Source organism: Paralichthys olivaceus, chromosome 12, assembly GCF_024713975.1.
Source record: "Paralichthys olivaceus isolate ysfri-2021 chromosome 12, ASM2471397v2, whole genome shotgun sequence".
Taxonomy (NCBI): domain Eukaryota; kingdom Metazoa; phylum Chordata; class Actinopteri; order Pleuronectiformes; family Paralichthyidae; genus Paralichthys; species Paralichthys olivaceus.
In genome coordinates, this window is record NC_091104.1 from 1,629,448 (window position 1) to 1,773,626 (window position 144,179).

The 144,179-nt window shown below is 41.3% G+C and overlaps 6 protein-coding genes and 1 long non-coding RNA gene across 23 annotated transcripts; 1 reads left to right on the forward strand and 6 right to left on the reverse strand.

Annotated features, from left to right (window-relative positions):
* The first annotated feature begins 5,027 nt into the window (after positions 1-5,027).
* LOC138412477 (septation ring formation regulator EzrA-like) lies at positions 5,028-76,280 on the forward strand. 3 transcript variants are annotated; one of them, XR_011244837.1, is made up of 3 exons: positions 5,684-5,992; positions 6,077-6,210; positions 12,312-12,452. XR_011244837.1 is itself a non-coding variant. In XM_069536445.1 (2 exons), exons 1-2 carry the CDS (start codon positions 5,981-5,983, stop codon positions 74,973-74,975), a joined length of 318 nt encoding a protein of 105 aa, XP_069392546.1. In that variant the 5' UTR covers positions 5,028-5,980; the 3' UTR covers positions 74,976-76,280. The 3 variants fall into 3 exon arrangements, 2 of the variants coding, with proteins under 2 accessions (XP_069392546.1, XP_069392545.1); XM_069536445.1 differs by lacking the exons at positions 6,077-6,210; positions 12,312-12,452 and adding an exon at positions 74,670-76,280 and having other exon boundaries at positions 5,028-5,992; XM_069536444.1 differs by lacking the exons at positions 6,077-6,210; positions 12,312-12,452 and adding an exon at positions 74,670-76,280 and having other exon boundaries at positions 5,055-5,992.
* On the reverse strand, positions 12,165-15,009 carry LOC138412476 (uncharacterized). Of its 3 annotated transcripts, none has more exons than XM_069536443.1 (4): positions 14,879-15,009; positions 13,578-13,828; positions 12,705-13,073; positions 12,165-12,461 (listed from the first exon to the last, which is right to left on the reverse strand). In XM_069536443.1, exons 2-4 carry the CDS (start codon positions 13,824-13,826, stop codon positions 12,246-12,248), a joined length of 834 nt encoding a protein of 277 aa, XP_069392544.1. In that variant the 5' UTR covers positions 13,827-13,828; positions 14,879-15,009; the 3' UTR covers positions 12,165-12,245. The 3 variants fall into 3 exon arrangements, with proteins under 3 accessions (XP_069392544.1, XP_069392542.1, XP_069392543.1); XM_069536441.1 differs by lacking the exon at positions 14,879-15,009 and adding an exon at positions 13,991-14,169 and having other exon boundaries at positions 13,578-13,836; XM_069536442.1 differs by lacking the exon at positions 14,879-15,009 and adding an exon at positions 13,991-14,167.
* LOC138412475 (major histocompatibility complex class I-related gene protein-like) lies at positions 26,995-41,016 on the reverse strand. 4 transcript variants are annotated; one of them, XM_069536438.1, is made up of 8 exons: positions 40,951-41,016; positions 33,817-34,077; positions 31,570-31,848; positions 30,141-30,443; positions 29,739-29,840; positions 29,411-29,428; positions 28,870-28,954; positions 26,995-28,543 (listed from the first exon to the last, which is right to left on the reverse strand). In XM_069536438.1, exons 1-7 carry the CDS (start codon positions 41,003-41,005, stop codon positions 28,875-28,877), a joined length of 1,098 nt encoding a protein of 365 aa, XP_069392539.1. In that variant the 5' UTR covers positions 41,006-41,016; the 3' UTR covers positions 26,995-28,543; positions 28,870-28,874. The 4 variants fall into 4 exon arrangements, with proteins under 4 accessions (XP_069392539.1, XP_069392540.1, XP_069392541.1 ...); XM_069536439.1 differs by having other exon boundaries at positions 28,837-28,954; XM_069536440.1 differs by lacking the exon at positions 29,411-29,428.
* LOC138412260 (uncharacterized) lies at positions 44,958-46,596 on the reverse strand. Of its 2 annotated transcripts, XR_011244733.1 has the most exons (3): positions 46,516-46,586; positions 45,524-46,214; positions 44,958-45,424 (listed from the first exon to the last, which is right to left on the reverse strand). It is a non-coding gene; the product is annotated as an uncharacterized lncRNA (long non-coding RNA). The 2 variants fall into 2 exon arrangements; XR_011244732.1 differs by having other exon boundaries at positions 45,524-46,596.
* On the reverse strand, positions 49,465-54,394 carry LOC138412445 (uncharacterized). Of its 7 annotated transcripts, none has more exons than XM_069536304.1 (9): positions 53,262-54,394; positions 52,620-52,882; positions 52,112-52,179; positions 51,948-52,016; positions 51,693-51,828; positions 51,023-51,092; positions 50,483-50,593; positions 50,031-50,098; positions 49,465-49,785 (listed from the first exon to the last, which is right to left on the reverse strand). In XM_069536304.1, the coding sequence occupies exons 2-9, from the start codon at positions 52,878-52,880 to the stop codon at positions 49,483-49,485; spliced, it is 1,086 nt and encodes a 361-aa protein (XP_069392405.1). In that variant the 5' UTR covers positions 52,881-52,882; positions 53,262-54,394; the 3' UTR covers positions 49,465-49,482. The 7 variants fall into 7 exon arrangements, with proteins under 7 accessions (XP_069392405.1, XP_069392404.1, XP_069392403.1 ...); XM_069536303.1 differs by having other exon boundaries at positions 49,465-49,931; positions 52,620-52,904; positions 53,262-54,389; XM_069536302.1 differs by having other exon boundaries at positions 49,465-49,931; positions 52,620-52,890; positions 53,262-54,388.
* Positions 56,702-59,707, reverse strand: LOC138412395 (uncharacterized). The gene is made up of 2 exons (XM_069536172.1): positions 58,780-59,707; positions 56,702-58,681 (listed from the first exon to the last, which is right to left on the reverse strand). Exons 1-2 carry the CDS (start codon positions 59,573-59,575, stop codon positions 57,861-57,863), a joined length of 1,617 nt encoding a protein of 538 aa, XP_069392273.1. The 5' UTR covers positions 59,576-59,707; the 3' UTR covers positions 56,702-57,860.
* LOC138412396 (uncharacterized) lies at positions 59,704-64,941 on the reverse strand. 3 transcript variants are annotated; one of them, XM_069536174.1, is made up of 8 exons: positions 64,783-64,941; positions 63,087-63,771; positions 62,899-62,970; positions 62,502-62,856; positions 62,138-62,206; positions 61,956-62,045; positions 61,782-61,850; positions 61,523-61,619 (listed from the first exon to the last, which is right to left on the reverse strand). In XM_069536174.1, exons 2-4 carry the CDS (start codon positions 63,763-63,765, stop codon positions 62,759-62,761), a joined length of 849 nt encoding a protein of 282 aa, XP_069392275.1. In that variant the 5' UTR covers positions 63,766-63,771; positions 64,783-64,941; the 3' UTR covers positions 61,523-61,619; positions 61,782-61,850; positions 61,956-62,045; positions 62,138-62,206; positions 62,502-62,758. The 3 variants fall into 3 exon arrangements, with proteins under 3 accessions (XP_069392274.1, XP_069392275.1, XP_069392276.1); XM_069536175.1 differs by having other exon boundaries at positions 61,524-61,619; positions 62,502-62,615; XM_069536173.1 differs by lacking the exons at positions 62,899-62,970; positions 63,087-63,771; positions 64,783-64,941 and adding an exon at positions 59,704-59,989 and having other exon boundaries at positions 60,512-61,619; positions 62,502-62,755.
* Positions 76,281-144,179: the final 67,899 nt, after the last annotated feature.

Genomic DNA, 144,179 nt, shown 5'->3' on the forward strand with positions numbered 1-144,179 from the left:
GGAAACTATTTTCCTTATTCTCGTCTCTTCTCTTCTCACCCCTCCTACTCCTCCCCCTCCTTCCTTCCTCACTGCTGATGACTTTCCAACTTACTTTACCAAGAAAGTATAAGACAACAGCTCCTCATTTACTCCTATGCCCATCCAGAAAGCACCTCCCCCAAACCTCACCTCTGATGGCCTTACCTGCTTCAGCCCTCTCTCCTCTGAAGATGTTCTCACGCTAGTGACGTCTAACCGTGCCACCACCTGTTCCCTTGACCCGATTCCCTCCTCCCTTCTCCAAGACATCTCTCACGACACAGCTGACATCCGTAACTACAGACCTGTATCTCTTCTTTCATTCCTCTCTAAAACACTGGAACGTGCAGTCTACAACCAACTGTCCTCCTATCTTACAGAAAATGACCTCCTTGACCCTAATCAGTCAGGCTTTAGGACTGGTCACTCCACTGAGACGGCCCTCCTCACGGCGACTGAGTCGTTCTGTGCCGCCAGAGCCTCGTCCATCTCGTCAGTCCTCATTCTCCTCGGCTTATCCTCTGCGTTTGACAAAGTCAACCACCAAATCCTCCTCTCCACTCTGGCTGAACTTGGCATTGCTGACTCTGCTCTGACCTGGTTCACATCATACCTGACAAATCGCACCTTTCAGGTCACATGAAACGGTACCTTGTCCAATCCCTGCCTTCTGGAAACTGGTGTCCCTCAAAGCTCAGTATTAGGACCACTTCTGTTTTCACTATACACTAGATCACTAGGCTCTGCAATCACATCGCATGGATTCTCTTACCACTGTTATGCCGACGACACCCAACTGTTCCTCTCTTTTCCCACATACTCCTCCAGCACTCACGTTGTGACGTGCATCTCGGAATGTCTGGCAGACATCTCCGCTTGGACAGCTGTGCATCACCTCAAACTCAACCTTAGAAAACCGAACTGCTCTTCATCCCGGGGAAAGACTGCCCTCATATGGACCTGTCAGTCACTGTCGAGGATGTCACGGTATCACTTTCGTCGACGGCAAGGAACCTGGGCGTAATCCTCGACAATGGACTGTCCTGCACCCCCAACATCACTGATGTGGCCCGATCCTGCAGGTTTGCCCTCTACAATATCTGCAGGATCCGGTCTTTCCCTCACAAAAGACACAACACAACTCCTGGTCCAAGTGCTGGTCATCTCCCACCTGGACTATTGCAACTCCCTCTTGGCTGTACTCCCAGCCTCTCCCAAATTCTCCCATGTGACCCCCTCCTCCGTGACCTCCACTGGCTTCCTGTTGGGGCCTGCATCCGATTCAAGATGATGGTGCTGGCCTTCAAGGCCGTCAATGGAACTGCACCCATCTACCTCCAAACACTGGTCAGACCACATGCCCCAGCGAGAGCACTTCGTTCATCAGCTGGCCGACTGGTACCCCCATCGCTGAGAGCAAACAAAGCCCGCTCAGCGAAGTTGCGACTCTTCTCTGTTTTGGCACCTCAGTGGATGAACAAACTCCCGAACAATGTCAGGACAGCGGGATCGCTTACCTTTGTTGGTGAAAACAGACACACAAAGTTGTTGTTGAGATCAATACTCCTGATACTTCTTCTTCAGTCAGTCCTTGAAGTTAAAAGAGAAATCGAGGAAGAGAACTGGAGATGAAGCTAAAAACAGCGCCAACGTGTTCAGTGGCCAGGAGGAGCATTACGTCCATAGTAGTTTAGCACTACCATAGACAATGAATGGGAAAGTGTTCAGGGCCGTATAGCTAAACAATCAACAGCTGCCGCGCGGGAGACCAGGGTTCGATTCCCTGATGGCGGGGAACCTATTTCTTTACATAAAATGTTGAGAATTTCCTGTGAAAGTGAAAAAAATAAAAAACCTGAATCCACACATGCATCCAAATTAACTGGGTTCCTCCCCTTCATCAAGTTTGGTAGAAAAAGGTTAATTCTTTTTTTTAGTAATCTGGCAAACAAATAAACCAATAAACAAACAGAGGTAATAAATGGATCTTTCTTTTTTTACCATTGTAATTGTAATTTCAAGAACATTTAAATATCCTAAATAAATAAAACAAACAAAAAACAATAAAATAGACTCTGTTGTAAAGTTCTGGAATTGCCGTTTATGACATAAATATTTTCACGCAGGCAATTCGTACTGTCTGTCAAACGTTTGCAGCATTTCTCTAAATAGTTTGAAGCCGAAATATTCCCACACCAGGGCTGTGGCATTTGGCTTTGCAATCATCTTTTTGCCTTGTGTTGCTCCGCACGAGGCTGACTAGCTGCACTCTGTGTGTGTAGCCAATGCTAGCAGTCCAGCTTCCCCCACAGAGACAAAGAGACTGGATGACTGACAAGAGGGTTCACTCCGTTCATTCCGCTATGGAACAAACGCGCTTAGGTGCTGAGACTGAGCACGGAGTGAACCCTCTTGTCATCCAGCCAGCTTGGAGGCAAGAGACGAGGAAAACAAACATGCATGCACATGGCAATATATCGAGGCCGGAAAAATTATTGAGTTCATTTTAATTTATCGTGCGATTAATTGATTTATTGATTATCAGCCTAGGCCTATATACTATTTACTTCCTCAATTTACTTTGTATTCCATTTACATGCTGAAAAACACATTTGGGCCACAGTGTAGAAATTGTGAAATAAAACCTTCGACAGTGCTCCCACTTTGCTGGGGACAGTGGAGGGGGCTGAGGCCTTAATACAACAATTAACTTTATTTGTACACATTCACATGGATAGATTTAATCTTTTTTTTTGTTGAGTTTATTAGTCTAAGCCAAGAAATATACACAGGAATACACACAGGCTTACAGCATACCAGGAAGGGACATAGCAGACACAATAGCACACATGAAAGGAGGGATAATCTTAAATTTAGATATAAACAAAGCATTTGATAGAGAAGATCACAGTTACTTATATAGTGTATTAGAAAAAGTAGGGTTTGGGCCTAGTATGGTAGGGTTAGGGGTTAGGGTTTAGGGTTAGGGTTAGGTAATGTCTCTACATTTAAGGCTAGACTTAAAACCTTCCTTTTTGATAAAGCTTTTAGCTCTACCCTGAACCATAGTCATTCATAGCTATGCTGCTATAGGTCTACACTGCTGGGGGATCATCCATCAGGCACCAGCACCTTTCTATCTTCCTCTCTCTTCTTCACTCTCTGCCTGGTTTATTTTGTTATATCTTATTACATATCTGTAATTCCTTGGGTCTTCTCCTCCCCTCCCTGGTCCATGCTGTGCGGCTCTCCGGAGCCCGTCCTGGTTCGGGTCCTGATGAGGGATGGACCTAGTGGAGGTAGCCAGTCTGTCGCAGGGGCCAATGTGTTTAATGTGCAAGTGCTGTCAAATATATCCAGTATATATCCTTGCTGGCCCATCCACTGCAGACAGAGGGGGAAAGCTGACGTGGAGCTCCGGGATCCCCTCCCTCTCCTGTTTATAATGCATGAAAATCTAACTTGACCAGTTGATGCAGTTGTAGATGTCTTTTTTTGCCGCCGACTTGTTGATGCCTTTTGAGTACCTGTAGAGGGCTCAGATATGGATGATACCTCATCCTGTTGCCCCTCCATAGATGTTTCTTTAGGTGTCTGGAGATATTAATGACAGATATCAGACTGATAAAATCAAGTAAAAATAAATGTTCCAATACAGTCAATATCTTTCATGTGTGTATGTGGCAGTGTAGATGTATTTCACTACATCAACTGAGAATTATGTAAAACCCCCGACCGTGGGGCAGGAACAGGAACTGGGGGGCCGCTCGCTGTAACCCCCAGCCGAGGGGCAGGAACTGGCGAGACGACTGCTTGAACCCCCGACCGCGGGGCAGGAACAGGAACTGGAGATCCACTCGCCGTAACCCTCAGCCGAGGGGCAGGAACTGGCGAGACGACTGCTTGAACCCCCGACCGTGGGGCAGGGACTGGAACCGGAGCGGAGCCAGACGGGACCCTCAACCGAGGGGCAGGAACAGGAAGTGGAGAGCCACTCGCCGTAACCCCCAGACGAGGGGCAGGAGCTGGCGAGACGACTGCTTGAACCCCCGACCGTGGGGCAGGAACTGGAGTGGCGACCTCCGAGACTGAAACGTGAGTAGCATCTGCCGGGACCCCCGGCGCTGGAACGTGGGGGGCTTCTGCTAGAATCCATGATATCCTGACTTGAGGTTGCCGCTTGTGAGCTGGTGGAGATGGATGGAAACAGAGTGGGGGGCTCCCCTCCGGTGTCCGCCCCGCACCGTAGCGATTCTACACAGAATCCAAAAGCCAGGCGGGTGCCGAGGTAGTGATCAGCAGGGGGAGTTGGGGATGAGAGGATGTCCTTGAGTCTCTTCTCTATGGTCACCAGGTGCGGGACAAAGTGGCTGACCCAGGGTCTGTCCTCAAGCCAATCCCGCATCGGTGCCATCCTCTCCAGGAGCTTTGCACGCTGCTTGGTGCCTGCGGTGCTCAGCTCGTCAACTAAGGAGTCTAAATAAAAAACCTTGCTACAAAAAAGATAAAGCTCTGCTTGGTCCATATCTGGTTCGTACTGTCAAGGCTGGAGGGTGTGGGGAGGGAACGAACGTGGTAGGAAAAAGGGAAGGGAAGGACCAAAATGCAGAAACTAAATATTGTTTAACATAAAGTGTCTTTTATTTAAAAAAGGTAAAAGTAACGAAAGAAATCTTCATAATTCATACATAAACTAATCCTTTTAGCCCAGTATTAAGTGGAATATATTAAATGAAATGAAATGGAAACAGTCAAACACATCTGTAGAAGCATTGACAATTGTAGAGACCGTATTTGACCAACACTCACAAAGCACTGCTCAATAGCCATGAATCTGTGAGTGAAATTAAAATATGAAACCTTTATTTGCAGTGTAAAATCACATTGAACAACACACAACAATACAATGCTTAATCACAGAATGTCGGTGCCTGTGTTATCAACTCAGTGCATCGATAGCTCTCACAGACTAAAATCACATAGATCAACATGTAAATACACATCCTCTCAATTATTTCACATCACTTTTAGAAACCATCCAGCATCAAGGTCCTCACACTCACACACACACACAGACATTTTTTTACAAACATGAATCCAAACTTGCTGCACAAACACACAATTCCCCATGCTCTCAGTGACACACAATGCAACAATTAGTTTGCAAAAATGTACCCACTTCCTGCTGATGGTAAAGTAGTTGACTACAGTTGCTTTACAGTGTTTTCCATTTTCATGATTTTATTTTCATCCAGCTACATTTATTTTATAATGCTTGTGCTGTTAAGATTTCACACTATGTACTTACTGACACATGTACTTTTACTAATTTAAAGGATCTACATACTTAATTCAACACTTCATAGCATATTTCATTAATTCCCTCAAGCATATCACACATTATCTAATGGATCTGAAATCCTTGATTGATTTTCTTCATTTGGTCAAGAGACTAACCTCAGTCTCCGACAGGGATCACTGTAGCTATCAGTGCAACATTTGTATAGTAGCTGCCTAGCTCAGGATTTGTGTATGCTCCGCAATGATGTGCATCATATAGAAGTCAACCTGATAAACCCAGAGGGGCCGCCTTGTTGTGCAGTTATAAAAATTGCCATGGAAACGGTTGCTTCTTAAAAATCTTCTTTGATGATTGATGTGGGGGCAACCATCAAAGGGATTGCTGGCCTCCAAATCCTTATCAAATCCAATCAAAGAACCAAAAACTCTAGACATTAAAGGATATTTCTTTGGTCCTCTGAATTACCAAACGTATAAATAACAAGTTCCCTTGCTTCAAGTTATTAGCTTGTGAAAATAACAGACTGTCAACTGAGAAGACCACAGTCCTCGTTAGTGAAGACAACAATCCTGCCTACTGAGACAACCGGTGATTTGTTCAGTAAAAAAATTATCAAGAAGACACTGCTCTCATAACTACAAATCCCCCTTTACCGAAATGAACATTCTGGTAAGAAATTTTTTTTTTAGAAATGTATGTTCAGGTTGTGTTGAGTGGACTTTTAATAATGAATTCCATGTTTCTATTTTTCAGACATGTGGAACAATGCAGTTTGAGATTAAGGCTCTGAAAGAGAAGCTCAAACAGAACGATGAGCTCCTTTTAAGCGAGCAGGAGAAAATGACAGCTCGCTCTAAAGCCCACATTGGCGAAAAAAAGTAATCGTGGTAAGATGTTCATTTTGATTATGTCTATTCGATTATGCAAGTCCAGAGGTAATAAGGTCCACCTATTCAAATCTGCCTTTATTTCTTTGTTAAGTGGTAAGTAGTTTATAGCGTATATATTGGATAAATCTTTTGGGATGCTGATCCCGAGATATTTTACAACATCATTGTCCAAATTAAAGATAAACGGATTAAGTAGTTGTGCTGCGGGTGTATAATTGTATGGCAATATTTGTGTTTTGTTTATGTTCAATTTGTAACCTGAGTAGTGACCAAACGTTTTCAAACAGGAAAATAATTTAGGCAAGCTCAATTCGGGCTGGGAAAGAGTAACCAATACATCATCCGCGTAAAGGCAGGTCTTATATTCAGTCCCTTTAATCCAAATTCCTCTTATTTCATGATCTTCTCTAATTGCTTGCGCTAGTGGCTCTATGAATAAAGCAAACAAGGCCGGGCTTAAGGGGCATCCTTGTCTACATCCTCTTTCAAGCTGAACAGGGTTTGATAGACTACCATTTATTTTTATTCTGGCTGTAGGGGAGTGGTATAGGTTTTTTAAAGATAGAATAACTGAGCTATTAAAACCAAATCTCTGCAGGGTTAAGTATAAGTATTCCCAGCTGACCGAGTCAAACGCCTTTTCTGCATCTAGGCTGAGAACAATGGATTTATCTTCATTTTTACTCATATGCTCCATTAGATGTAAGGCCCTTCTTATGTTGTCTTGTGTCTGTCTGTTTTTTAGGAAACCTGTTTGATCGTCATCTATTATATCTGGAATTATATTTTCTAATCTTTTTGCAATTATTGAGGCATATAGTTTGTAGTCTATGTTTAGAATTGAGATGGGTCTATACGAGCTACATTCAGACTTGTCCTTACCCGTCTTTGGGATGACAGAAATAATTGCCTGTCTCCATGATATTGGTATTTCTCCCCCCTTCAGCGTAAAATTAAAGCATTTCAATAGTACCGGTGCTAAAATCTCTCTAAATGTTTTGTACCATTCCGCTGGATATCCGTCCGCACCAGACATTTTATTTGTTTTAAGTCTCGAAATGGCACTGTCTAGTACTTGTTTTGTTATCTCACATGTCATTATACTATTCTGTTCCGTTCCAATGGACGGCAGGTCCAATGAGTTCAAAAAATTAACAATGCTTGGGGATTCTGCACTATCCAGTTGTGTGTACAGACCCTTATAGTAATTTTCAAAGCATTGTTGTATTTCTTTCAACTTATGACACACTTTGCCAGATTGTGTATCTTTAATTTTATGGATGGACCTTTCATCCTGTTGTTTTTTTATCCTCCAGGCTAATAATCTTTTGGCTCTTGGCCCATTGTCATAGTATCTTTGTTTAGTGAATTTAAGTTTAATCTCTTCTTGACTGTCATATATCCTATTTAAATTTTGTTTAGTCACTTTTATCTGATCTAATACTTGGGGGTCATTAAGTTCCATATGTTTGATTTCTAAGTGTTTTAGTTGTATAAGTAAGTCATTCAGTTGTTTCTGCCTTTCTTTTTTTTTAGTAGAAGACAACATTATGAGTTTCCCCGATTACAGCTTTGGAAGCATCCCATATGTTACTTGGAGATACTTCATCATTGTCATTGTGTTCTAAATACTCTTTAAATTCTTTTTCAATATATTTTTTGCACGATGGGTCATTTAATAGGCTAGTGTTAAGCCTCCAAGTTGTGTTTTTAACTTCGGTATCCAGATGTAGAGATAGATATACCCCTGCGTGGTCCGATACGTCTTTAACACCTATATCACATTGTGTGATTCTATGCCTGTCAAAGTTGAACATGAAAAAATAGTCAATTCGTGAATGTACGCTGTGAGGGTGGGAAAAAGAAGTAAATTGTCTTTCTGTCGGGTGAGTTTGCCTCCAGATATCCATCAAACCTGCTTCATGAAGAAGTGTTTTGACTGTAACTGTCTCAGGGTTCGTTCTTTTCGTTAAGTTAGAGGAGTTCAAGGGAGGGTTGTAGCTGTACATTCCAGTCCCCACCACAAATGAGCACACCTGAGGTCTCCTCAGCAATTATGTCAAATATTTTTTTAATAAATATCTTATCGTTGCCTGGGGGTCTATAAACGTTTAGCAGTGTCACAGGTTTCTGGTCTATATGTCCCTTTACTAAGATGTAACGCCCCTCTGTATCCGTTAATTGCTTTGAAAATTGGAATGTTACCTTATTTGAAATCAGTATTGCTACCCCTCTTGTTTGCTTACGTCCAAAAGATGAGTAATAAGTATTTTTAAAGCCAAAGCGTTTTAATTTTTCGTGTTCCTCATCACAGAGGTGAGTCTCTTGCCAGAAAACCATTTGCTGTTTCTCTCTCTTCATTTTAGTTAGTAGCTTGTTCCTTTTGATGGCGTTAAGCAAACCATTAACATTCAAAGTGATAACTTTGTACTCCTGGTTTATCATCCTATCCCATTAGACCAATAAACACATAATGCTCCTCCAATGACCTGAACATGTAAACAAAAAAAAGTATGTGCTACACAGTAAAACATAAAAGTAGTGACCTCCAAAAGTGAAGTACAAATGTAACTTCTGAACAGGGAGGGGAGGCCTCCAGGAGGAGGGCCCCTCCAGGTGCGCATTGATGTCATCAGTGTCATCAGAGCACACATCCAGCGGCTTGAGTGCAGATAAATCCCCCCCAGATTACTGGTCCAGAGAGTGACTAATGTTTTGGCTAAGTATACTCAATACCATAGCAATTTATATAAACAGGTAAAGTAACAGGACTGATATTCAAACTTTAATCAGCCACGAACACTGTTAAAACATCTTATAGGCTACATATATATATATATATATATATCTGTGTGCGTAAACTCTGACGTAGGCTATTATCTCTAGTTACTCACGAGTGCATCTCAGATACAGTTCTCCTAAAGCCTTTGAGAGTGTTGAAATCTCCGTAGCTTCTCTCGGGCTCGATCGATGCCTGCGGTGTGGTTTCGGCGTTTGGTGGGCTCGCGGAGCTCCCAGCCTGCGTCTGTCAGTCTCCTCCGGGGCGCCGTGTCTGCGCCGCTCCGTTGGTTGCCGACAGCCACAGGTGCAGCGGTCTCTTCACCAGGCGACAGAATCCCCCTCTTCAGCATGTCCTCCGCTGCCTCTTTTGCATTAGTGTACGTCGTCGGTCCCTCCTCATAAAAGACTCGGAGCCTTGCAGGTGCGGGTGTCTGGAACCTCAGCCCTTTTGCCTTTAATACTTTCCTCAGCGGGGCATATTCCTTTCTTTTCTTCATGGTTTCCACCGGGTAATCGTGGTCGAAAAAAACTCTCTTTCCATTAAGATGAACCTCCTTCTTTCTCCAAGCAGTGCTCAGCACCAGTTCTTTGGTGCTGTAGGCGAGAAAATAGGCGATCATGGATCTCGGGGCGGCGTGGGGAGGTGGCTTCGGGCCGAGAGATCGGTGGCAGCGTTGTATTTTAAGGTCAACGTCGGGGAGCGACAACTCTGATTTGATAAACTCCTCTAAGAACGCACAGGGATTGTCGTGCTCCTCTCCCTCGGGGATTCCAAAAATGCGGAGATTATTTCTGCGGGAGCGTGCTTCTAGGTCCACTAATTTGGATAGAATGTGCTCTTGTTGCTGCAAAGTTTCAAGCAGCACGCTCTTTGCGTTAGCGTCCCATTCTTCCACCTCGGCCACTCGTGTCTCTACTTCGTCCAGTCTGACCTGTGCATTATTCAGCTCCACACCGATCTCACTCAGCTTCTGGTTCACTTCTTCTTTAAAGTTCCCCAGCTCTTCCTTCATGTCTCGCTTAATTGTCTCGCGGAAACCATTCAGTTCCCTCTTCAAGTCGGCATGTCCTGCCTTTATGTCAGCGTGGGTTGCCTTGATGCTAGCTTGCAGAGTGTTCATGTCCACGCGCTCGTTAGCTTCGACCGTGTCGACCTCTACATCACCTTCTCCACTCGCCATTTCCTCGTGTTCCGATCTGTTTTGAATAGTAATGTTCTTAGCCTTCCTTAGTTTACATTTCCCCATTAAATTTGTAATAAAATAAGCCGGAATAATTCTCTAAAAATGGGGAAATTCGTGGACCAGTCTGGGAGCTCACAAACTACTCTGCTGCCCGCCTCGCCGCCATCACCGGAAGTTGTATTGTGTTCTTTTTGAAGGAAGTTGATCTATGGGTTTGAAGCCCATAGGCCCTGAGGATCCGGAGGCCCATAAGTTTAGGCTCTCAGAGGAAAACTGAATGTATACGTTAAGGCTCTAACGGTCACTCTAAATTTTAGCTGACGCCTTTCCCTTCCTGTTACCAGGCGGATGAGGAGGGCTGGAGGAAAGCCAGATGTGTTTTCTTTAGGTTTACGACGACAACTCTCATATATAAACAGGGAGTTGAATCTGTTAGGCAGAAGAGATTCACATTTGCCCCGAATCTCTCTCCAGGCAGAAGAGATTCACATTGGCCCTGGATCTCTCTCCAAGCAGACTGCAGTGCTTGTATTGATGCTGAACTTTTTGTAATAAACCTTTTATACAATCAAGACGGTGTCAGCGGAGATTCCTTCATCCTCTTCACATCATCGCTACCCCAATATACAACAAGACTTGCGTAATATATGGACATAGCCAGACCATATATTATATAGATTATTTTGAACAAAATTTCTTACTTGTAAGTCACGGAAAAAGTGAGCATGAAGTAGGGAAAAGTTGTCTTTTAGCTCTATATCGGATGCAAAATGATTATTTATGTACAAGTCTGTGTTACCGGCGCCAGACCTAGGGTAAATCTGGACCGGCAGCAAGGGTTACACAGGCTAGGGAGCACTACGTAACCGGTAAATACACACTTTCTGTAGGTTTGAAGAAGGGAGAAGACCAGATGTTAGCATCTTGCTCAGACTGAAATCATTTATTATCATTTGGACAAATACACATCAGTCATTTTCCTATTGAGTTTCATTCTCATATTAAAGTGCTTGCTGTTCAAATTATATTCAAAATATTACAACAATGACATGACAAATACAGAAATACTATCAAATAAAACTGAAACACACAGTCCCTTAACATACATTCCTACACTGACTCACACACTACACTTACAATTAATTACATTAATTTGACACACACATAGCACATCACACAAACCAGCCCCCTTACTCTTAACACTTCCTCACATTACACAAACATTTGACACTCTTGTACACACACTGAAACACATCAGCAGCATTTAATAATCATCACGTGACCAGGCTGTGACTAGGATGGTAAAGATAAATATGAATTAACATGTGAGTATTCGCCAAATGCTGGCTATTAATAATTTTAACCACTTTAAAAACAGTTTGGTTAGGTCACAGACCCATAATATCACTCACACGGACCCATTACACCGGTGGCTGAAACCACAGCGTGAACTGCGCATGCACTCGCCATGACGAAGTGCGTCAGGATGGCGAGTCACTAAAATATACTTTTTCATACTTTTCAAAATCATCGACACTCACAAAACATCCAACGTAACTTTACTAAATTCGGAACAAAGATGAAATTGTAGAACTGAGTTCTACATTACCTGTAGATTTGAAGAAGGGAGAAGACCAGATGTTAGCATTCTGCTCAGACTGAACTCATTTATTATGAGCTGCGCATGCGCCAAGCCTGTGATCAGGTCTCCCGTGTGAATCCACAGTATAGTACCAACAGCACCACCTACTGATGTGGAGTAAGACTTTACTATTAAAACTGTTGGAATAGCTCAGTTGCTTTCAAAAAATTAGGGCGGTGTCTGTTTTCAATTAAAACTCAATGCATAGCTTTTCTATCCTATTACATCTGCAATAGTAGTCAGTCCCCTGTCCTTCCAGTAAATAAAGGCCTGATCATATGGAGACAGAATCAAATTATGGTTAAAGCAAATAGGAGAATGTAACAAACTTCAGGAGCTTGAAGTAACATTTTAATCTTTTTTTTTTATTTTAACTGAATTTTGGAGAAGAAAATTGTCCTCAGCTAGATGCATTGGATAATCTATTATAGAAAACAGGAGCTGTTTCTTGCAGCAATCAATTCCATTGACAGCCTCTTGTGTCTGCACAGCAGCGACAGTGTCAGCTGCCATCTCTTCCAGAGCCTCCTGTGTCTGGACAGCAGCGACAGTGTCAGCTGCCATCTCTTCCAGAGCCTCCTGTGTCTGGACAGGGAGAAGGAACTCTGTCTCCTGGAGCCCCGTAAATCACCTTTCCTTTGCTACATAAACACAATCAGACACATAAGAAGACAGATACAAACGGAGGCTCAGAGGTGTGTGTGTGTGTGTGTGTGTGCATTAATGTGTGTGATTCTACCAAAGTAAACGTCTCTATATTCAGTCAGGTTCACTACTCTGAGTACTCATGAATTACCCCCTCCTCCATTAATAAGTATCTTTCGTGATACAGGTATTGATAAAGTTCCTCTGAATCGCTCTCTAACCTATAGTTAGTACCTTACCTGTGTCTGGTTGTGAGGCCCTGCGTGGCTGAACATGAGGCCTGACTGCAGGACACTTTGCTGCTGGTGGTATATGGCAGCAGCCAGTTCACCATGGGGTTCAGTAAAATGCTGCACCAAGCTGAGAGGTGATGCTGTAGGGGGGGTGTCCTCATCAGAACCAGTCCAGTCAAACATTTCATGCCATTCCTGAGCAGGGACATCTTGAGATAGTGGATGGATGTTTGTGTCCTCTGACAGTTTGTTGACCACTGCCCGGACTATGTCCAACAACTCTTTGTCATCCTGCTCCTCCTCAGTAAGGTCAAATTCTGCCCTCAGGTTTGAAATATGCTGAGGTGTGTAGCCGTCTATTCCACTGTTGTTCTCCTGTGACATTGATAAGAAACTGGGTTTGAGCCACTGTAACAAGCTTACATGATGATAAATACAAATCAATGATCCAATATTATCATGTATTATGAAATAAAACTATACAAGAATCTAATACTTTTATTTAGAAGCTGTTTTGTTGTGATATTTTTTCACTGTGGTTTTGCTTCTGTATTAACCATCAGCCAATGAGCTAAATGGAGATATGGACACTTACTATGCTTTACATCCCCTGTCAACATGATTTCTTTGTAAGTATGTTCTTTCAAATACAAATAAAAAAATCTATTCTATGGTTTTTTGACAGGATCACATCAGTGCCTCGTCTATTCGCAACTCATATACTTTACTGGGCCATTATAATAAGTCTCTATACTCATTCAGGTTCACTACTCTGAGTACTCATGAATTACAACCTCCTCCATTAATAAGTATCTTTCTTGATACAGGTGTTGATAAAGTTCCTCTGAATCTCTCTCTAACCTATAGTTAGTACCTTACCTGTGTCTGGTTGTGAGGCCCTGTCTGGCTGAACTCTGGGCCTGACTGTAGGACATTTTGCTGCTGGTTATTCAGTTCAGCATGGGGTTCAGTAGGATACTGCTCCTGGGATGGATTGTTGGTCATGCGGTCAAGAAGGTCCTGAAATGCAGCCTTCTCCAGCACCAGTCTTTTCTCCGCCCAACATGCTGACCACTGGCTCATCATCCTTGCATTTGTGCCTCTTTCAATGTTGTTCTCCTGTGACATTGCTGAGAAACTGGGTTTGAGACACTTTTAAAGGGTAAAGCTTCATAGATAAAAACACCAAGTGTAAACTATATCTACTAATTCACTACAATCCAGAGGGAGATCCTCTACATTTCAATGCTCTACATTTACACGACAAGATAAATGATAATCACTATTTTTACCTCAGCATGCTTGTTCTGACTCCTGTCAGTGTCTTAACAATGTTTAGTGGCCCCCTAGTGGCATGTCAGGGTATTGCGCCTGGAAAAGTCTGACTTGAGAAGTGCACTCACACACATAACACAAGCAGGCTGTGCTCCACCACGGAGTGGTTGTTGTCTAGGCCTTGGAGTAGATCCATCAGTAAGTATGGCTGCTGTTAGCTCATTTAAGTTGTTGAAAGTGCATTAGAGTTAAAAACCCTTTGTTTAGTTGGTAAAATAGTGCTTACAATGCTAATGCTAACAGGTGTGTAGCTATTAGCATAGGTGGATTCAATTCAGGCCTCATTTATGTTGTATGTTATGTTTATGTGTGAACTATTATCACCATTTACTGTGTTTACGCTGTTACTTACCTGTATGAGCATACTGTAAAAAGATGTGTGTAAGACTCATGTAATATTGTGTTGTACTTACCTGGTTTATAACCTGAAAAGAAAGAAGAAAGTGTGACCAGTGTTGTTACATATATTTAATTTCAATTGTAACATTATGTTTATTTTTATTGTGTTGCAGTTTTACAAAAAAGTCTCAGAAGATTTCAGTAAATCGTTCACAAACTGGAATCACGCCTACTGGGTCTTTCTTGTTAGCTATCTGTCTACAAATACAGCTCACGTATTATCCAGGACAGAATAATGCTACTTACATAGCTTACATACTGATAAATACATATAACATTCTGATAAATACATATAACATGCTGATAGATGCATATTATTGATCAAATATTATCATTTCTATTATATATTATTATATATATTTGTTTTATTAACAATCAGTCCACAGAAGCTTGTGTTTACAGATAACCTCATCTTAGTTTTAAAAAAATGTCGATGTGAGTATTACCTGTTGGGTTCACTGGTTAATCAGTTGGCTGATGAATAATAATATCAATAACTGACGTTAAAGAAAGTCAGTATTTTAGACTGAAAATGTAGATTTTCTCTCCAGGCGTCTCTCTCTGTGGTCCACAGGTGAAATGATCAAAGTCACAAATTGCTCTGATCCTATATCCTTACATTAAAGTTTAAAACTCCTTTAATCCTTTGTTGTTGTCATTGCAACAAAGGAGAGTTAAAACTCCTCTTTTAAATAATTCTTGAAGCCCCTTAATAGAATATGTTATATTCTGCAATTAAATTTGTTGAACATAAACCACTGAGTATGTTTAAGCTTCCTTGCAGCATTCAATATATTAAACATATTCTCCTTTAAATCCTCTCTCTGAGCTTTGAATTTGACTTCAGGAGACTCTAAAATCTAATATTTGTTTTTTTTTTTCTGGTTAAGTCCTTTACGATAATTTTAAATACTATGTATTATATATTATTATAGTGTAAATGTTTGATTGCTCCACATAATTGTTATAATCTGCACTGAGTTTGGTTGGATAATTGTTTTGTTATTTTATCCATATGGTTTTATCATAGAGACTAATTGCAATAACTGCAATCACCTGACCATAGGTAGCACATAGACACCCTCTTTGCTGGAGAGATTATCAACCCAAACAAATGATGATGGGAACATTTTGTGTTCGCTCAAGCACTGCTGCTGCATCACGTATAAAACACATAAAAACTTCAATTTGTGTCTTTCTTCACTTTTTTAAACTGTAATGTTTATTAGGTTTTTTCCATTTTCACAAGAGACATGTACAACAACAACAAAAATAAATAAATAAAGCAATAGACATAAACAAACAGTGTCAACAGTCATGGCTGTAGGTATCCATATTCTACAAAATCAGATTTACACAGTTTACATGTCTTTTGTTATATCATACAGCACCCACTTTTTCCACTTTGTAATAGAAACATCTTCCTTCAGTTGAAGTTGGTAAGTCATTTTCTCCATACAGTATATTTCTCCTACAATCCCTAACCATTGTTCTATGGTAAGAGATTCAGTCTTGTAACAGTTCCTTGTTATTGTCTTAGTTGCATTCAACAATATCTTGACTATATATCTATCACTCCCAGTTACACTTTCAGTCACATTTCCAAGGTACATAGTTTTGTTTTCATTTGGTATTTCATATCCCAGTATGTCTTTAATTATGGCAACGGCATCATCCCTAAAGGAGCGCAGCTTGGGGCACATCCAGAAAATATGTGCATGGTTAGCTTCTTTGCTCCCACATGCCCACCAGCATGGTTGTTCTGTAGCACTTTGTCTACTTTTTATTTTAGGTGTGATGAAGAAACGGGTCAGATTTTTCCACCCAAATTCCCTCCACATTCGTGAGTTTGTGGTAGTGTGTGGTGTTTCACACATATCAAGCCACTCCTCAGGGGTGATGCCAATGCCCAGCTCCCTCTCCCATCTAGCCCTAATGTAATCAGTTGAAGCACCCGTAAAGTCTCTGAGGTTTTGATATAACACAGATACCACCTTGATTTTTGACCCATTATATACTCTCATTAGTACATCTATCACTCCGATTAATATTTTTGCGCTCCCTATTTCCCTTATTAGATAGCTGTAGGTATCTAAAAAGAATCCAAATTTTTTAATCCATACATTTCTCTAAGGTCCTGAAAAGACATTATGTTTCCATTCTTTAGTATTGTACACATGGCAGTGATTCCCTTCCTCTCCCAGTTCCTGTATGTCAGGTCACTCAAGTTTGGCTTGAATCTTTCATCATATGCAATCCAGCTCAACAATCTCACTTTCTTTTCCAATCTATGCCTTTTATTGAAATCAGCCCAGATAGTCAGTGTGTGGGAGGTTATTGGATCTATTGAACCTTTGAATAGTTTTTATCAATGTAATGTTGCCCAAAAGGGATTGCACTGGTTTGTTAGCCACCCTCATCTCAATCTCTTTCCATTTGGAGTTATAATGCTTGTCACACCACTTGACCAAGTTGTGCTGCCTCATAATAATCCTTTAAATTTGGGAGTGCCATACCCCCCCGATTCTTAGCCAGTTGTAGCGTGCTATATTTTATTCTTGGTTTTTTACCACTCCAAATGAACCTCGATATCATTTTGTCCCAGGTTTGAAATCTTTCTAATGGTATCTTGACAGGAAGGGATTGGAAGAAATACAACAGCCTCCGGAAAATGTTCATTTTAATAATGTCAATCTTTGAACTGAAGTCCACTGGTCCGACCATATCCTCTTAATTTGTAGATGAATCTGATTCCATGAAAACATGGCTGGATTTATCTTCTGAAGACGGCTTATCTGTTTTGTTAGGGTTACCCCAAGATATTTTATGCTTTCTGAGTTCCATTTCCATTTATAAGCATTTGTAATTTCTTGGGAAGGGGAATAATTAAAAGCCAGAATCTGTGTTTTATTCACATTTGTTTTATATCCTGAGTGGTCTCCGTATATACTTATAAGTTTCATCAAATGTGTTAGGCTTGTATCAGGTCTTTCTAAATATATTATTACATCGTCTGCAAACAGACTTATTATTATGTTGTGTTTTTCGTCCTGTAATAAATCCAGTTTGGTCCTCGTCAATTAATTCTGTCATGAAATTCTGATATCTCCTTGCTATAATGGATGTGTATATCTTGTAATCTACATTGAGCATAGAAATGGGTCTGTGAATATTCTGCGTCATTACCGTCTTTGGGGATTACAGATATGATTGCTTCATTCCATGAGGGTGGCAATCTACCTTCCTTAAGGGTACAGTTACAGGATGAAACAAGGAGAGGGGTTAGTTCTTCTCTAAAAGTTCGGTACCACTCTAATGGAAATCCGTCACTTCCTGGTGATTTATTTGTCTTAAGCCTGGATATTGCCTTAGTTATTTCTTCAGGAGTTAGAGGTGCTGTAAGAGCATTGTTTTGCTTTTCTCCAATAGATGGCAGATCAAGAGAACTAAGGAACTGTCTCTTTGCATCTTCGTCCAATGAGTGTGGCTGAGAGTATAGTTTTTCGTAGTATTCTCTGAATGTGTTCTCTATTTCTACTTCATCATGTCTTAGATGGTCTGTGGAAGAGTCTCTGGTCTTATATATCGTGTTTATCACTTGTTGTTTCCTAATTCTCCTTGCCAGAAGCCTTGTGGCTTTAGGGCCTGCTTCATAATAATCTTGTTTCAGAAATCTAAGTTTTTTGTCTATTTCGCTCCGTAGTATATTATCTATTTCCCCTTTAATATCCTTTATTCCTTGTTGGAGTTGGGCTGTGCAAGTGGTTTGGTGTTGTACCTCAAGATTTTTTAGTCTTTCAACTAAATTAAGAAACTTTGCCTGCTTAATTTTTTTTTGTTTTTTGACATAATGACTTAATTTCCCCCTTATCACCGCCTTCAGTGTGTCCCATAAGATTGTTGGGCTGATTTCATCTGTGTCATTTTCCACAATACTTTTCTTTATTTCATTATTAATTTGTTCTATTGTTGTCTTGCTGTTTAGTATGCTTACATTCAGTCTCCAAGTAGTATTTTCTGCCTTTTATTCAAAAGTACATTTAAGTGGACTGCACTGTGGTCTGAGATGTCAGCCACACCAATTCTACAGTCTTGTACTTTGTGTTAATCCTAATTGTTCATAAAAATATAGTCAATTCTAGAGTGTGTGTTATATAAAGTAGAGTAATGTGTATAGTCTTTTTCCTTCGGATGCAGTTCACGCCATACATCAACCAGTCCATGTTCCTTCAACGACATGTTTACAAATTTAGATATATGTGTCTTATTTTTTTTTTATAATTGTTGTGTCTACCCTATGATCCATTATCATATTAAAATCACCAGCACATACCACTATACCTTCAGATTCCAAGGCCATGACTGGGAATAATGATTTAAAGAATTGTTTAGTACTCTCTGGAGGGGCATATACATTAATTAACGTAACCATCTCTTCCTGTAGTTTCCCCTTCACTATAATATATTGTCCTTCTGGATCCTTGATTTCTTGTATTGCCACACCTCTTTTGTTGCTTTGTTTACAAGTACTGTAATTTTCATGCTCTTCCTGGGAAAGGTGTGTTTCCTGCATGATGATAACTTGGGCCTTAAGTTTTCTCATTTTCAAAATTATCTTAGTCCTTTTCATTGGATTATTCAACCCATTAACATTTAACACTAACAATATGCTGTTCATTTATAGCTTTGGAAAATGGTGTTATACTCTTGCTTCGGACCCTTATTGCAGCCATGAGAACAAACAACAGCCCAAAGAACATTGAGCAACTCAGCAATAAAAAAAATATCAAACTAAGAATACAACAGTAGGCACTTGCCCCCAACGTTTCCCCAGTGGGTTGAGGGGGTATTCCCATGAAATATGGGTGCCCCTCCTTAGTGAGGTCCATTCTTGTTACCAGATTCTCTTGAACATCTGTCTCATTATAGCTCACACATACAGCGTCCGATCAGTCCTACAGTGAAGACTATTAAGTCCAATCACCCAGGTCCACCTATATACAAACTCTTAGACTATTTGTCTTCAGTGTCTTACATGTGTTATCTTTCACTTACTTATTCATTTAGATGCACTCACATACTTTATTTGTCCATTCCTCTGTATTTCTGAAGTTTATGTTTTGCTTGTGTTGCGGTGTCCTCTTTGTTTCCTACCCGTTGCCATGGGCCGCTGTCCCAGTGTTTCGTAATTCTGGCCATGAGTGTCTGGAAACGGATTCCTCTCTCTTTTAAAACTTTCTTAATTCCCGCGTACTCCTTTCTTTTCTGAATTATTTCCGTGGCACAGTCACATTATTGGAAATAGAGTATTAGTTAGTTGATAAGTTGCAACATCAGGTCCCAATTGGAGATCAGCCATGCTGCACTGCTGCTGTGCCTGTGGAACAAAGAAGAAATGAACAATTAAGCCACAGTATCACTAATTCCAGCTCTGTCCAACAATCCATATAGGATAGCTCCAAAGACTCCTGGAAGAGCCATTGTCCTACCCTGAAGAGCAGTCGTCCACAGGAGGAAAACACAAAAGGTGGCCACCTCACAGCCCCAGTGGTGAAACTACTCTCTTGGAGATTCTCCAATCACAGTGTCCTCTCCATGCAGTCTCTCTGAATCTTCATCTGATGTGGCCGGCTGGAGGGGTGCGTGGACCAGTTCACGTGAAAGCCTTTTCAAGGACTGGAGAATATGCTCTGCCTTTTGGGTGAGGATAAATCCATATTTAGGCGAAAAAAATGGATGTGACTAAAGAGGAGATGGAGAGCCCGTCATCGGCAGCGATCACTTAAATAACGTTGACATTATGGCTTCATTGAATGAAAATTAATTTAACCTACCTCGATGTGCTTCTTCAGGTTGGACGGGAAGTTTTTGAATGCCAATATTTCAGTCACTCTCGGAAGGCAGAACAGGCACTTAATCCGGTAGGAAGAATCTTTCACTCCAACAACGTATGAAAATATTTCTTGCAAATACGGCCACGGTGTGTGTAACGTTATCTTCATCACCACCACGGAGTTCACCAAGTTCGCCACTTTAGTCGAGATGCTCGTCATCTGCTACTGGAGCATTAACGTTAGCAGCAGAGCCGGCAGCAAGTGATTCCATGATGGCATCAATAATGTGACATGCGGGACTTGTTCTTCTTCGTGCTTGGCGGTTGACATGACAACAAATGTTTACAGCATTACGTCACCAACTCAAATTTCTTCTGATTTTAATTTGTAGTAATGAGTAACGAAGATGGTTAGGAGAAATGTATCTGTTGTATGTATCGGTTTGGAGGTGAGAGGAGGGAACGAACGTGGTAGGTAAAAGGGAAAGGAAGGACCAAAACGCAGAAACTAAATATTGTTTAACATAAAGTGTCTTTTATTTAAAAAGGTAAAAGTAACAAAAGAAATCTTCACTTAACAAAAGTCGCACTCAAAAACAGGAGTGGAACAAGGAAGGACAGGAAACAACTTACAGGGAACCGTGGCGAGAGGTGACGGGACACATGAACACGACTAAGGTATCCGATGACGAACAGGACATGACAAGAATTGACGACGTACCAACAATCACATGGGGGGAACACAAAGGCTTAAATACACACTTGAACTAATGAGTAACTGGGGACAGGTGGCACAAGACAAACAGGTGAACATGATGAGGGCAGGAAGTCGAAGGGGGAAAACACACCGGGAGCAGGGACTACAAAATAAAACAGGAAACAGAGGAACACTGAACAAACTTAAAACATGAGTACAAAACGTAACAAAAACACTGTTGAGACATGAACTGAAAACTCTCTTCATAAACGAGAACAAAATACAATAACAAGACAGGGATGAACACAGGAGAAGCACAGGGTGAAACATACAGGAACACAGAAGGGAACATGAGAGAACACAGGATGAACACAGCGAGGGACAAGAAGAGGAACACAGGAGAGGGACACAGAGAACAACACAGGATGGAGCACAGAGGAGAGCAGAAGGGAACATGAGCGAGGGACACAGAGGGGACATAGAACTACATGAATTCCAAACGTAACAATAATGCAATTTAAACTAGAATCGAAAACACTCTTTCTAAAAGAGGACAAAATACGATAACCCGTGACAGAAAACAATACCAGTGACAGAAAACACCATACCCTGACAGAAAACAATACCAGTGACAGAAAACACCAAAACGTGACAGAATACAATACCAGTGACAAAAACTCCGTAACCATGACAAAATAATACCATAACCGTGGTAGTATCGGAGTAAAAGTACACATTTTATTTAGGAAATGTAGTGGAGTAAAAGTGAAAGTTGTCCGAAATAAAAAATAACAAAGTAAAGTGAAATTTCCACTTAAGTAGAAATGTAAAGAAGTATTTGTACTTGGTTACATTACAACACTGGGTAAGGTCAGCTCAGGTGCTGTTGGATGGGCGCTGCTGACTACTTCCAACGCTGTGGCTTTCTCAACCCCAGAGCGTGGCGGATTCTCTTCCAGAGTGAAGTCTTCTTTGGTTTCTCAGGGAGAACACTGGAGAGAAACTTCTTCTCAGTGACATCATCCTTACTCTCTCCATTGAGCTCCCTACTGGAAACATCAGCTTCATGACAGTGGCAGACCACATTGTAAGAAGCTTTGAGCTTCATCAGCTCTTCTTGGAGAACCTTCTTCTCCTGTAGCTCAGTGTTGAACTTCTCCTGGTTGGTAGTCTGATTTTGATAGACCTCATGATAAGAAGCTCTGAGCTTCATCAGCTCTTCCTGGAGCGTTAATCTCATCAGAAGCTCATCGTTCTGTTTGAGCTTCTCTTTCAGAGCCTTAATCTCAGACTGCATTGTTCCACATGTCTGAAAAATAGAAACATGGAATTCATTATTAAAAGTCCACTCAACACAACCTGAACATACATTTCTAAAAAAAAATAATTCTTACCAGAATGTTCATTTTGGTAAAGGGGGATTTGTAGTTAAGAGAGCAGTGTCTTCTTGATTAATTTTTACTGAACAAATCAGCGGTTGTCTCCGTAGGCAGGATTGTTGTCTTCACTAATGAGGACTGTGGTCTTCTCAGTTGACAGTCTGTTATTTTCACAAGCTAATAACTTGAAGCAAGGGAACTTGTTATTTATACGTTTGGTAATTCAGAGGACCAAAGAAATATCCTTTAATGTCTAGAGTTTTTGGTTCTTTGATTGGATTTGATAAGGATTTGCAGGCCAGCAATCCCTTTGATGGTTGCCCCCACATCAATCATCAAAGAAGATTTTAAGAAGCAACCGTTTCCATCGCGATTTTTATAACTGCACAACCTGGGGGTTTATCAGGTTGACTTCTATATGATGCACATCACTGCGGAGCATACACAAATCCTGAGCTAGGCAGCTACTATACACATGTTGCACTGATAGCTACAGTGATATGTGATATGCTTGAGGGAATTAATGAAATATGCTATGAAGTGTTGAATTAAGTATGTAGAGCCTTTAAATTAGTAAAAGTACATAAGCATCAACAAAATATAAGTCTATGTGTAAGTACATAGTGTGAAATCTTAACAGCACAAGCATTATAAAATAAATGTAGTTGGATGACAATAAAATCATGAAAATGGAAAACACTGTAGAGCAGCTGTAGTCAACTACTTTACCATCAGCAGGAAGTGGGTACATTTTTGCAAACTAATTGTTGCATTGTGTGTCACTGAGAGCATGGGGAATTGTGTGTTTCTGCAGCATGTTTGGATTCGTGTTTGTAAAAAATGTCTGTGTGTGTGTGTGTGTGTGTGTGTGTGTGTGTGTGTGTGTGTGTGTGTGAGGACCTTGATGCTGGCTGGATTCTAAAAGTGATGTGAAATAATTGAGGGGATGTGTATTTACATGTTGATCTATGTGATTTTAGTCTGTGAGAGCTATCGATGCACTGAGTTGATAACACAGGCACCGACATGTGCGACAGTGTTGGTCAAAGACGGTCTCTACAATTGTCAGTGCATCTACAGATGTGTTTGACTGTTTCCATTTCATTTCATTTACTATGTTCCACTTAATACTGGGCTAAAAGGATTGGTTTATGTAATATTTATGTCTTTGTTATGCACATTATTGTCACGGTTATGGTTTTATTTGGTCATGGTTATGGTGTTTTCTGTCACTGGTATTGTATTCTGTCACGTTATGGTGTATTTTGTCATGGTTATGTATTTTACGTCCCTCTCTGTGTCCCTCTCCTGTGTTCCCCTCAATGTCCCTCGCCACGTTTCCTCTCATGTTCCCTTCTGCCTTCCTCTGTGCTCCACCCTGTGATTCTCCTGTGTTGTTCTCTGTGTCCCTCTCCTGTGTTCCCCTCCTTGTAAATGGTAAATGGTTGTATTTATATAGCGCTTTTCTAGTCTTGAAGACCACTCAAAGCACTTTACACTACAGTTTTCCATTCACCCATTCACACACACATTCATACAGTGCTTCTATAGCTAGCACTTTTTTTGATGTTCTATTGGGCAGTTTTGGGGTTCAGTATCTTGCCCAAGGACACTTTGTGTGTGTGTGTGTGTGTTTCACCCTGTGCCTATCCCGTGTTCATCCCTGTCTTGGTTATTGTATTTTGTTCGCGTTGTTAAGTTTGTTCAGTGTATCCTGTTTTATTTTGTAGTCCTTGCTCCCTGTGTGTTTTTACCTTTTGACTTCCTTCCCTCATCAGGTTCACCTGTTTGTCTTGTGCCACCTGTCCCCCGTTACTCATTAGTTCAAGTGTGTATTTAAGTCTTTGTGTTCCCCCCATGTGATTGTTGGTACGTCGTCTTTTCTTGTCATGTTCATGTGTCCCGTCAGCACTCGTCACGTTCCCCGTAAGTAGTTTCCTGTCCTTACTTGTTCCACTCCTGTTTTTTTGAGTGCGACTTTTGTTTGTTGAAGATTTCTTTCGTTACTTTTACCTTTTTTAAATAAAAGACACTTTATGTTAAACAATATTTAGTTTCTGCGTTTTGGTCCTTCCCTTCCCTTTTTCCTACCACGTTCGTTCCCTCCCCACACCCTCCAGCCTTGACAGTACCAACCAGATATGGACCAAGCACAGCTTTATCTTTTTTGTAGCAAGGTTTTTTATTTAGACTCCTTAGTTGACGAGCTGAGCACCGCAGGCACTAAGCAGCGTTCAAAGCTCCTGGAGAGGATGGCACCTGTGCGGGATTGGCTTGAGGACAGACCCTGGGTCAGCCACTTTGTCCCGCACCTGGTGACCTTAGAGAAGAGACTCAAGGACATCCTCTCATCCCCAACTCCCCCTGCTGATCACTACCTTGGCACCCGCCTGGCTTTTGGATTCTGTGTAGAATCGCTACGGTGCGGGGCGGACACCGGAGGGGAGCCCCCTCACTCTGTTTCCATCCATCTCCACCAGCTCACAAGCGGCAACCTCAAGTCAGGATATCATGGATTCTCGCGGAAGCACCCCACGTTCCAGTGCCGGGGGTCCCGGCTGATGTCACTCACGTTCCGGCGTCGGGGGTCTCAGCAGACGCTACTCAAGTTCCAGTATCGGAGGTCCCGGCTGACGTCACTCACGTTCCGGCGTCAGGGATCCCGGCAGATGCTGCTCACGTTCCAGCGTCGGGTGTCCAGGCTGACGTCACTCATGTTCCGTCGTCAGGGATCCCGGCAGATGCTGCTCACGTTCCAGCGTCGGGGGTCCCAGCTGACGTCACTCATGTTCCGGCGTCGGAGATCCCGGCAGATGCTACTCACGTTTCGGTCTCGGAGGTCGCCGCTCCAGTTCCTGCCCCACGGTCAAGGGTTCAAGCAGTCGTCTCACCAGCTCCTGCCCCTCGTCTGGGGGTTACGGCGAGTGGCTCTCCAGTTCCTGTTCCTGCCCCTCGGTTGGGGGTCCCGTCTGGCTCCGCTCCGGTTCCAGTCCCTGCCCCACTGTCGGGGGTTCAAGCAGTCGTCTCACAAGTTCCTGCCCCTCGGCTGGGGGTTTCGGCAGACGTCTCTCCAGTTCCTGTTCCTGCCCCACGGTCGGGGGTTCAAGCAGTTGTCTCGCCAGTTCCTGCCTGAAAGTGACAGTGTGGTGGTCAGACACAGTGAGTGCGGTAACAGAGAGTGCCGAGGTACTACAGGACCTTGTGAAGACAAGATCGTCAGGGGAGCATCTCAGGAGGGCATCCATCTCATCAAAGAAGTCACAGAGAGGACAAGGAGGGCGATAGATCACCACAATGTTCAGTTTGAAAGTGGGAAGTGTGACAGAGACAGCGTGGCAGAGACAGCAGATCTGGGAAGGTGGTCCAGGGGAAGGACCTGGTAGGACCACATGGGGGAGAAAAGGAAACCAGTTCCTCCTCCTCGATCGGTTTGTCTCAGGGGGTGTGAAAAGGAGTAGGCAGATGAGAAGGCAGCTGGAGTGGCAGTGTTTTCTGGAGTGATCCAGGTCTCAGTAAGGGCCAGGAAGTGGAGAGTCTGCAGGGAGGCATAGTAACATAATTGACAGATATGTATGTCTTAGGGAAAGTCTTTGCATTTTACATAGAATAACATCGATATCTGTGTTTTTCTGTTCCTGCTGCATATACAGTATAAAGTAGCGTGAGTTTAACACCACGAAAAAACTTTACGGAAAGGTTATACAGTTAATGTTATTTCCATGGGATGTGAATGAAAGAACGAATGTAATAAACAAATGAATGAAATAATTAATAACAACTTAATAACAACACGGGGACACTTAATATGGTGATCTACAATGAGTTGTGCAAAGACAGTCCGTAGTAGCAGCAGAAGATTGTTTCTGTGTGATATAAGTGAGCAAATGGCATAGTAGTGCAAAGACAGTCAGTATGTGGATCGTATGCTTCAGAGTCCAGAGTGTGTGTGTTTGTGGGGGGGTTAGTTTCCTGACAGCCTGGTGGATAAAGCTGTTGGTGAGTCTGGTGGTGCGGGAACGGAGGCTCATATACCTTCTCCCAGAGGGCAGGAGGCTGAACAGGTTGTGTGTGGGGTGGCTTGCATCGCTCACAATTGTGTTCGCTTTGCGGGTCAGGCGGGTGGTGTATATGTCTTGTAGGGAGGAGAGTGGGGCACCAATGATCCTTCCAGCTGTGTTTACTATGAGCTGCAGGGCTTTTTTTGTTGTAGTCAGTGCAGCTCCTGCCCCACACCGTGAAGCAACTGGAAAGGATGCTCTCAATGGTGCCCCGGTAGAATGTGCACATGATGGGTTGTGGTGCACTTGCTTGCTTCAGTTTGCGCAGGAAGTAGAGGCACCACTGGGCTTTCTTCGCCAGTGATGCGGTGTTGGTGGTCCAGGAGAGGTCCTCACTGATGTGCACCCCCAGGAATTTGGTGCTGCTCACTCTCTCCACAGCAGCACCATCGATGGTCAGTGGCAGGTGTTTGGTGTGGCCTCTCTGGAAGTTGACAACAATCTCCTTGGTCTTTCTGACATTTGCAACAGATAGCGTGGACCAGAGTGTGCCACAATTATAAAATGAACATGACTTGATCAGGAGCAGTTTGTAGGTATTACTGGTCACACAGGCAGCCTGCATGAATGTAAAATAAAGATGAGGCAAACATGATGTTTCAGTTATTTTTTGAACATTTATTTAAATAAAATACATGTTCATATTTCACCTTAGATAAAAATAAATGCAAATCATTCTCTTCCACACATCAAAACCAATCAGATATACTCAAAAGTTCACTGTCATAAAATTGAAATAAACACTATTTTAGCATAAATCATCATATATATAATGATGTATGCTATATATATATATATATATATCATATGATGATTGAACATCATCATTCAAATTATTCAACAAAACAATATGTAACAAAACAACAATATTTAGTTAACAATGAAAAATATGCATTTACAACACATTAACAGTGATATACTCTGTCACTGTTATCTGTGACTGTTGTGTTCAGCTGTTAAGTGTCGTTATTGCTGAAGCTCTGTGTTTTCTCACATCATTGAACATGTCACAGGTGGGCACCTGGCCGTTTGGACCAATGGTAGGGGTGGGATGGCATGGCTGGGTCCCCATTGGCCGGTTGTCAGCAGGTTGGGGCATGAATGACATATAGATTATATATGTATCTCGCGTGTGCAATAGTAAGCGAGTTAAAAAAAACACATTAGAGGCAGAAAAAAATGGGTAATTTGGCTGCAGATACTACTGAATGGTGCGCATCAGGGGGGATTTAGAAGTGGGTATTCGCAATGCTTATTGAAAAATAAGCGCGTATACCCCATATACCCTGGACTACACCAGTGGTGACAGGATATATTTTTCTTCCACTTGGTGTCACTCCGGAATCACGTTTCAATCAAGTGACTAGCTAATTCGCTTTGGCTAACTTGACAACAAATGCCACCGGAAGCTGTCAGGGCAAGCATGGCCCGCGCAACGACAAAAAGGTGCGTTTCAGAAAAACGCATGGGCCGCACTAGCACTAAACTTTGATGTCAAGTAGGGGGCCACAAAATATCAATTGACCCGCTGGCCGCAAGTTTGCAGCATGTTTTTCAATTGTATGAACACCAGATTCAACACTGTACTTCCTTGGGCCCTTAACAACGCACGTTGAGTGTGAAGCAGATCAAATGAACGTTTCTCCAGATGCGTGAGTCACATACAAACAGATTTCTGGAATCATTAGACAGGTTGTATTTCCAGACCCTAAGATGTGGCTGTGTGGGTGTCTGTATATGTATATTTAGATTTGTATTATTTAGAAGATTTTACAAGGATGCCCCAACACCAGGAATATAAAACTGTAACTATTTTGGATTTTGTTGAAGATGATCTTTAAATGAACTGTATGTGAACAGTGTTGTGATACTTTCATTGTTTTTTAAAACGTGCTTTACTTCACTCCAGGTCAAGAAAAAGTAACAATCCTCATTTGATTTACCAATATTTTAACAAATATTTCATCAGAGGAAGGATCACATTTCTTATTTTTAACTAAAAGATCATATTTAACCAATGCCACCATTTATATTTCATATTTGTCAGTAGTTTTGATTTGAGTGATGAATAATCAGGGAACTCCCAGTGTAAGGGGGAGAATGTGGTGACACTGCTTCTTGTTCCAGTGCAAACGTCCATAAACCTAAAGTGAAAAAAAGAAAATGAAAGATTAAATGTTCAGTTCCACAAAGCCACGTATTTTATGTATTTACAGTATTGAGACCTAATATTTCCACGATTCCCTCATTTAACAGTGAAACCAAATTTTACTCAGAAAAAATATTGTTTTATCAACATTTGAATTGTTGTGTCACTGCGTATATTTGAGTTTTAATTTCAACATTGAATCTGTTAACGTGAAATCTCAAATGATTGTTTTCTTTCTAATTAAAACAGAGGTTTTACACATGATCACACGTGTTACTTTGCACTTACTTTAAGTTTTGTTGAACATATGGAGCAACTCACTGTGTTCAGGAGGACGTCTCACTTGGAGGATTAGAAACTTGTCCTTCTGGGTTCAGAGGGTTTAAGACGTTTGGATCATTTCCAGCTGTGAGGTCAGAAACACATCATGAGACTATCCTCCCCTGAACAGACACTTTTATTACAAACAACCAACACTGCAGGGAACATTCCTGAAAACTCTCTTCAGCAAAAAATGAAGCCTATTTAATCTAAGGAGCTTTTTCTAGAGTCCTGCACTGGGTCAGTTTCCTACGGGGAGCCTCAAATCCATTGAAATAAATAATGGCAGTAGTGTGGACAAGGCCTAAGTGAACATTTGTGGCAAATTTGAAGAAATTCCCTCAAAGCATTCTTGAGATATCGTGTTCACAAGATGGGGACGAACAGATGAATGGCCTGAAAAAATAACGCCTCCCTGACTGGCACCGGTGTGGACCAATAAAAAGTGGAGCAAAAAGGAGTTGGTGGTGTTTTATTAAACTGGACATGTTCGTACTTTCAGCTGCTCTGAAAACAGAGTAGAAATAGAAGTTTTACTTACGAGATGGGGGACTTTTGGCTGAAATAAAAAGAAAATACAAATAATTTCAGTTATTACAGTTAAAAAAACAGCGCGTCCGGCAGGTAAAGCTTTTTCCCCTGCTTAGCCTCTTGGCGACTATACTGTTGTGAATTAGATAGTCGCTCTACAACAGTCTATGGTGCAGAATGAAGTTAGAAAACTTTGTGTGAACCCTTTGTGTGCAGCTCTTGAAACAGATGTTGGTGTGTGAGGAACTGAAGTTTGATCGGACGAAGCATTCGTTAAAAAAGTCTGAAATAAAAACACCAGAAAAATATTGGACAAAGCTTCTGTGTTGGTCTCTCACCATACTTCTTCCTGTACACGATGTATCCAATGACAGCGAGGACGACAGCGAGAGCGACCACTGCAGCGATGATGATGATGGTGGTCACGTCAGTGGGCTTCTCTGTTGAGTGGAATAAAAGAACAAAGCATCACAACCTGAACAGATGAAGCAGGTTAGATGACAATAATCTCCCTGAACCAGAATCCTGTACAATAGACACACAGACAATCAACCTGTTTCTTTGTCCGGCTGTTGTTTTTAACACTGATCTAAATTTATTGATAAAGACTGATGAAAGAAAATGACCGAAAACCAACAGAGAGTAAACTTCTCCTGCTACACGTCAGCATACATGACCTGCAGGACTGTTAGTGGAAATGAAATGTGTGTTTCCCACACCATCACTGATTCAAGTCTCACCTCTGTTGGACTCCACTGAGTCTTTGTCCAGTCTTTTGACGATGTCCTCCTTCACACCAGAGATCTGGAACACACAGTCGTACCTTCTCCAGTCTTCAGGTGGGATTGATGAAACCTGCAGGTCAGTGCTCATCTGGAAGGTCCCGTCATGGTTGGGGAGGACCTCTCCGACGTACACGTCCTCATGAAGCTCCTCTCCGTCTTTCCTCCAGAACAACATGGCTGCGTCGGGGTAGAAACCTGTAGCGTGGCAGCTGACTGGAGAGGAGGGAGACTTCTGGAGGAGAGACATCGAGGGAAGCTCTGGGGAGAAAGAAGAAAGACAGTTTATGGGTTATTCTAATGTATTGTATACTAATAATACCATTCCTGTTTGATTCCATCGATTTAGCATTAGTCATGTCTGTTAATATACGAGACAAGTGAAGAACTGTGAGATGTGAGCGAGACAGAGGCTGAAGTGATGCAAAGACACTGGGGGGGACTATATGACGTCAGAGTAATATCACAGTATTTTTTGAAAGGTGACAGTTTTATATCAGGATATTTATTTTCTTTATACAAACAAAGTAAATCTCATGAACTGAACAGGTCTGATAACTTCTGGTTCATGTTGGTATTTTTTGTTAAAGTGCAAAGTGAGCGCAGGTCAGTCGGGGGGTGAGGAGGGAGGACACTCCGGCTGTGTCTCAATTCAGGGGCGATCTAACACATTCACAGTAACATGAGGTCACTGTGACCTTGACCTTTGACCTCCAGGCTCCAAAATCTAATCAATAACGAATCGATCTCTGAGTCCAAGTGAAAGTTTGTACCAAATCTGAAGTTGATCTGATGACATCATGTTCAAGAAAAACATAAACATACTTTGTGAGGCCACAGTGACCTTGACCTTTGACCTTTGACCACAAAAATGTAATCAGTTCATCTGTGACTCAAAGTGAATGTTTTTACTAAATCTGAAGAAGTTCCCTCAAGTTGATGTTAAGATATCATGTTCAAGAAAAACATATTTGTTTAGTCCACTGTGACCTTGACCTTTGACCTTTGGCTACAAAAATCAAGTGAGTTAATCCTTGAGTCAAAGTGAATGTTTGCACAAAATGTGAGGAAATTCTCTGAAGACATTCTGGAGATATCATGTTCACAGTGATGGGACAGACAGACGACCCCAGAACATAATGCCAGAGGCCACTAGGTGTCGCCAGAGCAGAGGCATAAAAAGAGCAGAGAGAGACAGAGAAAGGAGAGGGAGAGAGAGAGAGTGAGAGAGAGAGAAAGAGAAGGAGAGGGAGCGAGAGCGATGATGATAGAAAGTGAACAAACTGAGTCACAGCAGGTGTCTGTGTATCTGCTCTCGTTCACTGTGATGCCACAGAGTAAGAAATGAAAGAGGAACATCATGTACATGGAGGTTATGTGATTTCACCTGTTCTCTGCAGAGAGCTTTTCCCATGCTCTATGAACTCTTTCAGCCAGTAAGGACACTCCTGGGTGTAGTAGTTCTTAAGATATGCAAGATCAGCTTTATCATTATCCCACTTCAGTTTGGTGATAACAGCCTGTGGTGTTGGAGCGATCCACGTCTCTGTCTCCAGGTCCAATGATATGAAGTCTTCTCCATCATAACCAAACTGACGATAACCTTTAACTTTTCCAGTCTCATCGTCCCATTCACAACCATACATCCGCTGGACAATGTGGACACCTGAGAGAGAGACAGAGATCTGAACCGTTATTATCACATCTTCATCACTCACAAACACAAACACAAACACACACACACACACACACTCTCTCACACACACACTCACTCATACACACTCACAGACACACACACTGTGGTCAGCACAGTGACATGAATCTGTTGCTCTACTGTTGATTTGATATATTTAAGGTTCAAACTAATCATTCTGCTTGTTGTTGATTCTGTATTTTGTTATGGCCCTGCTAGCATAGACAAGACCTTGCTCCCAGGTAAATTGAAACTGTGGTGCCTGCAGTTTGGATTACTCCCCCCGCCTGATGTCTACGAGATCCCCATGACCAAAGTTGAGAAGCTGGAGAGAACAGTCAGCTCTTACATCAAGAGGTGGCTTGTTCTTCCTCGTTGCCTCAGCAATATCAGCCTGTCTGGCCATGGGGCCCTGGAACTGCCTGTCTCTAGCCTGAGTATAAATGCACCAAAGTGAGGCTGAACATGACCCTGACCGAGTCTCAGGACGAGGTGATCCGAGCAGCTGCTCCCAGACTGGCAACTGGGAGGAAATGGACCCCATCTGAGGCCATACAGCAAACAAAATCTCCTCTCAGACATGGAGACATTGTAGGACAGGTGTAGCATAGAAGATGTGGGTTTGGACTTGGAACAAGTCGACCCACATGGCACAAGGCAACATCAACCCAGAGGAGAAAACTAGTGGTTGCAGAGGTTCGACTGCAGGAAGAGGCAAAAAATGCACAAAGGCAGTCTCACAGTCCAAACAGGGCCAATGGACTAGCTGGGAAAACATGGAGCATCGTAAACTCACATGGACGGATCTTTGGGAGATGGAAGGAAGCCGACTCAGCTTCATCATCAGAGCCACCTATGATGTTCTTCCATCACCCAAGAACCTAAACCAGTGGCTAAGAGAGGATCCATAATGTCCTCTCTGCCAAACCCCTGCAACATTCAGGCACATCCTCACCAACTGTAAAACCAGTTTGTCCCAAGGCCGCTACACCTGGAGACACAACCAGGTCCTACAACAATTGGCGAGCACCCTGGAAGGAAGGAGGACTACCAACAATGCCCTTCCTCCCCTGACTTCCAGACATCCAAACACCACCCCTTTCATAAGAGCAGGTCAACTCCCAGCAACAACATCTGCTAGAGTAAAATGCAGGTGGATCTAGACCAGAAGCTTGTTTTTCCACCGGAGATCATTACAACTAATCTCAGACTGGACCTGGTCTTGTGGTCAACCATGCAGAAATCGCTCTTCATTGTGGAACTGACAATACCATGGGAGGCTGCATTCAGTGAAGCCTACGAACGCAAACACCTGAAGTACTCCGACATAGCAGCAGAGGCAGAACAACGTGGCTGGCGTGCCCAGGTGCTTCCTGTCGAATTCTGGGACGCCAGGTGTTGCCGTTGATCCCTGTGGAGGTGTGTTGGGCCTTTCAACGAAACCCCAGTGAAGCAGGGTGCCCACCTGAAGACCCCAGTGAAGCAATTACCATTATCCCTAACCCACCCATCACCAGTTGCTGATTAAACAAGGGATTGTACTATCAAGTCCTATGAGCTCAACTGTATTTTGTTAATGAATCAATCACTTGTTTAAACTGAAGCAAATAAAGAAAGTAGTTAAAATGTCTGTCACTGTATTTAATTCATCAAAAAGTAAGAGAAGCAACAAACTCTAATATTGAAGAAACTTCACAAAACATTTGAGATTTTTACTTGTTAAAAAAATTAAAAAATTAAAATATATTGATCACATGTTTGATTAATTAGTAAATATTTGAGATCAAATCAAATAAATGAAAATGTGAGTTTGTGTCTGTGTGTGTGAGAGTGTATGTATGTGTTTCTGTTAGTGTGATTGTGTATGTTTGTAGATATGTTTTGTGTGTGTGTGTGTGTGTGTGTGTGTTGTTATTATTAGAGAGTGAAACATAAACAAACCTTCAGTCTGGTTGAAGCGTTCCTTTGCGATTTCAATGTTGACCTTGAAGATCTGCTGTTCACTCAAAAAGTATTTAGTGTTCCTCTCCCAGTACTGTGAATCTGTTGTCTTCAACATCCAGTCCTGTTTGGGTTCTACTTTCATTGTGTTGCTGTCATAGTGATCGATCTGAACTTCATCAACATAACCAACAGACACAAACTCTGGAAAGTTTGGGACTTGAGAGGACCCAGTGTGGAAATACTTCAGAGAATGAGTCCCTGCAAGAAAAAGTTAAAGTGACTTTAGTTTCAGAATGTTTAATAAATCACTGCACTCAGAGTCAAGAAGACATGAAGTACATTCAACACAACTTCAGCATCTCTGTTGTGTGGTAAACAAACACAAAAATACATTGAGAGATAAAACGTCTGCTCCAGAGTCCAGACACTCTTTACTTTGAATTCTACGTCTTAAACATTTATTCAATCTAACGACTCAAATATTTAATATTAGAAAATAATATTTTCTACTGCAGAGTATTTAATGTAAAGTGAAAACAACTTCAATTTCCAGTTACTACATGAGACATTGATTCTGAAAGTCCTCATTATCATATTAACAATTCAAATTGTGAAATCATGAACATTTTGAACACAACATATGAGCTGTTAGTGCTTTCTCTCAGTCTATATATAAATATATATATATATATTCCTCCGTATATACACATATACATTTATACTGAACCCAGCTAACAAAACAAAGTGTGACGTTAATATGTATGTTTGGCACTGATTCCAAAGTTAAACCATAAGATTAATTATAAATAACTAGAACTGTAATAATAATACAAAGAAAACACAAATATGACCAAACAGAACTTGAATGAAGAAAATAAACATGTATGTTTTTTATCCATGTTTTAAATTGTAAAGATAAATGCACATCTTCTTTGTTTATTGTGCACAAATAAAATTGGTGCATATGGACAAACACAAACACTGATAACTTTATATCTGTGACAGACTCATATCAAGCAGTCAGGCTTTAGTGCAGATGTTATCACATTAGAAAGTATTAACAGACATCTGTCATTTCTTCATTATCGAGGCAGCCTCATCATCATGAGGTGCCCGTCTACTCGCTGCTTTACGGTAAGCGTATTCTCCCACTTCCGGTTGTCGGTGTCACTGCCACGGTGCTCTCTGCTGCTCACCTAAACAGATTTTCGTATATTTCTCACATCAGCGATTATCTGCATATTTTTAGACTATCCTTAGACTTGTTCTGTTTGCGGACTAACAGGTCTCTTAACTTTAGCAACACTTTAAATCTGATAGTTTTACTAGTGTGTTAGTTACACTAGCTAGCCTAGCTATAGAAATGGCTTCTCTCTGCTCTCCTGCTCTCTCCTCTCCTGCTCTCTCCTGCCCACTGTGCCACATGTTTAGCTACTCCTCGTCCTCCTTTAGCGATAATGGTACTTGTAATAAATGTAGTTTATTTGTTGCCTTGGAGGCGAGGCTCAGTGATTTTGAGGCACGGTACCGCACCACTGAACAGTCAGTAGCTGCTATAGTAAGCAAGTCACCTGTAGCCGGTGTGGTACCACCGAAGGTAGCTTCAGCTAGCCGTCCCCCGGCAACCTCCGAGCAGCTGGGAGGCTGGGTGACTGTTCGAAAAAGGCATAGCCCCAAACTGAAGCCCACGGTACACCACCAACCACTCCACGTTTCTAACAGATTTTCCCCGCTCAGCGACACACCCGCTGAGAGGCCAACTCTGGTTATGGGCAGCTCCATTTTACAAAACGTGAAGTTAGCGACACCAGGGCCCATAGTTTTCTCTGGACCCCTGCCCAACCCAATGTGATGACATGTATAGCTGCATGTAGTCATTGACCGCTGGCTGTCGAGGTGGTGTCCAGCAAACGACGTGGGCTTCATAGATAACTGGACACCTTTCTGGGGAAAACCTAGTCTGATTAGGAGAGACGGCATCCATCCCTCTTTGGATGGAGCAGCTCTCATATCTAGAAATATGGCCAAGTTTATTAGTCGACCAAAACCGTGACAACCCAGAGTTGAGACCAGGAAGCAGAACTGCAGTCTTACACGCTCCTCTGCGCCTCCATTAGAGCAGCTGCCCACCCAAACCTTTCGTATAGAGACGGTGTCTGTCCCCCGTCCACCTACATGATTTAAAGATAAAATAAACAGAAGAGGAGTTCATCATAACAACTTAAAAATTAAATCAACATCTCCAGCAGTCCAAAATAAGAGAATTAAATGTGGACTCTTGATCATCAGGTCCTTATCCTCCAAAGCTGTTTTAGTCAATGAATCAATATCTGATAATGATATTGATTTATTTAGTCTTAATGAAACCTGGCTGCAGGAGGATGACTATGTTAGCTTAAATGAATTCACTCCTCCCAGTCACGGTAATACTCATATTCCTCGAAGCACTGGTCGAGGTGGTGGAGTTGGAGCCATATTTGACTCAAGTCTATTAATAAATCCTAAGCCTAAACTAAATTATGATTCATTTGAAAGTCTTGTTCTTAGCCTTACTCATCCAACCTGGAAAACATTACAGCCAATTCTATTTGTTATAGTATATCGAGCTCCTGGTCCTTACTCACATTTGCAGAGTTTGCATCAGGCTTGATCCTTAAAACAGATAAAGTCATTATTGTAGGTGATTTTAATATTCATGTGGACCACCACAATGATAGTCTTAGTGCTGTGTTTATCCCTCTATTACAACTAAACAAAAATATAAATGCCCCATGTCAAATATAAGAGTTATATAAGAGTTATTAACATTTGGGTTACGCAATATATAGAAAAATTCAAAATTTATTTTCAGTAATTACTAATCTTCATATCGGCGTTGATAACATCGTGGTATGGCCATTTGTAATGTATTGACAGTCCTTTGAACATGATAGGGGTCAGGTTGAGGAATTTGATTGTTCAATATCTTGTGTGTCCACGAGCTGCGTCTCTCAGAGCAACACATCTTCTTCGGATGGAGTTGATCAAATTGCCTATGGTGGCCTGTGGAATCCCAAAGATGCTCTATCGAGGACATGTCTGTCAGAAACGAACTCTCAAACGGCCTATGGTCCGATAATGGACATTGAGCCGCGCAGCTACTACTCTGGTGGACATCCCTGCATCCAACATGCCAATGCCACGTTCCCGCATAACTTGCGACATTAGAGGCATTATGACTTGTGACAAAATTTGACATTTTGGGGTGGCCTTTTATTGTCCCCAGTCAAAGGATTGTCCAGCTGTTGCTCATTTTGTCTGATCACTCACTGGACACGCCCCACCCATGCACTGAGTAAAAAAACAACTCACTGAGTAATGCTCACTGACAGCGTATTGGATTAAAAATTATACACAAATCAAGAGAAATATCACTTTTGTACAATAAAATGTCAGCAAATGCTCATTTACAGTTGTTACCCCACATGGCAACAATATTTTACATGGGGCATTTATATTTTTGCTCAGTATAGATTCAATTGGCTTCTGTCAGAGTGTCAAGGAACCGACTCATTGTCTGAACCACACTCTTGATCTTGTGATCTCATATGGCATTGAAATTGATCACCTAACAGTCTTTCCACAGAATCCTCTTCTGTCTGACCATTTTTTAATAACCTTTGAGTTCATATTACTGGACTATAAGCCTTTTGGCAGAAACTCCTATAGCAGATGTTTATCTGATAGTGCTGTAGCCAAATTTAAGGAAGTGATTCCTTCAGTATTGAATTCAATGCCATGTCTCAATGTAGCAGAGGAATTGTCTGCTTCCTTTAGCCCCGCACAAATAGAGCATCTTGTTGATAGTACTACAAGCTCTTTACAAACAACTCTTGATGATGAATGATAAAATTATATCTATTCGAGACAAAATTCATCACCTCTTGCCCTCAACAGGCACTGATCTGCACTCGTACACAGCAAGTTTGAAAACAGCTGTAAAACCCGATATATTTTCAGACTGTTTTCCCCCCATCGACCTTCATCAAATAACTTCATTAATTTCTTTATCAAAGCCGTCTACCTGTCTCTTAGACCCCATTCCAACCAGGCTGCTCAAGGATGTTCTACCTCTAGTTAGCCCTTCTTTTTTGACTATGATTAATCTGTCTTTATTATCAGGATTTGTACCACAGTCCTTTAAAGTAGCTGTAATTCAACCTCTACTTAAAAAGCCCACTCTAGATCCAGAGGTTTTAGCCAATTACAGACCAATATCAAATCTTCCCTTTCTCTCGAAGATCCTTGAGAAAGCTGTAGCCAATCAGCTGCGTGACTTTCTCCATAAGAACAGTTTATTTGAGGATTTTCAGTCAGGATTTAGAGTGCATCATAGCACAGAGACTGCACTAGTCAAAGTTACAAATGACCTCCTAATGGCTTCAGACAAAGGAATGATCTCTGTACTTGTCTTGTGAGATCTCAGTGCTGCTTTCGACACCAATGACCATCAAATTCTTTTACAGAGACTGGAACATCATATTGGCATCAAAGGAACTGCCTTAAGCTGGTTTAAGTCCTATTGTTTTGATCGATCCCAGTTTGTTCATATCAATGATGAAACCTCCGTACATACCAAAGTTTGTCACGGAGTCCCACAAGGTTCTGTGTTAGGACCACTTCTATTCAGTTTCTATATGATTCCTTTAGGGAACATTATTAGGAATCACTCCATTAATTTTCATTTTTATGCTGATGACACCCAATTATACTTATCGATCAAGCCTGATGAAACCAATCAGTTAATTAAACTTCAAGAATGTCTTAAGGATATAAAAAGTTGGATGACCAAGATGACAAGACTGAAGTTCTTGTAATTGGACCCAAAAACCTCAGAAACTCTCTTTCTAGAGACTTAGTTACTTTAGACGGGATCACCCTGGCCTCCAGCTCCACCGTTAAAAATCTCAGAGTTGTCATATAAAACAAATTTCAAAGACTGCTTTCGCTTTCTTCCACTTACGTAACATCGCCAAAATTAGACACATTGTATCTCAAGCAGATGCAGAAAAACTAGTCCACGCATTTGTTACTTCAAGGCTGGACTATTGCAACTCTTTGTTATCAGGTTGCTCCAATAAGTCTCTTAGGACTTTGCAGCTAATTCAGAATGCTGCTGCACGTGTTCTAACAGGAACCAAGATCAGAGATCACATCTCTCCCATTTTGGCTTCTTTACATTGGCTACCGGTTAAATCCAGAATAGAATTTAAAATTATCCTCCTTACATACAAAGCTCTTCATGGGCAAGCACCATCATATCTTAAAGCGCTCATAGTACCCTACTACCCCTCCAGAACACTATGCTCTCAGAATGCTGGGTTCCTTGTGGTTCCCATAGTCTCCAAAAGTAGATTGGGAGCCAGAGCTTTCAGTTATCAAGCTCCTCTTCTGTGGAACAAACTACCATTTTGGGTTCGGGAGGCAGACACGGTCAACACTTTTAAGAGTAGACTTAAGACTTTCCTCTTTGATAGAGCTTATAGTTAGGGCTGGCTCAGGTCAGCCCTTAGTTATGCTGCTATAGGATAAGACTGCCGGGGGACCCCCCCACCCTCTCTCTCTCTCTATTATCGTCCCCATCTCTAAACATACATGTCTCATTAATGCATGTTACTAACTAAACTTCTTCCCTGGAGTTTCTGTGCTCTCTCATCCAGGAGGTTCTCATGGATCATGGCTGCTCCCTGTATTGGATGGTGGTTCCCACTACTGCCATGGCCCTGCCTGACATCCACTCTTGTTATTACTATTAGTCATAATTCCATGACATTAATATTAACTTGTTTATTATTGTAGCATTGTTACATATTACCACCACTGCTACTGTAATCATTGTTTTTCATTGTAATTGTACAATATGTTTCTGTTGCTTTGTTCTGTACATGTGACATCCATTGCACGTCTGTCCGTCCTGGGAGAGGGATCCCTCCTCTGTGGCTCTCCCTGAGGTTTCTTCCACCTTCTTTTCCCTGTTAAAAGGGTTTTTGTGGGCAAGTTTTACCTCACTCGAACAGAGTGTCTACGGACAGAGGGTGTCACTACCTGTACAGATTGTAAAGCCCTCTGAGGCAAAATGTGTTATGTGAATTTGGGCTATACAAATAAAATTTGATTTGATTTGATTTGATTTGATGAGTCTTTGTCTCCCTGCTTCTTTTCACTTTTATCATTTACATTCTAGATGAATTTGTGTTGTGTGTTAGTAATAATTTGTGTTGATTGTATTGGAGTAGGAGGTCAAATCGATAACAGATCATTCATTAGTAATATGTCATGTCAGTCATGTTACTTACGGTCTTTATCAGCCTAAATGAGGTTGAATATTGAACCAACAAAGCAGGAAGCTGTTTGTCCTCAGCACTCTCTGTATCTATGGAAACAGCGCCACCAACTGACTACAATAAAAACCAAAACTGAGTCATCGCCTTATCTGTCAGTTGACACAGTTTAGATGAATAATTGAGGTGTTTGAGGCGATGGGAAATGAATCATCAATCATTAAAAAGATGTTCAAATATATGTATTTCCATCAATAACAGTCTTGATTCATATCAACAGACTGAACCTGTTATTTCTTCAACATGAAACACGAGACACGTCATGAAGAACTAAGTGTGAAATAATCAAGTTCATAATGTTTAGAACAGACAAGAAACTCTTTGTTTTATCGCTGAGTTGAAATGTTGTATCGTTTTTCTGTTTGTCTGTTGGACTTTTTCGCTGCAGAATCGTTGTGTCATTTTGTCCAGAACCAGCTCGGACTGTGTCAACCTTAATGGTTCTGATCAAAGGACGAAATCAACTAATGGTCCGGATCAGAAGAAAGAAAAAGAAAATTCACTTTTCAGTTGACCTTTCAGAAAGAGAACAGAAGCTTTCCTTCTTACATGAGATCCACGACATTTACTAACATGAACTTTTAAATCAGGTCTTTGAAACTTTATTCAACTTCTAAAATCTGAAGGAACCAAACATCAAACATTACAACAGACCTTCAAATCATTGAAGTGTCTTTTAAAAACACGGAGCATTTGTCTTTCATTTAAAATCCACCAAATCAAGTCAAATCAAGTAGAAACTAGAACTCACTTGCCGTCGCGCTGTGTGTTCCTGCCAGTAGAAGCAGGAAAAGTAAAGTGTGCATTGTGAGCGGTGGTATATAAATCCATGTGTAACCGGATGGTTGTTTACAGTATATATATATATATATATTGCATTTCCCTCAGTCTTATTTATTATTTATTACCCGCTGTGGTTCAGTCTCTCTCTCTCTCTCTCTCTCTCTCTCTCAATTCAATTCAATTCAATAAGCTTTATTGGCATGACTGTGTATTACAATATTGCCAAAGCGTTATTATATAATAATAAAATAATTTAAAACAATGTATTATTTTAACAAAATAATAAATTAAACATCAATAAGACTATACTTTACATCAATTAAAACTATACTATATATCATTAAAACTATACTATACATCATTAAAACTATACTATACATCAATGAAAACTATACTATACATCAATAAAACTATACTATACATCAATAAAACTATATTATACAACATTAAAACTATACTATACATCAATTTAAAAAAAGGTGTGTACCATACAGAGGTAATTATTACCGAACAATATCTATCTAATGATCAGTATGTTCATCAGTGAGCAGGTTGTTGTGCAGCTTTTCTCTTCTCCTGTGACAGACACTCACATATTTTACTGCTTCTACAGTGCAGCACCAGTGATCCCGATGCAAGCCAGGCGGTCCAGGAGCAGAGGGTGGGAGATGGTATCGAACGCTGCGCTGAGGTCGAGGAGGATGAGAATGGTGAGTAGTCCAGAGTCAGCTGCACAGAGGGGGGCGTTGGTGATTCTGACCAGGGCTGTTTCAATTCTATGTTTCGGACGGAAGGCGGATTGGAACGGTTCATGGAGGTTGTTTGTGTCGAGGTGGGAATGTAATTGTTTGGCAACCACCCTTTCAAGTGTTTGGAGATGAAGGGGAGATTAGAGATGGGCCGGTAATGGTTAAGGACAGCTGGGTCAGCACCGGGTTTATCCAACTGGACGTCATTGCTCCGACCAGGTTTCTCATTTACCCGATCAGAAGTCGTTGGTCTGACCAGATTCTTTCATTCATCCTTCCTTTTCTTTCGTACCACATCTTTTGTCCAATCACACACACTTTATCCAACCAAAAAGAAAACCTGGCATTCTGCCAATAACCAAGATAGTTTATCTCCCATACAATTTTTTTTGTTACACAAAAACAAGACAGAAGCTGAGAAGTGCCTGAGGGGAGCTCTTTTGAGAAGTTGCAGACCACGGATGACTCAGCAGGCCCCAACGCATCATATTACATACAACGACATAGAATCCAACACGCGTGTCTCATTGTTATAATGGTTTATTTATTACAGGTCATTTATACTATTGTGTCATGTACAATGAATGGTGTCATTCTCACAGATGTACAGTGCCTCGTTGTTATAACGGTTTATTTATCTATTCTGGTCATTTATACCATTGTGTTATGTACAATGAATGTGCTATTCTCACAAAATGTACAAAGAAATACAATAAAGCGCTTCCATAACCTCAAGGATTTCACCTCTGACTCTTCATGCTGATGTTGATGGAAACAGCTTTCGAAGTTCTGTGATTGGCTGATCACAGACAACACATCTGCTGCTGTTGCATGTGCATGTTACATGTCCACACTTGATGAGCCAAACTTTTACCTTGCCGCACGCCTGACATTCGGGATTCAGTTCTTGGGACCCCTTGATGTCAAACCACTTGAGCTTTTTGGTTCTGCAAACACTGCACATGACTGTTCACACAAGACAGACAACACAAATGTCCACACGACAGGCAACAGTCAGAAATCTGGTAGCAGCAGAAACAGGCGAAGGGGTGGACAGCTTCCTCAGTTTCATCGTCCGTCTAATCTTCATCACGCGTTGGACTTATGAGAAAACATTATAAAACAAAATTACTTTTACAATTCTACACTGATGTCTGTGACATTACCGTTTGCAATTCAAGTACGCAGAATCACATTACCTGGAAGGATGACGTTGCTCTGTTCCACCTCTACGACGTATCTATTGTAATTCCTTTTTTCTGCTGTGTCTAAACAAGATGGAACAAATCGACCGTCAGCCTTGACCACATCGCTCAGTCTGATCATGGGATCCTGGTAGTAAAGGGCAACTGGTATTAGGTCCTCCGTCGATTCATCCCCTTTGAGCGACTGCGTCGTTGGACAGCTGGGGAAAGGTCCTCTTATGTATGGCTTGTATCTCAGCGCCTCTCGCTTAGCATGTATTTTGATGTGTTTCATGTTGTGGTAGAAAGTGGTGATCTGAGATGTAGAAACAAAGGAGGATCTCTCTGACTCTGTGATCCTGTTCACTAAAACTGTATTCATCTTGTGGTCTCTCAGTGCTATGCAAGGAGACCTCGCTGACAGGCTCATTGCAGAATTTCAGACAGTGGAGCAATGTAAGCCATGCTTCAACATAAGGTTGTATATCGTCCGGGGCTCAGTGCATCGCACTGTGATTATGTTGGTGGCAGACCCAGGTGGCAACACTACCAGGCTGTGAGGTTCCTGTCAGGGTGACATGAAACAAACAAACGATTTGTGGAAAAGGAGTATATAAATTTCTTTTTTTTTTTTTGGGAGAAAAAAAAGTAAGAGAGGATGTGCTGAGTACTTACATGTCTGCAGGATAGCTTAAACATCATCCTATAGTCCGCAACGGTCAGCTCTTTTCTAAGGGTCCAATTGCACTCTTTCACCAATGCTACTGTCTTCATGACATGTTCGCAGAAGCTAACTCCTGGCTGAATCTCAGTGTACGTGACACTATATTGGTTGACAATTTCAGTTAATGGTTGTCTGTCAACAATAACTCAAAAGCTCCAGAGCCCACTAGATTAAACGTCGGGTCTGCCCGTAGCTTCTTCATTGTAGAGGACAGTTTGGCTATATAGCTCCAAACATCAGCGCTGGATAGGTGAGCGCAAATAACTCTCAAATGCTGGGTCTCATTTTCTGTACAGTTCCACCTGCTCATGTACCACCAAGACCTGATGTGGGTTAATTGATGTGAGGCTGTGGCACACGGCACCATCGGACAACCACTGTCATGTACTCCATCATTTTAAAGCTTGTCGAGCAGACAGAGATCTGTTTCTGAGGAGAAACCAAGCACAGAATGATCCATAAATGTATCCCAACACCCCTTGTTTGTCTCACCAAGGTTTCTCATTTATCCAATCACATGCTGTATATCCAACCAGATTTTTGTGTGTGAACGTGTGTAGATCAACAAGCCTGTGTATATGTTTGTGGTGGCCTGACGAGGCGGACAATTATAAATAAAAGGACACTGTTGAAACAACATTCTCTCCTCCCGTGTTTATCAGGGGTGGGCCGAGTAATCCCACAGTCGGATAAATGAAAAAAAATCTGGTTGGATAAACAACATGTGATTGGATAAATGAGAAACCCGGTCTGAGCAACGACGTCCGGTCGGATAAACGAGAGGTGGTCGGATAAATGAAAAAACATCTGGTTGGATATTGTGGTGGCAATTTCTGTGAAGCTAGCACAAAGTCAAACACTTCTTTCTGAAAGTTTAATTCAGCATCTGCAGATGGACTCATCAGTACACATCACCTGAATGGCATGCACAAATGAGCAAAGAACATAGGTGAATCAGTGTTCCTATAACTCGCAGCCCCCTCCCACTAAGCATGCAAAGGTTTTTATTACCCTCCTGTAGTTTCTCTCAGTGGAGGAGATATCCTGTCCTTTTGTTTACATGTTCTGTGGATGAGCCCCCTGTGAGACCCCAGGTGTTTGATCCCAATCAGAGATACCAAAAGATACCATAAAGTTGTTGTTTCTCGAGGCCATAAAACTCAAGTCTCTTAAGCCACCATCATAAACCTTAAGGTTACCCTTTTAGATTACAATTTGGTCAGTCCTCCACATACATGTCTGCTCATGCAATTAAACATACACAAATGTAAAATTTCTATTACAGGTTAAAACAAATAGGAGAATGTAACAAACTTCAGGAGCTTGAAGTACCATTTTAATCCTTTTTTTTAATTTTAACTGAATTTTGGAGAAGAAAATTGACCTCAACTAGATGCATTGGATAATCCATGGTAGAAAACAGGAGAGCTGACAGAGAGCTGTTTCTTGCAGCATTCAATTCCATTGCCATCTTCTCCTGAGCCCCCTGTGTCTCAACTGCAGCGGCAGCTGCCATCTCTTCCAGAGCCTCCTGTGTCTGGACAGCAGCGACAGCGTCAGCTGCCATCTCTTCCAGAGCCTCCTGTGTCTGGACAGCAGCGACAGCGTCAGCTGCCATCTCTTCCAGAGCCTCCTGTGTCTGGACAGCAGCGACAGTTGCCATCTCTTCCAGAGCCTCCTGTGTCTCAACTGCAGCGTCAGCTGACATCTCTTCCAGAGCCTCCTGTGTCTGGACAGGGAGAAGGAACTCTGTCTCCTGGAGCCCCGTAAATCACCTTTCCTTTGCTACATGAACACAATCAGACACATTAGAAGACAGATACAAACGGAGGCTCGGAGGTAGGTGTGTGTGTGTGTGTTTGCATTAATGTGTGTGATACTTACAATAATCCAACAGGAGCCAGCCTCACCTCCAGGTGTTTGGTCAGCTTCACTGCTGGCACATTGTTGAACTGGAGACAAGAACAGACACAAAATAAGAGATAAGACAACCTGCATCCTCTGTGTCATCTGTCCCCTTGGTGTCAGAGAGTTAAAACCACAACCTGTTAGTTATAATAGTTTTCATCCAGGATTGTATCAGTGCCTCATCCATAAGCAAGTCATACACTATACTGAGCCTTTATAATCAGTATCAAAGTCCCCGTCTCTTCTCTGCCCTCTGAAATACTTCTTATTCACCCAGTAATGAAATGTAACAGAATACTTTATATTAACTAAATTAAAAGTAAAGTCACATAATTAAAATCTACTCTACTATAAGTAAAGTAGGACATTAAAATATTTGAAGAAATATATTTGGTCAGAAGTATAAATGCATGTATATCTGTATGTACATATGTGACAGCTCACAGCTATCTGTGAGATGCAGCTCCACACTACTGTTGCTTCTACAGACCACAGACGACGACCAGGTGGATTATGGGGTGTTTTATTACAGCTCTTCCCTGCAACACAGCATACAGCAGCACAGTGGTGAGGGAAAGTTCAAGCATCACAGTCTCGGGATAATAACACCACAGTGGAGTCCTCTTTCCTCTGTGCAGCATTTAACAGTTAAATAAAATACCGAAACCTGTTCATATAAAATAAAAAATAAAAATTACATCCTAATGTGATATAGTGTATATTGTTATTCCATAAATAATAAATGAAAAATCCCCACTTAACCATTATGTGACATGAAATGTCTTTTAAGAACACATTCAACATTTACCTTGAGGTAAGTATAAAAATCACAAGTAGCTCATTAACATTAAATTCAGAGATAGATAACAAACGTGAGCCATTTATCTGAACAATGAAAAAGGCTGTTCACAGACTGGTATACAAAAAAAACATATGAAAAGTTACATAAGAAGTGCACTACATATTACCTGCAACACAGCATACAGCAGCACAGTGGTGAGGGAAAGTTCCACCATCACAGTCTCGGTATAATAACACCTGACACGAGGGAAAATATTTAAGCTAGCTTAGCAACATTAACAAGTCTCTAACATCATTTTACGGTCTGAGAAGTGCCTGAGGGGAGCTCTTTTGAGAAGTTGCAGACCACGGATGACTCAGCAGGCCCCAACGCATCATATTACATACAACGACATAGAATCCAACACGCGTGTCTCATTGTTATAATGGTTTATTTATTACAGGTCATTTATACTATTGTGTCATGTACAATGAATGGTGTCATTCTCACAGATGTACAGTGCCTCGTTGTTATAACGGTTTATTTATCTATTCTGGTCATTTATACCATTGTGTTATGTACAATGAATGTGCTATTCTCACAAAATGTACAAAGAAATACAATAAAGCGCTTCCATAACCTCAAGGATTTCACCTCTGACTCTTCATGCTGATGTTGATGGAAACAGCTTTCGAAGTTCTGTGATTGGCTGATCACAGACAACACATCTGCTGCTGTTGCATGTGCATGTTACATGTCCACACTTGATGAGCCAAACTTTTACCTTGCCGCACGCCTGACATTCGGGATTCAGTTCTTGGGACCCCTTGATGTCAAACCACTTGAGCTTTTTGGTTCTGCAAACACTGCACATGACTGTTCACACAAGACAGACAACACAAATGTCCACACGACAGGCAACAGTCAGAAATCTGGTAGCAGCAGAAACAGGCGAAGGGGTGGACAGCTTCCTCAGTTTCATCGTCCGTCTAATCTTCATCACGCGTTGGACTTATGAGAAAACATTATAAAACAAAATTACTTTTACAATTCTACACTGATGTCTGTGACATTACCGTTTGCAATTCAAGTACGCAGAATCACATTACCTGGAAGGATGACGTTGCTCTGTTCCACCTCTACGACGTATCTATTGTAATTCCTTTTTTCTGCTGTGTCTAAACAAGATGGAACAAATCGACCGTCAGCCTTGACCACATCGCTCAGTCTGATCATGGGATCCTGGTAGTAAAGGGCAACTGGTATTAGGTCCTCCGTCGATTCATCCCCTTTGAGCGACTGCGTCGTTGGACAGCTGGGGAAAGGTCCTCTTATGTATGGCTTGTATCTCAGCGCCTCTCGCTTAGCATGTATTTTGATGTGTTTCATGTTGTGGTAGAAAGTGGTGATCTGAGATGTAGAAACAAAGGAGGATCTCTCTGACTCTGTGATCCTGTTCACTAAAACTGTATTCATCTTGTGGTCTCTCAGTGCTATGCAAGGAGACCTCGCTGACAGGCTCATTGCAGAATTTCAGACAGTGGAGCAATGTAAGCCATGCTTCAACATAAGGTTGTATATCGTCCGGGGCTCAGTGCATCGCACTGTGATTATGTTGGTGGCAGACCCAGGTGGCAACACTACCAGGCTGTGAGGTTCCTGTCAGGGTGACATGAAACAAACAAACGATTTGTGGAAAAGGAGTATATAAATTTCTTTTTTTTTTTTTGGGAGAAAAAAAAGTAAGAGAGGATGTGCTGAGTACTTACATGTCTGCAGGATAGCTTAAACATCATCCTATAGTCCGCAACGGTCAGCTCTTTTCTAAGGGTCCAATTGCACTCTTTCACCAATGCTACTGTCTTCATGACATGTTCGCAGAAGCTAACTCCTGGCTGAATCTCAGTGTACGTGACACTATATTGGTTGACAATTTCAGTTAATGGTTGTCTGTCAACAATAACTCAAAAGCTCCAGAGCCCACTAGATTAAACGTCGGGTCTGCCCGTAGCTTCTTCATTGTAGAGGACAGTTTGGCTATATAGCTCCAAACATCAGCGCTGGATAGGTGAGCGCAAATAACTCTCAAATGCTGGGTCTCATTTTCTGTACAGTTCCACCTGCTCATGTACCACCAAGACCTGATGTGGGTTAATTGATGTGAGGCTGTGGCACACGGCACCATCGGACAACCACTGTCATGTACTCCATCATTTTAAAGCTTGTCGAGCAGACAGAGATCTGTTTCTGAGGAGAAACCAAGCACAGAATGATCCATAAATGTATCCCAACACCCCTTGTTTGTCTCACCAAGGTTTCTCATTTATCCAATCACATGCTGTATATCCAACCAGATTTTTGTGTGTGAACGTGTGTAGATCAACAAGCCTGTGTATATGTTTGTGGTGGCCTGACGAGGCGGACAATTATAAATAAAAGGACACTGTTGAAACAACATTCTCTCCTCCCGTGTTTATCAGGGGTGGGCCGAGTAATCCCACAGTCGGATAAATGAAAAAAAATCTGGTTGGATAAACAACATGTGATTGGATAAATGAGAAACCCGGTCTGAGCAACGACGTCCGGTCGGATAAACGAGAGGTGGTCGGATAAATGAAAAAACATCTGGTTGGATATTGTGGTGGCAATTTCTGTGAAGCTAGCACAAAGTCAAACACTTCTTTCTGAAAGTTTAATTCAGCATCTGCAGATGGACTCATCAGTACACATCACCTGAATGGCATGCACAAATGAGCAAAGAACATAGGTGAATCAGTGTTCCTATAACTCGCAGCCCCCTCCCACTAAGCATGCAAAGGTTTTTATTACCCTCCTGTAGTTTCTCTCAGTGGAGGAGATATCCTGTCCTTTTGTTTACATGTTCTGTGGATGAGCCCCCTGTGAGACCCCAGGTGTTTGATCCCAATCAGAGATACCAAAAGATACCATAAAGTTGTTGTTTCTCGAGGCCATAAAACTCAAGTCTCTTAAGCCACCATCATAAACCTTAAGGTTACCCTTTTAGATTACAATTTGGTCAGTCCTCCACATACATGTCTGCTCATGCAATTAAACATACACAAATGTAAAATTTCTATTACAGGTTAAAACAAATAGGAGAATGTAACAAACTTCAGGAGCTTGAAGTACCATTTTAATCCTTTTTTTTAATTTTAACTGAATTTTGGAGAAGAAAATTGACCTCAACTAGATGCATTGGATAATCCATGGTAGAAAACAGGAGAGCTGACAGAGAGCTGTTTCTTGCAGCATTCAATTCCATTGCCATCTTCTCCTGAGCCCCCTGTGTCTCAACTGCAGCGGCAGCTGCCATCTCTTCCAGAGCCTCCTGTGTCTGGACAGCAGCGACAGCGTCAGCTGCCATCTCTTCCAGAGCCTCCTGTGTCTGGACAGCAGCGACAGCGTCAGCTGCCATCTCTTCCAGAGCCTCCTGTGTCTGGACAGCAGCGACAGTTGCCATCTCTTCCAGAGCCTCCTGTGTCTCAACTGCAGCGTCAGCTGACATCTCTTCCAGAGCCTCCTGTGTCTGGACAGGGAGAAGGAACTCTGTCTCCTGGAGCCCCGTAAATCACCTTTCCTTTGCTACATGAACACAATCAGACACATTAGAAGACAGATACAAACGGAGGCTCGGAGGTAGGTGTGTGTGTGTGTGTTTGCATTAATGTGTGTGATACTTACAATAATCCAACAGGAGCCAGCCTCACCTCCAGGTGTTTGGTCAGCTTCACTGCTGGCACATTGTTGAACTGGAGACAAGAACAGACACAAAATAAGAGATAAGACAACCTGCATCCTCTGTGTCATCTGTCCCCTTGGTGTCAGAGAGTTAAAACCACAACCTGTTAGTTATAATAGTTTTCATCCAGGATTGTATCAGTGCCTCATCCATAAGCAAGTCATACACTATACTGAGCCTTTATAATCAGTATCAAAGTCCCCGTCTCTTCTCTGCCCTCTGAAATACTTCTTATTCACCCAGTAATGAAATGTAACAGAATACTTTATATTAACTAAATTAAAAGTAAAGTCACATAATTAAAATCTACTCTACTATAAGTAAAGTAGGACATTAAAATATTTGAAGAAATATATTTGGTCAGAAGTATAAATGCATGTATATCTGTATGTACATATGTGACAGCTCACAGCTATCTGTGAGATGCAGCTCCACACTACTGTTGCTTCTACAGACCACAGACGACGACCAGGTGGATTATGGGGTGTTTTATTACAGCTCTTCCCTGCAACACAGCATACAGCAGCACAGTGGTGAGGGAAAGTTCAAGCATCACAGTCTCGGGATAATAACACCACAGTGGAGTCCTCTTTCCTCTGTGCAGCATTTAACAGTTAAATAAAATACCGAAACCTGTTCATATAAAATAAAAAATAAAAATTACATCCTAATGTGATATAGTGTATATTGTTATTCCATAAATAATAAATGAAAAATCCCCACTTAACCATTATGTGACATGAAATGTCTTTTAAGAACACATTCAACATTTACCTTGAGGTAAGTATAAAAATCACAAGTAGCTCATTAACATTAAATTCAGAGATAGATAACAAACGTGAGCCATTTATCTGAACAATGAAAAAGGCTGTTCACAGACTGGTATACAAAAAAAACATATGAAAAGTTACATAAGAAGTGCACTACATATTACCTGCAACACAGCATACAGCAGCACAGTGGTGAGGGAAAGTTCCACCATCACAGTCTCGGTATAATAACACCTGACACGAGGGAAAATATTTAAGCTAGCTTAGCAACATTAACAAGTCTCTAACATCATTTTACGGTCTAATAAGTCACAGTTATTGCTCAAAACTGTTAGCATAGGTCACAGTGAGTACTTGACACGGTAAAATATAAAGTATAAACATCTGGAACATTAAAGGAAATAATTAATTATCCCGGACCATGCGAGAGGACGTCTTACCACAGTGGAGTCCTCTTTTCTCTCTGCAGTACCCACACCAACCACTGCGCCAGTAAAAGGCGGTGTTGCACCTTTTTCTGCCATAATTTAACAGGCATAGATCTACTCCGTTACACATATATATTTAGTATTTTTATAAATGCAATTTTAATTTTATTTCAGTAAATTATTTGTTTTTAAATATTTCTAATATCTATTTGATATATATCATAATGCATATATCAATTATGAACCGGTGGCTTTCTTTTTTTGCACAAGGTAAATCTAGATATATAGATGTGTCATGATGTCAAGAATTATAGTTAGAGAAAGGTTTTAGAAGTGTGGTAGTAGACACAGCTGGATGAGGTTTGTGTGACACAGAGTCTCTAACCTACACAGCAAAGACACATACCCTCTTTTCAAAGCTGGGGTCATCGGTTGCACAGTCAGGAGTTTTGAGCTCAGCAACAGCGTTTAGTGTCTGTTCCGTCTTCGAAAGCTTGACATACGGCATGTCATCATCCTGCTGGCTCTCACGTTTTCTCTTTCTGTGGAAAAACAGAAAAAACACAGAAAGCATGAATTACCAATGTGTAAAACTGTGAGGAAAGAAAAGAACATATAAATTCATGACAGAGGTGACTGTGAACTAGTCAGGCAGACTTACTGTGAGTGGCGGTTGTTCACGGGAGAAGGAACTCTGTCTCCTGGAGCCCCGTAAATCACCTTTCCTTTGCTACATAAACACAATCAGACACATAAGAAGACAAATACAAACAGTAGCTTAGAGGTGTGTTTGTGTGTGTTTGCATTAATGTGTGTGATACTTACAATAATCCAACAGGAGCCAGCCTCACCTCCAGGTGTTTGGTCAGCTTCCCTGATGGCACATTGTTGAACTGGAGACAAGAACAGAAACAAAATAAGAGATAAGACAACCTGCATCCTCTGTGTCATCTGTCCCCTTGGTGTCAGAGAGTTAAAACCACCACCACACATATTTATACCTAACCCAGCCTTGTATAATCTCTGTCCTGATCTTAATATTGTCCTCCTGAACATGATGAACCAAAGATGAATAATATCTGTAACCTGTTAACCTGCTCTGTGGTGTTTCCCAGAACTCTAAAGCACAGCACTATCACTGACACCACTGATTCTTTAATCAACCACAGAAGAAATCAATCATGCACAGTTTTTACAATTTAATAAATTTCTTCGTGCCAAACGAAAGGTTTCTACCAAAGTAAACGTCTCTATACTCAGTCAGGTAACCCTATTTCTTGATACAGGTATTGATAAAGTTCCTCTGAATCTCTCTCTAACCTATAGTAAGTACCTCTGGTTGTGTCTGGTTGTGAGGCCCTGTCTGGCCGAACTCTGGGCCTGACTGCAGGACATTTTGCTGCTGGTCGTTCAGTTCAGCATGGGGTTCAGCAGGATGCTGCTCCTGGGATGGATTGTTGGTGATGCGCTCAAACAGGTCCTGAAATGCATCCCGCTCCAGCACCTCCCTTTTCTCCGCCCAACATGCTGACCACTGGCTCCTCATCCTGGCAGTTGTGCACCTGTCTCTTTCACTGTTGTTCTCCTGTGACATTGCTGAGAAACTGGGTTTGAGACACTTTTAAAGGGTAAAGTATCAGAGATAAAAACACCAAGTGTAAACTATATCTACTACTTCACTACAATCCAGAGGGAAATCCTCTACATTTCAATGCTCTACATTTACACGACAAGATAAATGATAATCACTATTTTTACCTCAGCATGCTACTTACATAGTTTACATACTGATAAATACATATAACATTCTGATAAATACATATAACATGCTGATAGATGCATATTATTGATCAAATATTATCATTTATATTATATATTATTATATATATTTGTTTTATTAACAATCAGTCCACAGAAGCTTGTGTTTACAGATAACTGCATCTTAGTTTTAAAAAAATGTCGATGTGAGTATTACCTGTTGGGTTCACTGGTTAATCAGTTGGCTGATGAATAATAATATCAATAACTGACGTTAAAGAAAGTCAGTATTTTAGACTGAAAATGTAGATTTTCTCTCCAGGCGTCTCTCTCTGTGGTCCACTAGTGAAATGATCAAAGTCACAAATTGCTCTGATCATATATCCTTACATTAAAGTTTAAAACTCCTTTAATCCTTTGTTGTTGTCATTGCAACAAAGGAGAGTTAAAACTCCTCTTTTAAATAATTCTTGAAGCCCCTTAATAGAATATGTTATATTCTGCAATTAAATTTGTTGAACATAAATCACTGAGTATTTACTGTTCATGTTTAAGCTTTCTTGCAGCATTCAATATATTAAACATATTCTCCTTTAAATCCTCTCTCTGAGCTTTGAATTTGACTTCAGGTGACTCTAAAATCAATATTTTTTTTCTTTCTGTTTAAGTCCTTTAAGATAGTTTTAAATACTACTTATATATTATTACAGTGTAAATGTTGGATTGCTCCACATAACGTTTATAATCTGCACGGAGTTTGGTTGGATAATTGTTTTGTTATTTTATCCATATGGTTTTATCATAGAGACTAATTGCAATAACTGCAATCACCTGACCATAGGTAGCACATAGACGACCTCTTTGTTGGAGAGATTTCAACCCAAACAAATGATGATGGGAACATTTTGTGGTTGCTCAAGCACTGCTGCTGCATCACGTATAAAACACATAAAAACTTCAATCTGTGTCTTTCTTCACTTTTATGACTTTTGGGAAGCAAACAAAAACTGTTCAAAAATCAGTTTGTTTCAATAATTATTTTTGAAGCAAGACAATACCGGGACATGAGTTTATCCACAGGTATTTTTATTTTTATTTAACAAATACAATACATTTGGAGGCAGTTGTGTATTTTGACTCTTCTCCATTTGACTGAGTACCGGAGCATTTCTACAATCTCTTATCAAATTCAGAAGAACAGCAATATATTTGTCTTTACATATGTAACTCAGCGGGCAGCACGGTCAAGCAGCAGTTAGCACTGTGACAGCACGAAGGTTCCCAGTTCTAATCCCAGTTTGGCCTTGGCCAGTCTGTGTGGAGGCAACATGTCCTCCTCATGTCTGTGTGGGAGACATGGAGAGTAGAGGTTAATTGGAGACACTTATTGTTTGTTACCCTGCTGGAAAACTGTTCAGGATGTACTCTGCCTCTAATGTCAACTGGGAATGGCAACCTTGAAGGTTTAGCAAAATAGATATTGAATGGATAAATAAACCAACCATTCTAAACCCCTTTTTCTGATGTATCATATAAGTGAGGCTTTCTCTGTAGTATCTGGCATCATGAGTTGTCCATGTTGCTTATTCACTCATAAGGTAAGCATTTGAACATTGACTATGAAAACTGGTTATAAACCGGTTGTTTTAAATGGATTAAAAAAGTAACACATCAGCCAAAATTAAAATATAATGTGCTATGTGTGACCAACTGCTTATTCATTTCTGGATGGTCCGTCACATTATTGGAAATAATATTAGTTAGGTGATAAGTTGCAGCATCATGTCCCAATTGGCAGTGGCGAACCGTGAGCACTACAGCTGGGCCTTCACCTCAGCCATCACCACAGAGAAAAGAAATCATCATGGAAAAAAGCAACAGTACGATGAATTGAAAGGGTTTAACAACTGTAATCCTTTAATTAACTATGACAAAGATGTAAATAAATAGACCATAACATCAATAACATTCTCAACATTAACTTCAGAAAACTGGAGACCATTTAGGCTACATAGTTGAAATTAAATAAACATACTCTAACGCCAAAATCTGGAAATGGGACACTTCTGTTTTCACTATACACTAGATCACTAGGCTCTGCAATCACATCGCATGGATTCTCTTAACACTGTTATGCTGACGACACCCAACTGTTCCTCTCTTTTCCTACATCCTCGTCCAGCACTCACGTTGTGACGTGCATCTCGGAATGGCTGGCAGACATCTCCGCTTGGATAGCTGTGCATCACCTCAAACTCAACCTTAGTAAAACTCAACTCCTCTTCATCCCGGGGAAAGACTGCCCTCATATGGACCTGTCAGTCACTGTCGAGGATGTCACGGTATCACTTTCGTCGACGGCAAGGAACCTGGGTGTAATCCCCGACAATGGACTGTCCTGCACCCCCAACATCACTGATGTGGCCTGATCCTGCAGGTTTGCCCTCTACAATATCTGCAGGATCCGGTCTTTCCTCACAAAAGACAAAACACAACTCCTGGTCCAAGTGCTGGTCATCTCCCACCTGGACTATTGCAACTCCCTCTTGGCTGTACTCCCAGCCTCTCCCAAATTCTCCCATGTGACCCCCTCCTCCGTGACCTCCACTGGCTTCCTGTTGGGGCCTGCATCCGATTCAAGATGATGGTGCTGGCCTTCAAGGCCGTCAATGGAACTGCACCCATCTACCTCCAAACACTGGTCAGACCACATGCCCCAGCGAGAGCACTTCGTTCATCAGCTGGCCGACTGGTACCCCCATCACTGAGAGCAAACAAAGCCCGCTCAGCGAAGTTGCGACTCTTCTCTGTTTTGGCACCTCAGTGGATGAACAAACTCCCGAACAATGTCAGGACAGCGGAATCGCTTACCTTTGTTGGTGAAAACAGACACACAAAGTTGTTGTTGAGATCAATACTCCTGATGCTTCTTCTTCAGTCAGTCCTTGAAGTTAAAAGAGAAATCGAGGAAGAGAACTGGAGATGAAGCTAAAAACAGCCCCAACATGTTCAGTGGCCACGAGAAGCATTACGTCCATAGTAGTTTAGTACTACCATAGACAATGAATGGGAAAGTGTTCAGGGCCGTTTAGCTAAACTAACCACGGCTGCAGCGTGGGGGCCAGTCGAGAATACTGGACCAGTCCAGCAAGCCAATAGGATCGAAGCATTCTCTCTGGGTCCATTCATTTATTTATTTATTTCCGATTCCCCAAAAGACGGGGTTCGCATCCCGACCGCGCTGTTATTGAACGTGATATTTCTGAGTAAAAAGCATTGAAAATACGTGGAGATTAACAATTAATTACGTTTTTGTAAGTAAAAATATATATTTTTGCAGTTTATAGAATGTAAATGCTACTACATTGAAAATGGTGAAATACTACTTCAACCTATTTCCAGTGTCTTTGTGGAGATCTTATAATGTTTTTTTATGTCTTCACGTGATTTTAACAGTGTGTTTAATTATCATTAAAATCCTCCATTCTTATGACTCAGAACTTTTTGTCTTTGTGGAAATCTTTTAATGTTTTTTTTTAGTTCTTCACTTGTTTGTAACAGTGTGCTTAATTATCATTAAAATCCTCCTTTCTTATGACTCATGACTACTATGACTACTATATTGTTTTTATTTAAGCAGGACAAAAAGGCAGTGTGCAATATTTCAAAGAAAGTTCCAGTTTTATTTATGAACATGTGAAATAATGTATATATGACAAATGAAATAATTGGACTGTAAGTAAAGTTTTAGAAATAATATAGATAATTTAAGACAACAATTAGATATGACAATGACACAGTACATACATAGGGAGGGGGAGTATATAGTGATAGATACAGTGCTGGTTAATATGACAAGTAGAATACTGGTGTTTCTGGTCATGCAATAATGTTAAAGTAAGTAAAAAAAATTAAGTAAAAGAAAAAAAAAAGAAAGAAAAAACCATACAGCTATATTCAGCTCAACAGAAGTCTAAAGAACCTATGATCTATAGACATATAACCATGCAGAACAATTAACATAATAACCCAATAACATATGAACCTTTTCATGTTTACAATCTATTTACTTTCATACAGAAGACTAGACGGAAGCATTGACTTATTTACATCCAAACGATTGTTAACAACAGAGCACTAAGTATCTGTACAACAAAACAGTCCAAACTATGCACAAAAGATCAAGTTTCTACATACTGGCATATATACCTTTCACACATTCATACATTCAGACATTTGTAAAATAAATAAAGAAATAAAAAAAAAAGAACACAACAAACAAACCAAACTAGTTTCTGGTGTGTACATTTTCATGCATTCACACATAAATAAAAGAACAAAAGAAAAGAAAAACAATATATGTACACTTTGTTTTACAACTATTAATTTGTAGTCTATTTACATATACACAGACAAAGAACCTGTACGTCTAGAGAGATATACACAAGTCAAATAAGAAACATTAAGAACAATAGTGAAATAAACAATAATGAAATAAAATAATGAAATAAAATCAAATAAAATGGGTACAAACAATGGGTATACAGGGAAATCATTTCTTCCTTTCTTCCACAGTTCTTTGTCTCTCAGCCTCATAGAAAGGAGACTGCCGAAACTCGGGCCAGCTCATCTCCTTGGCCATGCCCTTATCTCTGTACAAAGAGTACACCTTTGATGGGCAATAAATGTATTTCCCTGCCACTCCAGGGAAGCCCGTGTGAATGTGAGGGCTGTTTGGTCCCTGTTTCAGTTCCAAGCGGCAGAATCTGCAGAGGCGGACTGTTGGTTGTGGGTGTGGTTGTAAGTCTGGTTGTGGTTATGGTTGTGGGTCTTGTCTCTTCCTCTTTTTCTCCCTCTTATCATCCACCCGTTTTCTGGTCGCCTCCAGCTCCCTCTGAAAGAACTCTGTCCGCGCAAACTCCTCAAAGGACATTTTGGGGTCTGAGAGTCCCTCAGCAGCATAAGTCTGATGCACCTTTCTAGAGCAAAAGAAATAGCGCAGAGACCCTTGCTGGTAAAAGTGGTGGACAGTGGATCCATCAGTTTCAAATTCAGACTTGGGCTGTCCACAGGCAAGACAGGTTTTTGTCTGTCTTCTCTTCTGCTGTTGCTGTTGTTGTTGCTGTTGCTGTTGCTGCTGGTACTGCTGCTTCTTCAAAACATCCTCCACTATTTTGTCTATCGACTCTTGTGACAGATGTGTGGGTGGTGCAGGTGGATTCACGGTGGCGGGCTCCATGGTGACCACAGGAACGGTGGTTGTCTCACTCCCCTTTGTCAAAGAGTGCCACAGATGTTGAGTCTCCTCAAGTGATTCCTGGCCCGTGTTCAAAGATGAACTGATGTTCAGCAGTTTGGCCAGGTGCTTCACATAGCGGGAGATGTGTAGCTTGGTTGTGGGATGAAGCAGGCTGTTCGGATCTGTTGCGGCTTGATGGACCATGCTTGCATAATCTTGATCCACAAGATTAAGCATGTCCTTCTCCCCGTGGTACCTCTGCAGCAAGCCGTCGATGGTGGCTCTCATGGGTGCCGTCCACCTTGTGTGGTCAAACACATAAACCCGTCCACCTGTCTTGACGGGTCCAGTGCGGGCACTCCTCGGCGAGGACCGCTGTGGCAGGGCATATGAAAGTTCTGAAACACAATAAAGAAAAATTTGTTCCTTAGTTAATCATTTAAAATCATTACAATGTAATACAAATATGTATGCCCCAAACTCTATGTTAACTTACCCATTGCTGCGGGAGGTTCCTGGCTTTCGTCTGTCGTCGGCATCTCGCGCTTTAGACGATGGCCAACAAATGGTGCTGGTCCAGGGGATGGTGCGTCAGGGTGCTGTGTCCAGCTGGAGGAGGGTGCTGGTCCGGGAGGTCGTGTGCCAGAGCGCGGTGTCCAGCTGGTGGCGGGTGTCACCTCTGGTGCTTGGGCAGGACCGGGTGACGGAGGCACAAGAGCAGCAGGTTCGGCAGTCTTTTGTGCTCTGTGTTTGGCCCAATCCAGAGGGACTGGACGGCAGCCTGGCTCATGGTACTCCAAGCCAAACTTCTCGCCGGTGTCCCTGTCAGAGAGGTGGAGTGCAGGATACTTCTCTTCTCCAGTCACTCTCCTTGAGGCAGAGTTCAACTCCGCTGTCAAAGCTGGATCGAAGACAGCAGGGAGGATGACGCCTGGCTGCTTCAGGTCCACCAGCCGTTGAAAGTTCCACCGCGCCACTCCGGTCATGCCCTGGGCCTGGAACAGTTCGGTGGAGACATGAGTCCCCGTGACCCACTGGGCCTGGTGGAAGTGGTACCCCTCCTGCTGCGACGTACCTCTGACAGGGATCCATATCGGAACTTTGGCGCCTTCTCCAGCTACGTGGTTTAGCTGGAGAGTTCCTCCGTACCTGTACATAATGCCCTCTGTGAGTTCAGGGTCGCTGAGGCAACCACGGAGAATGTGGACTCTCTGGATGCGCCATCTCTTAAGCATGGACCGCTTAAAGAGTCGGACGCCGTTGGGGTCCGTGGCGAGGTGAAAGTGTTTCATCACTTTCTCGACTCTGTCCAGCAGCTCTGCGGGGTGTGGGATTCTGGTTCTGCAGTGCTCTCTAGTGTGTTGCTTCGTGGGATTGGCCGGACGGATCCGGCAGAACTCGTAGGCGTCCCGGAGTCGCTTCAAGTCCTCTGATTCACCACAGAGAAGGCAGCAGAGAGGAGCTGGCAGAACGTGCTATACAGGCTGTGGTGTTCGGAGACGCACTTGCATGCAAAACGCCTCATACAATGGAACAGGTCCAGTTTTACAACAATGCTGCCATTGAAATGAGAGCGTGAGGCACAGGTGTTTGCCAGCGGTCCAGCGGTGGCTTCAGCAATAATGGAAGGGGTCGTCTTCCACGCTTCCCAGTGCAAATGCTCATCAGGAAGGCAGTCTGGGATTTTGAACGGAGCACAGCAGTCCCTGCAAGGCACAAAGATAACAAAGATACATAAGCATTACTGTCAGGACTGTCTTGCACTTTTATTTGTGTAGTCCCTCTGTACCCTTATGTCTCTTCCTGTTTCCCATTGTTTACTTCCTGTCTTTTGTACTTCCTTATTCCTGCCATGTGTGCCTCTGTTTACCCTTGTCATGTGTTCCTGTGTCTCCACCCCTCACCTGTTCCCAATTAGTAGTCTTGTCAATTCCCTTGTTTAGTTCACCTGTGTCTTGTTATCTAGTTTGCCCTTGTGCATGTAAACCCTTGTCTTCCCCTCAGTCTCTGTTGGTCATTGTTTCGTGTGTTTCATGTTATATGTTACTATCGCGGTTGGTTTCATAGTCCTGTCCTTTTTTGTAAGTCTTAAGTTTGATTAAATGTGCATTTTGGGTACTGCACAGAAGAAAACCCTGGCTATTCTTTTTTCAACAAAGTTATTTTGTTAATTAGACATGGCATTGGCAATTTGAGTGACAGTGAAAAAAGAATATTGCTGTTCTCACCTGTCCATCCAGTGGTAGCCTGCCTTTTCCACTCCCGCGTCACTGTACCTCTTGGCCATTCCTCGGTACATCGGCTCCAAGGACCTCTCAGTCTCAGCCTGAACCATCACCCAGAAAACAATCAGCCAGTTCTCGTTCATTACTGCATAACTGGACATGACTCCAGATGCCAACGTCACTTTGCGCGCAACCTTCCTGGTGTGATCAGACCTAAAGGTCTGCCCGAAGGTGCCCTGGAGGAGTTTGGAAATGGCCGGCTCCTGACGTCTGTACTCGTTCAGAAGGCAGTCAGTCAGGTAAAAACCAGACACAGAGACTCCACACCAGCCATCAGGATCGTCGTATGATCCGAAAGCACGAGGCTGGTTTTCCCTCCTCAGGAACTGCCCGATGGTCCTCTGTCCGTGCACGCCAGCCTCAGCATCCCAGACACCCTCTATGGCTTGTAGGTAGGCCAGGTGAGCTCGCTCATACCTGAGATGCAGGAGCTCGTTCACTTGGTTTGCCATGTCGTTCTGCGACTTCCCAGTGCGCCTCAGCTCGTGCATCACTGACTTGCAGATGGCCTTCTTGTAAGTCACAAGCGCGGGCAGAAGGTTCAAGAAGCGCTTGGGCAACATCTCAAGCCATGGCGGACTGTCAGCATACCAGTACTTGCCACAAGCCTTGCAGGAGAGTCGCGAAGACAACATGTAGTATTGACCACTGGTGCCAACAATCACACGAGGCCTGCCCACACCAGCTGAGACCACCTGCGGATGAGGACAGCCGTGATGACATGGCAGGACGTAACAGTTTCTCATCCTGGCCATGATGTCAGCCTCAGGCTTCCAAATGAAGAAAGGATGGAGCCGAAAGAAGTTGGAGGATGGGAGCTCAGCCGTCGTCTCAATTAGCTCAGGTTGTGGGGGTAGACGCCACAGGGAAATTGTGTTGCCGGGGTTACGCACTGGCCGAGACCCAGGCCACAGCCCGAGATCCTTTAGCTCTGTCTTCATCCACATCTTCTGCTGGTGTGAACAGTTCCAGTGGAGGACATCTTGGTCCTGCCTCAGCAGAGGCACACGAACAGGTCGAGGGACAGGAACAGGCGCCTGAGCTGAGGGAACTAAGATTTTTAGAAGGAAAACAGATAAAACAAAAAGGTTATTACTACCCTGTTATTCATTATTGATTTAATAGTTAGATATTAGATAGATAATAAAGCAGTGTTAAGACAACATCTTAGTGTCAGGAGTTCGTAAAATAGAGTTTGTCTGCATGCTCTTACCATCTTCAGCACTGTCCTCGAAAGTAAGCACTTTGCGTGCAGCGGTGTGAGCAGCGCTTGTGCTGGGACCTAAAAAAGAGTGAAGTCTTTCTGTTATGCATTTGTACAGGCTATAAGCATGAAAAAGAAAATGACACTGAGTTAAATCAGCCATGCATTAAGCAGAAAGCATACCTTGAGTTGACTCTGTCTCCTGCACCAGGAATGCCAGCTGTGGTGGAAGGGCAACGGGTGTCCTCTTCTTCACACTCTGAGAGGCTGGAGCTGTGGGAAAGTATACAGTCAAAATGAAACAATTAATATTTTCTAAATGAACACAACATTTGATAACACAAACAGGATAAGAGTGTTTTTACCATCAACTGGTGATGCCCGCGGTTGACCAGTTGTATCAGGGGGGGGTTTGGACAGCGTCTCCGATGGGACTACAACAGAGAACATAATTTGTCATTTGAGAATTCACAATGTACAAAAGTTTCAGTGTTAGTAGGAACTAAAACAGCCATACGTATACTTCTCCTGCTTCTCATAGCTTCACAAATGTAAAATGTCTAATTCCCACACTCCAATTTTCCTAATTGCTACTCAGTAGTCTAAGCAGGAGAAGTAATATGACTCAATGAACAAGCATGCATTCAAGTCTTAGTAGTATCCAACACTGTTTAATTTTTTTTTTTTTTTTAACTAACACATGCAAGGAGAACAAAAATGACTACTTACCCTCATCGTGGATGGAATCAATTCATCATAGCAGGGATTCATGTCCCTTACGGCGGTTATCAATTCATCATGGCAGGGATTCATGTCCCTTCACACACACACACCTTTCTCTTTCTGTCTCACACACACATACACACACACGCACAGACACAGTGGAGGAACATAAAGAAACATGGCCGGAACATGGCCAGAACACAAACATGGTAAGAATTTAAATGAAGGTTCAGTTTTGGAGGGCAATTCATCATGTAAAAGAATCATACTCCAGCCCTGAAACCTTTTATGTAAAAACCTGTCTTTGCTCTTGGAGACACTCCTGGTATCGCAGCTGCTGCTGCTGCTGCTGGCACCGCAACTGGTTACACGTGTGTGAGACGTGTAATAATAGTGTACTTACAGCTCTGCAGTTGTAGCTTAGATGGTGTGAGGCTCAGCATCGCCTTCTCCAGCTCTTCATCCTCATCCATCGCTGGTGGCACAGACAAGGAAAAGAGTGAATGAAAACATCAATCAATTTGTCTGTAGGACTAAAATGAACTGGAATCAACAACATTTGTCAAATGTCATTGTCAAAAAGTGACTTACTCAGGGGGTTGGTAGGGGCTCTTGAGGCAGGCTCAGCAGGTGTGGATTTCTGCCTCTTCCGTAGGTACTGCTGCAGCTTGTCCATCCGTGTCCCTGGGAGGCAGCCCTTCTTCCGGATGATGAATCCTGCGTAGCCATCAGCTCTGCTGTCCCAGATCTCCTTCCAGGTGCTCTTGGCCCTGTCGCCAAAGCCAACCAGCTGGTCGTCCTCTGATGTGGCTGTCACCACACCCTCTCCCCTGGCCTCATAGGCGAGGAGAGACTGGATCTCTGCAAAACTCAGAGCATAATTCACAAAGGACAGTAGACTATCCTTGCTATGCCCCTCGGGCCCGAAACGACCTGCAGCCTCCTCCTTACGCATATCTTTGACAAGGTAACATGTATAGCCAACATCATTCTCCAAAAGCCACCTGAAAGCCTTCCCTTTATACTTGCCAAACTGCAGGATGTAGTCTCCTAGCACCTCCGTCCTGTCTGAGGCATCACCCCCTCTCTGACGAACCGCAGCCAGGGCATTCTGCCGCACGAGGTTCTCTCTCAGGGCAGACCTGTCCTGACGAGTGGGGTCATCCTTGATCCGTCTGGCTTCTGCAGAGGGTTCCTGTAAGAAAAATCCACCTGGTCCCTTGCGGAACACAACACTGAGCTTACCTGGGAAGAACACCGACCTCTGCATCTTGACCTACCATAAAGTAACAACATAAGTTTGGGTTATCTTCTATGAACTTCAGTCAAATAGTTCAGAGGGTAAAGACAATAGTTTCTCACACCTCTGAGTCTGGGAGGAAGTACAGTGTGTGCGTGTGTGTGTGTGGGGGCTTGCAGTGAAATAGTTCATAGGGTCAAGACAATAGTTTATCACACCTCTCTGATCCTTATCTACTCACAGTGTGTGTGTGTGTGTGTGTGGGCGCGAAAACAACAGGGGGGTGGGACGGTCTTTGCAGCAGGAGTTGGAGAGCAGTTATGTGTGTGTGAGAGAGAGGGGGGGGGTAGGAGAAGTGAATGCCTAGATCAAAGTCTTATTACACTTGATTAATACAGTAGGCAGACCTCTACTGCTTGTCTGAAAGTCTACTCTGGCACTACTAGTTCTGCCAAATGAATTTGAACATATTAATATCACATTTGTATTTTAAAAAAAGAGATGGTAGTACAGCTGTTTTAGTTGATGCAATATGTAGCCTAACTAGTCAGACATCTTAGGAGTAACAGATCCATGGTGTTAAGATGAGTTAACATCACAACATCAAAACCAGATACACAAAAATATGAAATACAATCATGTTATCACGTAATTTCATCACACGTTTGTAGCGTCAGTCTCTTAGCAAGTGACGTCACGTCATGAAAACTATGCATATAACTATATAAAACGATCATGTCCATTCATACTTTGACGTGTTATTTCACCACAAATCTTCTGCGTTACCCTGCGAGTGGTGCTAGGCAACTGCTGACACGACATTACTGTCAATACCGCGCTGACGAATATATAATATTAAGCAACAAACTAAAAACCACACACAATCTCAACAAATAGCATGATGTTCATTCATTATTTAGTCCATAATTACCCCAAACTTAATTCCGGGCAGTTCTATCGCATCAACCAAGCGAATTAGCAGCAGCAGCGAACTAATGTTATCAGAAAGCAGGCTAACTTTTATGAAAATAAAACAACGTGTCTTACCTTTGACGAATGAAAATGACTTGAATGTTTGAATGATGCACAGCCCCTGTAAGAACACGTAATGACATCAACAATAGACAGTGAATATGCACGCTTTTATGACCGTCTGCCGTTAGAGGTTTGCCTGAAGTAAGAAAAGAAATATCGGAGGACCGCGAGTCTATAGAAAAAGTTGGAACAGCGCCACAGCCGGAAGAGTGGCCAAATATCGGAGGACCGCAAATCTATAGAAAAAGTCGGAACAGCGCCACAGCCGGAAGAGTGGCCAAAAGAATATTACATCCACACTGTGGTTCAGCACTATCATTGAAATGCATGTTAAAAAGCGTTTAGGTCGGTTTAGCTAAACTTTTCTCGAAGGCCGCGCGGGAGACCGGCGTCGATTCCCCAATGGAGAGCAACATATTTTTTACATAAAATGTCGAGAATTTCCTGTGAAAGTGAAAAAAATAAAAAAAACTGAATCCACACCTGCATCCACATTAAATGGGTTCCTTCCATTCATCAAGTTTGGTAGAAAAAGGTTAATTTATTTTTTTAGTAATCTGGCAAACAAATAAACCAATAAACAAACAGAGGTAATAAATGGATCTTTCCAGTTATCCTCATCTGGTGAAACACCTTCTGTCACCACCAGTTCAACCAGTGAAACACAGTTTAAGAGTGGTCGATGTTTTCAGCACAGGATCTAGAAAAGAGGGATTGTAGAGGAGGAAAAGATGTTCTCCATCTCATACATTATTATCTATTTGCTCAGGGTACTTTGTAAAAGATGAATAGAAGAAATATCATCTGAAAGAGGACAACAGTTTTGCTCTACTTCCACTGAATGTTGCTTGGTCAGAACCACTTCTTCCAACTGTCTGATCAAAGTTTTCATGACTTGTTCAGCATATTTTATATAAATAATATATAGATATATAAATTGTATAGATAATATCAATATACCTCTAGTAGCTGGGTTGAAGAAGACTGTGACTGTGTTGCTCCTCTTCATTGGAGGGATGAACACAAGAACAGCGAGATACTGTAGGACGAGGACGCTGAGCCAGTGAGGCACGGCACTGTACTGACTGGCCCTGAACTGGATGTTAGTGATCTGCACCGTCTCCAACAGACTGGCCACCATCAGGATGAGACTGATGCAGAAGAAAACGTCTGCAGGACACAACATACGACAGTTCAGTCAACTTTTCAATAACATCACGTATCTTAGCTATGATCTTGTGTTGGAAATGATGTTTACAATAAAACTCGAGGAACCTGTTGTTCACAATAAATTAAACAAATTAATAATTTCTTTTAAAGTCACACTGTCCCGTTGACCAAATAATTGACACACTTTTCAGTGGAACTACTTTCTACCAAGAAATGTTCCCTTTCCAGCATCACAGGGGTCGGACACTCACTGATGAGAGGCGTCCCCCTGGTGATGGGCAGCAGGTTGTTCATGATGAGCAGGATGAGGGTCATCTTGAAGGAGGAGCGGATTGGGGCCCAATAATACTCAAGATTAGCCGTATGATACATCTTACTGTGTGGTTGTTCAGGTATATGAGGGGCAGAGGAGATCTCAGCATGTAGATTCCTGAAAAGATCAATGGTTCAGTTACAACCAGTATACTACTGTTTACTTCCTCTATTTACTTTGTATTCTATTTACATGCTGAAAAGCACATATGGGTCACAGTGTAGAAATTGTTCAATAAAACTTTTGACTGTCCTTTCACTTTGCTGGGGACAGTGGAGGGGGCTGAGGCCTTAAGACAACAAGACAACAATAGACTTTATTTGTACACATTCACATTGATAGATATAATCTTTTTTTTTTTTTTTAGTTTATTAGTCTAAGCCAAGAAATATATCCTATATATCATCAAAAATCATGTACAAATACAGTAACAGAAAATCACAGAGATGGATGTAATTTAATATAAAAAACAAAGAGATACTGTGACACACATCTGCCCGTCATTTATCTGGTCTTTAGTCAAACAGTCTCTTACCTTTGCTGAATAAAACACATCACATGTGTAAAGTAGTTGTAGAGCAACATCTGCTGTAGTTTGTTGTTCTTCAGTCACGGAAGTTGAAGGAAAAGTCGAGGAAGAGAGACAGAGATGAAGCTGAAACAGCGCCATAATGTTCAGTCGCCGGGAGGGGCATTACGTCCATAGTGATTTAACACTACCATAGAGAATGAATGGGAACGTGTTAGGGACGTTTAGCGCAGAAGGCCTGTGTTTGATTCCCGGCAATAGACTATTTTTAGCCAATTTTTTGTATTTCGAAAATTGAGCAGATGTAATGTCAACATGTACTTCTGGAATTGGTTTATTTGTGTAACAGACAATGCAAACCATTTGAAACTTTTTTCTTGAAATATCACTTTTGTAATAATAAGATAGTTAAGTGGGCCTTTTCATGTTTTAAAAAATTTTGTGGCAATGACATTGACTTGAAATTGAGAGCAGGCATTGCAAGTCAGAACTGTTCATCAATAGGAAACACAAGCAAAGCATTCTATTTACACGGTATATTTTAGAAGCTCATAGAATCAAGACTGTTCCCTTCAAGTCTAAATCACTTTTGTATTGGGTCTGTTGTTTGCATTAGGGGGCAGCTGGGCAGCTGGGCTTTTAGCACCACTCTGCCCGAAGTGTGAGTTGTTGGGCCATGAAGAGGTATATTGGTATCGTGGTAAAATGCTCAAAGTTAACTAGAAAGTGATTCTGAGATTTACACACTTCCAGCACTACCAGTAAATCTTTCAAAATGACTTTACAAGCATGGATACGTCATGAGCCATAGTCATCCATAGTTATGCTGCTATAGGCTATAGGCCTAGACGACGGGGGGATCACCCATCAGGCACCAGAAACCAGCACCTTCTCTCTTCTCTCTCTGCCTTGTTTATTTTATTGTATCTTATTACATGTCTCTAATTCCTTGGGTCTTCTCCTCCCCTCCTTGGTCCATGCTGTGCGGCTCTCCGGAACCCATCCTGGCCCGGGTCCTGATGAGGGATGGACCTAGTGAGGTCACCGGTTTGTCGCAGGGCTAACGTGGAGGGTCATGCAACCACCAGCACTCTCACCTGAGGACCTCTCACCTTTGGAGCCATGTTCACTACTACTACTGCACATGTTGGACCATGAGGGAGGTAGGAGTGCCCGGAGGGACCAACGCGCCCTTGGAAGACCATGCCAACATCCAGGTGGTGATTCCCGGGCTGGATTCAAGCCCATGACCAGAGACTGTGACTCCACCCCCCCTTTATTTCCTTTTTTCCCCTATATATATTTTTTTTCTCCACTCACCCCAACCAGTCCTGGCAGAGGCCGTTGATAGATACATGTAGGGAAAGTAGATTTAGTTCTCATGGCCAATGTGTTTGATGTGCAAGTGCTGCCAAATATATACAGAATATATCCTTGCTGGCCCATCCACTGCAGACAGAGAGGGGAAAGCTGACAGGAGCTCCGGGATCCCCTCCGTCTCCTGTTTATAATGCATGAAAATCCAACTTAACTGATTAAAGATTTTGACAAGACCAGTTGATGCAGTCGTATTTTTTATTATATATAAAAATATATTTTTATTTCTCGCCGGAGTAGTCCTGGTTTGGGGAGATTATTACAGCTGGAGGTGCAGCGTGCAGGGAGAAGAGGCATGATAACCTGTGTTATGTTATTGCTCATAGTTGTTTTAGCTTTATGGTGTATTTAGTGTTAGTCGTTCAGTTTTGATTGCTTTTTTGTCATAGGGTTAAATATTAAAAACCTATGTTGGAGCTAGTGAAATAGGAAGTATATTCTGGGGATGTATAGTACGAGACCTGAGGAGGTCTTTCTGAGCTTGCTCCACAGAGCGCTGTGTGAGCTTGGGGTTCAGGGTTTTTTTTGGTTTTTTTTTGTTTTTCCCCTGCGGAGCTACTCACTCTATTCTTTCTGCAAGTGTTCTAAATGAAAGGTAATTGTAACTTCATTAGCTGGAATGTTAAGGGGTTAAATCACCCAGTCTTCTCACATCTAAAGAAGCTCAGGGCTGGGGTAGCCTTTCTTCAGGAAACCCACTTGCATGATTCTGACCAATGGCGATTAGGTAAATGCTGGGCAGGACAGTTTTTCCATTCTAACTTTAAAGGAAAGCCAGGGGTGTGGCCATCCTTGTTGATAGAAACATTCCTTTTGAGCCCTGCAACATTACAGCAGATAAATTTGGACATATTACCCATGTTTCAGGCAAGCTTTACAATAAGCCAGTGGTCTTGGCCAATGTGCATGCGCCTAATGTTGATGACGTACAGTTTTTCAATAGATTTTTCTCTGAACTCCCTGATCTAAATTCTAAATTTTTAATTCTCGGGGGAGATTTCAATTGTTATTTGGATGCAGTATTAGACCGCTCCTCACCTAAACCTACCACTCTCAGCAAATCCGCCAGTTACATTAAAGCATTTCTTGATGATTTTAGCCTTTCTGATCCCTGGCGGTTCTTGTATCCTACAGGAAGAGAATATTCCTTCTTTTCCCATGTCCACCACACTTACACTCAAATTGATTATTTTTTTATAGATAATAAATTCATCTCAAACCTTAAGTCATGTAAATACGAAAGTATTGTTATTTCTGATCACGCTCCCCTGGTTCTGGTACTAGCTTTTCCAGATGCTGACTATACAAGGAGACACTGGAGACTAAATCCATTGTTACTCTCCGACGAGAGCTTTCTCTCACACATCTCTACACATATTAAAACTTTTTTAAGCATCAATAGAACACCTGATGTGTCTAATAAACCAATTTGGGAAGCTATGAAAGCGTACTTAAGAGGAGAAATTATATCATTCTCAGCATATAAAAACAAGCAGACTGACATTGCTAATCAGATTTTAAACATAGATAAACAACATGTAAATTCACCTTCACCTGATCTGTACAAGGAGCGCTTGAAACTTCATACCGAATTTAACGTTCTTTCTTCTCATGAAGTCGAAAGTCTCTTACTTCGGAGTAAAAGTAACTATTATGAGCACGGTGGAAAAACTGGCAAACTCCTGGCTACTCAGCTGCGTGGGTTGAGAATGAACCAATTTATTGCTGGAGTACGGACTGATAATGGATGTATAACATCTGACCAGAAAGAGATTAATGACAAGTTTAGAACTTTCTACTCAAATTTATACTCTTCAGATTGTACAGCAGACTTTAATATTATGGAAAACTTCTTTAATAACCTTGACTCACCGTCCCTTTCTCAAGACCTGAGAAATAACCTGGATGTGCCCATCACCCAGGAGGAAATTTCAGCAGCTATATCTTCTATGCAATCAGGTAAATCCCCTGGCCCAGATGGGCTTCCATCAAATTTCTTTTAAAAAAATTCTGCTGATCTAGTCCCCGTCCTGTGCTCAGTGTTCTCTGATTCCTTAAACTCAGGTGCACTCCCTCCCTCGTTCAATCAGGCCTGTATCTCCTTGTTGCTGAAAAAAGGCAAAGACCCACTAGATTGTGCTTCATACAGACCGATTTCATTGCTAAACACGGATGTAAAGATCCTCGCCAAAGTTTTGGCCCACAGACTGGAGGATATCCTTCCTTCTGTAATATCGCCAGATCAAACTGGTTTTATTAAAAGACGCCATTCGTTTTACAATATTCGTCGGCTATTTAATATTCTGTACTCCCCCAAACATGTGGATTCAGAGTGCCTTGCCTCTATGGATGCTGAGAAGGCATTTGATATAGTAGAGTGGAACTATCTTTTTTTTACACTTGGAAAATTTGGTTTCGGTTCTGTCTTTTTGTCCTGGATCAAAACATTGTATAAATATCCTTCAGCCTCTGTTTTGACCAATAGTCATTACTCTGAATACTTTGATTTACACCGTGGGACCCGGCAGGGTTGCCCACTAAGCCCACTCCTTTGCGGAATTGCCATTGAGCCTCTTGCAATTGCCTTACGTAGCAATGGGCGGGTACAGGGAATATGGAGGGGAGGAGTCGAACATAAAGTCTCGCTGTATGAAGGCGACCTACTTCTGTTTGTTTCAAAACCAACCACTTCTCTACCAGAAGCCCTCACGATCTTAGATAATTTCAGTCAATTTAAATAAAAGCAAACCATTCCCAATTAATAAGGAAGCTCTTAAACTTAACTATACCCATCTCCCATTGAAGGTGGTCAAAGATCAATTTAATTACCTCGGAATTTGTGTCACCAGAGAATTCAAAAACTTGTTGAAATCAAATTTTCTCACTTTATTTGATCAGGCAAAACAGATTTTGTCTCTGTCCCTTATTGGAAGAATAAACTCGATTAAAATGACATTGCTTCCAAAGTTCCTCTACTTGTTTCAATGTCTTCCCGTTCTCATCCCCAAATAATTTTTTAGGGCCCTTGACTCATTATTGATATTTTACATTTGGAATGGTAAACACCCTCGGCTGCGGAAAGCATTTCTCCAAAGATCCAAGCAGGCAGGGGGAATGGCTCTGCCTAATTTCCAGTACTACTACTGGGCAGTGAATATTGGGTGTTTGTTATTTTGGAGACATTTCCATCTTGAACCCACTTACCCGGCCTGGGTTACAATGGAGGTCTGTGCCAGTAACCCTGTTTCCTTACCTGCCCTCTTAGGTGCCGCACTTCCACTTGCTTCGGATATTCCCAAGAGCAACCCAGTAGTTAAACACTCCCTGTTAATCTGGGGCCAATTTAGGAAAAGTTTTGGACTACAGCTTTTTTCACTTAAAAGCCCAATTGCTGCTAACCATCTATTTGCTCCTTCAATGGCTGATGGCGCATTCAATATTTGGCACAGAAAAGGTTTGAGATGCTTTGAAGATCTATACATTTATAATTATTTTGCGAGCTTTTCTCAACTAACAGAAACTTTTTGGCATTGCCAAAACCCACTTTTTTAGATTTTTACAAATTAGGACTTTTATACAGCGCTTAACGACCCAATTTCCTTATAAACCCCCAGTTACCCCTGTTGATATATTTCTTTCTGTTAACCCCACCTCTAAAGGTATCATGTCCAATCTATATAACCTTATTTCCAAACTGCACTGCTCTTCAGTGGCAACTATAAGAACTGCTTGGGAGCAAGACCTAAATTACACCTTTACAGAGGACACATGGGACTTGGTGCTTGATCGGATACACTCCTCTTCTATGTGTTCTTGACATGCACTTTTACAATTTAAAGTAGTGCATCGAATCCACATATCAAAAACCAAATTAGCGCGAATGTATCCTGATGTCGACCCTACATGTGATAAATGTAAAGGCGTACCTGCCTCACTCTACCACATGTATTGGACATGTCCCTCTTTAGGTAACTTTTGGACATTGGTTTTCCATGCGTTATCAGATATCCTCCATCATCGAATTGAGCCCAATCCCTTGACTGGTATTTTTGGCATTGCTCCAGATTTGAACTTACATAAAGCTATGCTCAACTTTCTTGCTTTTGCCTCTTTACTAGCCCGACGAGCTATTTCACTTAAGTGGAAGGACCCAGCTCCTCCTTGCTGTTCACATTGGCTCAGAGACATGATATCCTGCATGAATCTAGAGAAGATTAGATACACTATTCGGGGATCAGAAAACAAATTCTACAGAATATGGCGCCCCTTCTTGGTATTTTATGAAAAACCTTCAACAATAATTTTTGACCCAGCTCCGAAAGCTGCCTGAAATGGACCACACTAAATGTCTGATTACTAGCAGCCAGTTTGTGCTAGGGTGAAAAGCTGATATTGTTGGGAAGAGGAGAGTCTAATCTTTAATTTGGTGTATAAAGGCAAAATTAAGCGAAATTTTTCTGCTTGTCAGCGCCACTGTACCAGGCGATGTACGAGTTCTTACCCCTTTTGCAAAATAACTTCCGCAAAATCCCACCCCCCCAACCGAACTCCACTCCCCGTCCGCTCTCCGCTTCCCCAACGGGCGCTGACCTTCGGAGACGTGTGCATTTATCAGACCCGTGGTGCCCCGGCTGCTTTGGTGACACTAGATGACCTCGAACTGATCGCTGGCCCTCGTGGTGGCGACGTCTCATTCGAATGTCTGCCCTATCAACTTTTAATGGTACTTTTTGTGCCTACAATGACCACAGGTAACGGGGATTCAGGGTTCGATTCCGGAGAGGGAGCCTGAGATCAATTATTATTAAATTATTGATGACCATATACGACAAAGAATGACATAATGTGCCACACTCACGGCTGATGAAGGGCTGGATGCTGAGGGTCAATGAATTGTGTGAGATGTGTCAAATCTGTTGGTTATTATTTTTGTTCATTATCATATGTAAACAAATGTAGGCAAGATTTTTAAAATATATTTTGCATTGAAGAAATAATTGTCTGCATTCAGATTGAGCTCTATATCATCAAATCAGTAATGATTGGATGACTAATGTGAATAACAAAGACATACATATTACATAAACCAATCCTTTTAGCCCATTATTAAGTGGAACATAGTAAATGAAATTAAATGGAAACAGTCAAACACATTTGCAGAAGCATTGACAATTGTATTGATTTAATATACACACATACAAATATTAATAATATGCATTTTCATTAATATTTTATGCCAGTGACAGTATTCGACCAACACTCACAAAGCACTGCTCAATAGCCATGAATCTATGAATGAAATTAAAATATGAAACCTTTATGTGCAGTGTAAAATCACATTGAACACATGAACAACACACAACAATACAATGCTTAATCACAGAATGTCAGTGCCTGTGTTGTGCATCAATAGCTCTCACACACTAAAATCACATAGATCAACATGTAAATATAGATCCTCTCAATTATTTCGCATCAGTTTTAGAAACCAGCCAGCATCAAGGTCCACACTTTCCTGACACACACACACACATTTTTTACAAACACGAATCCAAACATGCTGCAGAAATGCACAATTCCCCATGCTCTCAGTGACACACAATGCAACAATTAGTTTGCAAAAATGTACCCACTTCCTGGTGATGGTAAAGTAGTTGACTACAGCTGCTCTAGAGTGTTTTCCATTTTCATTATTTTATTTTCATCCTACTACATTTATTTTATAATGCTTGTGCTGTTAAGATTTCACACTATGTACTTACTGACACATAGACTTATATTTTGTTGATGCTTATGTACATATCTACATACTTAATTTAACACTTCATAGCATATTTCATTAATTCCTTCAAGCATATCACACATTATCTAATGGATCTGAAATCTTTGATTGATTTTCTTCATTTGGTCAAGAGACTAACCTCAGTCTCAGACAGGGATCACTGTAGCTATCAGTGCAACATGTGTATAGTAGCCGCCTAGCTCAGGATTTGTGTATGCTCCGCAGTGATGTGCATCATATAGAAGTCAACCTGATAAACCCCCAGGGGCCGCCATGTTGTGCAGTTATAAAAATTGCCATGGAAACGGTTGCTTCTTAAAAATCTTCTTTGATGATTGATGTGGGGGCAACCATCAAAGGGATTGCTGGCCTGCAAATCCTTATCAAATCCAATCAAAGAACCAAAAACTCTAGACATTAAAGGATATTTCTTTGGTCCTCTGAACTACCAAACATAAATAACAAGTTCCCTTGCTTCAAGTTATTAGCTTGTGAAAATAACAGACCGTCAACTGAGAAGACCACAGTCCTCATTAGTGAAGACAACAATCCTGCCTACGGAGACAACCGCTGATTTGTTCAGTAAAAATTCATCAAGAAGACACTGCTCTCATAACTACAAATCCCCCTTTACCAAAATGGACATCCTGGTAAGAATTTTTTTTTTTTAGAAATGTATGTTCAGGTTCAAGTCTTTTAATAATGAATTCCATGTTTCCATTTTTCAGACATGTGGAACAATGCAGTCTGAGATTAAGGCTTTGAAAGAGAAGCTCAAACTGAATGATGAGCTTCTGATAAGGGAGCAGGAGAAAATGACAGCTCGCTCTAAAGCCCACATTGGTGTCCTGGCTGAACTAGCTATACAGAGCAACAAGGTGAAGGCTCTGGAAGAGAAGCTCAAACAGAACGATGAGCTTCTGATGAGGGAGAAGGAGAAAATGACAGCTCACTCTAAAGCCCACAATGGCAAACTGGCTGAACTGGCTGTACAGAGCAACAAGGTGAAGGCTCTGGAAGAGAAGCTCAAATAGAAAGATGAGCTTCTGATGAGGGAGAAGGAGAAAATGACAGCTCACTCTAAAGCCCACAATGGCAAACTGGCTGTACAAAGCAACAAGGTGAAGGCTCTGGAAGAGGACAATGTGGCTCTGAAGGAGAAGGTGGCCCTTTTGAAAAGGGATTTGAGCAGGGTTGAGCTTGTGGTGACAGAGATGGAGGAAAGGCAAGCTCACAGCCAAAAGATTGACTCCATGGACAAGGAGACTCAAACCAGCGATCTGCTTCAGGATGAGAATAATGCTCTTCAAGAAGAGCTGATGAAGCTCAGAGCTTCTTATCATGAGGTCTGTCTGAATCAGACTACCAACCAGGAGAAGTTCGACACTGAGCTCCAGGAGGAGAAGCAGGAAAAGAACGTTCTCCAAGAAGAGCTGATGAAGCTCAGAGCTTCTTATCATGAGGTCTGTCAAAATCAGACTACCAACCAGGAGAAGTTCAACACTGAGCTCCAGGAGAAGAAGGTTCTCCAAGAAGAGCTGATGAAGCTCAAAGCTTCTTACAATGTGGTCTGCCACTGTCATGAAGCTGATGTTTCCAGTAGGGAGCTCAATGGAGAGAGTAAGGATGATGTCACTGAGGAGAAGTCTCTCTCCAGTGTTCTCCCTGAGAAACCAAAGAAGACTTCACTCTGGAAGAGAATCCGCCACGCTCTGGGGTTGAGAAAACCACAGTGTTGGAAGTAGTCAGCAGCGCCCATCCAACAGCACCTGAGCTGACCTTACCCAGTGTTGTAATGTAACGAAGTACAAATACTTCTTTACATTTCTACTTAAGTAGAAATTTCACATATCTGTCCTTTACTTTGTTATTTTTATTTCTGACAACTTTCACTTTTACTCCACTATATTTCCTAAGTAAAATGTGTACTTTTACTCCAATACATTTCTCCCAACCATCTTCGTTACTCATTACTACAAATTAAAATCAGAAGAAATTTGAGTTGGTGACATAATGCCGTAAACATTTTGTAGTATATACGTGTGCCTGCAATATATATTATGCCAGTGGGTGGCAGTGTCACTCGATGTACCCCATGAAGAAGAGAGTGACTGTGACTGGTACCTGAATAAGAAAGAGTAAAGTTTGTTCCTCTGAATTAGCTTGCCTGTTAGCTTCTTTTTTCATATACACTAAACAACAAATTCGTTGTCATGTCAACCGCCAAGCACGAAGAAGAAGAAGTCCCGCTTGTCTGGGTGTTGTGGTGAAAAACTAAGTTCCACTCGTGGTCCAAAAATTCCAAAAATTCAGTCAAATAAAAAAGCAGTAGAAGTCAACTTAAAAGCAGCAGAGTTTTATTGTCGACAACAAAACCTGAGAGCATTCAGTAGCGAGCCGGAGCTGCACCAGAAGAACTCTGACTAACAGTGGTGTTGCTCCGCTTTATCTATCCTTAAGGGCCACACCTGTTACGACCTTCCCCCTGGAAAGTCTCCAAGCACCGGGGTTACTTTGGCCTTGGAGCTGGGACTTTCCCTCTGGAGAGCCCCTACCGTACCATGATGAGTCTCTTTTTCTTTTACACAGTTTTTCTTACTCTTGACACCATTATATCTGTCCAAACCATTTACTATTTTTTAAAAGATATTTGTCTCTGATTTTACACCATTATATTTCATTCTTGTCAGACTGCCTTTAAAAAAAAAAAAGATTATCATTTCTTCACACAAGTTATACATACACTACATACTGATTGTTACACATAGAGTATATTGTTTGATTCGTTTGATGATTCGTGATATCTGTCTTAAACTTATTGTAATCATTAGCAATTTATGTTATAATCACTCCTCAGTTTGCAGTGCAGATTAAAGGTACATAGTGACATTCATATGTGACACAGTGTAATGAACAGAAATTTTACTACACGGACATGTCACATTATTGATGCCATCATGGAAGCACTTGCTGCCGGCTCTGCTGCTACCGTTAATGCTCCAGTAGCAGTTGACTATTGGTCACTGTGTGCCCCATGACCCATGAGGTCACAAGGCCAATATAAGCCGAATTTCCTAGCTCTCTTCTCTGTTCTGCCTCTTCCCCTGCTGACCGCTCCTGGTGGAGTAGGTTCTGGCCCTGCTGTCCCAGCCAGGGAAACTTCCTCCCTACACAAGCTCCTCAACTTCCAGCAGGCCTGCCTGGAGCAGACTGCTAAAACCTTCCAAAGGCAGTGACGCGAGAGCCTGCCTAAGAACTTCAGCACAATTGGCCACGACACAAGGTCTGATCAGCAGATGCACAACAGGAGCCACAAACCAACAAGACCACTTCACTCGACTTCAAACAGCACATCCAAAAAGGAACTTTCCCTCTTTTTCATGGACAGGTAACACAACTGGGCTCTATTATTACGCTAGGCTAAGCAAAGGACTGTTTAGTCCTATTTCTATTTCATGTGATGTTTATAAGTTTGAATTGTGTTGTTGTGATATTTGGTAATATGTTATTTGAAAGTTAATGTTAGTTCTGTTATACTGATCAGTTTCTTTGCATGCATCTAACTACTTTCTTTAACCTGGCACCAACACCTCACACACTCATTTCCACAAACTTAACACATACATGTGATCTCAGCCACATGGTCTCAAAACTCCATCTTCATTAATGTTGCATAAGTGTGAATTTTGCCAACCTCTACACTGTCAAGAATTCCATATCCTTCAACTTTGCTAGCTATTGATGTGGTAATTTTGGTTATAGTTATTTATTTAATTATTAATCAGAGTTCCAAATTTGTAGTCAGTAAGTCTTATTCCTTAATTTGGCTATCTTTTCCCTTCCTTTGAAGGGTGGTGCCCCGATTTATCCTTTATCAGTTTAATATTAATATTTTTAATATTAATATTTAATATTTCTCTGATAGCCACATTTATTTAATGCCCAAAAGCACACCATTTAATGGTGCCCCGCATGAAGGAAAGTACATAATCGTACCCCGCGCAAGGGAAAGTACATAATCACAACATTTTTGGTGCTCTGTGTGAGGCAAAGTCATTAATACTAACATTATTTTGACTCCTCGTGGAGCACAGCACAACAGTCAACGTTATTTAAGTGATCGCTGCTGATGACGGGCTCTCCATCTCCTCTTTAAAATGGTAAATGGTTAAATGGTTGTATTTATATAGCGCTTTTCTAGTCTTGAAGACCACTCAAAGCGCTTTACACTACAGTTTTCCATTCACCCATTCACACACACATTCATACAGTGCTTCTATAGCTAGCACTTTTTTTGATGTTCTATTGGGCAGTTTTGGGGTTCAGTATCTTGCCCAAGGACACTTGGCATGCAGATGGGAAGACTGGGGATCGAACTTCCGACCTTCTGGTTGGAGGACAACTGCTTTACCCCCTCAGCATTTTTTTCGCCTAAATATTGATTTATCCTCACCCAAAAGGCAGAGCATATTCTCCAGTCCCTGCAAAGGCTTTGTTCTCACATGTGAACTGGTCCACGCACCTCTCCAGCCAGCCACGTCAGATGAAGATTCAGAGAGACTGCATGGAGAGGACACTGTGATGGGAGAATCTCCAAGAGTAGTCACACCACTGGGGCTGTGAGGTGGCCACCTTTTGTGTTTGCCTCCTGTGGATGACTGCTCTTCAGGGTAGGACAATGTCTCTTCCAGGAGTCTTTGGAGCTATTATATATGGATTGTTGGACAGAGCTGGAATTAGTGATACTGTGGCTTAATTGTTCATTTCTTCTTTGTTCCACAGGCACAGCAGCAGTGCAGCACGGCTGATCTCCAATTGGGACATGATGTTGCAACTTATCACCTAACTAATACTATTTCCAATAATGTGACTATGCCACGGAAATAATTCAGAAAAGAAAGGAGTATGCGGGAATTAAGAAAGTTTTAAAAGAGAGAGGAATCCGTTTCTAGACACCTATGGCCAGAATGAGGATACACTGGGACACCGGCCCATGGCCATGGCAACAGGTAGGAAACAAAGAGGACACCGCAACACGAGCAAAACATAAACTACAGAAATACAGAGGAATGGACAAATAAAGTATTGTCGTATATTGGGGTTGCGATGATGTGAAGATGATGAAGGAATCTCCGATGACACCGTCTTGATTGTATATAAAAGTTTAATACAAAAAGTTCAGCATCAATACAAGCAAAGCAATCTGCCTGGAGAGAGATTCGGGGCCAATGTGAATCTTCTCTGCTGCCTGGAGAGAGATTCGGGGCCAATGTGAATCTTCTCTGCTGCCTGGAGAGAGATTCGGGGCCAATGTGAATCTTCTCCCGAGGCAACTTCAACTCCTCGTTTATATAGGAGGGTTGTTTGCGTAAACCTAAAGAAAATGCATCTGGCTTTCCTCCAGATTGTCCGGTGTCAGGAAGGGAATAGCACCAGCTTAAATTTAGGGTGTCAGTTAGAGCCGTGGTCTAATGCTCTAATGTATACATTCAGTTATTCTCAAACAACCTAAAATTCCTCAGATTTTCTTAGGAGCTGGGGGCCTCAAACCCAAGGATAGACTTCCTTTAAAGGGAAGACAACACATAGCATTTCAGACACCACAGTATGTAAGTGCATTTAAATGAATAAGTAAGTGAAAGATAACACATGTTAGACACTGAAGACAAATAGTCTAAGAGATTGTATATAGGTCTTCAGTCTTCACTGTTAGGACTGATCGGACGCTGTATGTGTGAGCTATAATGATCACTTCATTCCCAAAACACAGGCTCTCTAGTGGTTCCAAGAGTCTGTAAGAGTAGAGCAGGAGGTAGAACTTTTAGCTATCAGGCTCCTCTCCTATGGAACCAGCTCCCAATCTGGGTTCGGGAGGCAGACACTGTCCCAGCATTTAAAGTAAAACTAAAAACCTTCCTCTTTGACAAAGCCTATAGTTAGAGCTGGATCAGGTGAGTCCTGAACCATCCCTTAGTTGTGCTGCTATAGGTTTAGACTGCTGGGGGAACTCCCATTATGCACTGAGCACTTCATCACTTCCCTCTGTCTCTCTGTCTCTCTGCCCCCCCACACCTGTTTATTTATTTATTTATTTATTTTAACATGTCATCATGTCAAAGGTTCACTTTGTCCTTCCATAGTCCCTCTGGCTCTTCTCTCTCTCTCGTTTCAGATAACTCTGGCACCGGGACTGCAGGACAACAACAACTACCATCACCATTGTTATCATTAATTACAATAACTCAGTAATTCATTAATATATATAATCCTGTTGTAGATCACTACATTGTTATTGTTATCTCTCTCTTCTCTCCCCCGCTTTCCACCCATCTCTCCTTTCCTCCCCCCTTACTTTTCTTTCCTCACCCCAACCGGTCGAGGCAGATGACCGCCCACATTGAGCCTGGTTCTGCCAGAGGTTTCTCCCTGTTAATGAGGGAGTTTTTCCTCCCCACAGTGCTTGCTCATTGTGGGAACTGTTGGGTTTCTCTACGTTAATATTGTTTTAAGGTCTTGACTTTTAAATGTAAAGTGCCTTGAGATAATGTAAAATATGAATTGGCGCTATATAAAAAAAATTGAATTGAATTGAATTAATGAGACAGATGCTCAAGAGAATCTGGATAACAAGAATGGACCTCACTAAGGAGGGGCCCCCATATTTCATCTGAATTTCCCCTCAACCCACGGGGGAAACGTGGGGGGCAAGTGCCTACTGTTGTATTCTTAGTTCGATTTTTTTTTTATTGCTGAGTTGCTCAATGTTCTTTGGGCTATTGTTTGTTCTCATGGTATATAATATATATATGTATATATATATATCATGGAGTATAATGCCATTTTCCAAAGCTATAAATGAACAGCATATCGTTAGTGTCGTTAAATGTTAATGGGTTAAATAATCCAATTAAAAGGACTAAGATCATTTTGAAAATGAGAAAACTTAAGGCTCAAGTTATCTTCATGCAGGAAACACACCTTTCCCAGGAAGAGCATGAAAAGCTGAAGAAATTTGGTTTTAGAAACACCTATTACAGTACTTGTAAACAAAGCAACAAAAGAGGTGTGGCAATACTTATACAAAGCTCAACTAAATTTGAATGTCTAAAAGAAATCAAGGATACAGAAGGACAATATATTATAGTGAAGGGGAAACTACAGGAAGAGATGGTTACGTTAATTAATGTATATGCCCCTCCAGAGAGTACTAAACAATTCTTTAAATCATTATTCCCAGTCATGGCCTTAAAATCTGAAGGTATAGTGATATGTGCTGGTGATTTTAATATGATAATGGATCATAGGGTAGACACAACAAGTATAAAAAGAAATAAGACACATATATCTAAATTTGTAAACATGTCGTTGAAGGAACATGGACTGTTTGATGTATGGCGTGAACTGCATCCGAAGGAAAAAGACTATACACATTACTCTACTTTATATAACACCCCTCGCCCGGGGAGTAACTCAATGTAGAACCGCCACTGCCCTTAAGGAAGGTGGATTGCCACCCTCATGTAATGAAGCAATCATATCTGTAATCCCCAAGGAGGGTAAAGACGCAGAATATTGTAACAATTACAGACCCATTTCTATGCTCAATGTAGATTACAACATATACACATCCATTATAGCAAGGAGATATCAGAATTTCATGACAGAATTAATTGATGAGGACCAAACTGGATTTACTACAGGACGACAAACATTAGATAACATAAGAAGGACCCTGCAAATAGTAAACTCGATACAAATGAAGGAAACTAAGGCTATATTGCTGAGTCTTGATGGCGAAAAGGCTTTTGATGGCGTAAATTGGATATTTGTATATTTAACATTAGAATGTTTTGGATTTAACAAAGAAGCCATTAAATGCATCAATACAATATACCAGAATGCTATAGCTAGAATAAAAATGAATGGTAGTCTAACAAAAAGCATAAAGCTACAGAGGGGAACACGCCAAGGATGTTGCCTGTCCCCTCTCCTCTTTGACTTATACATTGAACCTCTGGCGCAGGCTATAAGACAGTGTGAGGAAATAAAGGGAATACATATTAAAAAACCAAAACATGTAATAAGTCTGTTTGCAGACAATGTAATAATATATTTAGAAAGACCTGATACAAACCTAACACATTTAAGTATATAAGTATATACGGAGACCACTCATTATATAAAACAAATGTGAATAAAACACAGATTCTGGCTTTTAATTATACCCCTTCCCAAGAAATTACAAATGCTTATAAATGGAAATGGAAGTCAGAAAGCATAAAATATCTTGGGGTAACCCTAACAAAACAGATAAGCCATCTTCAGAAGATAAATCCAGCCATGTTTTCATTGTGATCAGATTCATATACAAATTAAGAGGATATTGAGAGATGGTCAACCATATCACTGGAGGTCAGTTCAAAGATTGACATTATTAAAATGAACATTTTCCTGATGCTGTTGTATTTCTTCCAATCCCTTACTGTCAAGATACAGTTAGAAAGATTTAAAACCTGGGACAAAATGATATCGAGGTTCATTTGGAGTGGTAAAAAACCAAGAATAAAATATAGCACGCTACAACTGGCTAAGAATCGGGGGGGATTCCCATGGCACTCCCAAATTTAAAGGATTATTATGAGGCAGCACAACTTGGTCAAGTGGTGTGACAAGCATTATAACTCCAAATGGAAAGAGATTGAGATGAGGGTGGCTAGCAAACCAGTGCAATCCCTTTTGGGCAACATTACATTGCTAAAAACTACTAAAAGGTTCAATAGATCCAATAACCTCCCACACACTGACTATCTGGGCTGATTTCAATAAAAGGCATAGATTGGAAAAGAAAGTGAGATTGTTGAGCTGGATTGCATATGATGAAAGATTCAAGCCAAACTTGAGTGACCTGACATACAGGAACTGGGAGAGGAAGGGAATCACTGCCATGTGTACAATACTAAAGAATGGAAACAACATGTCTTTTCAGGACCTTAGAGAAATGTATGGATTAAAAAATTAGGATTTTTTTTAGATAACTACAGCTAAGGGATTATATTATAAGGGAAATAGGGAGCGCAAAAATATTAAACGGAGTGATAGATGTACTAATGCGAGTATATAATGGGTCAAAAATCAAGGTGGTATCTGTGTTATATCAAAACCTCAGAGACTGTACAAGTGCTTCAACTGATTACATTAGGGCTAGATGGGAGACGGAGCTGGTCCTGCAGTCAGGCCCCAAGTTTAGCCAGGCAGGGCCTCACAACCAGACACAGGTAAGGTACTAACTATAGGTTAGAGAGCGATTCAGAGGAACTTTATCAATACCTGTATCAAGAAAGATACTTATTAATGGAGGAGGTCGTAATTCATGATTACTCAGAGTAGTGAACCTGACTGAGTATAGAGACTTATTATAATGGCTCAGTAAAGTATATGAGTTGCTTATGGACGAGGCAGTTATGTGATCCTGTAAGATAACTATAGAATAGATTTTTTTATTTGTATCTGAAAGAACATAGTTCCAAAGAAATCAGGTGTAATCATGACAGTGGATGTATAGTATATAGTATATAGAAGCATAGGAAGTGTCCATATCTCCATTTAGCTCAAAATCACAGTGAAAAAATATCACAACAAAAAAGCTTCTAAATAAAAGTATTAGATTCTTGTGTAACCCAGGTTAAAAATCTGTATTAAAAACAATAAATTAGTTGATTGAATGAAGAAAAGTGAAATTCATGGTGGAAAAATCAATTCATTTAATACTACCTTTTGGTTAATAATAAAAAACAGATGTTTATCTAAAAGGAGAGATAGAACCATAATAAAATAATTTATAGAGAGTTTTAGTTTGAAGGAGACGGGTTGGAGACGGTCTGTCACCCAATCAGAAAAGAAGCCCCGCCCATTGAGCTGATCGGAGCAGGTTCACTTCCTCTGAAGTTGCCGGAAAGAGAGAGAGCAAGGCGCATTAAACAGACACTCACCATAGGAAGATAAAACAAGAGAAGTGGATCAGACTCGGAAAAGCTGCCGAAGAAATCTCCCGGGACGACCAGGACCTGTGTGAGCACAGTCGGAGGAACCTCTCGGGAAGAGAAACGCATCGGTGAGCGGCCGTCTTGATGTGCTAGGCTAATAGCTAATGCAATGAGTTAACCGTTAGCATAGAAGCTAACATCAGAGCACTAACTCCGGTGCTGATTGGCGCGAGAGAGACACACTACGACACACCACACATTAATGCTGAAGCCCTGATCCGACATTTTAAAGGTGCATTGTGAGACATTTGTTTGCTCCTTTGTTGCACATAGAGCTGTATTATGTGTGTGTTTAGCACCTTATTTGTGCATTCTAAGCTCATCCAGCCATATTTTATTAGCTGTGCACATTACATGTTTTTCTTTCTAGATGATTGATATTGTTTTATGTGCTAATTACGATGTAAAGAGCACAGGATATTTTGATACTGTTGATTTGGAGTGAGGAAGATTATTTCAATAACATAATGTGATATTTTGAGTGTTGCTTATTTTATTACTGAACATTGTGATAGCATGTTGCAACAGTAATTGAGTAAAATTGTTATTCTCTAGTAGGCCTGGGACGATAACAAATTTTGCTGGACGATATATTGTCCCACGAATTATTGCCGATAAACGATATTATTGTCAACATGATAATATATCATAATAATGCACACCCTTTCAAATAGAATAAACTTTTATTTTTCAGTGATTTTTACCATCGTAATTGTAATTTCAGGAACGTTGAAATATCCTAAATAAATAAAACAAACAAAGAATAAAATGGACTCTCAGTCTCTGTTAGCAAAAACAGCACTCAAATATAAAACCACACACAACCAAGACAATAAATAAAATGGCTTATCAAGTCTCGATTAACAAAATTGCACTTCAATAAATATTGAACATTTAGGCCGTTTGTGACATGTATTTTCTCGCAGGCAATTCGTTCTGTCTGTCAAACGTTTGCAGCATCTCTCTCAATGCTGGTTTTTCAACTGTACTAAAGGGCAGCATTTCTTTTGCGATGCAGCGAACTACACTTTCTGTGAGCGCACACCATTTTTGCTCCATTTATATTTACTTTGTCGACCAAAAGCCTCACTGAGTGTTGACTTTCGGGACGAAGGCTCTGCATCTTGAGGTGCACTTTTTTTTCCCCAGCTGGGAACACTGGGTCGGGTGGTTGTGCTTTAGGTGGGCATGCAACTTTGTTGTGATGCTTTTTTTTGTTGCCACCACTTTTGAACTGGCTCGTCCGTGTTGATGGGCTCACCTTGCTCATTCGGTTATTACAGATGTGGTAGAAAGACATTTTTTTGTACAATGTTTATTTTTTTTAGTACATCAGTTTGGCTGAAATCTGTGGTGCTTCCACCTGCTGAACACAGAATAAACTATAAGTACCAGTCTTGGCTGCTTAACACAGCTCATATTACATGTGTAAAAATTATTGTAGGCTATTGTATTGTACAGTATCTGTAAATAATCGTGTTTCTCCTCTGTTCCTTAATATCTACAGATATGACAATGATTTCAGCATAAAACATCCTTTAACGTGACTTTTTTCATTTCATTACATGAAGCACTGCAACACCTGATGTCCTCTGAATCCACTGTGGCAGCAGCAACAAGGTGGAGATCAGCAGCTTCAGGCTGGTCAACATGTTAATAATATTGAGTCAATTTCTATATCCATTATGGTTGGTAAAATGAACACTGTTATCACAACAATGTTCATCTTTTACTTTCTGATTTGATAAACTTTAGATAAAAAGTCTTTTCTTTTTTGTCATAAGAGACAACACGGTCAGCACAGCTGTGTCCCTCAGGTTCGTCCGTCCCTAATAAAATGACAGGAAACTTAAAGTATGGCATTATTGCCGAGATAAGTGTTACTTTCTAACAAAGTCTATGTCCTTATATTCTGTGGATATTCAACTATGTATTTGAATATGGTTTGGGATTAAACAGTGTACTACAATGAATGTGCAGTATGGAGTTCTTTCACATTAAAAGTATTGCATTTATAATGTAATGCATCATGTGCAATCATTTGCTTTAATTGTTAGTAAGTTATGAAAACAGGTCTATACCTGGTAGGTAAACTGTTCATTCATAAATAAAGTCCAGCTCAACAAGTTTCAAACTGCAGCAGCTGCACTAACGTTATTTCTGAACCAATAATCTAATAAAACATTATTACTGAAGTTACCCACAGTAACGTAGTCAAGCCAAATAGGTTGGGGAGCTGAACAACTTTACATAAAGTTAAATATCTAACTTGGTGGAGCTCATTCACTAAACACACAGTTGCCTTCAGTTTAAAAGATTTATCACCATAAACTCTAATGCTCCTCTCTCCGCTGTGTGAACCGCTTCATGTCGGTTTAATAACCCCCGTCACTCCCGTTAGCATTGCCATTACTGCTGGTATGTTGCCTGGAGGTTAGCGGAGCTAAGATAACCAGCCAGGTACAGAGACAATGATACCTGCTCATCACTAATGACACGTAAATAAAAGGCAGTACTTTACACACCACAGACACTTCTCCGTCAGGACAATCAGCCGAACAACAAACGATAATATTCACATGTGAGTGAAAACTCCTCCCCAGACCCGGTCGCGTTCAGTGACGGGAATTAGCCTGTTAGCTCAGGTGAAGCCGAGCAGACCACAGGCTAACCGCCAGAGTGACGAGCTAATGGTGACGTCACGTGTCAATCAAGTGATAATTATTCACAATTTCAAACCTCTGTATTGCCCCCCCCAGAGTTGTTACGAAGGAAGAACTTACTGATTGAGACTAAAACCGTTTTTTGAACCAGGCTGTAAACAGGTTTAATTCTGCTCTAAAGTCTGGTGTTTTAACATGGGAGTCAATTCCCATTGACTCCCTCTTGGAGCCAGCCTCAAGTGGCCACTGCAGTTTTTGCACTTCAGCATTGGCCTCAGCGCTCAGCCCGGGATGTTGCCGCTTGGTGTGGAGCCAATGCTAGCGGCCCTGCCTTCCCCCACAGAGACAAAGAGACTGGATGACTGACAAGAGGGTTCATTCCGCTATGGAACAAACGCCCCCAGGTGCTGAGACCGAGCACAGAGTGAACCCTCTTGTCATCCAGCCTGCTTGGAGGCGAGAGAAGAGGAAAACAAACGCGCATGCACATGGCAATATATCGAGGTCGGAAAAATTATCGAGTTCATTTTAATTTATCGTGCGATTAATTGATTTATTGATTATCGGCCCAGGCCTATTCTCTATTGATAAAGAGTTTATGTAGATTTAACATGATTAATGTACTATAATTCATTTTTTGAGATTTGAGAAAATTAAGATGAATGCTCTGATCCAACTTATCGTAGGTCAGGTTTTTTGATGGACCCATTGAGAGTTTGACCTACCTGGATGTTGGAGCCAGTCAAAGTTTGATGGCGAGCCAGACCCCGGAGGATACTTAGAGATACTACGCCGTGGAACCTGAATCCTTTTACACTTCACATACACACACACACACACACCATCCACGCAACAGTGCGGTGGGACTGATTTTCCACCTTCACGGTGTTGACTGAACAGTGACTGAAAACAGGTGAACTGAACTTTAGAAAAAACGCAGCTGTAAAACTTTATTTTATTTTTTATTTTCTATACTTACCCGGGTAAGAGTTGTGATAATTTGTCTGATTGATGTTTTTATTCATCCTTCCCATCCTGTAATAGATAGGGAAGCGTTATTGTTTCTTAAGAAGTATACTGAGTTTGTCTCATTCCTGCGTCATCGTTTGATCAATCCTGGGCTCCATAGTCGATCTTAGAACTTCTGATTTCACTGGTTATTGAACCTAGTTACTATTTTTCAGTACTATTCTCTTTTCCTCTCAGAAGGGTTACACTTGTATAGTTTTATTTCATAATACATTGGTTCATTCATTTGTATTTATCAGCATGTAAGCTTGTTGCAGTGTCTCAAACCCAGTGTCTCATCAATGTCACAGAAGAACAACAATGAAATGGACGGCTACACACCAGAATTGTATGGACCTGAGGGCAGAAAGTGACCTTACTTTGGAGGAGATGGACGACAAGGAGTTGTTGGACATGATCTGGGCAGTGGTCAACAAACTGTCAGAGGACACAAATAACCATCCACTTCCTCAAGATGTCCCTGCTCAGGAATGGCATGACTTGTTCAACTGGACTGGTTCTGATGGGGACCCCCCCCCCCCCCCCCCAATAGCATCACCTCTCAGCTTGGAGCAGCATCCTCCTGAAACCCAATGGTGAACTGGCTGCTGCCATAAACCACCAGCAGCTAAGTGTCCTGCAGTCAGGCCCCGTGTTCAGCCAGGCAGGGCCTCACATCCAGACACAGGTAAGGTACTAACTATAGGTTAGAGAGCAATTCAGAGGAACTTTATCAATACCTGTATCAAGAAAGATACTTATTAATGGAGGAGGGGGTAATTCATGAGTACTCAGAGTAGTGAACCTGACTGAGTATAGAAACGTTTACATTGGTAGAAACCTCCTGTTTGGCACAAAGAAATTCTTCTTTCATTAAATTGTAAAAACTGCATGATTGATTTCTTCTGTGGTTGTTTAAAGAATCAGTGGTGTCAGTGATAGTGCTGTGCTTTAGAGTTCTGGGAAACACCACAGAGCAACTACAGGTTACAGATATTATTCATCTTTGGTTCATCATGTTCAGGAGGACAATATTAAGATCAGGACAGAGATTATACAAGGCTGGGTTAGGTATAAATGTGTGTGGTGGTGGTTTTAACTCTCTGACACCAAGGGGACAGATGACACAGAGGATGCAGGTTGTCTTATCTCTTATTTTGTGTCTGTTCTTGTCTCCAGTTCAACAATGTGCCATCAGGGAAGCTGACCAAACACCTGGAGGTGAGGCTGGCTCCTGTTGGATTATTGTAATTATCGCACACATTAATGCAAACACACACAAACACACCTCTGAGCTACTGTTTCTATTTGTCTTCTTATGTGTCTGATTGTGTTTATGTAGCAAAGGAAAGGGGGTTTACGGGGCTCCAGGAGACAGACTTCCTTTTCCCGTGAACAACCGCCACTCACAGTAAGTCTGCCTGACTAGTTCACAGTCACCTTTTCTGTCATGAATTTATATTTCTTTGATTGAGATGCTTTCATGTTCTTTTCTTTCCTCACAGTTTTAAACATTGGTAATTCATGCTTTCTGTGTTTTTTCTGTTTTTCCACAGAAAGAGAAAATGTGAGAGCTAGCAGGATGATGACATGCCGTATGTCAAGCTTTCGAAGACGGAACAGACACTAAACGCTGTTGCTGAGCTCGAAACTCCTGACTGTGCAGTCGTTGACCCCAACGTTGAAAAGAGAGTATGTGTCTTTGCTTTGTAGGTTTGAGACTCTGTGTCACACAAACCTCATCCAGCTGTGTCTATGACCACACTTCTAAAACTGTTCTCTAACTATAATTCTTGACATCATGACACATCTATTTACCCAGATTTAACTTGTGCAAAACAAGAAAGACACCAGTTCATTGTTGATATGCATTATGATACATACCAAATAGATATTAGAAATATAATAAAACAAATGATCTACAAAATAAAATTAAAATCGCATTTATAAAAATACTATATATATATATATATGCAGATATACATGCATTTATACTTCTGACCAAATGTATTTATGCAAATATTTTAATGACCTATTTTTCTTATAATAGAGTAGGTTTTAATAATGTGACTTTACTTTTACTTTTGTTAATATAAAGTATTCTGTTACATTTCATTACTGGATGAATAAGAAGTATTTCAGTGGGCAGAGAAGAGACGGGGACTTTGATACTGATTATAAAGGCTCAGTATAGTGTATGACTTGCTTATGGATGAGGCACTGATACAAATCTTGAAAACTATTATAACTAACAGGTTGTGGTTTTAACTCTCTGACACCAAGGGGACAGATGACACAGAGGATGCAGGTTGTCTTATCTCTTATTTTGTGTCTGTTCTTGTCTCCAGTTCAACAATGTGCCAGCAGTGAAGCTGACCAAACACCTGGAAGTGAGGCTGGCTCCTGTTGGATTATTGTAAGTATCACACACATTAATGCAAACACACACACACACACACACACACACACACACACACACACACACCTACCTCTGAGCCTCCGTTTGTATCTGTCTTCTAATGTGTCTGATTGTGTTCATGTAGCAAAGGAAAGGTGATTTCCGGGGCTTCAGGAGACAGAGTTCCTTCTCCCTGTCCAGACACAGGAGGCTCTGGAAGAGATGGCAGCTGACATTGTCGCTGCTGTCCAGACACAGGAGGCTCTGGAAGAGATGGCAGCTGACACTGTCGCTGCTGTCCAGACACAGGAGGCTCTGGAAGAGATGGCAGCTGACACTGTCGCTGCTGTCCAGACACAGGAGGCTCTGGAAGAGATGGCAGCTGCTGTTGCTGTCGAGGCACAGGGGGCTCAGGAGAAGATGGCAATGGAATTGAATGCTGCAAGAAAAAGCTCTCTGTCAGCTCTCCTGTTTTCTACTATGGATTATCCAATGCATCTAGTTGAGGACAATCTTCTTCTCCAAAATTCAGTTAAAATTAAAAAAAAAGATTACAATGGTACTTCAAGCTCCTGAAGTTTGTTACATTCTCCTATTTGTTTTAACCTGTAATGGAAATTACATTTAATTGCATGAGCGGACAATGGTTGACCAAATTGTTAATCTAAAAAGGGTAACCTTAAGGTTTATGATGGTGGCTTAAGAGACACAGAAATTGCCACCACAATATCCAACCAGATGTTTTTTCATTTATCCGACCACCTCTCGTTTATTCGACCGGACGTCGTTGCTCCGGTCAGGTTTCTCATTTATCCAATCACATGTTGTATATCCAACCAGATATTTTGTCATTTATCTGACCACCTCTCCTTTATCCAACCGGACATTGTTGCTCCGACCAGGTTTCTCATTTATCCAATCACATGTTGTATATCCAACCAGATATTTTGTAATTTATCCAACCACCTTTCGTTTAAAAAAATGAGAAACCTTGGTGAGACAAACAAGGGGTGTTTGGATAAATTTATGAAGTGGGATGATTCAGATCCGTACGGACATTTTAAGGTCCTCATCAGTGCATAAAAGCAGAAGAAATCATTCTGTGCTTGGTTTCTCCTCAGAAACAGATCTCTGTCTGCTCGACAAGCTTTAAAATGATGGAGTACATGACAGTGGTTGTCCGATGGTGCCGTGTGCCACAGCCTCACATCAATTAACCCACATCAGGTCTTGGTGGTACATGAGCAGGTGGAACTGTACAGAAAATGAGACCCAGCATTTGAGAGTTATTTGCGCTCACCTATCCAGCGCTGGTGTTTGGAGCTATATAGCCAAACTGTTCTCTACAATGAAGAAGCTATGGTCAGACCCGACGTTTAATCTATTGGGCTCTGGAGCTTTTGAGTTATTGTTGACAGATAAACAACCATTGACTGAAATTGTCAACCAATATAGTGTCACATACACTGAGATTCAGCCAGGAGTTAGCTTCTACGAAAATGTCATGAAGACAGTAGCATTGGTGAAAGCGTGCAGTCGGACCCTAAGAAAAGAGCTGACCGTTGCAGACCATAGGATGATGTTTAAGCTGTCCTGCAGACATGTAAGTACTGAGCACATCCTCTCTTAAACTTTTTGTTTTCTCAAAAAAAAAAAAGAAATGTTTATATACTCCTTTTCCACAAATCGTTTGTTTGTTTCATGTCACCCTGACAGGAACCCCACAGCCTGGTAGTGTTGCCACCTGGGTCTGCCACCAACATGATCACAGTGCGATGCACTGAGCCCCAGACGATATATGACCTTATGCTGAAGCATGGCTTACATTGCTCCTGTAATGGAAATTTTTACATTTGTGTATGTTTAATTGCATGAGCAGACATGTATGTGAATGACTGACCAAAGAGTTGACCAAATTGTTAATCTAAAAGGGTAACCTTAAGGTTTATGATGGTGGCTTAAGAGACTTGAGTTTTATGGCCTCGAGAAACCACAACTTTATGGTATCTCTTGGTATCTCTTGGTATCTCTGATTGGGATCTCACTTCTGGGGTCTCACAGGGGGGTCATCCACAGAACATGTAAACAAATGGACAGGATATCTCCTCCACTGAGAGAAACTACAGGAGGGTAATAAATACCTTTGCATGCTTAGTGGGAGGGGGCTGCGAGTTATAGGAACACTGATTCTCCTATGTTCTTTTCTCATTTGTGCATGCCATTCAGGTGATGTGTACTGATGAGTCCATCTGCAGATGCTGAATTAAACTTTCAGAAAGAAGTGTTTGACTTTGTGCTTGTTTCACAGAAATTGCCACCACAATTTTGGTGTTGTCGGCAGGATCACTCTTGTGAGAAGACACTCTGGATCTCAGGGCTGAAAGGTAAAACTGCGCAGGGAGTCTGGGACTCTGACCTCAACCTCCTTGACAAAAGAAGGTAGAGACGTGAGGGCCTGATGCCTGAGAACCAAAGAGTGCTCTCACTGCTGTGATCCAGCGGACCAATTAGCACAAAGACACTGTCTTTCTGGGAAGACAAATTCAGAAGGGAAACGGTTCTCTCACAGGGTGAGTGACAGACGTGTCTGCATGGCAAGGTTTGGAACCAATGTAGAATCAAGGAAGCTTCGGGTGTTCTTGGAGATCACGGGTGGTCTTGTAGACCACAGAGTTAATATAGAATAAGCCTGTTGGTGATCTTAGAGAAGGTCACATAGTTAATTGGGAACTAATGAGTATGGTATTAGAATAAGCAGGTTGGTGATCTGAGAGGAGGTCACAGAGTTAAGGAGTATGGATATATACAAGATATAATAATAGGGATTGAAGGTAGGGATTGAACTAATCTCCAAGTCTCAGTGTGTCCGACTAGACCCTGATCTGGACTCAGCTCCACCGAGAGGACAACTACAGCCAGCAGCGGTGCAGTGTGATGACCAGCAGGACACTCAGCTGCTACCGGTGCAGAGGGCGCAGGCGGCAGCTCCAGCTGTCCCTAACCTCCATCCAGACCTCGACCTTGTTGCAGCAGAGGAGGTGGATAGGCCTCCATCATGCACCACTCACATACTCCACGGCGAACTGGGAAGGAGGCAATTTATGATTTGAATGCAACCCTGCAAGCACCAATGGTGGAGGTGGCTGCAGGAGATGGAAACACTCAGCTGATCTCCAGACCATGGACATTCACCAATATGAAAGAACCTACCATTTCATCTCTCCCACAAGTGTTAAGTGGGGGAGCGGTATGCAGTGCAACTGGAACCAGCACTGAACAGCAGAGACTGCTGATGACTGAGATGGGGACTCAGTATTCGAAAGTGGCAAGATCTGTCTCTGCACAGGAGCGGTGAATGGTGAATCCAGCATGGGGTCATGCTGATCATGCAGGAAAACTCTTGAACAGCAAGACAAAGAAAAAGGACAGCTGGCAGCATATCAAAACCAAGTCTGCGGGCACAAGAAAGGTCATGGACGGAGAGGAAGGGGACGTGGAAGAACTGACGCTTGTTTCAAATGTGGCAAAATTGGACATTAGATCAGGGATTGTCCTGAGAACCAATACACATAGTGTGATTGAGTAGCGTTGGAGCTGGGGACAGTATATAGAGAGATACACTGTACCATTGTTTTGTTAAAATGAGGTTAAGGAAATTTTAAACATTAATTTTTGTTGTCACCACGCTGGCTGATAGATTTTATTGGTAGAGATTTGATGTGTTCATTGAGTAATATGCTAATTTTAACATCACAAGGCGTAGATGTAACTAGAGGATTTGATACATGCATATCAATGGAAGATTCTGAACTCTTCCCTCACCTCTGTAAGTAACACTTTTCTTGTGTGTTCAATCACTGTGTTGTCTCAGTAGCTTAGATTGATTCACTGGAAAGGTATCAAATTCTGATCTCCATGTTCTATTAGGCAAAGGAGAACAAAAACAATTAGTATTGAAAGTTTTGGAACTTTGGACCAAAAGGGGTTATGGGAAGGGAAAAAACATCTGATCCCAATAATAATAATAATTTGATCAGAGGTTTAGAGGTAAATCACAAAAGATTTCTGCAGTGATAAATGCAATTATCTTAAAACAGTTCTTAAAACAGATCAGACCATTATAGCAGGTGATTTCAATATTCATGTAGATGTTGCCAATGACAGCCTTAGTTCAGCATTTAAATCAATAATAGACTCGATTGGTTTCACTCAACATGTGAATCAACCGACCCACTGCCTGAATCACACTCTTGATCTTGCCCTGACATATGGCATTGACATAGAAAATATAACTATTCCAACAGAACCCTCTTCTGTCTGACCATTTTTTACTTACATTTGAATTCAGAATTGTTAATTACGTCAATTCTGGACGGAAATTCTATTATAGTCGATGTCTATCCGACAAAACTGTTCACAAATTTAAAGAACTGCTCCCCTCTTCCCTTCCCTCTCAGCCATGTGTCAGTACTATACAAGAAGATTATCAAGACCTTACTCCCACACTAGTTGATAACTTTGTAAATAGTACTGCAGCCTCACTAAAAACAGCACTTGAAGCTGTCGCCCCATTAAAAAAGAAGAAAGTAAGTCAGAGGAGATTAGCTCCATGGTATAATTCCCAAACGCGTGTTCTAAAACAGACATCGCGGAAGCTAGAAAGGAAGTGGCGTTCCACCAATCACCAAGACTTCCACCTAGCCTGGAAGAATAGCCTTATAAATTACAAAAAAGCACTTAGAAATGCCCGAACCTCTTATTATTCATTACTAATAGAAGAAAATAGGAACAACCCCAGGTTCCTCTTCAGCACTGTAGCCAGGCTGACAGAAAGTCACACCTCTACTGACCCATCTATTCCTCTAGATCTGACAAGCAATGACTTCATGAGCTTCTTCACTAATAAAATTACAACCATCAGGGATAAAATCCACCACCTCCTCCCAGTGAATAACACTGATACATTGTCTGGTCCTGAAACCATAGCACCAGATTTAAGTCTAAACAAATTTTACTCTATTGATCTTCCTGAACTGACCTTGTTAGTTTCATCATCTAAACCAACTACTTGTCAGCTGTTCCAACTAGACTTTTTAAAGAAGTCCTCCCCCTAATTGACCGTTCCATTTTAAATCAGATTAATATGTCTTTGCTAACCGGCTACTTACCACAGGCTTTTAAGGTAGCCGTTATTAAACCTCTGCTTAAAAAGCCTACGCTTGATCCAGAGGTTTTAGCTAACTATAGACCCATATCCAACCTGCTCTTCATTTCCACAATCCGAGAAAAAGCCATTGCTAACCAGCTTTGTGGTTACTTAGATAGTAACGGTTTATTGGAAAAATTTCAGTCAGGATTTAGAACCCATCACAGTACAGAAACAGCACTATTGAAAGTCACCAATGACCTTCTTATGGCATCAGATGATGGACTTGTCTCTGTCCTCGTCTTGTTGGACCTTAGTGCAGCATTTGACACAATAGATCATAAGATTCTGCTACAGAGATTAGAACAACATATAGGAACTAGAAAATCTCTCCTGCCGAGACATTTTGAATGGGTGCCTTGTGCTCGTCGCCGATGCTCGCGTACACAGAGACATTTCCTTTAAGACGAAGGACAGAGAGACATATATTATCCAGGTTTACATGACATCCGATTTCAGAGAGACATTACGTTTTGGTGGGAGAGAGAGAGAGAGAGAGAGAGATGGTGAGAGCAAAAGACATTTCAAAAAGCTGCTTGATTTTATGAACATGCATGATCCAGGTCGGTGAGAGACTTGACCAATTTCGGAGAGACAGAGAGAAACCATGTTGTAAGGTCTTATCACCATCCATGGCATTTAAATTTTAAAATTCAGCCTCCTTCAGTCTTCCTGTGAACATCCTGTAACTATTTGGGGGTATTATTTTGAAAATCTAGCATCATTCAGGCTTCCTGGCAACAATTTGTAAATAATTGGGGTTTTTATTTTGAAAATCCAGACTCCTTCGGGCTTCCTGGTAAGGTCTTGTCATCATCCAGGACTTTTATTTTGAAATACCAGCATCTTTTAGGCTTCCTGGAAACATTCAGTAACTATTTGGGCATTTTATTTTGAAAATCCAGCATCTTTCAGGCTTCCTGGAGACATTCTGTAACTATTTGGGCATTTTATTTTGAAAATCCACTCTCTTTCCGACTCCCTGGGAACATCCTGTAACCATCTGGGGGTTTTATTTTGAAAATCCAGCATCTTTCAGGCTTGCTTGGAACATTCTGTAACTATTTGGGAGTTTTATTTTGAAAATCCACTCTTTTTCTGGCTCCCTGGGAACATCCTGTAACCATCTGGGGGTTTTATTTTGAAAACCCAGACTCATTACATGTTTCCTAGTAACATTCTATTATGATGGGGGGGGCTTATTTTCAAAATAAAGGCTATGTAAAGACTTCCTGGTAACATCCAGTTACTATTGGGGGGGCTTATTTTCAAAATAAAGGCTCTGTACAGACTTCCTGGTGACATTCTATTACAATTGGGGGGGTCGTTAATTTTTATTTTATAAAAAAAGGCTCATTACATGTTTACTAGTAATATCCAGTTACTATGGGGGGTGTGTGGGGGCTTATTCATATGCTTAAACATAGGCTCTGTACATGTTTCCTTGTAATATGGGGGGGTGGGGGGGCTTATTTTCAAAATAAAGGCTTTGTACAGTCTTCCTTGTGACATTCTATTACAATGGGGGAGGGTTGTTTATTTTTATATTCAAAGTAAAGGCTCTGTATAGACTTCCTAGTAACATTCTGTTATAATGGGGGAGGGGGCTTATTTTCAAAATAAAGGCCCATTACATGTTCCTGGTAACATCCAGTTACTATGGGGGGGTGGGGGGGGCTTATTTTTACTTTTATTTATATGCTCCAAAAATTAGCAAAAACCACCACCCTCACCCGGATTCGAACCCAGACTCACGTCACATGATCCGAGTGCCTTAACCACTGGGCCAAAGCGGATGGTGGCAAAAACTTTGAATCTAGTAAATTTATAGAGGAGACTTGACCTCTGACAGTCTATGGGGTTGCTATGGTTACTCACTGATTAGATGAGGAACACCTGCTGCGCGCACACTTTGGAGACAAAAACTGGTTTCAGACCAACCCTCAAACAAAAGCTTCTAACTCAAAATCTATAAGTCGTATCTGAGAAATGAACACATTGTGAGAATCACAAGACTTTGGCCGACGTCCACATATGTTTATATTTAATAAGAGTTAAGAAATGAGACCGTAAGAGCGATTTAGAAATTTAGTTTTCTCATCAGGAATCTTTTTTGGTGATCTCCATTGAAGTCCATTCAAAAGTTAGAGGGTGCTGCTCTAGCGCCACTCTTCAAACAAATGCTTGTAACTCAAAAACTATAGGTCCTATCTAAGAAATGAAAACATTGTGAGAATCCCAAGACTTCCACGAACGTACAGATATGTTTTGGCGGGAGAAAGGTCAGAAATGAGACCGTGGGAGCAAGTTAGAAATTTTTCTTCGTATTTCTCCTTTTTGGACTTTTTTCCAAAAATTAACATGGGAGTCAATGGAGAGGTGAGACCGGAAAAGATTTCTCGGTAAATTGACTCAGCCTAAACTACTGGACCGAGAGATGTCAGAGTGGCATGTGTGCGTAGGAAACAAACTCTACTTTCACCAGATGTAAAAATCATGTCTGTCGGACTCCGTTTGTGGCTAGGAGAAGTGTTTAAACAGAGAAAAAGTGGCTGAAAAACGCCCGTTTTGGCCGATTCTCTCTTTAGGGCGAGAGACCTTGAGTCCCATTCGTCGATTTCGGCCACGTTTTCGCGATTTTTGAGCGAATTATTGGACGAAATTCTTAGAAAAGTCATAGCACACGATTCGACGTATTTCCGCATGTATTTTTATAGGTCTCGAGTATGTGCGATGAAATCTGTGGGAGGAGTAGCAGGACAAAAAAACGGCGGAAGAAGAACTAAGAACTAGAAAATCTCTCCTGCCGAGACATTTTGAATGGGTGCCTTGTGCTCGTCGATGCTGGCGTTTGCTTCGAACACAGAGACATTTCCTTTAAGACGAAGGACAGAGACCCTGAGAGTTGACCAATTTCAGACAGAGAGAGAGAGAGAGAGTGTAACAGTTCGAGAGGAAGGAGAGAGACCCTGGGAGAGAGAGGGAGACAGTGAGAGAGAAAGACATGTATAAAAGCTGCATTTTGATCACATGATCCAGAGTGGTGACTGAGAGACTTGACCAATTTCAGAGACAGAGAGAAACCATGTTATAAGGTCTAATCACAATCCATGGGATTTCATTTAAAAAATTCAGCCTCCTTCAGGCTTCCTGGGAACATCCTGTAACCATCTGGGGTTTTTATTTTGAAAATCCAGACTCCTTCGGGCTTCCTGGTAAGGTCTTGTCATCATCCAGGACTTTTATTTTGAAATACCAGCATCTTTTAGGCTTCCTGGAAACATTCTGTAACCATCTGGGGGTTTTATTTTGAAAATCCAGCGTCTTGCAGGCTTCCTGGCAACATTCTGTAACTATTTGGGGGTTTTATTTTGAAAACCCAGCGTCTTTCAGGCTTCCTGGGAACATTCTGTAACTATATGGGAGTTTTATTTTGAAAGTCCACTCTTTTTCCGGCTCCCTGGGAACATCCTGTAACCATCTGGGCATTTTATTTTGAAAATCCAGTGTCTTTCAGGCTTCCTGGAAACATTCTGTAACTATTTGGGGGTTGTATCTTGAAAATCTAGCTTTTTTTTACGCTTCCTAGGAACATCCTGTAACTATTTGGGAGTTTTATTTTGAAAATCCACTCTTTTTCCGTCTCCCTGGGAACATCCTGTAGCCATCTTGGGGTTGTATTTTGAAAAACCAGGCTCATTACATGTTTCCTAGTAACATTCTATTACTATGGGGGGGGGGGCTTATTTTCTAAATAAAGGCTTTGTACAGACTTCCTGGTAACATCCAGCTACTATAGGGGGGCTTATTTTCAAAATAAAGGCTCTGTACAGACTTCCTGGTAATATCCAGTTACTATTGGGGGGGCTTATTTTCAAAATGAAGGCTCTGTACAGACTTCCTGGTAATATCCAGTTACTATTGGGGGGGCTTATTTTCAAAATAAAGGCTCTGTACAGACTTCCTGGTAATATCCAGTTACTATTGGGGGGGGCTTATTTTCAAAATAAAGGCTCATTAGATGTTTACTGGTAACATTCTATTATAATGGGGGGGGGGGCTTATTTTCAAAATAAAGGCCCATTACATGTTCCTGGTAATATCCAGTTACTATTGGGGGGGGTGGGGGGGCTTATTTATACGCTTAAACATAGGCTCTGTACATGTTTCCTTGTAACATGGGGGGGTGGGGGGGCTTATTTTCAAAATAAAGGCTTTGTACAGTCTTCCTTGTGACATTCTATTACAATGGGGGAGGGTTGTTTATTTTTATATTCAAAATATAGGCTCTGTATAGACTTCCTAGTAACATTCTATTATAATGGGGGGGGCTTATTTTCAAAATAAAGGCCCATTACATGTTCCTGGTAATATCCAGTTACTATGGGGGGGTGGGGGGGCTTATTTTTACTTTTATTCATATGCTCCAAAATTTAGCAAAAACCACCACCCTCACCCGGATTCGAACCCAGACTCACGTCACATGATCCAAGTGCCTTAACCACTGGGCCAAAGCGGATGGTGGCAAAAACTTTGAATCTAGTAAATTTATAGAGGAGACTTGACCTCTGACAGTCTATGGGGTTGCTATGGTTACTCACTGATTAGATGAGGAACACCTGCTGCGCGCTCACTTTGGAGACAAAAACTGGTTTCAGACCAACCCTCAAACAAAAGCTTCTAACTCAAAATCTATAAGTCGTATCTGAAAAATAAACACATTGTGAGAATCACAAGACTTTGGCCGACGTCCACATATGTTTATATTTTATAAGAGTTAAGAAATGAGACCGTAAGAGCGATTTAGAAATTTAGTTTTCTCATCAGGAATCTTTTTTGTTGATCTCCATTGAAGTCAATGAAAACGGTAGAGGGCGCTGCTCTAGCGCCACTCTTCAAACAAATGCTTGTAACTCAAAAACTATAGGTCCTATCTAAGAAATGAAAACATTGTGAGAATCCCAAGACTTCCACGAACGTACAGATATGTTTTGGCGAGAAAGGGTTCAGAAATGAGACCGTGGGAGCGAGTTAGAAATTTTTTTCTGTATTTCTCCTTTCTGACTTTTTTTCCCAAAATTAACATGGGAGTCAATGGAGAGGTGAGACCGGAAAAGATTTCTCGGTAAATTGACTCAGCCTAAACTACTGGACCGAGAGATGTCAGAGTGGCATGTGTGCGTAGGAAACAAACTCTACTTTCACCAGATGTAAAAATCATGTCTGTCGGACTCCGTTTGTGGCTAGGAGAAGTGTTTAAACAGAGAAAAAGTGGCTGAAAAACGCCCGTTTTTGCCCTCTCGCTCTTTTGGGCGTTAGACCTTGAGTCCCATTCGTCGGTTTTGGCCGCGTTTTCGCGATTTTTCAGCAAATTATTGGACGAAATTCTTAGAAAAGTCATAGCACACCATTCGACGTAATTCCGCATGTATTTTTCTAGGTCTCGAGTATGTGCGACGAAATCTGTGGGAGGAGTAGCGGGACGAAAAAATGACGGAAGAAGAACGAAGAATAATATCCCTAAATTCCTCGAGGAATAATAATATAAGTGCCAATGCATTGCATGGGGCTTCGCCCCATGCAATGCATTGCCAGCTGGGGGCTCCGCCCCCAGCTGGCAAGGCACCCATAACTAGAAAATCTCTCCTGCCGAGACATTTTGAATGGGTGCCTTGTGCTCGTCGCCGATGCTCGCGTACAGAGAGACATTTCCTTTAAGACGAAGGACAGAGAGAGAGTGGACCAATTTCAGAGAGAGGGAGACTGTAACAGTTCGAGAGCAAGGAGAGAGACCCTGGGAGAGAGAGTGAGACAGTGAGAGAGAAAGACATGTATAAAAGCTGCATTTTGATCACATGATCCAGAGTGGTGACTGAGAGACTTGACCAATTTCAGAGACAGAGAGAAACCATGTTATAAGGTCTAATCACCATCCATGGGATTTCATTTGAAAAATTCAGCCTCCTTCAGGCTTCCTGGGAACATCCTGTAACTATTTGGGGGTTTTATTTTGAAAATCCAGCATCTTTCAGGCTTCCTGGGAACATTCTGTAACTATTTGGGGGTTTTATTTTGAAAATCCAGCATCTTTCAGGCTTCCTGGGAACATTCTGTAACTATTTGTGGATTTTATTTTGAAAATCCACTCTTTTTCAGACTCCCTGGGAACATCCTGTAACTATTTGGGGGTTTTATTTTGAAAATCCAGTGTCTTTCAGGCTTCCAGGAAACATTCTGTAACTATTTGGGAGTTTTATTTTGAAAGTCCACTCTTTTCCCGGCTCCCTGGGAACATCCTGTTACCATCTGGGGGTTTTATTTTGAAAATCCAGTGTCTTTCAGGCTTCCTGGAAACATTCTGTAATTATTTGGGGGTTTTATTTTGAAAATCCAGCATCTTTTAGGCTTCCTGGGAACATTCTGTAACTATTTGGGAGTTTTATTTTGAAAGTCCACTCTTTTTCCGGCTCCCTGGGAACATTCTGTAACTATTTGGGCATTTTATTTTGAAAGTCCAGCTTTTTTTACTCTTCCTAGGAACATCCTGTAACTATTTGGGAGTTTTATTTTGAAAATCCACTATTTTTCCAGCACCCTGGGAACATCCTGTAACCATCTGGGTGTTTTATTTTGAAAAACCAGGCTCTGTACAGCTTTCCTGGTAGCATTCTATTACTATGGGGGGGCTTATATTCAAAATAAAGGCTCATTACATGTTTCCTGGTAATATCCAGTTACTATGGGGGGGAATGGGGGGGCTTATTTATACACTCAAACATAGGCTCTGTACATGTTTCCTTGTAATATGGTGGGGTGGGGGGGCTTATTTTCAAAATAAAGGCTTTGTACAGTCTTCCTTGTGACATTCTATTACAATGGGGGAGGGTTGTTTATTTTTATATTCAAAATATAGGCTCTGTATAGACTTCCTAGTAACATTCTGTTATAATGGGGGGGGGGGGTATTTTCAAAATAAAGGCCCATTACATGTTCTTGGTAATATCCAGTTACTATGGGGGGGTGGGGGGGCTTATTTTTACTTTTATTTATATGCTCCAAAAATTAGCAAAAACCACCACCCTCACCCGGATTCGAACCCAGACTCACGTCACATGATCCGAGTGCCTTAACCACTGGGCCAAAGCGGATGGTGGCAAAAACTTTGAATCTAGTAAATTTATAGAGGAGACTTGACCTCTGACAGTCTATGGGGTTGCTATGGTTACTCACTGATTAGATGAGGAACACCTGCTGCGCGCACACTTTGGAGACAAAAACTGGTTTCAGACCAACCCTCAAACAAAAGCTTCTAACTCAAAATCTATAAGTCGTATCTGAGAACTGAACACATTGTGAGAATCACAAGACTTTGGCCGACGTCCACATATGTTTATATTTCATAAGAGTTAAGAAATGAGACCGTAAGAGCGATTTAGAAATTTAGTTTTCTCATCAGGAATCTTTTTTGGCCCTTGCCATTGAAGTCCATTCAAAAGTTAGAGGGTGCTGCTCTAGCGCCACTCTTCAAACAAATGCTTGTAACTCAAAAACTATAGGTCCTATCTAAAAAATGAAAACATTTTGAGAATCCCAAGACTTCCAGGAACGTACAGATATGTTTTGGCGAGAAAGGGTTCAGAAATGAGACCGTGGGAGCGAGTTAGAAATTTTTCTTCATATTTCTCCTTTTCTGACTTTTTTCCAAAAATTAACATTGGAGTCAATGGAGAGGTGAGACCGGAAAAGATTTCTCGGTAAATTGACTCAGCCTAAACTACTGGACCGAGAGATGTCAGAGTGGCATGTGTGCGTAGGAAACAAACTCTACTTTCACCAGATGTAAAAATCATGTCTGTCGGACTCCGTTTGTGGCTAGGAGAAGTGTTTAAAGACAAAAAAAGTGGCTGAAAAACGCCCGTTTTTGGAAACTCGCTCTTTTGGGTGATCGGCATTGACTCCCATTCGTCGGTTTTGGCCGCGTTTCCGCGATTTTTGAGCGAACTACTGGACGAAATTCTTAGAAAAGTCATAGCACACCATTCGACGTAATTCCGCATGTTTATTTATGGGTCTCGAGTATGTGCGACAAAATCTGCGGGAGGAGTAGCGGGACGAAAAGTTTGGAAGAAAAGGTAAGAATAATAAACTCGAGGAATAATAATATAAGTGCCAATGCATTGCCAGCTGGGGGCTCCGCCCCCAGCTGGCAAGGCACCCATAATAACTAGAAAATCTCTCCTGCCGAGACATTTTGAATGGGTGCCTTGTGCTCGTCGCCGATGCTCGCGTACAGAGAGACATTTCCTTTAAGACGAAGGACAGAGACCCTGAGAGTTGACCAATTTCAGAGAGAGAGAGAGAGAGAGACTGTAATAGTTCGAGAGGAAGGAGAGACACCCTGGGAAAGAGAGAGTGAGACAGTGAGAGAGAAAGACATGTATAAAAGCTGCATTTTGATCACATGAACCAGAGTGGTGACTGAGAGACTTGAACAATTTCAGAGACAGAGAGAAACCATGTTATAAGGTCTAATCACCATCCATGGGATTTCATTTTAAATATTCAGCCTCCTTCAGGCTTCCTGGGAACATCCTGTAAACATCTGGGGATTTTATTTTGAAAATCCAGCATCTCTTAGGCTTCCTGGGAACATTCTGTAACTATTTGGGAGTTTTATTTTGAAAATCCAGTGTCTTTCAGGCTTCCTGGAAACATTCTGTAACTATTTGGGGGTTTCATTTTGAAAATCCAGCATCTTTCAGGCTTCCTGGGAACATTCTGTTACTATTTGGGGGTTTTATTTTGAAAATCCACTCTTTTTCCGGCTCCCTGGGAACATTCTATAACTATTTGGGCATTTTATTTTGAAAGTCCAGCTTTTTTTGGGCATCTTAGAAACATTCCTTAACAATCTGGGGATTTTATTTTGAAATTCTAGCTTTTTTTACTCTTCCTAGGAACATCCTGTAACTATTTGGGAGTTTTATTTTGAAAATCCACTATTTTTCCAGCTCCCTGGGAACATCCTGTAACCATCTGGGAGTTTTATTTTGAAAATCCACTATTTTTCCAGCTCCCTGGGAACATCCTGTAACCATCTGGGGGTTTTATTTTGAAAAACCAGGCTCTGTACAGCTTTCCTGGTAGCATTCTATTACTATGGGGGGGCTTATTTCAAAATAAAGGCTCTGTACAGACTTCCTGGTAACATTCTATTACAATGGGGGGGGGCTTATTTTCAAAATAAAGGCTCATTACATGTTTCCTGATAATATCCAGTTACTATGGGGGGGGGGTGGGGGGGGTTATTTATATGCTTAAACATAGGCTCTGTACATGTTTCCTTGTAATATGGGGGGTGGGGGGGCTTATTTTCAAAATAAAGGCTTTGTACAGACTTCCTGATAACATTCTATTACAATGGGGGAGGGTTGTTTATTTTTATATTCAAAATAAAGGCTCTGTATAGACTTCCTAGTAACATTCTATTATAATGGGGGGGCTTATTTTCAAAATAAAGGCTCATTACATGTTTGCTGGTAACATTCTATTATAATGGGGGGGGGGCTTATTTTCAAAATAAAGGCCCATTACATGTTCCTGGTAACATCCAGTTACTATGGGGGGGGTGGGGGGGCTTATTTTTACTTTTATTCATATGCTCCAAAATTTAGCAAAAACCACCACCCTCACCCGGATTCGAACCCAGACTTACGTCACATGATCCGAGTGCCTTAACCACTGGGCCAAAGCGGATGGTGGCAAAAACTTTGAATCTAGTAAATTTATAGAGGAGACTTGACCTCTGACAGTCTATGGGGTTGCTATGGTTACTCACTGATTAGATGAGGAACACCTGCTGCGCGCACACTTTGGAGACAAAAACTGGTTTCAGACCAACCCTCAAACAAAAGCTTCTAACTCAAAATCTATAAGTCGTATCTGAGAAATGAACACATTGTGAGAATCACAAGACTTTGGCCGACGTCCACATATGTTTATATTTCATAAGAGTTAAGAAATGAGACCGTAAGAGCGATTTAGAAATTTAGTTTTCTCATCAGGAATCTTTTTTGGCCCTTGCCATTGAAGTCCATTCAAAAGTTAGAGGGTGCTGCTCTAGCGCCACTCTTCAAACAAATGCTTGTAACTCAAAAACTATAGGTCCTATCTAAGAAATGAAAACATTTCCAAAAGCTGCTTGATTTTATAAACATACATGATCCAGGTCAGTGAGAGACTTGACCAATTTCAGAGACAGAGAGAAACCATGTTATAAGGTCTGATCACCATCCATGGCATTTAATCTTAGAAATTCAGCCACTTTCAGGCTTCATGGGAACATTCTGTAACTATTTGTGGATTTTATTTTGAAAATCCAGACTCCTTCAAGCATCCTGACAACATCCCGCAACTATCTGGGGTTTTTATTTTGAATGTCCAGACTTTTTTGGGCTTCTTAGGAACATCCCTTAACCATCTGGGTATTTTATTTTGAAAATCCAGCATCTCTTAGGCTTCCTGGGAACATCCTGTAACCATCTGGGGGTTTTATTTGGAAAATCCAGTGTCTTTCAGGCTTCCTGAAAACTTTTTGTAACTATTTGGGGGTTTTATTTTGAAAATCCAGCGTCTTTCAGGCTTCCTGGGAACATTCTGTAACTATGTGGGAGTTTTATTTTGAAAGTCCACTCTTTTTCCGGCTCCCTGGGAACATCCTGTAACCATCTGGGGGTTTTATTTTGAAAATCCAGCATCTTTTAGGCTTCCTAAGAATATTCTGTAACTATTTGGGGGTTGTATTTTGAAAATCTAGCTTTTTTTTACACTTCCTAGGAACATCCTGTAACTATTTGGGAGTTTTATTTTGAAAATCCACTCTTTTTCCGTCTAACTGGGAACATCCTGTAACCATCTTGGGGTTTTATTTTGGAAAACCAGGCTCATTACATGTTTCCTAGTAACATTCTATTACTATGGGGGCGCTTATTTTCAAAATAAAGGCTTTGTACAGTCTTCCTTGTGACATTCTATTACAATGGGGGAGGGTTGTTTATTTTTATATTCAAAATAAAGGCTCATTACATGTTTGCTGGTAACATTCTATTATAATGGGGGGGGCTTATTTTCAAAATAAAGGCCCATTACATGTTCCTGGTAATATCCAGTTACTATGGGGGGGGTTGGGGGGCTTATTTTTACTTTTATTTATATGCTCCAAAAATTAGCAAAAACCACCACCCTCACCCGGATTCGAACCCAGACTCACGTCACATGATCCAAGTGCCTTAACCACTGGGCCAAAGCGGATGGTGGCAAAAATTTTGAATCTAGTAAATTTATAGAGGAGACTTGACCTCTGACAGTCTATGGGGTTGCTATGGTTACTCACTGATTAGATGAGGAACACCTGCTGCGCGCACACTTTGGAGACAAAAACTGGTTTCAGACCAACCCTCAAACAAAAGCTTCTAACTCAAGATCTATAAGTCGTATCTGAGAAATGAACACATTGTGAGAATCACAAGACTTTGGCCGACGTCCACATATGTTTATATTTCATAAGAGTTAAGAAATGAGACCGTAAGAGCGATTTAGAAATTTAGTTTTCTCATCAGGAATCTTTTTTGGAGATCTCCATTGAAGTCAATGAAAACGGTAGAGGGCGCTGCTCTAGCGCCACTCTTCAAACAAATGCTTGTAACTCAAAAACTATAGGTCCTATCTAAGAAATGAAAACATTTTGAGAATCCCAAGACTTCCACGAACGTACAGATATGTTTTGGCGGGAGAAAGTTCAGAAATGAGACCGTGGGAGCGAGTTAGAAATTTTTCTTCGTATTTCTCCTTTTCTGACTTTTTTCCAAAAATTAACATGGGAGTCAATGGAGACGTGAGACCGGAAAAGATTTCTCGGTAAATTGACTCAGCCTAAACTACTGGACCGAGAGATGTCAGAGTGGCATGTGTGCGTAGGAAACAAACTCTACTTTCACCAGATGTAAAAATCATGTCTGTCGGACTCCGTTTGTGGCTAGGAGAAGTGTTTAAAGACAAAAAAAGCGGCTGAAAAACGCCCGTTTTTGGAAACTCGCTCTTTTGATAAAGCGAGCTTGAGTCCCATTCATCGATTTCGGACACGTTTTCGCGATTTTTGAGCGAATTATTGGACGAAATTCTTAGAAAAGTCATAGCACACGATTCGACGTAAATCCGCATCGTATTTTATAGGTCTCGAGTATGTGCGACGAAATCTGTGGGAGGAGTAGCGGGACAAAGTTTTAGGAAGAAGAAATAAGAAAAATAAACGCAGAAAGTCTCGAGGAATAATAATATAAGTGCCAATGCATTGCATGGGGCTTCGCCCCATGCAATGCATTGCCAGCTGGGGGGTCCGCCCCCAGCTGGCAAGTCACCCATAACTAGAAAATCTCTCCTGCCGAGACATTTTGAATGGGTGCCTTGTGCTCGTCGATGCCGGCGTTGCTTCGAACACAGAGACGCATATTATCCAGGTTTACATGAGAGACGGTGAGAGCGAAAGACATTTCCAAATGTTGCTTGGTTTTATAATCATGCATGAATCCAGGTCAGTGACAGAGAGACTGTACCAATTTCAGAGACAGAGAGAAACCATGTTATAAGGTCTGATCACCATCCATGGCATTTAATCTTAAAAATTCAGCCACTTTCAGGCTTCCTGGGAACATTCTGTAACTATTTGTGGATTTTATTTTGAAAATCCAGACTCCTTCAAGCATCCTGACAACATCCCGCAACTATCTGGGGTTTTTATTTTGAAAATCCAGCATCTCTTAGGCTTCCTGGAAACATTCTGTAACTATTTGGGGGTTTTATTTTGAAAGTCCAGTGTCTTCCAGGCTTCCTGGAAACATTCTGTAACCATCTGGGGTTTTTATTTTGAAAATCCAGTGTCTTTCAGGCTTCCTGGGAACATTCTGTATCTATTTGGGAGTTTTATTTTGAAAGTCCACTCTTTTTCCGGCTCCCTGGGAGCATCCTGTAACCATCTGGGGGTTTTATTTTGAAAATCCAGTGTCTTTCAGGCTTCCTGGAAACATTCTGTAACTATTTGGGAGTTTTATTTTGAAAGTCCACTCTTTTTCCGGCTCCCTCGGAACATCCTGTAACTATTTGGGAGTTTTATTTTGAAAGTCCACTCTTTTTCCGGCTCCCTGGGACCATCCTGTAACCATCAAGGGGTTTTATTTTGAAAGTCCAGCTTTTTTTAGGCTTCTTAGAAACATTCCTTAACAATCTGGGGATTTTATTTGGAAATTCTAGCTTTTTTTACTCTTCCTAGGAACATCCTGTAACTATTTGGGAGTTTTATTTTGAAAATCCACTATTTTTCCAGCTCCCTGGGAACATCCTGTAACCATCTGGGGGTTTTATTTTGAAAAACCAGGCTCATTACATGTTTCCTAGTAACATTCTATTACTATGGGGGGGGCTTATTTTCAAAATAAAGGCTCATTACATGTTTTCTGGTAATATCCAGTTACTATGGGGGGGGTGGGGGGGCTTATTTATACGCTTAAACATAAGCTCTGTACATGTTTCCTTGTAATATGGGGGGGTGGGGGGGCTTATTTTCAAAATAAAGGCTTTGTACAGACTTCCTGATAACATTCTATTACAATGGGGGAGGGTTGTTTATTTTTATATTAAAAATATAGGCTCTGTATAGACTTCCTAGTAACATTCTATTATAATGGGGGGGGGGGTTATTTTCAAAATAAAGGCCCATAACATGTTCCTGGTAATATCCAGTTACTACGGGGGGGGGTGGGGGGGCTTATTTTAACTTTTATTCATATGCTCCAAAATTAGCAAAAACCACCACCCTCACCCGGATTCGAACCCAGACTCACGTCACATGATCCGAGTGCCTTAACCACTGGGCCAAAGCGGATGGTGGCAAAAACTTTGAATCTAGTAAATTTATAGAGGAGACTTGACCTCTGACAGTCTATGGGGTTGCTATGGTTACTCACTGATTAGATGAGGAACACCTGCTGCGCGCACACTTTGGAGACAAAAACTGGTTTCAGACCAACCCTCAAACAAAAGCTTCTAACTCAAAATCTATAAGTCGTATCTGAGAAATGAACACATTGTGAGAATCACAAGACTTTGGCCGACGTCCACATATGTTTATATTTCATAAGAGTTAAGAAATGAGACCGTAAGAGCGATTTAGAAATTTAGTTTTCTCATGAGGAATCTTTTTTGGTGATCTCCATTGAAGTCAATGAAAACGGTAGAGGGCGCTGCTCTAGCGCCACTCTTCAAACAAAAGCTTGTAACTCAAAAACTATAAGTCCTATCTGAGAAATGAAATCATTTTGAGAATCCCAAGACTTCCACGAACGTACAGATATGTTTTGGTGCGAGAGAGTTCAGAAATGAGACCGTGGGAGCGAGTTAGAAATTTTTCTTCGTATTTCTCCTTTTCAGACTTTTTTTCCCAAAATTAATATGGGAGTCAATGGAGAGGTGAGACCGGAAAAGATTTCTCGGTAAATTGACTCAGCCTAAACTACTGGACCGAGAGATGTCAGAGTGGCATGTGTGCGAAGGAAACAAACTCTACTTTCACCAGATGTAAAAATCATGTCTGTCGGACTCTGTTTGTGGCTAGGAGAAGTGTTTAAAGACAAAAAAAGTGGCTGAAAAACGCCCGTTTTTGGCCACTCGCTCTTTTGAGAAAGCGAGCTTTAGTCCCATTCGTCGATTTTGGCCACGTTTTCGCGATTTTTGAGCGAACTACTGGACGAAATTCTTAGAAAAGTCATAGCACAGCATTCGACGTAATTCCGCATCGTATTTTATAGGTCTCGAGTATGTGCGAGGAAATCTGTGGGAGGAGTAGCGGGACGAAATTTTGGGAAGAAGAAATAAGAACTAGAAAATCTCTCCTGCCGAGACATTTTGAATGGGTGCCTTGTGCTCGTCGATGCCGGCGTTGCTTCGAACACAGAGACGCATATTATCCAGGATTACATGAAATCCAATTTTAGAGAGACATTACGAAATAAAAGAGAGAGAGAGAGAGAGACGGTGAGAGCGAAAGACATTTCCAAAAGCTGCTTGATTTTATAAACATACATGATCCAGGTCAGTGACAGACTTGACCAATTTCAGAGAGACAGAGAGAAACCATGATGTAAGATCTTATCACCATCCATGGCATTTAATTTTAAAAATTCACCCTCCTTCAGGCTTCCTGGTAACATCCTGTAACCATCTGGGGGTCTTATTTTGAAAATCCAGCATCTCTTAGGCTTCCCGGGAACATTCTGTAACTATTTGGGAGTTTTATTTTGAAAATTCAGCATCTCTTAGGCTTCCTGGGAACATTCTGTTACTATTTGGGAGTTTTATTTTGAAAGTCCACTCTTTTTCCGGCTCCCTGGGAACATCCTGTAACCATCTGGGGGTTTTATTTTGAAAATCCAGCGTCTTTCAGGCTTCCTGGAAACATTCTGTAACTATTTGGGGGTTTTATTTTGAAAATCCAGCATCTTTTAGGCTTCTTCTGAACATTCTGTAACTATTTGGGAGTTTTATTTTGAAAGTCCACTCTTTTTCCAGCTCCCTGGGAACATCCTGTAAGTATTTGGGAGTTTTATTTTGAAAATCCACTCTTTTTCCGTCTCCCTGGGAACATCCTGTAACCATCTGGGGGTTTTATTTTGAAAAACCAGGCTCTGTACAGCTTTCCTGGTAGCATTCTATTACTATGGGGGGGCTTATTTCAAAATAAAGGCTATGTACAGACTTCCTGGTAACATTCTATTACAATGGGGGGGGCTTATTTTCAAAATAAAGGCCCATTACATGCTCCTGGTAATATCCAGTTACTATGGGGGGGGTGGGGGGGCTTATTTTAACTTTTATTTAAATGCTCCAAAATTTAGCAAAAACCACTGCCCACACCCGGATTCGAACCCAGACTTACGTCACATGATCCGAGTGCCTTAACCACTGGGCCAAAGCGGATGGTGGCAAAAACTTTGAATCTAGTAAATTTATAGAGGAGACTTGACCTCTGACAGTCTATGGGGTTGCTATGGTTACTCACTGATTAGATGAGGAACACCTGCTGCGCGCACACTTTGGAGACAAAAACTGGTTTCAGACCAACCCTCAAACAAAAGCTTCTAACTCAAGATCTATAAGTCGTATCTGAGAAATGAACACATTGTGAGAATCACAAGACTTTGGCCGACGTCCACATATGTTTATATTTAATAAGAGTTAAGAAATGAGACCGTAAGAGCGATTTAGAAATGTAGTTTTCTCATCAGGAATCTTTTTTGGCCCTTGCCATTGAAGTCAATTCAAAAGTTAGAGTGTGCTGCTCTAGCACCACTCTTCAAACAAATGCTTGTAACTCAAAAACTATAGGTCCTATCTAAGAAATGAAAACATTTGGAGAATCCCAAGACTTCCACGAACGTACAGATATGTTTTGGCGAGAAAGGGTTCAGAAATGAGACCGTGGGAGCGAGTTAGAAATTTTTCTTCATATTTCTCCTTTTCTGACTTTTTTCCAAAAATTAACATTGGAGTCAATGGAGAGGTGAGACCGGAAAAGATTTCTCGGTAAATTGACTCAGCCTAAACTACTGGACCGAGAGATGTCAGAGTGACATGTGTGCGTAGGAAACAAACTCTACTTTCACCAGATGTAAAAATCATGTCTGTCGGACTCCGTTTGTGGCTAGGAGAAGTGTTTAAAGACAAAAAAAGTGGCTGAAAAACGCCCGTTTTTGGCCTCTCGCTCTTTTGGGTGATCGGCATTGACTCCCATTCGTCGATTTTGGCCGCGTTTTCGCGATTTTTGAGCGAACTACTGGACGAAATTCTTAGAAAAGTCATAGCACACCATTCGACGTAATTCCGCATGTTTATTTATGGGTCTCGAGTATGTGCGACAAAATCTGCGGGAGGAGTAGCGGGACGAAAAGTTTGGAAGAAAAGGTAAGAATAATAAACCCGAGGAATAATAATATAAGTGCCAATGCATTGCATGGGGCTTCGCCCCATGCAATGCATTGCCAGCTGGGGGCAGAGCCCCCAGCTGGCAAGGCACCCATAATAATAAACCCGAGGAATAATAATATAAGTGCCAATGCATTGCATGGGGCTTCGCCCCATGCAATGCATTGCCAGCTGGGGGCTCCGCCCCCAGCTGGCAAGGCACCCATAACTAGAAAATCTCTCCTGCCGAGACATTTTGAATGGGTGCCTTGTGCTCGTCGATGCCGGCGTTGCTTCGAACACAGAGACATTTCCTTTAAGACGAAGGACAGAGAGACATATATTATCCAGGTTTACATGACATCCGATTTCAGAGAGACATTACGTTTAACAGAGAGAGAGAGAGAGACGGTGAGAGCGAAAGACATTACCAAAAGCTGCTTGATTATGTAAACATACATGATCCAGGTCAGTGAGAGACTTGACCAATTTCAGAGAGACAGAGAGAAACCATGATGTAAGGTCTTATCACCATCCATGGCATTTAATTTTTAAAATTCCCCCTCCTTCTTCGGTACATTCTGTATCTATTTGGGAGTTTTATTTTGAAAGTCCACTCTTTTTCTGGCTCCCTGGGAACATCCTGTAACCATCTGGGGGGTTTATTTTGAAAATCCAGTGTCTTTCAGGCTTCCTGGAAACATTCTGTAAATATTTGGGGGTTTTATTTTGAAAATCCAGCGTTTTTCAGGCTTTCTGGGAACATTCTGTAACTATTTGGGAGTTTTATTTTGAAAGTCCACTCTTTTTCCGGCTCCCTCAGAACATCCTGTAACCATCTGGGGGTTTTATTTTGAAAAACCAGCATCTCTTAGGCTTCCTGGGAACATTCTGTAACTATTTAGGAGTTTTATTTTGAAAATCCAGTGTCTTTCAGGCTTCCTGGAAAAATTTCTGTAACTATTTGGGGGTTTTATTTAGAAAATCCAGCGTCTTTCAGGCTTCCTTGGAACATCCTGTAACTAGTTGGGGGTTTTATTTTGAAAATCCAGTGTCTTTCAGGCTTCTTAGAAACATTCCTTAACAATCTCTGGATTTTATTTTGAAATTCTAGCTTTTTTTACTCTTCCTAGGAACATCCTGTAACTATTTGGGAGTTTTATTTTGAAAATCCACTATTTTTCCAGCTCCCTGGGAACATCCTGTAACCATCTGGGGGTTTTATTTTGAAAAACCAGGCTCTGTACAGACTTCCTGGTAACATTCTATTACAATGGGTGGGGGGCTATTTTCAAAATAAAGGCTCATTACATGTTTCCTGGTAATATCCAGTTACTATGGGGGGGGGATGGGGGGGCTTATTTATTCACTCAAACATAGGCTCTGTTCATGTTTCCTTGTAATATGGGGGGTGGGGGGGCTTATTTTCAAAATAAAGGCTTTGTACAGACTTCCTGATAACATTATATTACAATGGGGGAGGGTTGTTTATTTTTATATTCAAAATATAGGCTCTGTATAGACTTCCTAGTAACATTCTATTTTAATGGGGGGGGGCTTATTTTCAAAATAAAGGCCCATTACATGTTCCTGGTAATATCCAGTTACTATGGGGGGGGTGGGGGGGCTTATTTTTACTTTTATTTATATGCTCCAAAATTTAGCAAAAACCACCAGCCACACCCGGATTCGAACCCAGACTTACGTCACATGATCCGAGTGCCTTAACCACTGGGCCAAAGCGGATGGTGGCAAAAACTTTGAATCTAGTAAATTTATAGAGGAGACTTGACCTCTGACAGTCTATGGGGTTGCTATGGTTACTCACTGATTAGATGAGGAACACCTGCTGCGCGCACACTTTGGAGACAAAAACTGGTTTCAGACCAACCCTCAAACAAAAGCTTCTAACTCAAAATCTATAAGTCGTATCTGAGAAATGAACACATTGTGAGAATCACAAGACTTTGGCCGACGTCCACATATGTTTTTATTTCATAAGAGTTAAGAAATGAGACCGTAAGAGCGATTTAGAAATTTAGTTTTCTCATCAGGAATCTTTTTTGGACCTTGCCATTGAAGTCAATGAAAACGTTAGAGGGCGCTGCTCTAGCGCCACTCTTCAAACAAATGCTTGTAACTCAAAAACTATAGGTCCTATCTAAGAAATGAAAACATTTTGAGAATCCCAAGACTTCCACGAACGTACAGATATGTTTTGGCGAGAAAGGGTTCAGAAATGAGACCGTGGGAGCGAGTTAGAAATTTTTCTTGGTATTTCTCCTTTTCAGACTTTTTTCCAAAAATTAACATTGGAGTCAATGGAGAGGTGAGACCGGAAAAGATTTCTCGGTAAATTGACTCAGCCTAAACTACTGGACCGAGAGATGTCAGAGTGGCATGTGTGCGTAGGAAACAAACTCTACTTTCACCAGATGTAAAAATCATGTCTGTCGGACTCCGTTTGTGGCTAGGAGAAGTGTTTAAAGACAAAAAAAGTGGCTGAAAAACGCCCGTTTTTGCCGATTCTCTCTTTAGGGCGAGAGACCTTGAGTCCCATTCGTCGGTTTTGGCCGCGTTTTCGCGATTTTTGAGCGAATTATTGGACGAAATTCTTAGAAAAGTCATAGCACAGGATTCGACGTATTTCCGCATGTTTTTTTATAGGTCTCGAGTATGTGCGACGAAATCTGTGGGAGGAGTAGCGGGACGAAAATTTACGGAAGAAGAAATAAGAATAACTAGAAAATCTCTCCTGCCGAGACATTTTGAATGGGTGCCTTGTGCTCGTCGATGCCGGCGTTGCTTCGAACACAGAGACATTTCCTTTAAGACGAAGGACAGAGACCCTGAGAGTTGACCAATTTCAGACAGAGAGAGAGAGAGAGAGTGTAACAGTTCGAGAGGAAGGAGAGAGACCCTGGGAGAGAGAGGGAGACAGTGAGAGAGAAAGACATGTATAAAAGCTGCATTTTGATCACATGATCCAGAGTGGTGACTGAGAGACTTGACCAATTTCAGAGACAGAGAGAAACCATGTTATAAGGTCTAATCACAATCCATGGGATTTCATTTAAAAAATTCAGCCTCCTTCAGGCTTCCTGGGAACATCCTGTAACCATCTTGGGTTTTTATTTTGAAAATCCAGACTCCTTCGGGCTTCCTGGTAAGGTCTTGTCATCATCCAGGACTTTTATTTTGAAATACCAGCATCTTTTAGGCTTCCTGGAAACATTCTGTAACCATCTGGGGGTTTTATTTTGAAAATCCAGTGTCTTGCAGGCTTCCTGGCAACATTCTGTAACTATTTGGGGGTTTTATTTTGAAAATCCAGCGTCTTTCAGGCTTCCTGGGAACATTCTGTAACTATATGGGAGTTTTATTTTGAAAGTCCACTCTTTTTCCGGCTCCCTGGGAACATCCTGTAACCATCTGGGCATTTTATTTTGAAAATCCAGTGTCTTTCAGGCTTCCTGGAAACATTCTGTAACTATTTGGGGGTTGTATCTTGAAAATCTAGCTTTTTTTTACGCTTCCTAGGAACATCCTGTAACTATTTGGGAGTTTTATTTTGAAAATCCACTCTTTTTCCGTCTCCCTGGGAACATCCTGTAGCCATCTTGGGGTTGTATTTTGAAAAACCAGGCTCATTACATGTTTCCTAGTAACATTCTATTACTATGGGGGGGGGGGCTTATTTTCTAAATAAAGGCTTTGTACAGACTTCCTGGTAACATCCAGTTACTATAGGGGGGCTTATTTTCAAAATAAAGGCTCTGTACAGACTTCCTGGTAATATCCAGTTACTATTGGGGGGGCTTATTTTCAAAATGAAGGCTCTGTACAGACTTCCTGGTAATATCCAGTTACTATTGGGGGGGCTTATTTTCAAAATAAAGGCTCTGTACAGACTTCCTGGTAATATCCAGTTACTATTGGGGGGGGCTTATTTTCAAAATAAAGGCTCATTAGATGTTTACTGGTAACATTCTATTATAATGGGGGGGGGGGCTTATTTTCAAAATAAAGGCCCATTACATGTTCCTGGTAATATCCAGTTACTATTGGGGGGGGTGGGGGGGCTTATTTATACGCTTAAACATAGGCTCTGTACATGTTTCCTTGTAACATGGGGGGGTGGGGGGGCTTATTTTCAAAATAAAGGCTTTGTACAGTCTTCCTTGTGACATTCTATTACAATGGGGGAGGGTTGTTTATTTTTATATTCAAAATATAGGCTCTGTATAGACTTCCTAGTAACATTCTATTATAATGGGGGGGGCTTATTTTCAAAATAAAGGCCCATTACATGTTCCTGGTAATATCCAGTTACTATGGGGGGGTGGGGGGGCTTATTTTTACTTTTATTCATATGCTCCAAAATTTAGCAAAAACCACCACCCTCACCCGGATTCGAACCCAGACTCACGTCACATGATCCGAGTGCCTTAACCACTGGGCCAAAGCGGATGGTGGCAAAAACTTTGAATCTAGTAAATTTATAGAGGAGACTTGACCTCTGACAGTCTATGGGGTTGCTATGGTTACTCACTGATTAGATGAGGAACACCTGCTGCGCGCACACTTTGGAGACAAAAACTGGTTTCAGACCAACCCTCAAACAAAAGCTTCTAACTCAAAATCTATAAGTCGTATCTGAGAACTGAACACATTGTGAGAATCACAAGACTTTGGCCGACGTCCACATATGTTTATATTTCATAAGAGTTAAGAAATGAGACCGTAAGAGCGATTTAGAAATTTAGTTTTCTCATCAGGAATCTTTTTTGTTGATCTCCATTGAAGTCAATGAAAACGGTAGAGGGCGCTGCTCTAGCGCCACTCTTCAAACAAATGCTTGTAACTCAAAAACTATAGGTCCTATCTAAGAAATGAAAACATTGTGAGAATCCCAAGACTTCCACGAACGTACAGATATGTTTTGGCGGGAGAGAGTTCAGAAATGAGGCCGTGGGAGCGAGTTAGAAATTTTTTTCTGTATTTCTCCTTTCTGACTTTTTTTCCCAAAATTAACATGGGAGTCAATGGAGAGATGAGACCGGAAAAGATTTCTCGGTAAATTGACTCAGCCTAAACTACTGGACCGAGAGATGTCAGAGTGGCATGTGTGCGTAGGAAACAAACTCTACTTTCACCAGATGTAAAAATCATGTCTGTCGGACTCCGTTTGTGGCTAGGAGAAGTGTTTAAAGACAAAAAAAGTGGCTGAAAAACGCCCGTTTTTGGGCGTTAGACCTTGAGTCCCATTCGTCGGTTTTGGCCGCGTTTTCGCGATTTTTGAGCAAATTATTGGACGAAATTCTTAGAAAAGTCATAGCACACCATTCGACGTAATTCCGCATGTATTTTTATAGGTCTCGAGTATGTGCGATGAAATCTGTGGGAGGAGTAGCAGGACGAAAAAATGACGGAAGAAGAACGAAGAATAATATCCCTAAATTCCTCGAGGAATAATAATATAAGTGCCAATGCATTGCATGGGGCTTTGCCCCATGCAATGCATTGCCAGCTGGGGGCTCCGCCCCCAGCTGGCAAGGCACCCATAACTAGAAAATCTCTCCTGCCGAGACATTTTGAATGGGTGCCTTGTGCTCGTCGATGCCGGCGTTGCTTCGAACACAGAGACATTTCCTTTAAGACGAAGGACAGAGACCCTGAGAGTTGACCAATTTCAGAGAGAGAGAGAGAGAGAGAGAGAGACTGTAATAGTTCGAGAGGAAGGAGAGAGACCCTGTGAGAGAGAGTGAGACAGTGAGAGATAAAGACATGTATAAAAGCTGCATTTTGATCACATGATCCAGAGTGGTGACTGAGAGACTTTACCAATTTCAGAGACAGAGAGAAATCATGTTATAAGGTCTGATCACCATCCATGGCATTTAATCTTAAAAATTCAGCCACTTTCAGGCTTCCTGGGAACATTCTGTAACTATTTGTGGATTTTATTTTGAAAATCCAGTCTCCTTCAAGCATCCTGACAACATCCCGCAACTATCTGGGGTTTTTATTTTGAAAGTCCAGACTTTTTTGGGCTTCTTAGGAACATCCCTTAACCATCTGGGGATTTTATTTTGAAAATCCAGCATCTCTTAGGCTTCCTGGGAACATTCTGTAACTATTTGGGAGTTTTATTTTGAAAATCCAGTGTCTTTCAGGCTTCCTGGAAACATTCTGTAACTATTTGGGGGTTTTATTTTGAAAATACAGCGTCTTTCAGGCTTCCTGGGAACATTCTGTGTCTATTTGGGAGTTTTATTTTGAAAGTCCACTCTTTTTCCGGCTCCTGGGAACATCCTGTAACTATTTGGGCATTTTATTTTGAAAGTCCAGCTTTTTTTAAGGCTTCTTAGAAGCATTCCTTAACAATCTGGGGATTTTATTTTGAAATTCTAGCTTTTTTTACTCTTCCTAGGAACATTCTGTAACTATTTGGGAGTTTTATTTTGAAAATCCACTCTTTTTCCATCTCCCTGGGAACATCCTGTAACCATCTGGGGGTTTTATTTTGAAAAACCAGGCTCTGTACAGCTTTCCTGGTAGCATTCTATTACTATGGAGGGGCTTATTTCAAAATAAAGGCTCTGTACAGACTTCCTGGTAACATTCTATTACAATGGGGGGGGGGGCTATTTTCAAAATAAAGGCTCATTACATGTTTTCTGGTAATATCCAGTTACTATGGGGGGGGATGGGGGGGCTTATTTATACACTCAGACATAAGCACTGTACATGTTTCCTTGTAATATGGGGGGGTGGGGGGGGCTTATTTTCAAAATAAAGGCTTTGTACAGTCTTCCTTGTGACATTCTATTACAATGGGGGAGGGTTGTTTATTTTTATATTCAAAATAAAGGCTCTGTATAGACTTCCTAGTAACATTCTATTATAATGGGGGGGGGGGGGGGCTTATTTTCAAAATAAAGGCCCATTACATGTTCCTGGTAATATCTAGTTACTATGGGGGGGGTGGGGGTTCTTATTTTTACTTTTATTTAAATGCTCCAAAATTTAGCAAAAACCACCACCCTCACCCGTATTCGAACCCAGACTCACGTCACATGATCCGAGTGCCTTAACCACTGGGCCAAAGCGGATGGTGGCAAAAACTTTGAATCTAGTAAATTTATAGAGGAGACTTGACCTCTGACAGTCTATGGGGTTGCTATGGTTACTCACTGATTAGATGAGGAACACCTGCTGCGCGCACACTTTGGAGACAAAAACTGGTTTCAGACCACCGCTCAAACAAAAGCTTCTAACTCAAAATCTATAAGTCGTATCTGAGAAATGAACACATTGTGAGAATCACAAGACTTTCGCCGACGTCCACGTATGTTTTTATTTCATAAGAGTTAAGAAATGAGACCGTAAGAGCGATTTAGAAATTTAGTTTTCTCATCAGGAATCTTTTTTGGTGATCTCCATTGAAGTCAATGAAAACGGTAGAGGGCGCTGCTCTAGCGCCACTCTTCAAACAAAAGCTTGTAACTCAAAAACTATAAGTCCTATCTAAGAAATGAAAACATTTTGAGAATCCCAAGACTTCCACAAACGTACAGATATGTTTTGGCGAAAAAGGGTTCAGAAATGAGACCGTGGGAGCGAGTTAGAAATGTTTCTTCGTATTTCTCCTTTTCTGACTTTTTTCCAAAAATTAACATTGGAGTCAATGGAGAGGTGAGACCGGAAAAGATTTCTCGGTAAATTGACTCAGCCTAAACTACTGGACCGAGAGATGTCAGAGTGGCATGTGTGCGTAGGAAACAAACTCTACTTTCACCAGATGTAAAAATCATGTCTGTCGGACTCCGTTTGTGGCCAGGAGAAGTGTTTAAAGACAAAAAAAGTGGCTGAAAAACGCCCGTTTTGGCCGATTCTCTCTTTAGGGCGAGAGACCTTGAGTCCCATTCGTCGGTTTTGGCCGCGTTTTCGCGATTTTTGAGCGAATTATTGGACGAAATTCTTAGAAAAGTCATAGCACAGGATTCGACGTATTTCCGCATGTTTTTTTATAGGTCTCGAGTATGTGCGACGAAATCTGTGGGAGGAGTAGCGGGACGAAAATTTACGGAAGAAGAAATAAGAACTAGAAAATCTCTCCTGCCGAGACATTTTGAATGGGTGCCTTGTGCTCGTCGATGCCGGCGTTGCTTCGAACACAGAGACATTTCCTTTAAGACGAAGGACAGAGAGACATATATTATCCAGGTTTACATGACATCCGATTTCAGAGAGACATTACGTTTAAGAAAGAGAGAGAGACGATGAGAGCGAAAGACATTACCAAAAGCTGCTTGATTTTGTAAACATACATGATCCAGGTCAGTGAGAGACCAATTTCAGAGAGACAGAGAGAAACCATGATGTAAGGTCTTATCACCATCCATGGCATTTCATTTTTAAAATTCCCCCTCCTTCAGGCTTCTCCGGAACATCCTGTAACTATTTGGGGGTTTTATTTTGAAAATCCAGTGTCTTTTAGGCTTCCTGGGAACATTCTGTAACTATTTGGGAGTTTTATTTTGAAAATCCAGCATCTTTCAGGCTTCCTGGGAACATCATGTTACTATCTGGGGGTTTTATTTTGAAAAACCAGTGTCTTTCAGGCTTCCTGGAAACATTTTGTAGCTATTTGGGGGTTTTATTTTGAAAATCCAGCCTCCTTCAGGCTTGCTGGGAACATCCTGTAACTATTTGTGGATTTTATTTTGAAAATCCACTCTTTTTCCGGCTCCCTGGGAACATTCTGTAACTATTTGGGCATTTTATTTTGAAAGTCCAGCTTCTTTTAGGCTTCTTAGAAACATTCCTTAACAATCTCGGGATTTTATTTTGAAATTCTAGCTTTTTTTACTCTTCCTAGGAACATCCTGTAACTATTTGGGGGTTTTATTTTGAAAATCCAGTGTCTTTCAGGCTTCCTGGAAACATTCTGTAGCTATTTGGGGGTTTTATTTTGAAAATCCAGCGTCTTTCAGGCTTCCTGGGAACATTCTGTATCTATTTGGGAGTTTTATTTTGAAAGTCCACTCTTTTTCTGGCTCCCTGGGAACATTCTGTAACTATTTGGGGGTTTTATTTTGAAAATCCAGCATCTTTCAGGCTTCCTGGGAACATTCTGTAACTATTCTGGAGTTTTATTTTGAAAATCCAGCATCTCTTAGGCTTCCTGGGAACATTCTGTAATTATTTGGGGGTTTTATTTTGAAAATCCAGCATCTTTCAGGCTTCCTGGAAACATTCAGTAACTATTTGGGCATTTTATTTTGAAAATCCAGCATCTTTCAGGCTTCCTGGAAACATTCTGTAACTATTTGGGCATTTTATTTTGAAAATCCACTCTCTTTCCGACTCCCTGGGAACATCCTGTAACCATCTGGTGGTTTTATTTCGAAAATCCAGTGTCTTTCAGGCTTCCTGGAAACATTCTGTAACTATTTGGGGGTTTTATTTTGAAAATCCAGCGTCTTTTAGGCTTCTTCGGAACATTCTGTAACTATTTGGGAGTTTTATTTTGAAAGTCCACTCTTTTTCCGGCTCCCTGGGACCATCCTGTAACAATCTGGGGATTTTATTTTGAAATTCTAGCTTTTTTTACTCTTCCTAGGAACATCCTGTAACTATTTGGGAGTTTTATTTTGAAAATCCACTATTTTTCCAGCTCCCTGGGAACATCCTGTAACCATCTTGGTGTTTTATTTTGAGAAACCAGGCTCATTAGATGTTTCCTAGTAACATTCTATTACAATGGGGGGGGGGGTTATTTTCAAAATAAAGGCTCATTACATGTTTTCTGGTAATATCCAGTTACTATTGGGGGGATGGGGGGGGCTTATTTATACACTCAAACATAGGCTCTGTACATGTTTCCTTGTAATATGGGGGGATGGGGGGGCTTATTTTCAAAATAAAGGCTTTGTACAGACTTCCTGATAACATTCTATTACAATGGGGGAGGGTTGTTTATTTTTATATTCAAAATAAAGGCTCTGTATAGACTTCCTAGTAACATTCTATTATAATGGGGGGGGGGCTTATTTTCAAAATAAAGGCCCATTACATGTTCCTGGTAATATCCAGTTACTATGGGGGGGGTGGGGGGGCTTATTTTTACTTTTATTTATATGCTCCAAAATTTAGCAAAAACCACCAGCCACACCCGGATTCGAACCCAGACTCACGTCACATGATCCGAGTGCCTTAACCACTGGGCCAAAGCGGATGGTGGCAAAAACTTTGAATCTAGTAAATTTATAGAGGAGACTTGACCTCTGACAGTCTATGGGGTTGCTATGGTTACTCACTGATTAGATGAGGAACACCTGCTGCGCGCACACTTTGGAGACAAAAACTGGTTTCAGACCAACCCTCAAACAAAAGCTTCTAACTCAAAATCTATAAGTCGTATCTGAGAAATGAACACATTGTGAGAATCACAAGACTTTGGCCGACGTCCACATATGTTTTTATTTCATAAGAGTTAAGAAATGAGACCGTAAGAGCGATTTAGAAATTTAGTTTTTTCCCTCCAAAATCTTCTCTTCAACTTTACATTGAATCCAATGGGGAACAGCGAGCTCTGTGCTCTAGCGCCACTCTTCAAACAAAACCTTGTAACTCAGAAACTATAAGTCCTATCTGTGAAATGAACACACCGTGAGAATCCCAAGACTTCCCCGAACATACAGATCTCTTTTTTATTGCTGAGAGTTAAGAAATGAGACCGTAAGAGCGAGTTAGAAATTTTTTTCTGTATTTCTCCTTTCTGACTTTTTTTCCCAAAATTAACATGGGAGTCAATAGAGAGGTGAGACCGGAAAACTTTTCTCGGTAAATTGACTCAGCCTAAACTACTGGACCGAGAGATGTCAGAGTGGCACGTGTGCGTAGGAAACAAACTCTACTTTCACCAGATGTAAAAATCATGTCTGTCGGACTCCGTTTGTGGCTAGGAGAAGTGTTTAAAGACAAAAAATGTGGCTGAAAATCCGATCGTCTACACTCTCGTTTTGGGGGGCGAGAGACCTTGACTCCCATTCATTTGAAAATGACGCGTTTTCGCGATTTTTGAGCGAAATATCGGACGAAATCCTTAGAAAAGTCATAGCACAGGATTCGACGTATTTCCGCATGTTTTTTTATAGCTCTCGAGTATGTGCGATGAAATCTCTGGGAGGAGTAGGCGGACGAAAATTTACGGAAGAAGAATAAGAATAAAAATAAGTTGGAATGTTCGAGGAATAATAATATAAGTGCCAATGCATTGCATGGGGCTTCGCCCCATGCAATGCATTGCCAGCTGGGGGCGGAGCCCCCAGCTGGCAAGGCACCCATAACTAGAAAATCTCTCCTGCCGAGACATTTTGAATGGGTGCCTTGTGCTCGTCGATGCCGGCGTTGCTTCGAACACAGAGACATTTCCTTGAAGACGAAGGACAGAGAGACATATATTATCCAGGTTTACATGACATCCGATTTCAGAGAGACATTAAGTTTAAGAGAGAGAGAGAGACGGTGAGAGCGAAAGACATTACCAAAAGCTGCTTGATTTTGTAAACATACATGATCCAGGTCAGTGAGAGACCAATTTCAGAGAGACAGAGAGAAACCATGATGTAAGGTCTCATCACCATCCATGGCATTTAATTTTTAAAATTCCACCTCCTTCAGGCTTCTTCGGAACATCCTGTAACTATTTGGGGGGTTTATTTTGAAAATCCAGTGTCTTTCAGGCTTCCTGGGAACATTCTGTAACTATTTGGGAGTTTTATTTTGAAAGTCCACTCTTTTTCCGGCTCCCTGGGAACATCCTGTAACCATCTGGGGGTTTTATTTTGAAAATCCAGCGTCTCTCAGGCGTCCTGGGAACATTCTGTTACTATTTGGGGGTTTTATTTTGAAAATCCAGCATCTTTCAGGCTTCCTGGGAACATTCTGTAACTATTTGGGAGTTTTATTTTGAAAGTTCACTCTTTTTCCGGCTCCCTGGGAACATCCTGTAACTATTTGGGCATTTTATTTTGAAAGTCCAGTGTCTTTCAGGCTTCCTGGAAACATTCTGTAACTATTTGGGGGTTTTATTTTGAAAATCCAGCGTCTTTCAGGCTTCCTGGGAACATTCTGTTACTATTTGGGAGTTTTATTTTGAAAGTTCACTTTTTTTCCGGCTCCCTGGGAACATCCTGTAACCATCTGGGGGTTTTATTTTGAAAATCCAGCATCTCTCAGGCGTCCTGGGAACATTCTGTTACTATTTGGGGGTTTTATTTTGAAAATCCAGACTCCTTCGTGCTTCCTGGTAAGGTCTTGTCGCCATCCAGGACTTTTATTTTGAAATACCAGCGTCTTTTAGGCTTCCTGGAAACATTCTGTAACTATTTGGGGGTTTTATTTTGAAAATCCAGTGTCTTTCAGGCTTCCTGGGAACATTCTGTATCTATTTGGGAGTTTTATTTTGAAAGTCCACTCTTTTTCCGGCTCCCTGGGAACATCCTGTAACCATCTGGGGCTTTTATTTTGAAAGTCCAGCTTTTTTTAGGCTTCTTAGAAACATTCCTTAACAATCTGGGGATTTTATTTTGAAATTCTAGCTTTTTTTTACTCTTCCTAGGAACATCCTGTAACTATTTGGGAGTTTTATTTTGAAAATCCACTCTTTTTCCGTCTCCCTGGGAACATCCTGTAACCATCTGGGGGTTTTATTTTGAAAAACCAGGCTCTGTACAGCTTTCCTGGTAGCATTCTATTACTATGGGGGGGCTTATTTCAAAATAAAGTCTATATACAGACTTCCTGGTAACATTCTATTACAATGGGGGGGGCTATTTTCAAAAGAAAGGCTCATTACCTGTTTCCTGGTAATATCCAGTTACTATGGAGGGGGGGTGGGGGGGCTTATTTATACACTCAAACATAGGCTCTGTACATGTTTCCTTGTAATATGGGGGGGTGGGGGGGCTTATTTTCAAAATAAAGGCTTTGTACAGTCTTCCTTGTGACATTCTATTACAATGGGGGAGGGTTGTTTATTTTTATATTCAAAATAAAGGCTCATTACATGTTTGCTGGTAACATTCTATTATAATGGGGGGGGGGCTTATTTTCAAAATAAAGGCTTTGTACAGACTTCCTGATAACATTCTATTACAATGGGGGAGGGTTGTTTATTTTTATATTCAAAATAAAGGCCCATTACAGCTTTCCTGGTAACATTCTATTACAATGGGGGGGGCTATTTTCAAAATAAAGGCTCATTAGATGTTTCCTGGTAACATTCTATTACAATGGGGGGGGGGCTTATTTTCAAAATAAAGGCTCTGTACAGACTTCCTGGTAATATCCAGTTACTATGGGGGGGGATGGGGGGGGCTTATTTATACGCTTAAACATAGGCTCTGTTCATGTTTCCTTGTAATATGGGGGGTGGGGGGGCTTATTTTCAAAATAAAGGCTCTGTACAGACTTCCTGGTAACATTCTATTACAATGGGTGGGGGGCTATTTTCAAAATAAAGGCTCATTACATGTTTCCTGGTAATATCCAGTTACTATGGGGGGGGGTGGGGGGGCTTATTTATACACTCAAACATAGGCTCTGTTCATGTTTCCTTGTAATATGGGGGGTGGGGGGGCTTATTTTCAAAATAAAGGCTTTGTACAGACTTCCTGATAACATTATATTACAATGGGGGAGGGTTGTTTATTTTTATATTCAAAATATAGGCTCTGTATAGACTTCCTAGTAACATTCTGTTATAATGGGGGGGGGCTTATTTTCAAAATAAAGGCCCATTACATGTTCCTGGTAATATCCAGTTACTATGGGGGGGGTGGGGGGGCTTATTTTTACATTTATTTATATGCTCCAAAATTTAGCAAAAACCACCACCCTCACCCGGATTCGAACCCAGACTTACGTCACATGATCCGAGTGCCTTAACCACTGGGCCAAAGCGGATGGTGGCAAAAACTTTGAATCTAGTAAATTTATAGAGGAGACTTGACCTCTGACAGTCTATGGGGTTGCTATGGTTACTCACTGATTAGATGAGGAACACCTGCTGCGCGCACACTTTGGAGACAAAAACTGGTTTCAGACCAACCCTCAAACAAAAGCTTCTAACTCAAAATCTATAAGTCGTATCTGAGAAATGAACACATTGTGAGAATCACAAGACTTTGGCCGACGTCCACATATGTTTATATTCCATAAGAGTTAAGAAATGAGACCGTAAGAGCGATTTAGAAATTAAGTTTTCTCAGCAGGAATCTTTTTTGGCCCTTGCCATTGAAGTCAATGAAAACGTTAGAGGGTGCTGCTCTAGCGCCACTCTTCAAACAAAAGCTTGTAACTCAAAAACTGTAAGTCCTATCTAAGAAATGAAAACATTGCGAGAATCCCAAGACTTCCACGAACGTACAGATATGTTTTGGCGAGAAAGGGTTCAGAAATGAGACCGTGGGAGCGAGTTAGAAATTTTTCTTCGTATTTCTCCTTTTCGGACTTTTTTCCAAAAATTAACATGGGAGTCAATGGAGAGGTGAGACCGGAAAAGATTTCTCGGTAAATTGACTCAGCCTAAACTACTGGACCGAGAGATGTCAGAGTGGCATGTGTGCGTAGGAAACAAACTCTACTTTCACCAGATGTAAAAATCATGTCTGTCGGACTCCGTTTGTGGCTAGGAGAAGTGTTTAAAGACAAAAAAAGTGGCTGAAAAACGCCCGTTTTGGCCGATTCTCTCTTTAGGGCGAGAGACCTTGAGTCCCATTCGTCGATTTCGGCCACGTTTTCGCGATTTTTGAGCGAATAATTGGACGAAATTCTTAGAAAAGTCATAGCACACGATTCGACGTATTTCCGCATGTATTTTTATAGGTCTCGAGTATGTGCGATGAAATCTGTGGGAGGAGTAGCAGGACAAAAAAACGGCGGAAGAAGAACGAAGAATAATAAACCCGAAAGTTCGAGGAATAATAATATAAGTGCCAATGCATTGCATGGGGCTTCGCCCCATGCAATGCATTGCCAGCTGGGGGCGGAGCCCCCAGCTGGCAAGGCACCCATAATAACTAGAAAATCTCTCCTGCCGAGACATTTTGAATGGGTGCCTTGTGCTCGTCGATGCCGGCGTTGCTTCGAACACAGAGACGCATATTATCCAGGTTTACGTGAAATCCAATTTCAGAGAGACATTACTTTTTGGTGGGAGAGAGAGAGAGAGAGAGATGGTGAGAGCGAAAGACATTTCCAAAAGCTGCTTGATTTTATAAACATGCATGATCCAGGTCAGTGAGAGACCAATTTCAGAGAGACAGAGAGAAACCATGTTGTAAGGTCTTATCACCATCCATGGCATTTAAATTTTAAAATTCAGCCTCCTTCAGTCTTCCTGTGAACATCCTGTAACTATTTGGGGGTATTATTTTGAAAATCTAGCATCTTTCAGGCTTCCTGGGAACATTTTGTAAATAATTGGGGTTTTTATTTTAAAAATCCAGACTCCTTCGGGCTTCCTGGTAAGGTCTTGTCATCATCCAGTACTTTTATTTTGAAATACCAGCATCTTTTAGGCTTCCTGGAAACATTCAGTAACTATTTGGGCATTTTATTTTGAAAATCCAGCATCTTTCAGGCTTCCTGGAAACATTCTGTAACTATTTGGGCATTTTATTTTGAAAATCCACTCTCTTTCCGACTCCCTGGGAACACCCTGTAACCATCTGGGGGTTTTATTTTGAAAATCCAGCATCTTTCAGGCTTGCTTGGAACATTCTGTAACTATTTGGGGGTTTTATTTTGAAAATTCAGCATCTTTTAGGCTTCCTGGGGATATTTTGTAACTATTTGGGAGTTTTATTTTGAAAATCCAGCATCTCTCAGGTGTCCTGGGAACATCCTGTAACCATCTTGGGGTTTTATTTTGAAAACCAGGCTCATTACATGTTTCCTAGTAACATTCTATTACTATGGGGGGGCTTATTTTCAAAATAAAGGCTTTGTACAGACTTCCTGGTAACATCCAGTTACTATTGGGGGGGGCTTATTTTCAAAATAAAGGCTCTGTACAGACTTCCTGGTAATATCCAGTTACTATTGGGGGAGCTTATTTTCAAAATAAAGGCTCATTAGATGTTTCCTGGTAACATTCTATTACAATGGGGGGGGGTTTTTTATTTTTATATTCAAAATATAGGCTCTGTATAGACTTCCTAGTAACATTCTATTATAATGGGGGGGGCTTATTTTCAAAATAAAGGCCCATTACATGTTCCTGGTAATATCCAGTTACTATGGGGGGGGTGGGGGGGCTTATTTTTACTTTTATTTATATGCTCCAAAATTTAGCAAAAACCACCACCCTCACCCGGATTCGAACCCAGACTTACGTCACATGATCCGAGTGCCTTAACCACTGGGCCAAAGCGGATGGTGGCAAAAACTTTGAATCTAGTAAATTTATAGAGGAGACTTGACCTCTGACAGTCTATGGGGTTGCTATGGTTACTCACTGATTAGATGAGGAACACCTGCTGCGCGCACACTTTGGAGACAAAAACTGGTTTCAGACCAACCCTCAAACAAAAGCTTCTAACTCAAAATCTATAAGTCGTATCTGAGAAATGAACACATTGTGAGAATCACAAGACTTTGGCCGACGTCCACATATGTTTATATTTAATAAGAGTTAAGAAATGAGACCGTAAGAGCGATTTAGAAATTTAGTTTTCTCATCAGGAATCTTTTTTGGTGATCTCCATTGAAGTCCATTCAAAAGTTAGAGGGCGCTGCTCTAGCGCCACTCTTCAAACAAATGCTTGTAACTCAAAAACTATAGGTCCTATCTAAGAAATGAAAACATTTTGAGAATCCCAAGACTTCCACGAACGTACAGATATGTTTTGGCGGGAGAAAGTTCAGAAATGAGACCGTGGGAGCGAGTTAGAAATTTTTCTTCGTATTTCTCCTTTTCTGACTTTTTTTCCCAAAATTAACATGGGAGTCAATGGAGAGGTGAGACCGGAAAAGATTTTTCAAAAAAATGTTCAAGCCTAAACTACTGAACCGACAGATGTCAGAGTGGCATGTGTGCGTAGGAAACAAACTCTACTTTCACCAGATGTGAAAATCATGTCTGTCGGACTCCGTTTGTGGCTAGGAGAAGTGTTTAAAGACAAAAAAAGTGGCTGAAAAACGCCCGTTTTTGGCCACTCGCTCTTTTGAGAAAGCGAGCTTTAGTCCCATTCGTCGATTTTGGCCACGTTTCCGCGATTTTTGAGCGAACTACTGGACGAAATTCTTAGAAAAGTCATAGCACAGGATTCGACGTAATTCCGCATCGTATTTTATAGGTCTCGAGTATGTGCGATGAAATCTGCGGGAGGAGTAGCGGGACGAAATTTTGGGAAGAAGAAATAAGAATAATAAACCCGAGGAATAATAATATAAGTGCCAATGCATTGCATGGGGCTTCGCCCCATGCAATGCATTGCCAGCTGGGGGCAAAGCCCCCAGCTGGCAAGGCACCCATAACTAGAAAATCTCTCCTGCCGAGACATTTTGAATGGGTGCCTTGTGCTCGTCGCCGATGCTCGCGTACAGAGAAACATTTCCTTTAAGACGAAGGACAGAGACCCTGAGAGTTGACCAATTTCAGAGAGAGAGAGAGAGAGAGAGAGAGAGAGACTGTAATAGTTCGAGAGGAAGGAGAGAGACCCTGGGAGAGAGAGTGAGACAGTGAGAGAGAAAGACATGTATAAAAGCTGCATTTTGATCACATGATCCAGAGTTGTGACTGATTGGCTTGACCAATTTCAGAGACAGAGAGAAACCATGTTATAAGGTCTAATCACCATCCATGGGATTTCATTTTAAAAATTCAGCCTTCCTCAGGCTTCCTGGGAACATCCTGTAACTATTGTGGGGTTTTATTTTGAAAATCCAGCATCTTTCAGGCTTCCTGGGAACATTCTGTAACTATTTGTGGATTTTATTTTGAAAATCCACTCTTTTACAGACTCCCTGGGAACATCCTGTAACCATCCGGGGGTTTTATTTTGAAAAACCAGCATCTTTTAGGCTTCCTTGAAACATTCTGTAACTATTTGGGCGTTTTATTTTGAAGGTACAGCATCTTTTAGGCTTCCTGGGACTATTTTGTAACTATTTAGGAGTTTTATTTTGAAAATCCAGCATCACTCAGGCATCCTGGGAACATTCTGTAACTATTTGGGAGTTTTATTTTGAAAGTCCACTCTTTTTCCGGCTCCCTGGGACCATCCTGTAACCATCTGGGGGGTTTATTTTGAAAGTCCAGCTTTTTTTAGGCTTCTTAGAAACATTCCTTAAAAATCTGGGGATTTAATTTTGAAATTCTAGCTTTTTTTACTCTTCCTAGGAACATCCTGTAACTATTTGGGAGTTTTATTTTGAAAATCCACTATTTTTCCAGCTCCCTGGGAACATCCTGTAACCATCTGGGGGTTTTATTTTGAAAAACCAGGCTCATTACATGTTTCCTAGTAACATTCTATTACTATGGGGGGGGCTTATTTTCAAAATAAAGGCTCTGTACAGACTTCCTGGTAACATTCTATTACAATGGGGGGGGCTATTTTCAAAATAAAGGCTCATTACATGTTTCCTGGTAATATCCAGTTACTATTGGGGGGATGGGGGGGCTTATTTATACACTCAAACATAGGCTCTGTACATGTTTCATTGTAATATGGGGGGGTGGGGGGGGGCTTATTTTCAAAATAAAGGCTTTGTACAGTCTTCCTTGTGACATTCTATTACAATGGGGGAGGGTTGTTTATTTTTATATTCAAAATAAAGGCTCATTACATGTTTGCTGGTAACATTCTATTATAATGGGGGGGGGGCTTATTTTCAAAATAAAGGCCCATAACATGTTCCTGGTAATATCCAGTTACTATGGGGGGGTGGGGGGGCTTATTTTTACTTTTATTTAAATGTTAAAAAATTTAGCAAAAACCACCACCCTCACCCGTATTCGAACCCAGACTCACGTCACATGATCCAAGTGCCTTAACCACTGGGCCAAAGCAGATGGTGGCAAAAACTTTGAATCTAGTAAATTTATAGAGGAGACTTGACCTCTGACAGTCTATGGGGTTGCTATGGTTACTCACTGATTAGATGAGGAACACCTGCTGCGCGCACACTTTGGAGACAAAAACTGGTTTCAGACCAACCCTCAAACAAAAGCTTCTAACTCAAAATCTATAAGTCGTATCTGAGAAATGAACACATTGTGAGAATCACAAGACTTTGGCCGACGTCCACATATGTTTATATTTCATAGGAGTTAAGAAATGAGACCGTAAGAGCGATTTAGAAATTTAGTTTTCTCATCAGGAATCTTTTTTGGTGATCTCCATTGAAGTCAATGAAAACGGTAGAGGGCGCTGCTCTAGCGCCACTCTTCAAACAAAAGCTTGTAACTCAAAAACTATAAGTCCTATCTAAGAAATGAAAACATTTTGAGAATCCCAAGACTTCCACGAACGTACAGATATGTTTTGGTGCGAGAGAGTTCAGAAATGAGACCGTGGGAGCGAGTTAGAAATTTTTCTTCGTATTTCTCCTTTTCTGACTTTTTTCCAGAAATTAACATGGGAGTCAATGGAGAGGTGAGACCGGAAAAGATTTCTCGGTAAATTGACTCAGCCTAAACTACTGGACCGAGAGATGTCAGAGTGGCATGTGTGCGTAGGAAACAAACTCTACTTTCACCAGATGTAAAAATCATGTCTGTCGGACTCCGTTTGTGGCTAGGAGAAGTGTTTAAAGACAAAAAAAGTGGCTGAAAAACGCCCGTTTTTGCCAATTCTCTCTTTAGGGCGAGAGACCTTGAGTCCCATTCGTCGGTTTTGGCCGCGTTTTCGCGATTTTTGAGCGAATTATTGGACGAAATTCTTAGAAAAGTCATAGCACACCATTCGACGTAATTCCGCATGTTTTTTTATAGGTCTCGAGTATGTGCGACGAAATCTGTGGGAGGAGTAGCGGGACGAAAATTTACGGAAGAAGAACTAAGAATAACTAGAAAATCTCTCCTGCCGAGACATTTTGAATGGGTGCCTTGTGCTCGTCGCTGACGCTCGCGTACAGAGAGACATTTCCTTTAAGACGAAGGACAGAGACCCTGAGAGTCGACCAATTTCAGAGAGAGAGAGAGACTGTAAGAGTTCGAGAGGAAGGAGAGAGACCCTGGGAGAGAGAGTGAGACAGTGAGAGAGAAAGACATGTATAAAAGCTGCATTTTGATCACATGATCCAGAGTGGTGACTGATTGGCTTGACCAATTTCAGAGACAGAGATAAACCATGTTATAAGGTCTAATCACCATCCATGGGATTTCATTTTAAAAATTCAGCCTCCTTCAGGCTTCCTGGGAACATCCTGTAACCATCTGGGGGTTTTATTTTGAAAATCCAGCATCTTTTAGGCTTCCTCAGAATATTCTGTAACTATTTGGGGGTTGTATTTTGAAAATCTAGCTTTTTTTTACGCTTCCTAGGAACATACTGTAACTATTTGGGAGTTTTATTTTGAAAATCCACTCTTTTTCCGTCTCACTGGGAACATCCTGTAACCATCTGGGGGTTTTATTTTGAAAATCCACTCTTTTTCCGTCTCCCTGGGAACATCCTGTAGCCATCTTGGGGTTTTATTTTGAAAAACCAGGCTCATTACATGTTTCCTAGTAACATTCTATTACTATGGGGGGGGGGGGGGGTTATTTTCAAAATAAAGGCTCATTACATGTTTTCTGGTAATATCCAGTTACTATTGGGGGGGTGGGGGGGCTTATTTATACACTCAAACATAAGCTCTGTACATGTTTCCTTGTAATATGGGGGGTGGGGGGGCTTATTTTCAAAATAAAGGCTTTGTACAGACTTCCTGATAACATTCTATTACAATGGGGGAGGGTTGTTTATTTTTATATTCAAAATAAAGACTCTGTATAGACTTCCTAGTAACATTATATTATAATGGGGGGGGGGGCTTATTTTCAAAATAAATGCCCATTACATGTTCCTGGTAATACCCAGTTACTATGGGGGGGGTGGGGGGGCTTATTTATACACTCAAACATAAGCTCTGTACATGTTTCCTTGTAATATGGGGGGGTGGGGGGGCTTATTTTCAAAATAAAGGCTTTGTACAGTCTTCCTTGTGACATTCTATTACAATGGGGGAGGGTTGTTTATTTTTATATTCAAAATAAAGGCTCATTACATGTTTGCTGGTAACATTCTATTATAATGGGGGGGGGGGGGCTTATTTTCAAAATAAAGGCCCATTACATGTTCCTGGTAACATCCAGTTACTATGAGGGGGTGGGGGGGCTTATTTTTACTTTTATTTAAATGCTCCAAAATTTAGCAAAAACCACCACCCTCACCCGGATTCGAACCCAGACTTACGTCACATGATCCGAGTGCCTTAACCACTGGGCCAAAGCGGATGGTGGCAAAAACTTTGAATCTAGTAAATTTATAGAGGAGACTTGACCTCTGACAGTCTATGGGGTTGCTATGGTTACTCACTGATTAGATGAGGAACACCTGCTGCGCGCACACTTTGGAGACAAAAACTGGTTTCAGACCAACCCTCAAACAAAAGCTTCTAACTCAAAATCTATAAGTCGTATCTGAGAAATGAACACATTGTGAGAATCACAAGACTTTGGCCGACGTCCACATATGTTTATATTTCATAAGAGTTAAGAAATGAGACCGTAAGAGCGATTTAGAAATTTAGTTTTTTCCCTCCAAAATCTTCTCTTCAACTTTACATTGAATCCAATGGGGAACAGCGAGCTCTGTGCTCTAGCGCCACTCTTCAAACAAAAGCTTGTAACTCAAAAACTATAAGTCCTATCTGTGAAATGGACACACCGTGAGAATCCCAAGACTTCCCCGAACATACAGATCTCTTTTTTATTGCTGAGAGTTAAGAAATGAGACCGTAAGAGCGAGTTAGAAATTTTTTTCTGTATTTCTCCTTTCTGACTTTTTTTCCCAAAATTAACATGGGAGTCAATGGAGAGGTGAGACCGGAAAACTTTTCTCGGTAAATTGACTCAGCCTAAACTACTGGACCGAGAGATGTCAGAGTGGCATGTGTGCGTAGGAAACAAACTCTACTTTCACCAGATGTAAAAATCATGTCTGTCGGACTCCGTTTGTGGCTAGGAGAAGTGTTTAAAGACAAAAAATGTGGCTGAAAATCCGATCGTCTACACTCTCGTTTTGGGGGGCGAGAGACCTTGACTCCCATTCATTTGAAAATGACGCGTTTTCGCGATTTTTGAGCGAAATATCGGACGAAATCCTTAGAAAAGTCATAGCACAGGATTCGACGTATTTCCGCATGTTTTTTTTATAGGTCTCGAGTATGTGCGATGAAATCTCTGGGAGGAGTAGGCGGACGAAAATTTACGGAAGAAGAATAAGAATAAAAACTAGAAAATCTCTCCTGCCGAGACATTTTGAATGGGTGCCTTGTGCTCGTCGATGCCGGCGTTGCTTCGAACACAGAGATGCATATTATCCAGGTTTACGTGAAATCCAATTTCAGAGAGACATTACGTTTAAAAGAGAGAGAGAGAGACAGACGGTGAGAGCGAAAGACATTTCCAAAAGCTGCTTGATTTTATAAACATACATGATCCAGGTCAGTGACAGACTTGACCAATTTCAGAGAGACAGAGAGAAACCATGATGTAAGGTCTTATCACCATCCATGGCATTTAATTTTTAAAATTCAGCCTCCTTCAGGCTTCTTCGGAACATCCTGAAACTATTTGGGGGTTTTATTTTGAAAGTCCAGTGTCTTTCAGGCTTCCTGGAAACATTCTGTAACTATTTGGGGTTGTTATTTTGAAAATCCAGCGTCTTTCAGGCTTCCTGGGAACATTCTGTTACTATTTGGGAGTTTTATTTTGAAAGTCCACTCTTTTTCCGGCTCCCTGGGAACATTCTGTAACTATTTGGGCATTTTATTTTGAAAGTCCAGCTTTTTTTAGTCTTCTTAGAAACATTCCTTAACAATCTGGGGATTTTATTTTGAAATTCTAGCTTTTTTTACTCTTCCTAGGAACATTCTGTAACTATTTGGGAGTTTTATTTTGAAAATCCACTCTTTTTCCATCTCCCTGGGAACATCCTGTAACCATCTGGGTGTTTTATTTTGAAAAACCAGGCTCTGTACAGCTTTCCTGGTAGCATTCTATTACTATGGAGGGGCTTATTTCAAAATAAAGGCTCTGTACAGACTTCCTGGTAACATTCTATTACAATGGGGGGGGGGGCTATTTTCAAAATAAAGGCCCATTACATGTTTTCTGGTAATATCCAGTTACTATGGGGGGGGATGGGGAGGCTTATTTATACACTTAAACATAAGCTCTGTCCATGTTTCCTTGTAATATGGGGGGGTGGGGGGGCTTATTTTCAAAATAAAGGCTTTATACAGACTTCCTGATAACATTCTATTCCAATGGGGGAGGGTTGTTTATTTTTATATTCAAAATAAAGGCTCATTACATGTTTGCTGGTAACATTCTATTATAATGGGGGGGGGGGCTTATTTTCAAAATAAAGGCCCATTACATGTTCCTGGTAATATCCAGTTACTATGGGGGGGTGGGGGGGCTTGTTTTTACTTTTCTTTATATGCTCCAAAATTTAGCAAAAACCACCACCCTCACCCGGATTCGAACCCAGACTCACGTCACATGATCCAAGTGCCTTAACCACTGGGCCAAAGCGGATGGTGGCAAAAACTTTGAATCTAGTAAATTTATAGAGGAGACTTGACCTCTGACAGTCTATGGGGTTGCTATGGTTACTCACTGATTAGATGAGGAACACCTGCTGCGCGCACACTTTGGAGACAAAAACTGGTTTCACACCAACCCTCAAACAAAAGCTTCTAACTCAAAACCTATAAGTCGTATCTGAGAAATGAACACATTGTGAGAATCACAAGACTTTGGCCGACGTCCACATATGTTTATATTTAATAAGAGTTAAGAAATGAGACTGTAAGAGCGATTTAGAAATTTAGTTTTCTCATCAGGAATCTTTTTTGGTGATCTCCATTGAAGTCCATTCAAAAGTTAGAGGGTGCTGCTCTAGCACCACTCTTCAAACAAATGCTTGTAACTCAAAAACTATAGGTCCTATCTAAGAAATGAAAACATTGTGAGAATCCCAAGACTTCCCCGAACGTACAGATATGTTTTGGCGGGAGAGAGTTCAGAAATGAGGCCGTGGGAGCGAGTTAGAAATTTTTTTCTGTATTTCTCCTTTCTGACTTTTTTTCCCAAAATTAACATGGGAGTCTATGGAGAGGTGAGACCGGAAAAGATTTCTCGGTAAATTGACTCAGCCTAAACTACTGGACCGAGAGATGTCAGAGTGGCATGTGTGCGTAGGAAACAAACTCTACTTTCACCAGATGTAAAAATCATGTCTGTCGGACTCCGTTTGTGGCTAGGAGAAGTGTTTAAACAGAGAAAAAGTAGCTGAAAAACCCCCTTTTTGGCCGATTCTCTCTTTAGGGCGAGAGACCTTGAGTCCCATTCGTCGATTTCGGCCACGTTTTCGCGATTTTTGAGCGAATTATTGGACGAAATTCTTAGAAAAGTCATAGCACAGGATTCGACGTAATTCCGCATGTTTTTTTATAGGTCTCGAGTATGTGCGATGAAATCTGTGGGAGGAGTAGCGGGACGAAAATTTACGGAAGAAGAACTAAGAAAAATAAACGCAAAATGTTCGAGGAATAATAGTATAAGTGCCAATGCATTGCATGGGGCTTCGCCCCATGCAATGCATTGCCAGCTGGGGGCGGAGCCCCCAGCTGGCAAGGCACCCATAACTAGAAAATCTCTCCTGCCGAGACATTTTGAATGGGTGCCTTGCGCTCGTCGATGCCGGCGTTGCTTCGAACACAGAGACATTTCCTTTAAGACGAAGGACAGAGACCCTGAGAGTTGACCAATTTCAGAGAGAGAGAGAGAGACTGTCATAGTTCGAGAGGAAGGAGAGAGACCCTGGGAGAGAGAGTGAGACAGTGAGAGATAAAGACATGTATAAAAGCTGCATTTTGATCACATGATCCAGAGTGGTGACTGAGAGACTTTACCAATTTCAGAGACAGAGAGAAACCATGTTATAAGGTCTGATCACTATCCATGGCATTTAATCTTAAAAATTCAGCCACTTTCAGGCTTCCTGGGAACATTCTGTAACTATTTGTGGATTTTATTTCGAAAATCCAGACTCCTTCAAGCATCCTGACAACATCCCGCAACTATCTGGGGTTTTTATTTTGAAAGTCCAGACTTTTTTGGGCTTCTTAGGAGCATCCCTTGACCATCTGGGGATTTTATTTTGAAAATCTAGCATCTTTTAGGCTTCCTCGGAATATTCTGTGACTATTTGGACATTTTATTTTGAAGGTCCAGCGTTTTTTAGACTTCGTAGGGACATCCTGTAACTATTTGGGGGTTTTATTTTGAAAATCCAGTGTCTTTTAGGCTTCCTCGGAATATTCTGTAACTATTTGGGCGTTTTATTTTGAAGGTACAGCATCTTTTAGACTTCCTGGGAATATTTTGTAACTATTTGGGGTTTTTATTTTGAAAATCCAGCATCTCACAGGCGTCCTGGGAACATTCTGTTACTATTTGGGGGTTTTATTTTGAAAATCCACTCTTTTTCCGGCTCCCTGGGAGCATTCTATAACTATTTGGGCATTTTATTTTGAAAGTCCAGCTTTTTTTAGGCGTCTTAGAAGCATTCCTTAACAATCTGGGGGTTTTATTTTGAAATTCTAGCTTTTTTTACTCTTCCTAGGAACATCCTGTAACTATTTGGGAGTTTTATTTTGAAAATCTATTTTTCCAGCTCCCTGGGAACATCCTGTAACCATCTGGGGGTTTTATTTTGAAAAACCAGGCTCTGTACAGCTTTCCTGGTAGCATTCTATTACTATGGGGGGGCTTATTTCAAAATAAAGGCTCTGTACAGACTTCCTGGTAACATTCTATTACAATGGGGGGGGGGCTATTTTCAAAATAAAGGCCCATTACATGTTCCTGGTAATATCCAGTTACTATGGGGAAGGGGGGGGGGGGCTTATTTATACACTCAAACATAAGCTCTGTACATGTTTCCTTGTAATATGGGGGGGGGCTTATTTTCAAAATAAAGGCTTTGTACAGTCTTCCTTGTGACATTCTATTACAATGGGGGAGGGTTGTTTATTTTTATATTCAAAATAAAGGCTCATTACATGTTTGCTGGTAACATTCTATTATAATGCGGGGGGGGCTTATTTTCAAAATAAAGGCCCATTACATGTTCCTGGTAATATCCAGTTACTATTGGGGGGTGGGGGGGCTTATTTTTACTTTTATTCATATGCTCCAAAAATTAGCAAAAACCACCACCCACACCCGGATTCGAACCCAGACTTACGTCACATGATCCGAGTGCCTTAACCACTGGGCCAAAGCGGATGGTGGCAAAAACTTTGAATCTAGTAAATTTATAGAGGAGACTTGACCTCTGACAGTCTATGGGGTTGCTATGGTTACTCACTGATTAGATGAGGAACACCTGCTGCGCGCACACTTTGGAGACAAAAACTGGTTTCAGACCAACCCTCAAACAAAAGCTTCTAACTCAAAATCTATAAGTCGTATCTGAGAAATGAACACATTGTGAGAATCACAAGACTTTGGCCGACGTCCACATATGTTTTTATTTCATAAGAGTTAAGAAATGAGACTGTAAGAGCGATTTAGAAATTTAGTTTTCTCATCAGGAATCTTTTTTGGTGATCTCCATTGAAGTCCATTCAAAAGTTAGAGGGTGCTGCTCTAGCACCACTCTCCAAACAAATGCTTGTAACTCAAAAACTATAGGTCCTATCTAAGAAATGAAAACATTTTGAGAATCCCAAGACTTCCACGAACGTACAGATATGTTTTGGCGGGAGAGAGTTCAGAAATGAGGCCGTGGGAGCGAGTTAGAAATTTTTTTCTGTATTTCTCCTTTCTGACTTTTTTTCCCAAAATTAACATGGGAGTCAATGGAGAGATGAGACCGGAAAAGATTTCTCGGTAAATTGACTCAGCCTAAACTACTGGACCGAGAGATGTCAGAGTGGCATGTGTGCGTAGGAAACAAACTCTACTTTCACCAGATGTAAAAATCATGTCTGTCGGACTCCGTTTGTGGCTAGGAGAAGTGTTTAAACAGAGAAAAAGTGGCTGAAAAACGCCCGTTTTGGCCAATTCTCTCTTTAGGGCGAGAGACCTTGAGTCCCATTCGTCGATTTCGGCCACGTTTTCGCAATTTTTGAGCGAATTATTGGACGAAATTCTTAGAAAAGTCATAGCACACGATTCGACGTAATTCCGCATGTTTTTTTATAGGTCTCGAGTATGTGCGATGAAATCTGTGGGAGGAGTAGCAGGACAAAAAAACGGCGGAAGAAGAACGAAGAATAACTAGAAAATCTCTCCTGCCGAGACATTTTGAATGGGTGCCTTGTGCTCGTCCATGCCGGCGTTGCTTCGAACACAGAGACGCATATTATCCAGGTTTACGTGAAATCCAATTTCAGAGAGACATTACGTTTTGGTGGGAAAGAGAGAGAGAGAGAGATGGTGAGAGCGAAAGACATTTCCAAAAGCTGCTTGATTTTATGAACATGCATGATCCAGGTCGGTGAGACACTTGACCAATTTCGGAGAGACAGAGAGAAACCATGTTTTAAGGTCTTATCACCATCCTTGGCATTTAAATTTTAAAATTCAGCCTCCTTCAGTCTTCCTGTGAACATCCTGTAACTATTTGGGGGTATTATTTTGAAAATCTAGCATCTTTCAGGCTTCGTGGGAACATTTTGTAAATAATTGGGGTTTTTATTTTGAAAATCCAGACTCCTTCGGGCTTCCTGGTAAGGTCTTGTCATCATCCAGGACTTTTATTTTGAAATACCAGCATCTTTTAGGCTTCCTGGAAACATTCAGTAACTATTTGGGCGTTTTATTTTGAAAATCCAGCATCTTTCAGGCTTCCTGGAAACATTCTGTAACTATTTGGGCATTTTATTTTGAAAATCAAGCATCTCTTAGGCTTTCTGGGAACATTCTGTAATTATTTGGGGGTTTTATTTTGAAGGTACAGCATCTTTTAGACTTCCTGGGAATATTTTGTAACTATTTGGGGTTTATATTGTGAAAATCCAGCATCTCACAGGCGTCCTGGGAACATTCTGTTACTATTCGGGGGTTTTATTTTGAAAATCCACTCTTTTTCCGGCTCCCTGGGAGCATTCTATAACTATTTGGGCATTTTATTTTGAAAGTCCAGCTTTTTTTAGGCGTCTTAGAAGCATTCCTTAACAATCTGGGGATTTTATTTTGAAATTCTAGCTTTTTTTACTCTTCCTAGGAACATCCTGTAACTATTTGGGAGTTTTATTTTGAAAATCTACTATTTTTCCAGCTCCCTGGGAACATCCTGTAACCATCTGGGGGTTTTATTTTGAAAAACCAGGCTCTGTACAGCTTTCCTGGTAGCATTCTATTACTATGGGGGGGCTTATTTCAAAATAAAGGCTATGTACAGACTTCCTGGTAACATTCTATTACAATGGGGGGGGGGCTATTTTCAAAATAAAGGCTCATTACATGTTTCCTGGTAATATCCAGTTACTATGGGGGGGGTTTGGGGGCTTATTTATACACTCAAACATAGGCTCTGTACATGTTTCCTTGTAATATGGGGGGGTGGGGGGGCTTATTTTCAAAATAAAGGCTTTGTACAGTCTTCCTTGTGACATTCTATTACAATGGGGGAGGGTTGTTTATTTTTATATTCAAAATAAAGGCTCTGTATAGACTTCCTAGTAACATTCTATTATAATGGGGGGGGGGGCTTATTTTCAAAATAAAGGCCCATTACATGTTCCTGGTAATATCCAGTTACTATGGGGGGGGGTGGGGGGGCTTATTTTTACTTTTATTTATATGCTCCAAAAATTAGCAAAAACCACCACCCTCACCCGGATTCGAACCCAGACTTACGTCACATGATCCGAGTGCCTTAACCACTGGGCCAAAGCGGATGGTGGCAAAAACTTTGAATCTAGTAAATTTATAGAGGAGACTTGACCTCTGACAGTCTATGGGGTTGCTATGGTTACTCACTGATTAGATGAGGAACACCTGCTGCGCGCACACTTTGGAGCCAAAAACTGGTTTCAGACCAACCCTCAAACAAAAGCTTCTAACTCAAAATCTATAAGTCGTATCTGAGAAATGAACACATTGTGAGAATCACAAGACTTTGGCCGACGTCCACATATGTTTATATTTCATAAGAGTTAAGAAATGAGACCGTAAGAGCGATTTAGAAATTTAGTTTTCTCATCAGGAATCTTTTTTGGTGATCTCCATTGAAGTCCATTCAAAAGGTAGAGGGTGCTGCTCTAGCACCACTCTCCAAACAAATGCTTGTAACTCAAAAACTATAGGTCCTATCTAAGAAATGAAAACATTTTGAGAATCCCAAGACTTCCACGAACGTACAGATATGTTTTGGCGGGAGAGAGTTCAGAAATGAGGCCGTGGGAGCGAGTTAGAAATTTTTTTCTGTATTTCTCCTTTCTGACTTTTTTTCCCAAAATTAACATGGGAGTCAATGGAGAGATGAGACCGGAAAAGATTTCTCGGTAAATTGACTCAGCCTAAACTACTGGACCGAGAGATGTCAGAGTGGCATGTGTGCGTAGGAAACAAACTCTACTTTCACCAGATGTAAAAATCATGTCTGTCGGACTCCGTTTGTGGCTAGGAGAAGTGTTTAAAGACAAAAAAAGTGGCTGAAAAACGCCCGTTTTTGGCCTCTCGCTCTTTTGGGTGATCGGCATTGACTCCCATTCGTCGATTTTGGCCGCGTTTTCGCGATTTTTAAGCGAACTACTGGACGAAATTCTTAGAAAAGTCATAGCACACCATTCGACGTAATTCCGCATGTTTATTTATGGGTCTCGAGTATGTGCGACAAAATCTGCGGGAGGAGTAGCGGGACGAAAAGTTTGGAAGAAAAGGTAAGAATAATAAACTCGAGGAATAATAATATAAGTGCCAATGCATTGCATGGGGCTTCGCCCCATGCAATGCATTGCCAGCTGGGGGCTCCGCCCCCAGCTGGCAAGGCACCCATAATAAACCCGAAAGTTCGAGGAATAATAATATAAGTGCCAATGCATTGCATGGGGCGAAGCCCCATGCAATGCATTGCCAGCTGGGGGCGGAGCCCCCAGCTGGCAAGGCACCCATAACTAGAAAATCTCTCCTGCCGAGACATTTTGAATGGGTGCCTTGCGCTCGTCGCCGACGCTCGCGTACAGAGAGACATTTCCTTTAAGACGAAGGACAGAGACATATATTATCCAGGTTTACATGACATCCGATTTCAGAGAGACATTACGTTTTGGTGGGAGAGAGAGAGAGAGAGAGAGATGGTGAGAGCAAAAGACATTTCAAAAAGCTGCTTGATTTTATGAACATGCATGATCCAGGTCGGTGAGAGACTTGACCAATTTCGGAGAGACAGAGAGAAACCATGTTGTAAGGTCTTATCACCATCCATGGCATTTAAATTTTAAAATTCAGCCTCCTTCAGTCTTCCTGTGAACATCCTGTAACTATTTGGGGGTATTAGTTTGAAAATCTAGCATCATTCAGGCTTCCTGGCAACATTTTGTAAATAATTGGGGTTTTTATTTTGAAAATCCAGACTCCTTCGGGCTTCCTGGTAAGGTCTTGTCATCATCCAGGACTTTTATTTTGAAATACCAGCATCTTTTAGGCTTCCTGGAAACATTCAGTAACTATTTGGGCATTTTATTTTGAAAATCCAGCATCTTTCAGGCTTCCTGGAGACATTCTGTAACTATTTGGGCATTTTATTTTGAAAATCCACTCTCTTTCCGACTCCCTGGGAACATCCTGTAACCATCTGGGGGTTTTATTTTGAAAATCCAGCATCTTTCAGGCTTGCTTGGAACATTCTGTAACTATTTGGGAGTTTTATTTTGAAAGTCCACTCTTTTTCCGGCTCCCTGGGAACATCCTGTAACCATCTGGGGGTTTTATTTTGAAAATCCAGTGTCTTTCAGGCTTCCTGGAAACATTCTGTAACTATTTGGGGGTTTTATTTTGAAAGTCCACTCTTTTTCCGTCTCCCTGGGAACATCCTGTAGCCATCTTGGGGTTGTATTTTGAAAAACCAGGCTCATTACATGTTTCCTAGTAACATTCTATTACTATGGGGGGGCTTATTTTCAAAATAAAGGCTTTGTACAGACTTCCTGGTAACATCCAGTTACTATTGGGGGGGCTTATTTTCAAAATAAAGGCTCTGTACAGACTTCCTGGTAATATCCAGTTACTATTGGGGGAGCTTATTTTCAAAATAAAGGCTCATTACATGTTTGTTGGTAACATTCTATTACAATGGGGGGGGGGGTATTTTCAAAATAAAGGCTCATTACATGTTTTCTGGTAATATCCAGTTACTATGGGGTGGGGGGTGGGGGGGCTTATTTATACACTTAAACATAGGCTCTGTACATGTTTCCTTGTAATATGGGGGGGTGGGGGGGCTTATTTTCAAAATAAAGGCTATGTACAGACTTCCTGGTAACATTCTATTACAATGGGGGGGGCTTATTTTCAAAATAAAGGCTCATTACATGTTTCCTAGTAATATCCAGTTACTAGGGGGGGGTGGGGGGGCTTATTTATACGCTTAAACATAAGC

Bases quoted from the DNA above. Each gene is read 5' to 3' on its own strand.
- LOC138412476 (XM_069536441.1), bottom strand. The intron at 13,074-13,577 runs GTAAGGTACTAA...TCAATGTCACAG, and splicing joins GGCCTCACAACCAGACACAG to GAGAACAACAGTGGAATAGA. The intron at 12,462-12,704 runs GTAAGGTACTAA...GTGTTTATGTAG, and splicing joins GGCCTCACAACCAGACACAG to CAAAGGAAAGGTGATTTACG.
- LOC138412475 (XM_069536437.1), bottom strand. From the start codon at position 41,005: ATGCACACTTTACTTTTCCTGCTTCTACTGGCAGGAACACACAGCGCG. The intron at 34,078-40,950 runs GTGAGTTCTAGT...TTTTTCTTGCAG, and splicing joins AACACACAGCGCGACGGCAA to GGACTCATTCTCTGAAGTAT. The intron at 30,444-31,569 runs GTGAAATCACAT...CTTTCTCCCCAG, and splicing joins AAGCTCTCTGCAGAGAACAG to AGCTTCCCTCGATGTCTCTC.
- LOC138412445 (XM_069536303.1), bottom strand. From the start codon at position 52,880: ATGTCACAGGAGAACAACAGTGAAAGAGACAGGTGCACAACTGCCAGG. The intron at 52,017-52,111 runs GTAAGTATCACA...GTGTTTATGTAG, and splicing joins CTGGCTCCTGTTGGATTATT to CAAAGGAAAGGTGATTTACG. The intron at 49,932-50,030 runs GTAAGTATCACA...GTGTTCATGTAG, and splicing joins CTGGCTCCTGTTGGATTATT to CAAAGGAAAGGTGATTTACG.
- LOC138412395 (XM_069536172.1), bottom strand. From the start codon at position 59,575: ATGAAACACTTTCACCTCGCCACGGACCCCAACGGCGTCCGACTCTTT. The intron at 58,682-58,779 runs GTAAGTTAACAT...ATTGTGTTTCAG, and splicing joins GGAACCTCCCGCAGCAATGG to AACTTTCATATGCCCTGCCA.
- LOC138412396 (XM_069536173.1), bottom strand. From the start codon at position 61,515: ATGTGGATGAAGACAGAGCTAAAGGATCTCGGGCTGTGGCCTGGGTCT. The intron at 59,990-60,511 runs GTGAGAACAGCA...TGTGCCTTGCAG, and splicing joins GGCTACCACTGGATGGACAG to GGACTGCTGTGCTCCGTTCA.
- LOC138412477 (XM_069536444.1), top strand. From the start codon at position 74,991: ATGAGGGAGAAGGAGAAAATGACAGCTCACTCTAAAGCCCACAATGGC.